The following is a 121,896-nucleotide window of genomic DNA, read 5'->3' as shown; positions in this document are numbered from 1 at the left end:
GGAGGAGAAACCTGCCTGAAAATGCTGTATTGGACAATTCTTGGAAACAGACACCTGAATGCAGACGCATTCTTGTCAAAAGGAAACCCAGAAAACATTTGCACAGATGTGGTTGACACAGGAGGTCATGATCTCATTTCATATGTCACTGCTTAATTGTAGCTGAGATAATTACAGACATATGGCTGTCTAAATATGAAGTCAACAGGAAGGTATCCAGCTACGTGTGGTACTACAAGTAAATCAGATTTCACTGCAACAGCCAGCAGCTGAGGCTATTAGGTGAATATTGGGTGTTCCCTGACAAAATTTATCTTTAAAAATAAAACCAGAACAAATTTAGATTTATTCATTCTTGTACGTCTTTGTGGGCTGGTACCAATATGGATAAAATTCACATTAGTATCTCAATGTTCAAATAATAACCAATATAGAATTTAGTTAATTATTTGTGTATTTTTTCCAAAACATGACAGGATGAAAACTGTGTCCAGGAAAAGGTGTAACATGCTGCCTAAACCATTTGGGTTGGTGCTGGCAGATCTGGCAAATGCCCAGACAGTGAGGTGTGGATGGTTTGTTTCCCTGGCCACAGCTGGGTCAGCACTGTCCCTTGCTCAGGCCCTGAGCAGCAGCTGTAGGTGCAGTAAAGCCCTCAACAGAGGCTTGTCTGTAGGAACAGAACCAGCACTAAATGTCCCTGTGCTTTTCCTTTGATAGGGTTATCTCCAAGTACTTTTTTCCCCTCTCTTTCCAGAAGGCCTCACCTTGGGGCCACACCATTATCACGTCTCTGTGGCTCATACCCACTGCAGCAAAGATGTAGCTTTGGTATTTTTGCTCCAGAGGACTCCAGAGCTGCTTGGGAAGCCCATGGGTGTTTTTGCAGGATTCTGCCTTTGCTGCATGCAGTGAAAGCCACTGGTTTGTTCCAAGCTCAGTGAGTTTCCTGCACAGCCATGAACAGACACCACTAATTACATTATTTCCTGACTGTAAAGCTAGAGGACGGGCTCTCCTCTGCTGCCTGCTGTCATGCTTTTAAACCATTTGTGAGCAGGGATTAGTTTTTGTTCCTGTGTGTAGTGAACTGGGGTTGAACTCCTGTGGTGCTCACACTCAGATTTGGGCACTCCACCCCAGATCAACTGCTGGGGTGAATGATTTGTCCAGGTCACAAGCACAGACCCGCATGATGAGCTCTGGCGAGGCTTTGTGTGCCAGCTTGTGCTTTTTTTGTTGTTCCCAGCTGCTGTGGGCCAGGAGCAGCTGCACAAACCCACACCCATCACCCCATGACTTTCCCTGCCAGCCAGACTCTCTGGGGGTGTATTTGCAGCAGTTCTTGTAAACTGAGATTTCACACAAGCCAGTGAAGACATACTTCAGTTTTATTGTTGTTTAGGCATGGATAGAAACATTAATTCTTTTGCACTCCTGGTTCTTGAAACTTGCCTATAGTGAACTCGGAGCAGTGAAAAGCCCAGCTCCTCAGACTGACGATTTAAAGTGCATAGGAGATCAAGCAGAATCCCAAAAGGCGAGGAGTTGTTTATATTCCTTTTTCTGTAGCTGTGAAAGTTGAAGGACTTTTTTTTTTCTCCTTGTTTGCCCTATATTCCCCTGACAGTGGTATGAAAATTTTCAGCCCTTCCCTATGCTTTCCCTTTGGAGTTTTCTCTATCTTTGGAAGATTCCTCTCTGTATTTAAGAATTATTTGTAGTGTTATAAACAAAGAGAGGTGATAGATGCACGCTCCTTGACAGGGCTCTGGTACAACTTTTCCCGTTCAGAGTCATGCCCACTGAATTTGTTTTTTCTTTTAGAAAACGTGTATCGCTTGGCAGTGTTCTTGCACCAAAAGAAAAAGATATATTTATATATAAAGTAACTTTTTTGTGTGTTCACGTTTTATTTTGGAAAAACAAGTGTTTAAAAATTTTAGAATTTTTTTAACAAAATTCTAAAAAGAAAAAAAATCACAATATTTACAGAGATAACAGAATGGCTTAGCCATGCAAAACAAATTACTTTGGTTTTTCCCCCATTTTACTTTGGTTTAAATATTGACCAAGATTATAATTTTTTTTTTCTTTTTGCCAAATAAAACAGTAACAAATTAAAGTTTAGAGGCATATAACAGGATTTCCCTCTAGTATTTTATACAGCATAGAGTTTATAGGACATTTTATGTATTTAATCCATGCCAATGCACTACAGGAAGCTTTTATTAAGACATCAGTCACTACTGCCCAGACATTTAACATTTTACAAATTTACAAGTAACAGTGTTTTCTGCCCCCTAAATAATGCAAAAGTGGCAAAATACATTTCCTAACGTCCATCTTTTTCTTTTATTTATTTATTTATTTATTTATTTATTTTTGCTTACCAGTCTATAAAAACTTACTTTTTCCCTGGATATTTGTAAATGGAAACCTGATGTTCTGCTTCTACTGTTCCTCTCCATCAAAGCTGCCTGTTACCTTCTTCCAGAAACTAACTTTCCAGATAAGATGATACTTATCTCCCTTAAATACAACTTTCTATTGGCCATTCACCCTAAAACCTTTTCTTATCAAGTACCATTCAAAAAAAATTCCCTCAAGCAAAAAACATGTTTATAAAGTTACAAACTTGAATGTAACTAAAGATACATAGACATTTCATTGTTACAATTATATGTACTGTTTGATAAATTAGGTACCAGTTAAAAACACTAAAATTATCTCAAGGTGCATTCAATATCTGTAGCATAGTTAACAAAAACACAGAAAAAATATATATATATATATATATTCTATTTTTGTGGGAAAAAATGCAGCTTTGATATGACCACTTTTTAAAAAAAGTTTCCAATTCTGACTGGTATCTCTCTGAAAAGAAGGAAAGGTACAGTACTTTAAGGCAGCGAATAACATAAAGGAATCAAAATTAATCCACAATTCCAGTTCCTTATCCTAATGCTAACATGAAAGACGACTGATAACCATCAATAAAATGTGTGTCTTGCTCTAGAAGAAAAGGATTTTTTAGCCACCAGCTGTATGTAAGCTAGGAATTTTTCATAGTGTTCCTTACTCAATACCCAGACTTCTTCAGGGAAACTCTTTATTCCCTTTCTAGCTTGTTTAGCTTTGCATGGTTTTTTAAATGTTCACTGTCATTAACAATTTAGTTCATTCTTGTCATAGCTGTCACCCTTTTGCTTTACCACGATTTCAAAGAATGAAAAAGGAGTTTGACGTTTTCCTTTAAGACAATCTTACACTCTAGGTACTTGCTACAAAGCAGAGGCTTCACTGAAAACAACCAGAATCAGACATGTACCTGCTCAAAGGGTGTCATAAAAACAATTGAAATAAAACCATTACACTATACATCAGATTAACAGCAACTCCCAGAACAAAGCCTTACAGTGTATAAAAATAGCTACGTAAAAAATTTACATAAAGGCAAACAAAAAGAAATCTTCAGTGCAGACATTTACAAAAAAATATTTCAAACAGAACACAACATGGTGACCTATTATCATGGCTGTTGCCAAAATTAGTTTGTGGGGTTTTTTTTTAGCTTGAGATAATTGTGTCTAAAATCCTTTGAAAACCTGGTAGAATGATCTGCTTAATACTTGAACCATGAATAGCTGTCACTTCTTTGTATATGTTTAAATACAATCCACGTTCATGCTTCAATTGGTCTATATGTATTCTCTGAAAATATGAAAGATAAAGCCAGTTAAATATTTTAAAATATGTTAACCATCACAACTACTCATTATCTACACTTTATATAAACAGCTACATGAACAGTACTTCCTTCTGCAGCTCAATGATGTGAGCTCTTTCATGGCAAGAATTGCTGTTGCAATATTGTTCCTGGCAAATCCAATAAATTTATGTGGTAAGTAATGGATTTATGTTCATCTCATTTATGCTGATCTACTGATCTGAAGGAATACAGAGTAAATTATTAAATCAAAGGCACACAATGTCTTTATGCAGCAACTTTTTCAAAACCCAAATTGACTTGTTTTCCACCTTTAAATCCTTCCTAGGACATAATTTTGGTATTCCCAATCCCCTTTTCCAAACTAGTGAAACAGTGATATTGCTGGTAAAGTGCCTACAGCAATGCCACAGCTCTTTGTATACTATATAATTGCTCTATATAATCCAATAAGTTCTAAATATTTAAAGCAAAACTTGTGGTTTGCATTTGAAAAATTTGAAAATTTCAAACAATACTGATATATTGAAACTGTTGACAGTTGCACTCATTTAAATAAGAAACCTTGTTATGTAAATATGAAATATCATAATTCCACATGCTTTAGACCCCTGCTACCTCAAGAAGCTATCCAGTGCTATTTACTTAAGAGCACTGAAAACCAGGGCTGTCTACAGCTTTCCTGTGGAGGAGCTTACAATGTAATACTCTCCTTGGACATGTAATACTCTCCTTTTTAAGAATAGTTGATGACTAACTCAACAAACCTCTCTATGGTTAGCTGGTTTCCAGACTCTTGTGTTATCCTAGTGTTAATTTTAAATGGTCTAAACTGGCCAGAAGAATGGTCTACCCCCCTCCTTTGGGTACTAGGAGGAGAGCTGCAGCAGTGGTGTATATTTGTGTGAGCACAGGGTGGTGCTCTTGCTGCTCTGTGGTGCTCCTGTAATTCCCAGCAGAACTTTGGCATCTGCCAGATCATTTGTAAACAGTTTACTTCATACAGATCCCAGCAGGGGAAATGTTCAAACTTGTTACTAATGTAATACATGGTGTCTCTTTCCAGGATAAAACTGGTCACAGTACAGGTGTGTGAAATTTGGACTAAAGAGAATTGTTTTGTTCTAAGGGAAGGAAGTTTCGTGACCTTTGCATTAATGATGAAGAAAGTGACCAAGGAAACTGTTGCTTTCAGTAAAAGAAGTTCCTGTAAATATTTCAAGTCGTAACTTTAAACTTCCTGAACTCTACCTAGCCATACTCTTCATATAAAGACATACGTATACATGCACATGAACCACAGTGGTATATTATACAATCCTGTATTTTCATTTCCTCAAGCACATACATTAAAATAAAGCCAAGTATTAAGTTCCATCTAAATGTCAGGCTTCTTTTTATATTTGTATGTGCAGCTCTGAATTCTTAACTGGCCAAAAGCTTGAGTCTGTCTGTCCTAAAACTATACCACAAAACGACCCCACTACTGCTTTGCCTCTGGAAGGTGAGCGCCAGACCAAGCTAAAGCTTTGATCACCAGAGAGAAATGGTGGACAAAGAGATCTTAATGCTGTAACATGAAACACTTACCTGGAATGATGACTGACACATTTTCTCTTAAGTTTCAGATTTATGATTGTTTTCCTCTAGTTTTTTGTTTTCTTCTATATTTCCAAGATCTTTGTCTACATGTTTTGATGCTGTCCTATAATGTAAAGGAAGGTCATTTTTGCACGTCCACAGCATTTTGTTCCATACTCATATTAATGACACTGCCTCCTCCCCTCACAGTGAACAGAAAATTTTGGCAGTTCTGTTCTGAGCAGAGCAACAGGTTTGCATATGTCTGTAAATAGGTCAGTGACACCAGATCCCCCAGTGCTGTGAGTACCACAGGAAGCACTGCAGCAGGACTCTGTGCGTTTGATCTACCTCTCGAGGAATTCAGAATCATTCTGAGCTAGCAGACATTTAGTAAAGTTAAACCAGTTGAGGAGATCCATGTTTCTTGACAAAGTAATTGTGCAGCTTGTTTCAATAAACATGAGTCTGCTTTAAGGGGTACTAAAAACAAGTGTGGCTAAGATATCTTGATCAACACAGCAATCTTTTGTGTACTTGTAGTAAATGACTTTCAGAGCCTGTGCCAAACGGAAGCTCTTTAAATGTGAAGAAATTAATGAAAATTCTGACAACACTGAAAAAAAAATAAAAAAATCTCACTCTGGCTTGTAGGTCTGTGTTAGCTATGACTGACAAGCTTTGGGTAAAGATGAGATTGTGTAAATGTTTGAGGGGGGGAAAAAAAAGAGGTATGCCTCATTTAAAATAGCAGGTCCTCCTTAATGCAAGTAGTGGTGATGAATTAATGAGTTAAGTGCTTAGTTTAGCTTAGCACAATAAAACCACTATGCCATTCACTTAATCTGTGAGAAGCCTCACTGTCTGCCAAGGTGAAAGATTCCTGCAGTGCTGAGATAACATTTTGAAGGTCCCAATTTTTAAAATGTAAATGGGCAAATGTATTTGAGTGGGACAAAGTAAATCCCTTGTGTCAAAGCAGATTATCGTATCCGCATTTTCTCTACAGATAATTTGTTTCCCCTGCAGAAAAGTACGGTCTGCTGTGACAGACTGATGCATATGCTCACCCTTGCTTCAGGGTAAAGACCCGGAGTGACGCTGACTCGCAATGTACAATGAAGACACAGGTTAGATAGTGTGACAGGGCACGCTGACACCATGCAGGAATGCTCCTCCCAGGCCGGGATCATCGCTACTGGGGCGCTCCTGTGCACATCCTCCATCTGAGCAGAGGCCGGGACAGTGGCTGCACGCTCCCTGAGGACCCTGGAGCGGTGCTGCTGGGGCAGGGAACTTTAGTCCGTGTCTCTGAAGAGCTCCCGAGACAGTGCAAACACACCAAACCCCTGCCCACCGCTGGGAGTGCTGCTGAAATGCTGCTCTCCAGCCTGAGGTGCAGTGCCAGGGGAGCATGGCATCCCAAATCCCACAGGCTACACCAAAAGGGACCACTCTAAAAAAGGTTTAACGTTTTAAAACTGCATTGATCTTCTGCTATTGGTTTAGGGTGTCTCTGTTATGTTTGTGTGACTGACAGGAAGGTGTCATGCTGAAAACCCATTTACTGCCAAGATCTGAGCTCCTCTTTATTACAGGCAAATTTAATTCTAAAAGTGCTGAGATAGTATTACAAAGTAACTTGTTCTATGGTGGTAAATTTCTATTGTGCAGTAACAATCTATTTTTTTCTGGTATTCAAAACCTGAAACACGTGACATGAATAAAAGGAAAGGATGTGAAATGCAACGAAGAAAATTCAGTGCTTTGGTATACACTGACCTGTGAGCTTAATAACCTTTCACAAATCTCTTTAATCCTAACAAAAAAGAAACAACCCCTCAAAACAAAATCCCTTGAAAATTAAAAAAAGTTTAAATTTAAAACATGTTTGGTTTAGGTTGAGCACATAATTTGGCTTCTCATGTGGCTAATGAGTCTTTTCCATAAATAAGTCTCACAAAATCGGAGACAATAGGGGAAGAGATGAAAAGCTGAAATAATCTGGACTCAGGCAATTACCTGAGCTGAAGAGAGTTGGATGTGAGAATGCAGTATCATGCTCATCTGTCCTCATATAACTGCTCATGTCTGCTCTTGGAGACTGGATAGCCTACTGGCGTGGCTCACTGGGATTTTTTTGGCCTTTTATCAGAGTTTTACAGTGCTCAAATCAGACTGAATCTCACCTGACACTAACAGCAGAGGGAACAGTCCGATCTTTGATTAGGTTAAAAGTATTCAATGACTAATGTCAGGACATTCTGCAGTGCAATCAGGTTTTGATTTTTAAAGTAATCTATTTTAGTTCTACATTCATTCAAACTAAATTTCACCTTTATTTTCCTAAAGCCACACTGGACAAAAATGGGAGACTTAAGGGGCAACACTAACTTTGAAAGAGGCAGGTGCTCCAGAACTCTTTTGGAGGATGTTACTAACCACTTGTTTGAAATGAGAGCAGCAGAAGTTTGTCACATCTGACAATCAGATGGATTTAGATTCTCAATGCCTGAGACTGAAAGGCAGCTGTTTATTTATGATGGTTTGGTGATCCTGCTGACCTGGCTTTTTGCTCCCCAAATACCATTATCTAGACAGATTCACCACCTCAGCACAAACAATGCTGCTGCAGTTTCTGGTGCTATCTAAATGGTGTCAGTAATAGACACAGGAGTTATGTTGCACGGAGGTGTGGTCCACAGGCAGTGCTCTGCCAACAGCAGAGGAACAGCCGCCCCTGGCACGGCACCAATCCCCAGGGCTCGACAGACGTGGCTCGGGTTTCTAACAGAAACATCTCTAAACACGGGTTCCATCGCTTCCTGAGGTGACTTCAGCCACAGGACAAATGGTCCTTTTCCAGCTTAACATTCAACAGTTGTTCCTTACTTTTTTGGGGGATTAATTCCTGCCAGCTTGCTCGGTTTGCAACTCAAGATCGACTTCCTCATAAAATCTGAGTAGCTGGGCAGTGGAGCCTGAACCGATAGAAATATTCCCAAGGATCTACCCAAAAGGGAAGACAGCCCACTTTGCCCAGACCTGGAGCACTCTCACACTGTCATTACCTGCAGGTCCACAAAAAAAATCCCACACCTTTGTATGCTGTTGTTCTGAAGAGTGAGAAGTTGGTTGTGTAAATATGAGTTTACTCACTCTTTTTTTTTTTTTTTTTTCCTTTAAATTAATTTGTAAATCATGGTTCATTCTGAGCTCTTACTAAGATTATGACTCATTTATCTATGCTTGCTCTTCAGGAAAATAATTATCCTCAGGGAATCCTAATCAAAATCTCTCTGTAAGTAGTACCAAAGTGAGATTTTTAGCATTCTTTGGAGTGTGTGTGCTGTGGGGCCACTATTTTAATGGATCTTGTTTAGATACTGTTCATAGCATTGACTGTAATATGAAGACCATTTTCCATGATAATTGTCTCGCCTGCTGTAGTGTAAATACAGACTACATATAGGTGGCCCAAAAATTTCTGTGGGGGTTTTAATTTCTGATTTCTTTTAATCTCGCAAGTTAGGCCTTGCCCTCAACACTATTTAAGGAAGAAAGCATGCAGTGCTGTTTGGCCTTGTTAGCCAGCCTTGTGATTATGACAGGAAAGATGATGCACATCTGTGCAGTTCTGGGTGCTGAAGCAAGAGCCATGAGTTTCATTAAAGCTACACTCAACTGCACTGTTGCAAATGATTTTCTAGGAGCTAATGGTTTTGTACATCCCAATCTGGACTAGCTGCAACCTCCTTATTTAATCCAATCTTATTTTCAAATGTCTATCAGTAGGAAAAATCACAGGGATATTATAAAAATATTCCAGTCATCAAGAAATGGGTGACCATTTTTAATTTGTGTCACTTTTATATTAGATTTGTGTCATGACCTGAGACTTTGAGAGATGTTTGGTAACTATGTCTTTTCTCTGAAAGGGAACTGGGTGAAAACCAATACAAATGCTAAGTCTTGTTAAAAATATAGTGATTTTCTCACATATTTGGCCCACCACATCTGACTCATATGGTTGTTTTCTATAAAGGATCAGAAAAGCAGAATTCTTATGCTTGAAGTGTTCGGTTTCAGAGACGCCAATAACCTCTGTCATTACTGTGACCTAAGAAACATTTCAGGAGCTTGATGTGCTCTAAGTGTGAACAACTTTAAGACAGCTGTCGTGATTCAGCTGGCCCAGCTGAAGTTTCCTTCACTGGATGTTGAACCCCTTTAACCTTGATCTAGTCTCATGTGACTTGAGATTTGGGCACCTCCAAACTCCAGGGACAAAACTGGGGCCAAGCTACATGCAAACCTCCATGACTCGAGAGCAGGGGACAGGGTGCTGAGCACTCTATTTCCTTTCTGAATCTTTAATTTCTGCTGTACCCTCAGCAGCTTCTGGCAAGGTGAAAATTTCATATATGAAGCATTTACCTCACATGGGTGCCCTGCAATCTCTCAACTGAGGCCTGACACAAAAATTTTAGAAAGATTCTGAAGTGCTGAGTTATATTCTGTTCTGTGCAGATTCGTTTACAACACCCTTCTTGGAAAAAGGAGAAATCTGCAAAGAACAAGTGTCTGGCCTTCTGCTCAGATGAAGGAGAAACAAGGCATGCTGGGGAAGGTGGCCTCAACTCTACATTCCAGAGGAGGCTGGTTACAGGATGGGGAATACAGATGAGTCTCTGATTTATGGGATAATATTCACACTGAAAAGAATAGGTGGCAATAATCAGCTTTTCCATCAAGTGGAGCTGAGGCAGTGAGTAACTGTACAAGTGATTTATTGTGAATGTATTTCAAGGCTACAAGTATAATTCCTACTTAGTGTGGATGACAAGACAATAGAAGATTATACAAACCACAACACCAATAACAAAAAAAGTAATGTTTTTCTTGCCTCGGCAGACTCGGAAAGTTCTGTGCTGCTGCCTTCTCAGACTTTCCTTTGGCGTCACTTTGGGGATAGAGATTAGGTGAGTTACTGGTCAAGGGTGGGTTCAGAAAATAACTACTACCTGCTGGCCTGGATGGAGATGGGGGGATTGTGTCCAGAGGTGTAAGTTGCTTTTTGCAAGGTCTACTTTGATTTCTAGGCCATGATTCATAATGAAAACTTTGTCAGAATAGGTACTGACATTCTGCTTGCTCCTGCAAGTATGGTGTGCAGAAAGCAGGGAGGATAACAACAAGATCAATTTAAAAATAGACAGAGAACAGGAGATTGTCAATGATGATATATCAATTAAGGGGCTTAGAAGCCAGCAACCACGTGTAAAATCCCAAGACTATTATTTAACTATAAAGGCATTTTTGTTTCCAGTGAACCTGTCTAGTCAATTTTAGCTCTAACTTCTCCTCTCAGCTTTAGGAAGAGAAGCTGAGCATGAGGAAAAAAAGTGGTGTCCATTTCAAATTACTCTATATCCTATCTTTGAAGCAGAAAAAACTACTGTAATTCATAAATTCATCTCATGCTATATTCTATGATTCCTGTCAGTTCTCCCCACACTACTCAATGGTGTAAGAAGATATATTTTACCTTCTCTGCCCTTGTTATACTCAAACCACCTCATCCAAAGAAATCCAAAGCAGTGTACCACAGTTTTGTGACTCCACATTCACGCATTTGAAAAGGAACGACAAAGTTACCACAGACATTTTTGCAACAGTAGCAAAGTATGTGAGGAAGAGAACTATGGTTTTACTTTTAATTTTTTACAAAAAAAATGCATAAGCTTCAGAAAAAAAAAACAAAACCAAAAAAACCCTCTATAGTATCTGAATGTGGTTCTGTGCATGGGTAATTTATAACAATTCTATATTTGAAAAACTTCAAAAACCTGATTAGTTGTGGTTGAACCAAAGTCTTTACGTATTATCAAAAAACCCCAGAGCATTTCTTAGCTGATGGAGAATTCCTTGCTGTACTTTCTCATCAGTGAAAACACACTTGTTCACAGCAAAATCCCACTGGTATATTTTAGATTTCATTTGATTCAATTTCAATGGAAGATCATACTAAAAGCAATTGAACTTGCAGACTGCTTTTACACCTGTACTGATTGGAGCCTGTTATGCACAGCCACTTAACCTCCCCTGCTCAGAAGCAGCTGTAAGAGCTGTCAGAAAGACAGCCTGCTCCTGACTGCCCTCAGCTCTCCCTAGAGACAAAGGAATGGGAGCAAGACCAAACAGGGCACACAGTATTAGCCAGCTTCAAAAGGATGGAGCAACATGGTCACTTCTTGACACCTTCCCATTTATTTTCTGAAGTGAGCCTCTGTGACAAGGACGAAACTTGAAAGCAGGCAGGCATCACTTGAAAATGCTATTCTATGCCTATGATGGCTAAAACCTGGATTGGGATGAGAGCTCCTAGATTTTTCTGCAACAGAAGCTCTATTTTTACCAATTTTATTTCAAAATCTCAAAGTACACATGAACAAAACAATTAAGGATCCCTTTTCTCCCTGAGATGGTTGATACATATTCTGTATGTTATTCCATTTCTAAAGGAAACAAGCTAGCCAATTTCTAAATGAAGGCAGTCTCTAGCATCACTACAGCCACACAGACTTCCACACATCAAGTTCCACAATTAAGGACCATATTTAAATACAAGAGTCAGCACAGACTTGGCTGTCAGGAAACAGGACCTCATTACTACTGTGATCTATGAAAATCTTAGAACTCCACCTCCAGGAGATGAGTCTCATTAAGCATTAGGACAAGCCAATCAGAGGTACTAAGTTTCCTTTTGCTATCAAGTACACCTACTGTAACAGCTTTTCCCCACTCCAGAAAACTGGAATGCTGTAGAGGAAGGAAAACAGGTAAACATAACATCTCTGCTTATCACTGTTGTTTTTGCAGCTTAGTATAAAGTTTTCAAAAAATTCTTACTTTGATTTCTTCACATAGAGCCAGTAGACAACACCTGCAATCAGAGCAACCAGCAGAAGGCCAACCACAATTCCCACTATTAGCTTTGCCTGGTCATTAACCTTTTCACTATTGTCATCTGAAGCAAAGAAGAAAAGTTAATGAGATGACCTATGGTAAAGTAAAGCATTACATACAACATTTCTGAAGAATTTTCACCAGCAACAAAAAAAGGGATTAGAAAGAAAAAAGAAAAAGAAAAAAAAAAAGAAAAGAAAAATGTAGACATTGTTCTTTAAATGCATTTTTAACCTTCAAGAAAATCACACCTTAGTCAATTACGGCACCAGCTATTTCAAATCAAGTCCAGCTTTAAGGGATTTTCAGGGACTTGTGCAGTGAACTGAAAAGGTCTTGAACTGAGACAAAAGTAAGGGCTACAGAAAGAGGAAACCATACATACCACCTCTATCCTCTGTCTCATCATACTCTGGAATACTTACTGAAAGGAAAAATGTTAAAATTAAATTACAACACATATTAGACCTCAAGATCACCTTTAATTACCTATTCAGAGCAATGACAGAAACTGGAACAGTGTTTGCCAAACAAGATATTTAATCCCATCTTTAAACAGAAATCTTTATTTTGTAACTCCACTACATCCATTAGAATAATCTTACGCTAAACCTATAATACTCAAGTCAGAAATATTTTTGATTGAGTATTTTTGTGCTACCTTTCCATAGCTTCTCACTACCTTTCACCATGAAAATGTATTTTAATGTGATTGAAGCCCAGTATGGCTGATTTCTGTTGTGAGTCAAGTCATACCGGTAACAATAATCTGGAATTTAGGGACTAAGAGATAGTGTTAATTTTGTAATACAGCAAGACCTCTGTCTCGTAAACTAAATACTACTTTGCAGTATTTTGTACTATTATGTCATTCTATTATTTTGTAATAGTGTTTAGTTTTGTAAATAGAGGCTGCTAGCCAAGAAAGCCATGAAGACTAAGAGACTTATTGTAGAAAACTATCAATAAATTTTATGTACTACTGATCCAGAGTGGATTTACAATTGCTTGACTTAAGACAAAAAGGTTAAATATCTTAGTATCAACATTACTATGCAGACCTACTCTTCATTTGAGCGTGATGTATGGCTACTTTATGAGAAACTGTAACTTTAAGGAAATTATCTTTAGAGGACACTCACTAGCAGAGACGTTCATGGAGGTCACAGTCCTTTCTAGCTCATTTTCTGCAATGCAAGTTAAAGTTACATTTTCCTCAGGAGCAATTACAATTTTACTGGAAAATTTCCCATTAACATATTTTGTCTCCTCTGTCTGAAAAGGTGAAAAATGAAGATTAGTATCCTTTAAAAACACAAAGAACAATACATGAATTACTTGTATTACACTTTGAAAATGTTCAGAGGGGAATATCTTTCAACTAATATGCCAGTTTTTGAAACAATAGCATGAGAAATACTACAGTGTTTTATTAAATGATAATGTGAATATTTGAAAGAAAAATTTGGCAAAAAAACAGTTATAGATAGGATAATGAGTACTGTAAGACCAATGATAAAAAAGATTTTTTTCTGAAAAAGTTAACAACATTCTGAATTTGTTTTAATTCAAGTATTTAAAAAATATATCCAAGTGAAAAAATTCTTAAATAAAATGTCAAACATCTAACATATAATTTTTTCCAATTTGCTGTTTTTCATTTATGTCACTATAAGGAGAACAAATGTTCCAAGTTTTCCAGTTTCCAGCTTTCCAAGCTATTTCCACACTAAGCATTATTTTGCCAACCTATGTGTATCTATCAGCACCTATAGTATCTGTACTGTAATATTGATGTGTTGTTCCTTAAATTTGCTGTACATCATTCTTGGATTAATGCAACACCTAGAGAAAATTATTTTCAATCATATATAAAGCTTCAAGACAACTCCTGCCCTATACCTACAGTAAATGGACAAATTTTGTCAGCTACACATAACTTCTGCAGGCTTAAAGCAAAACCTAATGAAATGTAATAGAATCTACAGGACCACTGTACATTGTATTTCCAACCAGACAGTAGAGAGGTCTCATTTACTTTTCCTCCTAAGGCAAAATGTGCCAATTCTTTGCATGGGATTTGGTAATCCATATAAAAATACTTAATTTTGCATATTTTCCAGGTATATTTCCTCCTATATATGAGTTCTTCTTATTAATCCCTCAGGATGAATGCATTATCGTTCTGTTTCCAGCGAGAAACAACAGGTATAACCATAGAAAAACAACTATACATATTAGGACAAAAGCTGCAAAGCTCATAAGGAGCTACATTGCATGTAACCTCTGATTCACACATGCCAAATTTCATCACATTTCACTCATTTAATGCCTACATCAAGTACCCATTTGCTTTCTAATGTAAGTTCTGCCATTCCACTATTATTTCCAAATTCTTTATGCAATGGCAAAATCAGCACATTACCCAGATAAAATGTCTAAGTACCTTCATTTAAAAAATGCATTTTTCATTTGTAACCTTTTCTTTTTTCTTCCAGCTTCAGCTTGTAGCCAGTGTATCTCCTTTGCCTTCACATGTTCTATTCAAAAAGGCTTTATCATAAAAAAATCATCCACGTAAGCACCATGTAGCTACAGCTACCACACTTAACCTTCACTTAGATAAATGAAAAAGACTTTTCCTCAATCTCACTATCTCAAAAATGTTCCTTGATTTTAATTTGCACTTCCTATATGCTAATTTTTTGGTGAATAAAGTAATAAGAAAAATACTTGCTTTATTTAGGATGCTTCCGCTGCCCGTAACTGTCCACTGCACTGCTGGTTTGGGGAAACCTTCCACATGGCAGATAATTGTTTTAGACATTTTATTTGTGTTGGTTTTCTTGGTCATTTTGATTTGAGGTTTTCCTACAAGAACAATATTACAGTAAAGCTTTCTATTTTAAAAGAACAATTAACAATTGTAACTATCTGCTTGCTTACCTTCCACAATAAGTTTAAGTGTCTGTCTTTTCCTCAATCCTTCGACCTCCTGTAGAGTAGTTTCACAGACGTAGTTTCCAGCATCTTGATACTGAAGACTTGAAAATGATGGACTTGTTTGCATTCTGGTGTTGTCCTGATAAAGGCAGGAGTTAGAAACGACAGAGACCAACTCACAAGACATTAACCCCTTAATGACAAATGTGACAGGTATCAAGAGAAGTTTTCACATGCTTTGGGAAATTAGAGCCTCACTTTTTTTAGCTTTTTCCCCATTAATAAGTACATTTGGATATACAGCATGAAAAGTGGAAACTGCTGGAGATTTACAGAAGCCATCTCCCTTCTTCTTGAACAATTTTGCTTTTAAATCAAGAGCATAGATGGGATCAGTTATTAGCTTTAAGTTTTTCTAGTAGGTTGGCCAAGAGCACGAGTGATAAAACATATTTGAGACACAAGCAGCTCTCCTTTAGGCCAGGCTTACAAGGTCAACACATGCTCATAAACAACCATTAGGCATCATTACTGTAAGTTTGCAGCACCACAGCTTTTGCATAAAGCCACCTTCTTCAATAGCTTTTTCACTATCTGACCTCTCAACCCTTGTCCTTTCATTGTTCATCAGAATCCAGACCAAGCACACCTCTAACAAAATGCATCAAAATTCCTCCAAATGGGTTTCTTTTCTCAGAAAAACCTTACTCTCAAAGGGCCTTGTATAGACCATTTAAAAAAAGTTGTATTTGTGTTACAATATGCCTTAATTCTCTCCATTTAGAAGCTGAGCTGATAATTACAGTAACTGATTTTCAGTCATCAATGTGAGTAGATCTCATTTTAACCACATGCGTAAGACCCATTTTAACAATATTCTTTAAAAAGCCCAATGAACAACTTCCTTCCTTCCTTCCAAAACACTGAAGTAGCAGCAGTAATATGAAGAGGTGAACACTCAGATGGAGTGTGAAATAGATTAATTACTGACCTTTATCCAAAATACAGTTGCATTTCTACTAGAAGAAATCGTGCATGACACAGGCAGGGCCTCTCCAATCTGTTTTGTGACTTCTCCGCTAGGAGTAAGCTGCAAATCCAAATCTGGGATAGAAAGAGCATTTGTAAAAAGTTAATCTCAGAAAGCCTGGCCCATTTCAGAGGCTTACCAAGAAAAGAAAATGTGACTAATTGCACTCATTAAATTCAAGATTTCATTTCTTCAATAAAATCTAAGTCAATTTTACAAGGAAGGGAGATGACAGAATTATTCTAAAACAGGCAATGCAGAACATTCATATTTTTGCTGTAATTATAGGCTAAAAGGAAAAGCAAAACCTCAATAATCACTAGACAAATGGATACATTTTTTTCACCTTGTTCTGCTGAAAGAATGACAGAGTAGGCACAAGAAGCAGAAGAAGTACTTCGCATAACAGTACGTGCATCTCAGAAAGGGAAGCACAAAATGCTCTGAAGATAGCTTACTATGGGGCAGGTAGAAATGCATCTTCAGGGGAGGTCTAGTGCAGGTGGTAATAAATAGTAATTGTGGAGAGAAAGGCAGATCCAGGAGTACTTTTCTTTTGTGTAACAAAACGAGAGGATTTTTATCCTCAGAATCTGAGGAGGATGGACAAAGGTCAAAGAGGGTGTATGAGACATGATACTGACTGAAGGGTTGAGAAGTCTAAATTAGAGGGTTGGGGAAGTGCACATGAAGCCCTTTATTTGCTCTCATTTGTAATTTAAAATGCCACTTTCGTGTACCTCAAAAAAGAGTCCAAGCTCTGCCTGACATATTTAAGCTCCAGGGAAATTGCAGTCAGCGACAGCTGTGTTTGATACAAGGCAGGGTGAGAGCCACTAACAGAAACATCAGGAAACACTGCTCTGGATTTTTTCTTAGTGTAAGGATTTGGTGGGCTGGTCTTTTTTTAAAATTTTAATCCTACAGTGAAAGAAGAACAGAGTTTGCCAATCCCTATTTTGCTTCCCCTCTGCCTTGCTTGTAAGCCAGGTTGCTTGGTTGAATGACTAACACAGATGTGTAACACACACAAAAGCACACACGACTTCATCTCAAATACAGTACTTGCAGGAAAAGGACTGCAAAGCCTCCTTCTGGCTTTTAAGCAGAGCTTAAGGAAAGCTTGAGACAAAAATCACAGAAGAGGAAAGTGAGTTTTCTTTAACAAAACAGTGAACTTCACTACTGGCTTTATTCAGTGGTTGTCCCGGAAACACCGCTGTAATTAAAGGTGGAACTTCAGGGAACAACCTGTTCCCTGTAGTAGAGTTCAGCCTGTACAACTGGTCTGCAGCATTATTATCTGTGTCACAAGCCCAATGTCTTGTCTGAGAGGTCACACGAACTGCACTTTCATCTGCGAATGAGTCAAAAATCTCAATGAGATAAAATGGCATCTTGTTTCTGTATTCCCATGGCGATTTCCTAGCCTCCCTCCTGAAACCAGTAAATAGAACCAAACTATTCTCCTGTGTCCTCCAGAAGGAAAAAAAAAAGAAATAAAATAACAAGACTCCTCCAGTGAGCAGTATATAGATTTGGATAGTGTATGGGATGTGTTTCTTTTTGCTTTGTGTTGCCCTTAAACACATTCTACAAGGGCAGAGGGGTGGATGAAGAAAAATGAAGAAAAAGCTAAGATTTTCTTTTTTTTTTTCCCCCCCTCAAGAATTTCCTTCTACATATACTTAAACCTTTGGCTCTTTGAAGGAAGATAGCACCTCAAACCCAAGAGATCACCAAAGACCATTCAGAAGGCATTCCTCATGCATTTGCCATAGGAAGCAAAAATTCATGGAAGTTTTTGCCTTCATCTCAGGCTAGACTGACACTGAGGCCAGAGGAATCCTTCAGCCCAGTCTTCCTCCAGGGTGATCTGACTGTGCCCTGCTGGCCCCCTTGTGAGGTGTCACTGGGACCACAATCCCTCCCATACCGTGGTCTTGGTTGCTGTAGCAGTTCAGGAAAATGTACAGTGCATGAGATGAGCTACATAACTCAGAGCAGCATTTGTGTGACTTATGAGGCAAGACAGAACTAAGCTACTGTTTAACATAGAATCCCCTCTAGGAGCTTTACATGAGCTACTTGATTTAGCTTAATTTTCTGCCAGTTTATCTGTAGGGTCCACAAAGAAATGTGATGTAATTACCTTTACCTCTCTACTTAGAAAATAATCTCTCTTTGGTACAGAGGTATGAGGAGAAAACATTTTTTGCATACAGAAGACTGTCAAAATTAAATTCTTGTCTCTCTTTCTCTTGTTGAAAGAAAAACTTTTCTGTGAGAATTTTCTGTACATTTCATGTCTGGCTTTGAAATGTTCTTCAGAAACAAGCTCCTCATCAGGAACCATTTTCAATATATGCTAGCTCTTAATGTGGTCTCATTTGAAGTCTTGCATTGATTTCAGTGCTATCTTTGCATACCAAGCAGGGCAGAGAAGAGACAAACAGTGCATTCTGCACGTATCACCACATCATGTGAGGATGGTATGGAATTAATGTGGGCAAGGCTGGAGCACACATTTCAGTTTGGAAGCTCTGGCACATCTAGGACAGACTCCCAGCCTCTAAAGAAGGCCTTCGATGGAATATTGTGCTACATCTGGGAAAACTATAAAGGTACTTTCTTTGTTGTCTGGACTCTAGCACATAAAATAGACAACTGGAAACTTCTCCTGGTATCTGGAGAATAGATTTTTTCCACGCAACATGGTGGTGATTTGCAACTTACAGGTGATTTCCCCTATATTTTCAATGGCTTTACTAAAAGACGAGACAAGTCAAGACAAGGCTATAAAAATATCTATAGACAAATACAAATGCTATTCTCCTAAGACCTTTAATTTACTGGACGGTTTGTAGAATGCATTTTAGCAGAAAGGAAAGCACCACAAAGAGGAAGTTCCACAGACCTACTTACTTCACACTAGGTTTTATGTGCAGAAATAATTACAGAATCATAGAATGTTTGGGCTGGAAGAGATCTAAAAGATCATCTGCTTCCAAGCCCCCCTGCCATGGGCAGGAACATCAACACTACACCAAACTGCTCAAATCCCCACAGCAACAGATAATGAAAGGGCATTGTGGGTTGAAAGAGCTGCTTCTTTATAGCTGAGGGAAGATATACCTGTCCTCTACTTCTGGGTGCTTGCCTTGCCTCACTCAGGGTGTGCTTCTACATCTCTGTAAGTGGCTGTAAACAGCTTTTGCCCTGGTCCCCTCCCTGTCAGGTTTGCTCATCTGACCCTGGGCAAACTCACTGAAGGAACAGGGCTGGCAGAGAATTCACAACCTAGAGTAAAAAACCCCAAACCCACAACATCAATCCTTCTCTGTTGCTCCCTCTGTAGAAGGACAGATCATGACAACCACGAGCACTCCGTTCTGCTGGACTTTAAACTGGGACATGGCTGCACAGATCCTGCTCTGGAGGGCAAGAGCTCAGGTTGTACAATTTGGCCTTTATTTTCCATGGATAACACAGGGAATCTTTCACCCCCCACCTCAATTTCCTTCATAAATAGTTTCCCTAAGCATTAGGAGTAAATCAGGTGCTTTAATGTCAATTTTCAGCTTTCTTTAAGTCTCATAATTTACAATCAACTTGGAAAAAGGGAGCCTGGTACTCTCTACAAAAGATATTTGAGGATTATGGCATGATAATGTTTTCTCGTACCATCAAGAAGATTTCCCTACCTAGGCACCAAAAGAAATCAGTGTCATTATAATGCTCCATAAAATTGGTTTGGGAAAAAAGCACTACAGCTAAAATGCAACAAATTACTATAAATAGTTTCCAGAATTTAATTTAATAGATTATATTAATATATTAAATATATTAATATATTGATAAATATAAATAAATATATTAATATATTATATTGCCTGCTTTTTGTTGTGTTAGTGGTTGGGTTTTTTAAAAAGAAATAAAAAAAATCCAAAATGCTGAGATTGGATGTGAAGAAATGAAAAGCCCTTACTCCTAATCAAGGTTTTTTTTTAGTGTAACAGCACAGAGAGGAATATTCATCCGTATAAAAGGTGAACAATAAAGCAAAAGAGGGAGAAAAAGTAGGATTTGATAGGCATTATTAAGTATTATCTGAAGGACAAACTACATGCTTCAGAAATGTTTTAGACCAGCATCAGACAAGACACTGAAGTACCTTAAAGATAGGCCATGGTCTGGACATTCAGGAATTATAGAACTATTGTAGGCCACTGCACCTCATTTTAAAAAAAGGCTTTATTTCAGACAGAGGGGTTTTGGAAAAACAAAACAAAATGAACCCTAAGTAAAGTGAAGCAGTAGGGTACTGGAGTGCAGCTCTGAGTTCTGAGTAGCTGCATTAGCTGCTAGCACTGGGAAGGCTCATGTCTAGAAATTACATGTTTCTCTGGCATAGTAAAGCTCTTCAAATGTGCAGACAAAATGGAAGAAATAGGAAAACTGGCTTGTTAAAAATAACTTGGCGCTGAGGAAGCCATTTTTTAGAGTAATTATTTATGAAAGTACAAGTAGACATGCAATCCACTTGGAGAAAAATTAAAGGGTCAGTTCAGAGCAAAGCTACCTTTGCTACCCAGCAGTTAAGAGGCAGTAACACAGGGCCCTTTTCAGGTTTAACATGCCCAACTCTTGGCAAACAGAATGGGAGAGCAGGGTAACAACGGATGATCTTATTAAAGACAAAATATTCACGAAATATAATAGTGTAATTAATCATGTACCAATATATTATGCATGTATTGTACCTCTTACAATGAAAAAAAAATCAAAACCAAGTATAGAAACATGAAATTTGCTTGCATGTAAAGTATAACTAGAGTGGAAGCCTTTAAACTTCATTATCCTTCAGATACCTCTGAACCTGTCAACTATTGATGCTACTGTGAAGATTACACACCATCAGTGTTTTAGGAGGAAAGTACTACTCCTGTCTTGAGTTTTATTTCACAGCCTATGACAGTATAGCAGAGTTTGAAAGAGCTCCTGTTCTTGTCTCCTTCATAAAGAGATTAAAAGCAACTATTGTTTCAATGGTTCAACCAGTTCAATGTCTGTTTTTGAAGTGTTCCTGATAGTGTGACTAAACAGTATCCAGCTAAAGAAAATTTACTGAGCTCTTTAGCTCTCATGATCCTGGGAAAAGTAAAAAAACACCTGCCCAACTTTTCCTACATGAACATAACAACTTCCTAAGTTTCTTTTCTAGACTCTTTACATGTCAACCTTGTTGAGGGGATGGGAAGCTGACTATGAAGAATGACCTTCAGTGATATCCCTGTGGATCAGCTTCCACATTTGTCTATATTCTAGGGCACAGCTGAAAAAGAGTAATTTTCCCTATATACGTTCACATGAGATAAAATACGTTCACATGGAAGATAAAATAATAAAATTCTCACTGTATGTGACAGTGTAATAGAACCATATACTGTCCAAAGTTACGTGAAGTGAAACTATCTAGCTAAATAATTGAGATGGTCAAGATTTTCCAACTGAAATAGATTTGAATAAAGAGAAATGACCGGATGCTCCTGTAAACCAGCACTTCACTTGTTGGTAACTACACTGAGCTGCACACACAAAGCAGAGAAACCATCCCAGGAGGTTCAAGATCAATTTGTATCCTACCTAGGAGTGCAGAATGCAATGACTTACAGTGCACAGTGATGGTGGTCGAGTCCATCATGCTTTTGTCTGTCAGAGAGCACTTGTATTCTCCTGTTGCATTTCGTCTCACATCTGTCATTACGTAAGTATCTGAGCTTCTTATTCCTTCTGTTTCTCCCTGTGGGTGGAAAACAAGACATTTACTGTACATGGGCCTGCTAAACCCTCTAATTTTTGTTGAATATTTTTTTAATTATAAAGGATGGTGAAATAGTCCCATGTATAGACGTGGCATCACTGAAGTGTAATTACCTATTAGTTAAGCTAATTTTTACTTCCTGTGTGATAACATAATTTAAAAAAAAATACTACAATCGAGAGCTTACTCTTTTAATTGAATTGCTAACTCATTTGAAGAGGATGTTGAAATACAAAATTTGAAAGTTTAGCAGAAAAAAAACCAGTCTACTAATAAGTATTGCAGAAATCAAAACAACAAAACAAATTGTGTTTTTAAATATGATTCTGATATATTCAGTTTAGGACAAATCATGAACTGAATTGTACTGCATTGCACATTTTTGAACAGCTCAAGCACATTGGTGTTTTGAATTAGCCAGCACATGTTGCTTTATGGCAGTCCAGTTCCCCCCTTTTCCCCTTAGATCAGCTTTGAAACAAGCATAGAGTAATAACTCTAATTCCTATCTCTGAATCCAGAAAGAGATTTATTACACCTGTGAGCTTTTCAAAGAGATCACCCATTGCAGCTCTCCTTGAGAGAAAGGACCAGTATCAGGGAGCAGGGAGCCTGAAGATAAGACAAACTCTGGTGTTTAGCTCACTCACTGTGATAGTGGAGCAAGGAGAGATACCAGATATTTTTTCACTGGCATTTAGTGAGTTTCTAGGATGACTCACTGAATCTAAATGGCTGTTCTGAGATAAGGACTTCAGCTCCTGGATCCCCTCCCTCTCTCCAGCAATTCAAACATGCCAGAAGTCCAGAGTAGATGACGATTATGTTCAGAGGGTGACATGCTGGGTTTGAAATATCTGAAAGGATACCACTTCTTCTGGCTTCTCGCAAGAGCAGCTCTGCTCAGTGCCTCAGCAGGAACAAATAAGGCATATAAAATAGGAGCAGGAAGCAAGACATGGGAACAAGGACCAGGAGTCTTAGAACATAAAGCCACATCTTTCTGTGGATTTCACCAGTACAAAGAAGATTGATGGTAACAAAGCCTTTATTTTTGTCAGTTTGCGTCTTACCCATTTTACAGATTTGTGCTGTCACACACATTTTTTGTGTTGTTATGCCACCAAACAATTAACTGAAGAAAAGAAACTGCACAAAGATTAATCTGTGAAAGTCCAAAAAATAGCTGAATTAATTTGCTGTACTTTCACAGCTGGATCTGTGTTAGGACAACAGATGAGATGTCTTTCTTCAAGATGCTGAACTGCAATAATCCAAACTGTTTATTAAAATACCTGATGATAGGAAATGAAGCCTTGTATTTTTAGTAGGTCTAAACTCCTAAAAAATTTGGCTGGACTGGGGGGAAGGAGAGGTTTTTCCAAAAATATTTTGCCAACTGAGGTGAGACATTCTCAGAGCATGATATAATGGTCAATGTCTATCTTCAGTGTTTGTCACATCGAATTCCTTTCTTCATTTGTTACAAAACCACGTAGACACTGACATGCAGCAATGTCTGCAGGAAGGAATGATACAGAATATTTCACTAGGCAGTGACAGCAAGGCAGGACTTACTGGAATGTAAAACAGGAACTCCTGTGGAGGAGGGTTGCCATTTCCTGAGCACTTCAGAGTGATGTTATCACCCTCTTTAATGGTACTACTTTGAGGCAGCACTTGAATAGTCACCTTCTCTGTTGGGTCTGTGAAAAGAATGTACATATTAAATAGCTTCATCGTAATCCACAAAGCAACACGATGCATAAGATATTCATGGCCCAAGAAAATGCTATTTTATCATCCCGCAGCCGAAAATATTTGCATGTGTAGATCTTTTTATAAAAGAAGTTGATGTTAATCACGCTTTCTATATTTTTGCCAATTAAGTGCAAAGAAGTCATACGACATAAAATTCATTTTTCTTTTCCAAAATACCTGTAACTGAAACAGCAATGATTACAACCATGTCATGTGCTTTAAAGCAAAAGAAATCCTGATTAGTATGAACCATTTCATGGTGTGATTTCATTATGAGGGATTAACATGTCCTCTGTGAAATTCCCTGTTTGGAGGACTGCAGCAATCAGAAAAACAACTGAAGCTCTCAAGGCCATGTATTAGTACTAGATAAGAGCCTTCTGGCATTAAAAAGAAATAAATATGAACTAAACTACTATGTTCAGCCTATTCTATATGCTGATCACTACAGGCTTTCAGAAAGATAAATCTGGTGAACATAATAGGACCCTTAACATAGTCAACAGAACAGTAAACGTAACATACTTCTGTCATGTTCACTGAAGTTGAACTATAACTTATATTTTAATTTCATAATTTTTTTAAAGCAGAGTATTCTTCAGCAGATCCTATTCTTTCTAAGTAGAGGCCTAAATATAATTTTTTAAAAACAAAGTAAAATGAACAGAATTAAAATAACACGGGCATATAACTCTCACTATTTGAATTTCAAAGGATAAATAAAATTCCATCAAAGATGCCAGTCTTGCATTAAGATACAGCACAGCGCACCTTATTAGACACTAAAAAATCTCCACAGCAGAGCAAGCCCTGGCTGACAGGTGATTTTGTGTGTTTAGTGAAGCGTGTGCTCTGCAGCCCTCCCGACGCTTCAGGCATTCATCACGTCTGTCTCCTGCGGGGGCATTTCTCAGTACCACGAGCTGCATCTCACTGTGGCCTCTCAAGCACTGGGAGCCCTAACACAGCCCAGCACCTCAGCCCTCCCCAGGGCAGGACAGGATTCCAGCCAGCCACAGCCTCCCTCCCACGGCCAAACAACCTTACACCTCAACACCTTCAGAACTGAGGCACAACTTTGTCTGCCTGGAAAAAGGAAGTCCAGCATCACTGCTGGAATGGAATACAACAGGTGCAATGAGATAGCTGGCCAGGAATGACATGCATGCCCCTCTTGGTAGCTGCTGGGCCAAAAAACTCAGTTTCAGGAGCTGCTGCAAAATGTCCTTCCTTCTGTCAAGTTCACGTTAAGGTAAAATTATCATAAAGAGTGTCTAGATATATACTGGAATTGCTTAGGCTTTGTCTCGAGACTGAAATGGGAGGAATTAATAAAGAGTAAGACTTTTGGACTTTAATTTAGAGTGTGTTTTTCCCCACAGAGATAAGCAGAACTGGATTAAAAATGGACACAGTTAAACAAAAGTTACACTCTTGAAAACCACCAGTCTTTTCTGTAGAAATATCCTACCCTTCTATCTACTGTATCAACCAGGAGCAAATTTTAATTTAATTTGCTAAACTAGAAAAAAAAACCCAAACCTACAGAAATAAACAGCAAAAGACTATTTTAACTGTTGTCTAAGATGAAGAGATCATTCTGAGGAAGAAGTAGCCTGAGAACAGGAAGATGGTGTCCAGTGCCATGCAGAGTGGTGCTTGGTATGAATAATGTACTCCCCTGCTTTCGCTAAGAAACAGGAGCAGCCTGGTGAAGGCACATTTTGCCTCTCGGTGGCATACATGCCTGACTTGGCCCATCTTACTTGGTGATTTAGCAAAATCTGCTAAAGATTCTGCTTTCTACAAGAGCAAAATTCCAGGAGCCAGCACCAAAAGGCAGCCATTTAGTAAATGAATGCTGCTATCCCAGAGCTGCCCCAGCCACTGTGCCATTTCATGGAGAACACCAACGCTGGAAACAGCTTGAGAGCAAAGGGTATTTGACTGTGATCTGTTCTGTAAAGCAGTTTATCCACAACAAGACCGACACCTAACAAAGGGGCATAACTGGGAAGTCTGCTTGACAAATATTATCTTTTTACACTGATTAATGCTGAGCAGAACTCCACATAACTGGAGCCTAGATAATTAAACATCTGAGATACTATCTACCTGTCCAGCTCCAAGACTTCTCTCATAGTACTCCTTGCTTTCAGTAGCTTCCTTGCTTGCAGCTGCAAAATGAAGCACGTAACTGCTGCTAGCTGAGCTAAATTATCCTAATCCAAGTAACATCCAACACAGCAAGAGCTAATTCACTCTTCTCACACTAGGTTACAGTGGCTGGCTCCTTCCAGGATATGAACTAGCTATTAAACATTTGAGTACTAAAGACTGCACTAACTCAATGCAAAAGATAAAATAAAAAACGAAAACAAACAATAAAGCATTTCTTAGATCCTGACTGAATAGATATATCTTTAAAAAAAAATCTTCCGAAGGCATAATTTTAGTCATGCTCTCCCCATTTTTTTAGAAGAAGTTGCAAGGAATGAGCAGCAGGTCTTTATGATTTTGTTCTATTGCTTTAGAGACGCAAAATATCATAGTTTTGATAGTCAGTCTAAAATAAAAAAGGCTGGAAGACTTCCATTTCTTAAGAGTTGGAGTCTGCCATTTTTTTAATCTACATTGTATTTGACTAATTTAGAAAAAAAGATCAGAATTATTGAGAAACTAATTAGGAATACTGAACTAAATTATAAAACCAAAACCAAATCAGACAGGTCTTTATCATCAAATAACAGCAGTCATGAAACACATCTGTTGAAACTTGGACACCTATTAATGAAGAATTCCACAAATTCATTTGGAGATGCATTTATTCAGAGCAAGGAACTGAAGCTACAGCAGATGAAAATACTCAGAAAGAAAATTGGGTAACTCCACACTCTAAAGCCAAAGTTCATACCTGAGGCCTTTTCAGTGCTGAAGGGCGTGCCTGCCTCCCAGTATTTGCTAATTAGCAGCACACTGCTGGAATTAATTAGATTGTGTGTTACCAGACCAGGACTGAAAGAGCTAGGGTATCAAACATGAAATCTTTATACAGAGGGCACACTACACACGGCCAGTGACCATCCCAGAGCCATGCAACCTTTTTTTCCCCTTCATACTACATACTTCTTACTTGCAAGTGCATGTAGTACATGCACCACAGAAATCTGGAACAGCCTCACCCTCAACAGGTGAAGTGGCCCTAATGCATGAAAGCAGAGGGGAAACGAGGACAGCACAGCATCTCTTGGCAAGAAATAGCAACAAATACTTTCTGGTCATTACATTTCTTTCCTGGGAACGTCTGCCATGCACAGCAGGAGTTATTCATGGTCCTCCACAAATGACAGAAAAAAACACAGTGAAATTTGGTACTCAGCTTTATAAAGCAAAACCAAAAAAGTAAGAAATGCCACTAGCTCTAAAGTGATGGGATAGGTGTCTGCAGACTTGAAATGTCTATGGTATTCCCATGGGCAACAGCTGTCCCAGAGGTGTTCTTCTCTATTCGTTCTGCTGGTTGTCATTCTGGAGAAACAGCTGGTAAAAAGAGAACCCTAACTTCAGATGAAACCAAAGACCAGCAGCTCCAAGGTTTGGTTTCATTTGATCAAGGTCAAAACTGATCCCCTACCCTGCTGCTCAACAAATTTTACCTGTAGAGAAGAAAGGCAACTATTGTTGCCTATATGTCTAGGCAGAACATAGACAGCATTTCCAGCCCCTGGCTTTTGTTTTCAAGCCAATGGTGCATTCACACTAGCTGGAGAAATCCAGTGCCTTACTTTCTTGGTTTTCAGTTGGATTACACAGTTGTCATACAACATATTGCTAGGACATAGATGCTGGACTGTACACTTAGACCCTATCATTCCCAAAACAGGGATTCATCTTTTATAAGATGAGGTATTACTTGAAGTGTGCAGAGAGGTAGCACTTGACTGGACATATTGTCTGTCTCCTGTTCCTCTACATCCTGCTGTGACCTGCTGCCTTCTACAGTCCTTCAGACTTGTCATTTTACAAGACTTTGAAATGTCTCTTTCCCTGGTCTCTAAGTGCTGCCACCTCCTCTGATCTTTCCTTGCCAACAGTCTGTTTTGTTTATTCAAAGGAACATTATGATTTCCACATCCGTCAGTAACACAGTAAGGAAGCTGCTTTAGAATTCAATCCAGTTAATAGCAATTATTTACACAAATTCTCTACTTAAAAAGTAGAAAAAAAGTCTACTTAGAAAGACTTAAAAGTCTATCAGTACTCAAATGATACATTTTTAACGTGAAACACAGCATCTTACAGCTGTAGAGAAGCATTTTGTGCAAGGTAGACAGCCAGCATTAACTGCTTGGTGCTGGCTCTGAAAAGATGAAAAACATCTGAGTTTACTAAAAACTGTACTGTGTATTTACTACGTATTTCAGGGGGCACAGAGAGTCACTTTTATCAACCACTACAACTTCTCTTCAAATTCTCAAAAGCCTACTTCACTGTAGCTTTTTATGGCTATCACTTTTCTCTTGACAATGGAATCTTGATATTCAGTGTTCTATTGTTAGGAAAAATGAAATCTCAGGTAAATCTGAAGATAATAAGAATGACCTTGGTAATGTACTCAGACCTTCTTGATGCAAATCAGTTTTGAAGAAACCATTTCAATAGCCAAGAACTCTCTAATTTTGCAAACTGTTTTTGATTTTACTTTCCCCTGCCCCGGAGGTAGACTTTGTACAGCAAAAGATGTTTTCAGGTAACTTACAGTGAACATCGAAGACAACTGGTTCAGACTGCATTGTTTTCTGGCCAGATGGTCCATAATAAGTCACAATGCAAGAGAACTTGGCATTTAGATCTTCCTTTGTTGGCATGTACTGAAGAGACGATGTCATGGTGAAGAGTCCAGTTGTTCTGTCCACAATCTTTTGCAAATTTATGACCACAACTGAAAAGGAAATAATGTTGCAGTGTCACACAGACAGAATTTGAAACCTTTTTCCTGTATGCTATTACCTGTTCTGCATTTGAGATCAGGCTGCAAACACAAGAAACATGACATGTTACCCAAGAGATTGTACAGTTGTCCTCTAGTACTACCACTGAACTATACCAGGAAATTTTACCAAACATTTTACATCAAATCCAAACAAGAAAACTATCTGCAAACTGCTGGGGCTTTTAATACAAATATCAGCCTAATTTGTAAGATAGAAAGCAAGCCTCAAAAATTACGGCAAAATAATTAGAATCATATTTATTTTTTATTCATTCTCTAATTTATGGAAGGAAAAATATTGTAGCCTTATTGGTCTGTCAAAGCTGAAAAGATGGAAAAAACATAGCTGTTCTTACATATCCTGGAAAATAAATAGTTGTACAAGATGTTGGCCTGTATGGTCCAAACCACAATACTGAGCAGGTATGAAACTGAGACAGTTTACAGCTTATCAGAGATTGGAAATTAGATACAGGTTTCTATTAGTTACATAGGCTCAAAAATAGCTTTGTGATAGCAGTAAAATAAAGGCAATATTCATTCCTCCAGGTGATGTGTATTTAAAACTGGGACTAAAAGAGAAGGATTATGTGGTGTAGCTCAGGTACTCTGAGAGACCTGAACATCTCCTTCCAGCTGTATTTTTCCATGTAAGCAGTTTTCCCCAAAGGAACAAGACATTAGAATATGGCAGAGCAACCCTTACAAGCACAGTTCTTCATGCACACAGCCATGTGTGAGTCCAGGGACACTGCCCATGACCAAAAACATACCATCATCCACGGGCTGCAAAACTCTCCCGTTTTTGTACCACGTGACATTGCCCTCAGGATAACTGTCTCTTGAAACGCACTCCCCAAGCTGCAAAGCAGACAGGAATTAGTCACTTGTTTTCTCCACTAGGTTTTAACATCATTCTCTTCTTACTTACGTCGTTTTGGGTCAAAAGTTGTAGGAAGTTCAAATGCTTAACCTCAACCACTTCTCTTAAAATAGGGCATATCAAATCGGTGAGGTACAGTTTGGAAGAAGGTGGTGGGTCTAACATCAGGGTGGCCCTTGTTTGCAGGTCAGGAATAAATAGAGTAGTGGCAAGGCAACTGCTCTGTGCTCAGCCTGGCTATGGACTCACAGGCAGGTGCTCATTCACCTCTCTGAGCCATCACCTCTGCCTGTAAAGAAGTAAAGGGATTTCAGGCAGCTGTTGGGAACAAAACTGTGAGGGAGAATGCTGCTCTTACCATTTGTAGCTTCTCTGTTTCTAAGAGGTTTGCTTGATGTAAGATTTCTGGTTGAGAGGGTTGTTCTAAAACATAAATAGGATAAAAGTACTGGTGAAGGGAGCACAAACAGCTGTTTGAAAAACAAAAAAAAATACTAAAAATATGTGGACTTTTGAAATGGAACAAAATAATCTAGCCTGATACAGTCTTACCTACAATTTCTCATTAAAAGAAGAAAAGGTGAGGTACTTCTATTTCAATATTAGCAAAAAAAAACAAGAGCAAACTCTCACTTTAAATGTGTCACACCTTCCATAATGACTTCCACGTACTCTGACAATACAGCTTTTAGCCAGACAGACTAGTTCACCATCTAGGAGGAGAGAACCTGATCTGATCTATCTATTTATAGGATACACATACTGGAGAAGGAGCCAGTAGTACAGAAACTGTAGTAGAAACAAAAAAGCAGCTTTCCTGCAGGTATTACTGTAGCTGAGCTGTCAACATTATAAAGAAACAAATTCAACCTAATCATTCTTCCAATGTTTATTTTTCCTAACTGGGATTATTACATTTAAAAAATTCAGATGATAGAGAAAAGTGTAATTATTTGAACCAATTCTGTGTTAGTTATGACTCTCTTAAAAAAAATAAACTTTTTCTTCAGTGCCAGTTAGTCTTCTTATTTACTTTTATTATGGTAGATAGACCTCTTAGCTTGCCAAAGTGGAGGATCTGTCAGTGTTTCCATCATAAAAGACTACTTTCTAGGGACTATATAACTTGCCTGTTAAAACGGTTTGGCCAGAAGCCCGGAATGCAAATTTTTATCTCCAAAAGAGACAGTTTTCCCCACAATTTTAAAAGAAGAGGGGAAGAGTGAAGGGGAAAAAAAAAAAAAATAAAAAAAAAAATCAATGTCTATACAGTTAGGAAAGGCTCTTCACCCTATCTGTTTAAACAAGCATACTTTTACAGACTGAAACATTCTTAACCATGTCAGCTTACAGAAACCTTCCCCAACCCAAGCTTCCTCTGAAGCACTGCATGTACATTGGTAATCCCAGCCCTAAGTGAACTTCCCACTGTCTTGCAGAAGTCTCTGCACACACTGATGAAGTTACTGATGTGCAGATGCACTGCTCCTGCTGTCACAGAGGTAGCAAGCCTGTGTGTTTTCCCAACAATCCATTTTATTTGTGTGCGTGTTTACGTGCAAATGCACAAATACTCCTCACTTGGATGACTACCCCAGGATGGAACAAAATCAGGTCAAAAGGGAAATGAAAGTGAATAAAAGAAGCTATTCATCTGACATTTTTCAAATAACTTTGCTTGCGGCAAAAAAACAAAACCAAACAAAAGACACAGTCAAAGCTATACACAAATACCGTCATATTTTCTTCAAAGGACTAATAAAGATTTTTATTTTTAGGAGATATACGCATGTTTATTTCTCTTTTGTTAGCTTTAAAGGAAAAATGTTGATCTTTTCCATATAAGAACCTGTCGAGGACAAAATATTTTCATGTCAATTCAAGAAAATGTGGTTTTAGAAGACCATTAGCAGGCATTCTGGGTCAGATTCTTGGGTCCTATAAAGAGGGAGAGCTGCCTGCCCGTCCCAGTCACCAGCTGATCAAACCACGACAACTTCCCCCACCTTGGCTTTGCCTCTTTTGGTCCCCATCTCCCCAAGGACTGGTTAGAGAAGACCCTGTTTTTGGTGTGCCCTGCAGTGATCCTGGGAGGGAAAGGGAGGCCCCCTTGCTGTGTAGCTGCTGTGTGGGGCTCTCCCCATTTGGAGTGCTCTGTGACTGAGCAGATGTTCCTGTCGAGAGGCTGCCACCTGCTCTCTGTGAGCAGCCTCCGAGAGGAAGCGCCTGCTGCCAGATCCCCACAGCCGCTGCACGTGCACCAAGGTAATTCACTGTAAAACACTGACTTGGCATTTACCAGCTCAGCGTCTGAAGCGAGAAAAAATGTTCAACTTGGCAGCAAACCCCACTTTGGTGGGTTTGCAACTTCAGCACACTGCTTATCTCTCAGCTTAAGAGCCTGCCAGAGTACTTTGCAACTCTATATAAGCTTCATAATAGAGGGAAAAAGAATTCACTGCCTACAAAAGCCAAGCGCCGGTGCAGCAGGGCAGCAGCTCCTGTCCGCTGGGCTGCTCTGCTTTGGAAACTGGCCATTTAATTCCACAAAAAAGTTGCTGACAGGATCCATCTGGAAAGCTGGTAGTGCTTGTTTGAGTAGTCAGTGAGAGAGACTAGCAGGTGGTACCTGAGCAATGAGCCATTTCAGCTCCTTAGTCCCCAGATAATCAGGTAGCACAGCTGAGGATGGAACAAGCTCCAGCAAAACCCAGAATCAGTCATGACTTCTCGGATGGAGCTGAGTTTCAGGTGCGTGAGATTCTGGTTTATGAGGGTCACACTGCAGCAGCCTAGCTCTGTACCTGTGGCTCAGTGAGTTAGAAACTCCCCATATTAAATAAAAGAAGCTTGCCAGCTACTCTTAATTCTTCTGCAATTAAAGCAAGCAAGCAAGCAACTAAAAGTGGGAACTTAAAAACCAGACTCAAGAAAATTAAATGCAAAAAAAAGTTAAGAGAACCATAAATAAAGTTGTGAACGCAAAGTGAAAAAAACACAAAGCTAATTTTTCTTGCAGCACTAAGTTGGCCATATTAAATGTGTGGCATCCTCTCTTCTTATCTTCCTTAGTAAATAGAAACTTTCTCTATTGGAATTAATGCACAGAATAAACCAGACAAGCTGTGCTCCATGGCTGAGCTAGCATTGTGTTAATGCTTAGTGGAGAACACAGTAATTCAAGCAGTTAGCGTTTCATTTTACCGTGTACCACTGCCTCAATCTCCATATTTACTACTGTGCAATAAGTAAACATGATAATTCTTTATCATTTCCTTTGAAGCACTGTGTTTACTATGCGTGCTCTGAGCACACTCCTCCCTGTTGTCATTAGTTCAATTGTTCTTGCAGTCAAATTGAAAGTGAAACGAGGGAATTACTACTGGCTCCTAATCTAGCTTTAAACTCATTTATGTGACTGATAGCATAGACATCATTGAGGACTCCCTGACACCTTCTACCTGAGAGAAGCAAAAGGCTGCCCTTCCAAGACACGAATTTGGGTTTTCAAGCCAATGTTTTTCATCACTTTGGAGCTGCCCATCCCTGCAGACAGTGTGCTCCCACAACAGACTTACTGTGACTGTGTAAATCTGCGCCTGAAGAGCAACAAAGGCCAAAAGCCATATAAAAACATGAAGCTAAGGAAGATGAGACACTGCAGTCACAGCCCAGTGTCCCTAAAAGCCACAATGGACACCTCCTCAGGCTGACTCAGGGTTTGATGGATTACACTTCTGCTCTGAATAAGCACCAGGAAGGGACCAGGCTTGTCCCTCTCCTGTGTGAGCTCTGAGCTGGCTGTGCCTCGCAGGGCTGGGGCTGGCACTGCAGACCAGCCTTGCCATCGAGCTGTAGTGATACCACACACTAATAAACCTTGCTGTGCTCCAGGGGAGAACAGCAGAGTGGTACTTTGCCTTCCTGCCATTCAGCAGGGGACAAAACAAGCATTTGGGGCTGGTGGCTCATTTTCCAGCCTCTTGCTCTCTCCCTCACAGTTTGTGCTGTTGCACAGTAGCTGCTCAGAGCCGCTTCAAACTTCCCCCCTGAAATAATCCTACAGACTGCACACGGTTAATGTTTCCCTCCTGCAGAAAAAAATTGCCCTGAGAACAAATGGAAAATAATCAATGCTAATTTTACATTTTTCATTTCCAAGGCCAAATGACATCACATAAGTGAGTCATTATCAAAGCCTAAAATTCTCTTTGAGCCAGCACTTATCATGAATAAACTGCAAGTGCAGGCAGTCCTGTTACATAAATGCCACCAGTAGATTACATTTTTGAAAGCTGCAGAAATTTGCTAGTCTTAGTAATTTACTGAGCCAAACTTACTTTCTTGGCTTTAATCCTGCCTTAAACAAAAGTTTCTGTAATTTATGATTCAGATGCTGATGAATGTTGGTGGTAGTAACAACTGGATTTACTTACTGAAAACTTTGACTATCGTCGGCTCTTCGGAAACATCATCTTCTGTAACTAGCATACATACAAATCTCTTTTCATCACTGATTCTTGCATTCTTGATGGATAATGTGTAGTTTTCTGAGAGACTCAATCTGTCTTTGTAGTCTGGTACATCATCATACTGTACATGTTTTTTTGTTGATGATCTGAAGGCAATAAATACTGGAGATCCATTTGGCATTTCCTATAATAAAAGAATAAACACCTCTATTTTGCATAAAGAGTCATTTAGAAGTTCCTGAAGATTTGCAATTAGTACAAACCTATAATTAAAAAAAATCTGCAAATTGTATCAGATGGCTTTTTTTTCCTGATCAATTTCTGCTGTACATAGAAGAAATCCAGTGTAGTAACAGCTAGTTTAGGACTGCCATGGTACACACTGAGAATATCATCAATAGAAATTATTTAGATTCTTTGGCTCAATCTCAGCACAGCAAAGGGCTTTCTCTGATAAAAGCTGGTGTTTTTGGCAGCACTCACCACTGTCTGTATGAAAAAGTATTTGAAATAGAAGCATGTGTGAGCTAGTCTCAACAGCTCCAATTTCCTTTCTTCATTATTGTTTTACATATTCATATTGTTTATTTAGGATATTTAGACTTTATTTCAAATCCAGGATTTAATCAGGCATAACTGCCTATTTTATTCTGAATTAGTTCTTAGCTTTTTTTTTCCCTTTGTCTTTAAAGGACTCAAGAACTTGTAGCATGGGAATATGCATACAATCAAATATTGTTAATCTGCAAAGTATTGTTTTCTAGACATCCTTCTTATGTAGTTGCCATCCCAAGAAGGAATGCAAAGTTGACAGCCTTGCACAAATCCCTCATATAAAAAAAAACAAAACAAAACATTTTTATGAGAGACAAAGTTACAGGGGCAGTTCTACAGGATTTGATTCCTTCCTCCTTATATAAACACATGAACAGAACAGGGACAGACAGTGTCTGCCTTTATTTAAAGAGAAGTGAAACACTGATTCTATCTTTATGTTCAGTATTGTGCCCAGTGCTGGAAAATTTTAATTCTCTTTTTTTATCCCTTATATCTTGCAGCACTGATGTTAGTAGTGCTCCCAGCACAATACCTCGAGAGCTGGACTGCAGAGTCCACAAAGGCATGATGATGCTGTGACCAGATGAGTGGTGTCAGAGCTGGCCAGGGAGCAGGAGGCATCAGCTGGTTGTGAAGTTTAAATTCCCATACAGTCTTTCTCCCTCTCCTGCTTTGAATTTTTCTAACGTTTGTCACACAGAAAACACTGTCCTGACTCCATACTCTTGACAAGCTGGCTGTCAGGTGCAAACGAGCTCCTAACTCCTGCAGCCCACACAGCTGCAAGCACACACAGGTAGACATTGAAGTGAACAACAACTGCCATGGTGTAAATCTCTCCAGGTTCCCACCAGGAACCCAAATTACTCCTCACAAGGCAGTAGAAAAGAAAACAGAGCCCATCCTTCTTCCAGTGAAATAATCACCTGACAAAAAAAAACCTAATCCAACCATCTCTGTTGCCATGCCCTGGGAGATAAGGTACCACTTTCCCTTGGTTGTGTGGACTGTCAGCAATTTCATACAATAACAACTTAGATAGGCTTCTTTGTATGTTAGGTTTTGCATCCCTCTCTATTTAGAAGAAGCTGCAACATCTCCACTTGCTGCTTGGTACTTGTCCAATGCAGACAATCCAAAAGCAATGGAAAGAGATAATGCGTTTCATTTTTTCAGAATATCCTTGCATCATCAGAGAGATGGACTTGTGTCTTCCCAAGTCAACAGACTGAAAAAGATGCTGCAAAATGTAGGCACTCCATCTTCTGAACACTCACATGAAACAGTTTTACTGTCCCTTTTTAGGGAAAGATTCTCCCCAGATTTCTGACTTCATTTCCTGAAAAGCGTTTGCAGGAAAAAGAACTACTGAGTGGATGTGGGTTGCAAAAGCTGCAAACCTGAAGATAAAAAGGAAGTAGCTAGGGGAAAATATGACTCCTGCCACCACTGGCAGCTCATTCTCCTGTAAAAATAGGCTGGTGGAATCCATTTGCAAAAAGAGAGAACTACATAATTTTAAATCCACTAGAGATTATCTATTATTGCAGGTACATTTTGTTTGAGAAGAGGAAATTTAGAAGAATTTCACAGAGGCAGGAAAACCATTTGTCTCAAAAGAGTCTGAGAAGCAAAAGGGGTTTGGTATCCCAGGGTTTTTATCCACATATGCTTCCAGGTTTCCTTGGACTTTGATATGCTGATTCTCCTTGTGACCTGGGACAGCAATCATACACAGGAGAAGCTCATCCTGCGGTGTTCCCACTGCAGGCTGACCAGCACACCTAGAGAGCACCTGCTCCCTGCCAGAAATGGCTGTGAAACCACCAGCAATGCTCCCAAGGCCAGCTCTGCTCTCTTCTCTGCTGTGCATTGAGCACAACGAAGCCTGAAACAGCTCCAAGTGACTGTCAGATCAACCAAAGACAGGGACAGTGCTTTTTCCCAGGGATGCAGCACGCTCTGCTTCAGGCAGCCGACTTCAAAAGTGCTCAAATGTACAACGATGGCTCTGTCAAGTGAGCGAGACACTATGGGATAACATGCCAGATCTCTAATACAGGTTGGCAGAGAACTCCTGAATAATTATTTCTCTTCAACAATGAGATTAATTCCTCAAACCTCTAATCTGCACTTGGCAGAAATTATTCAGCTTGGAATCTTGCAGTCTTACAAACACAGGAATAAATGGCTTCATATATGAGGCAGGAATTCCATCATTTGGAATCTTAAAATCTCACACATACACACACAAAAAATATACACCACCTTATAGTAGCTCTAATAAATATAAAGATATACTTACATATTTCCATTTTCCAAACATAAGACCATCTGGTACTTCTAGAGGACAAGGCATAGTAATAGTGTCTCCATATATTGCATTTACTGTGTACAATCCCAGAGCTAGAAGAGAAACAGAAAGAGAGGAAACAATTTTAAGTGTTTTCTTGAATTCCCATACACCAGCTAATATTTGGTTCACACGTATTGCAACAGCAGCTCCTTTGCAAATGGTTATTTTCCAGCATGTAGGATTTATCCTCAAACCTATAAGAAAACACTACTCCTGTCACTAAATTTGTTAAGTGAATGTTATGACTTTTTTGGACCTGCCAGACCATGCTTCCTGCCAGAGTCAATGGGAGCCAAGTGTATTTCCAAACAGGACTGCACGTGCTCAATCAGATGAATATCTACACTACAATCAGGATTGTCTCAATTTTTACAAAGGGAAAATCCCTAAACCTTTATTTTCTTCATCTGAAAAAAACACCCTGGAGAGGCTGTTTTGCCTCATTGCAACACAATATTGTGACGAGGCCAGCAAAGAAGTGATACTCAGACTGCTGCATAAAATTAAAAACATAGGAAATGATGAGAGAAAAGGGAATGATTCCTTGAATATTAAATATAAATATGTGTTATTATATGTGTATAAAACGTGTTCCCTAAGACCGGGGGAAAAAAACCAAACCAAACAACAAACTAGTCTGCACATTTAGACTTTGGAACAATGAGTGAATATGAATTCACTGATAAATATGAATTATTTAAGAACAATGTTTTTGGAAACCTCAGCACAATGTTACTATGCTAATGCATACAAATTCACAGAATAAAACTGACACACTTATTTACATTGTCCAAAACATGTGAATTGAACAAAAAAAACAGCCCCTGAAGTGATGAAGCGCTGAAATGCAAGGAAGCTTAAAGGGCAAGATGTTACAACGTGGTGCATTTGCTACAGTGCATCTTTGCTCCTCCTTTCCTTAGCTGCCTCTTGTTTGCTGCTCCTTGCACTGGAGATGGATTTTGCCTCTAGTGTTTGCCCAGAGACTGTGCTGTTTGCCTTCTCTCAGCCACACATCTGCAACTTCTGTCAGATTCTTTGCCCAGAGATTCAGGATCTCCCCCTTTGCTGTCTTTTCATTTGCAACTGCAGCTTAAGGGCTTGCTGCCAAAGGAACTGCACTTAAGAGACTGAAGTAAGATGCTGATGATGTAGCCAGGTGTTTCTGAGGATAATCATCCATTCCTTCTAAAACCATTAATTTTCCTGGAGATTCAGCCATTCCTTTCTATAGGTGGAAAAAGAAACATGCACCCCCAAAGACCTGAGCCACAGACTCCTTTGCTTTTCCAAGTCCTAAGGCAGCTGCCTGCAGGACCTGACAATTCTATATAGTGCATAGATGCACTCCATGGGGAGGTTTTTACAAGAGATTGTTTTTTGTTTTAAAGAAAATAATGTCTTTTCAAAGAGCCAAACACTGAATTTCTTGCCTGCAATTTAAGCTACAAAGACTCCAGAGCATTTTTCTCGGGTGAGGACTTCAGAGTTCACTGTTAACATCAGCTTGTATTTATCATGTGTATCAGAGTGACAAATGAGGCTGTGGGGCTTGTGCTGTGTGATATTGCACAAAGAAACAGTACTCCAAAATCTTTCCTTAGAGAAGCACACGGTTAAGGCAGAAAAGCAGGCTGGAACTTAATGGACTAAAGGAACACAAGAGATAACAGGCAAAACTATCCACATTTATCTTAAACTTTCTTTCCTTCACTCAGCTCCTTTTCAACTAAAACACTTGGAACTTTTCTGATGCTGTTACTTAATTAGTCACAAACATGCTTTAGAAGCATTATTCACACTATAAGGACTGGATGCTCTAATTTTCTCTACGGCTCACGGAGAACAGCAGTTTTCTAAATGACAATAGCGGTCATTCCACTAGGTGGTGCTGAGTAAGAGCAATCTTTTAAAATGAAACAAAATTTTTAAAAATATTAACTTCAATTTCATGGAAACAGAAGCAATGTTTTACAATATCAAGTGGAATTAAATGGAAGTAAAATTCAAAGCTGGAAGAAATTTTTCCTTTGGCCCTTTCTTGCACTCATCCTCATTCTGATCACCAGGAGGGGGGCAATGCAACTTTGGCTTTGCAAGTTGAATCCTAATTTTCATCTTTTTGCTACAGCTAGAAAAAGCTGCCCTTTTTGTCCTTTTTTTGTCTCCCATGGTGGCAAAATTACAACAGACTTGTAAATATATATTCAATTAGTAAACTGGTTAGTACCTGTTCAAATTCCAGCTAAGTGTCATTTAGTAATTTGAAATCTGTAATGGTTATTTGGCATCATATGGAAAAAAAAAACCTGCTCCTCTGATATGAGACACTTTTTGGTATTAGGGGAAATACTGCTCGTTGTCAGAGGCAAAAATGACCCCTAGGTTCTGAAATGCTGCTCTCTTCTAGATTTAGCCCCTGCAAAATTGCTAAGCCAGCAAGTAAACACTACTGAACACTCAACAAACAGCCTCACGAGGGTGAATGAAGATGTTTCTGGAGAAAAGCATTCAGAGTAGGTAATTGATGAATGGTCTGATAAAGGGAAACACTGACCTCTGATTTTAGAAATCTTTCAGCTGAAAGGTATTTCTTAAAACAGACAAAATCATGACTTGCCATAAATTTTGCCTATACTAAAATCACAGAGTTTTCTATGGATTTGTTAACAAAGGACCAGAAAGACAGGTTCTACTTTGAATACAGAGAAACAGTCCTTGCAAGAATACAAAAGATCCTTCTGCAAAATATTCTCATCCCACTTCTGTAGCAACAGATCTAGCACATTGAAGGACTGGAAATTAACTGAATAGCTGGAAATTTTCACTGCAATAACTGCAGTAATCTCCACAAAATGACCCTACCAAACTATATATTTAAGAAAAAAACAAAAAAAAACCCTCTCTTCAACAGAACTGGTAATTCCTCTCTCTGTTGCTCTTAGACAGATTTGTAAAATGGTGGGATGAAGAAAATTATTGCTTAATGATATGACAATTCTTACTACCAACCATCATATTGTGAGGCCTCTTTATATAAATTTCCAGCTCATTCTAAGAAAAAGACAATGAAAGCAGGATCTACAAATACATAACAAATTGTTCCATGCCCTAACACAGCACAGGGTCAATGCCAGGGCCCTCACTTCTCATTAACTCTGCAGGAGGGCGCAAAGGCGCCAGCAGGGAATAGCACTACGTCACCGGACATCATGTCTTGCCTTGCTCTATTTCTGGTGCACCTTTCTGTAGCTAATTAAGAGCTCAGCCAGCTTCCCTAGGTGATTTTCAGATGTTGTCTTCTAAAACTGAGCTAATGCTGTAATAACACCAGTAATTCAGAGGCAGGATCTTGTCCCATGTACACCGAGAGCAGCTCTACCTGCTCGGTCCGAATTACACTTGAATCACTTTCCTTCCTTTTCTTTACATACATAAAGAGGCTTGAGCGGGCTGAGATTTACTTCATTTCCCTCTCTTTGATCCAGTGCTGAAGAAACTCTGAGCCAGAGGAGACCTTTCCACACTGGTTAGAACATGGGAAGAAAGCAGCAGTTTCGTAAGGTATGACGGCTCAGAGAAATATCCCAGCAGGACACTGGTAAATTGAGATGACATAGCTATTGATGCTTTTAACTGGAGTACTTTCCATGTCCTCATGGCAGTGCTAACTGCATCCTTTGTCCTGCTCTCTTCCTGTGTTTCACAAGGGATGAACCATACAACACCCAACATTTCATGGGACAAAACAAAAAATCTTGAACAGAAGCTTAAATGCAGAGAAGGTGCTGTTACTTTAGATCCTCACCAAAAGTTTGAGGCAGGTCATACTTTAGACCAATTATTACTTTTAAATCAATGGGATCATATAGGAGGCATGCACAGAAGGTGAGTTAAAAAAATAAAAGGAATTGGGAAGCTGATGTTTCTCCAAGGAAATAACAAAAGCTGTAGGAAGTGTGTGGAAATCAGGCATGTTTTCCACCTTCCGTTCTCAATACTGAAACAACTTCTTGCCACAAACACATCATCCAAGTGCTTGGTAGTATTTTTGGGACAAACGTAAAACAGAACAAGAGCTGTTCAAGCACCCTCTAGATGCAAGCTCCTTGTGAGACTACAAGCCTGTATCTGAAAACTGAGTAGCACAGGTACTGCCCAAGACTCCTCTGCGCTGACCTGCACAGCAGGGCTTACTTCCAGAGCGGTGCAAACCTGGGGAGCTGAACCTCCCTCAGAACCTTGGTGTCCACTGACTGAAACGATGTTTTACATCTACAAAGATGTCCTGTATTTTCCTTTGCACTTAATTTTTTACTGCTGATACTTCTGCCATGGCAGGTTCAGCAATGCTGCTTTTTATTACACTTTCTGGACCCAAGGAGCGAAGTCTATTACTAGAGAACAGCAGGACACATTGGCTGCTATGGTTCTTTGCAGCAATCAGCAGCATGAAGCAAGGGAGGTCAATTAGCAGCTTCTGTGATGGCAGTGTCCAAACTCAAGAGCTGTTATGTCTATTTAGCACCTACCTCAGAAACTGCAGTTAACTACTTTGGAAACTCTACATTAACATTAGCACTCCAAATCTTTATTTGAGGCATTAGCCCTCCAATCTTTCCTCCAGGCAGCATAGCCTAGCCTGTACTAAATATAATCTGGGAAGTTATAAAGCCTTGCCTCATTAAATAAATATTTTATCAAGTTGTTTTCTATTTTTCTTTCTGTCCTCCACTTCCTAAAGGATTTTCAGCTATACAGGCACATACATAGATCCTACTGGGCACCAGCATAAATGGCTGGTACTGACCTAAATTATTTTCTTTAGGAAACATCAGTGTTTCAAAAAAGCATGACATGTTCTTAAAATCGGGAAGGCACCTTTTAGAATCACAGAACCATTTAGCTTGGAAAAGACTAGAGTTAGATCATTGAATCCAACTACAAACCTGGAGCTGCCAAGCCCACTACTCAACTATGTCCCTAAGTCTTTTAAAGACCTCCAGGCATGGTGACTCAACCACTTTCCTGGGCAGCCTATTACAGGGCATGACAGTCCTTTTGGTAAAAATTTTTCCTAACAGCCAATTGAAATGTCCTCTGCTGCAACTTAAGACCATTTTTCGGCTCCCATCTCACTACAATCTCCTTTTAGGTAGCTGTAGAGAGTGATAAGCCTCCTAGTTTCCAGACTAAACAGCTCAGCTCCCTCAGACAGACATCACAAAACTCATTCTCTATACCTTTCACCAGCTTAATCACTCCTCATTGAACACACTTTTATTAGAAGTAATTATTTGGGGTTTTTTTTAAGACAAAGCAGTATATGAATGACAGCTGGGAGTCGGTACAATACAATATGTATTGGGAAAAAACTCTCCTGCTTTGAATGTGACAAGACTTGATAACAGGTGTTTACTGGCCCAACTTGATACTTGATAATGCCTTAAAGAGAGTTTTAACATGCGAAAGTATTTTTCATTTCATTAAAAGCACTATTTGGAGAAAAAAAAAAATTAAGAGGTTTACAAAGTCTCAGACAGATTGAGGTTGGAAAAGACTGGAGGCAACTGGTCCAACCACCCTGCTAAAGCAGGGCAATCTACAGCACTGACCTACGGCTGTCCAGGACTCCAACAAGAGGGCTTTTGAACATCTCCAAGGAAGAAGACACCACAGCCCCTCTGGGCAACCTGCGCCAGTGCTCAGTGACCCTCACAGGAAAAAAAGTGTTTCCTGAAGTTCAGAATTACAACCTGTACTTCAGATTGTGCCCACTGCACCTTGTCTTGTCACTGGGCACTGAGAAGATCCTGTCTGTTTTCTGTGTACCCTCCCTTCAGGTATTTGTACATACATCAGATTCCCCCCTGAGCTTTCCCTTCTCCAGGCTGAGCAGTCCCAGCTCTCTCAGCTTTTTCCTATAGGAAATAATTATATTTCCTGGACTTCCCTGGACTCTCTCCAGTATGCCCATGTCTCTCATACTGCAGGGCTCAGGAAGGGACATGCTGCTCCAGGTGTGAGCAGAGGGGAAGGATCACCTCCCACACCTGATGGCAGTACTTTCCCTATCGCAGCTCAGAATCTCATTAGCCATCTTTGTGCAAGGGTTCATCCCTGGCTCCTGTTCAACCCTGTGTCTACCAAATTATCTTCTCTCCAGAGCTGCTTTCCTTGCTGCATGGACTCCTCAACTCTCAACAACTCCTTCTCCCTCTTTTCATCTCCTCCTTTTTCAGGAAGGCACTTAGTAGGCTTTCCAGATTCTCACGGTAGCAGAAGAAGACCGTATGCAACAAACATGTCGTGCACCTTTTACTTCACCACCTGTGCCTGATAAAATCATTTGCTGAAAAACACATCAAAACCTAATCTAATGGGCCTTTAAATAATCTTTTTGACGAGCCACAACAGCTAGGGAGCCAAACATCACCCAGCCTTGAGTCTGCCCTTCTCCACAAGAGAGGTCCAGCTGCCGCTTTCTCAACAAGCTCGTCCTTGTGAGCCAGCTTGCTCTACTGAGAATAAACCTCTTCACATGAGCTACAACAGGCAGTCCTATGCACAGCTCACACAGTGCTCATTAATTTTCTGACACAGCACAGAAAACACAAGATACACTTCAGGATGTCAAAATACTGCTTAAAGAAAGCAAAAAAAATAAAAAGGCTTATGTTATCAAAACTCAAACATAAGACATCCCTTATCTATAGCTAGGTGGGTATGATCATTTGTAAACTGGCCATGAAAATAGGGAAGCAGGGCAAACACTTTCAAGAAAATTCAAACACTGAGTATTTTCAGTGTACAAATATGATTAAAAACAAAGGTGCATGTATTTGTTGATATGTTATCTGATACAGGTTATATAAACAGCGTATTGTTTCTTATCTCTACCTGTTTAAGTAGTGAAACAAATCCACAAGAGCAACTAGGTCATCAAAAGGACCTAGTTACAAGTTACAAAGTTATTAGTTACAAAGAATTATCAAAAGTATCCAAGAGGGAAACTAATTGTAGATAAACATATACATCAGTATTTACTGCACCAAACACTTCTAAAGCAACCTAACAGAACTTGTTGAAGGGTTTCTTTATCACAGTATTCCTTCAATTAGTTTTAACCCTGAATAATATTAAAGCCCAGGCAATTTTAACACCAAAGGAAAAAAAAATTCCTTTATCATCTTATAAGCACTGATGGAAGAGACAGCAATTACCCTTCAAAATACACACTGCTAACTTGAACTCTTTGAAGATGTGAAGTAACTTGCACATTTGGGACTGTTTGTGGCTTGTTTTTAGTTTGTTTTTTTTTTTTGGGGGGGGGTGAGGGGAGGAGGGAAGGAAAGGGAGAAGATCCAGCTGAAAATGTGGTTGTGGCTCTGGAAGATGTTGAGCTGTTTTTGACAAGCTTGTCAGAGATACACTTTCTTAACTCCAATGACACAAGTAGCCAAACCCACACATACAGGGGCACTTACGCACTTAACATTGATTTTGGCAAGTGCTCCAGCAGGCCAGAGAAACGGGGCTTGTCACCTGGCAACATTAAGGCACTGGACAGTAGCATCAGGATACAGGCAGGGTATTTAAAGCTAAAGAGATACTGAAAATATCAGAGAGTAGGCACTAAATGCCAGCAGGATTCAGCCATCATCACCCTACACAAGCATTAAGTGTGTTTAAAACAGCTTTTCTTCATGAATGAGGAAAAAATCCTGAAGGAAACATGTCAGCCCTTCAGAAACTGTCTGTCTTTCTTATGAGTACTAACAATTTCACCTTTCTAATACTATATAAAACAAGTGTTTTCCTTATCAGTACAAAGAAATGAGCTATAATTAGAAACTAGCAGAGATAACTTGCCCCATCTGACCAAGGCTACATGGGCGCTACCACCTAAATTAACGAAGAATTCCTCAGCCCACTCCTTCAATAGGACTGAAGTCATTGCACACTTCTCTCTGGGTCTCTGCTCTGTAGTTCAGCCACTCTGGAATGGCAGGGATGGACAGTTTTCCTACATGTGCACCGAGTTTGGCTTTCCATGAAAGTGTGAGCTTTTTAAGTGTGAGCTCCAGGCTCAGCCTCCATGAGTTCAGGTTAAAAATCCCATGGAGAACTTTAACCACAGTTTTTGAAGTCCTGCATGATGACCAAACAGAGCTCTGAGTGCTGTGTGCCTATTCACAAACCAGACTACTCAACTGTTGTTTATTTCACTGAGGGCTACTTCTGTTCCAAGATCTCAAAATATCCAGCTGTGTCAGTATTTTGGTCACTATTCTTCTCACTTCCCAAACCAGAAAACAGCTTTCCATCTCTATGCCCCTTTTCTGTATGATTTGCATGTAGCCTGATTTGAAACTACTTCAGCTGAAGCTTTTAGAAAGATTGAGGGAAGTTTCCCTGCAAAGCAGAGGTCTTAGGAAGTTATGTCCTTCCAAGAGCAGATGGTTTTGTAGTGGATACCACAGCAGATAGTTTACAAGGATTATCATCACTGCAAACTTTACCCTAGGGAGGTTCACACCAAGCATTTCTCTGAACATCTTCTATCATCATCATTGCTAAAGCACTATGCTGGGGGACATACAGCAAAAAAAGCTTTTCATTTTGAATGTACCTAAACACCTAGACTGCATCTAAATAATGATGACTAATAATCTTTTGTCAGCTTAGTAACTTCAAATATTATATATAAAGCAATAACCATGACATTTTCCAGATCATGATCACCAAAAGTTTCTAGAATTTTTGATAGGTATGCAAAAGACATTTGCACATAGTCATACTCCTTTAAAACTTGAATAGCCATCATTAAATGCATTATCATTGTCATTTAAAGTAAAACAGATACTGCTTTACAGTCAGCAAAGCTTTCAAATGGTATAAAAGAGCTGTTCCTAGCATTACCTTCTGCAAAGCTGGAGACTGAATGAGCAGTTCAAAGCTCAGTAACTGATGCAAAATGCTACTGCAGAATGAACTACTTGTGTCAGCACATCAGCCTTCCTACCTTACCACCTCAGCCTCGCTCCAATGCCCAGCTCCATGAAGACAAAAAAATCCTGCTAAGTCCAACAGCTCTGAAATGGTGACCAGAAAAACTCCACTTTTTAATCCACTCCCTTTTAAAATCAGGAAGGCTCCAAAACCAGCTAAAGAACTGCAAGGAAAACCCATGAAAGCCACTAGTGCCTTTGTAGCACATGGGCTTTATTATAGCAAGATTTTCCTTGCAAAGAGAAAGACCTAAGCTTCTTTTCCCAAACCACCACACCAAAACATCACCTGTGATTTCAGTGGCCTTCTAATCACACTATTTTATGGAACCCCTAGCTTTTGGCTCAGAATTATCTAACTCTGTTTCTGGATTCAGTGCTAATCCCAAATCAGTCATATTTGCGGATTTAAATTTTCAAGTCCTTTGAGTAAATCTTACTGGTTTAAAAGAAGTTACACATATAGCAATGTTGCTGTAAATAGAAAAAAAATGGAGTGTAATTCCAAGCAAGTATTTGCAAATTAGACCTAAGGAACACACAACTAACTACTTAAAAATGCCTGAATTAGTATAATGCTAACAAAGACAACGTTTCCACAAGATCCAGGTGGAAACACATCAGAAGACGTGCCCAACATTGGCAAATTGTGGTCAGCATCAGAAAACCCAGCTATGACTTTTACGAGCACCATATGGTGGGAAAAGAGTTCTTTCCCACAGCTGATGCTGAAACTGAAAGACCATGGTTAATGATTTACCTTTGTGCAATTTTTTACAAAACATTGCTTAGGATAGTTCTCATAATTCAGAGAAAGAGATAAAATGGCTAACGTATCTTCTTGCAAATACTTCTGTTCGAGATGTAGCCACGTCCAAAGGAACTATGATTTTTTTTTTTAACACACTAAAAATTTGAGAGTAGTTTATTAAAATAGTTACCAACATATGGTGTGATTTTTTACAAGTGGTCAGGCACATCTGCCAGGGAAGTGAGTTATAGCTTACTAAAGGCTGATGATATAAGCTATCTGCCAAGAGATGAGAAGTAAATGTGACTCACAGAACAGCTTCTGAGTCAATACTGCAAAGAATTTTTACTTTAAAGGGTATACCTAATTAGGCAAAATGGGATCAACAGAGCCTTTGTGGCTTGGTGAAACTTCTCACTGTTTCTGAGGTTAGCCCCTGGCTGCTCCTGAAGCATACTTCTGATACACTTCTCACTTGCACTTCTAAAGCACTTCTCCATTTGTTAAAACTTCTCAAATTGGTTTTCATTTTCTCATTATGCTAGTCAGCAATGCTGGTGTGTATCTAATAACTTGAAGAGAGTTAAAAGTTTCTACTAAGTCCAATAAAACCTGCAGCTCAAAAACAATTACCTAAAAATCCCCATTATATTCTTCCATGAATCCCTTTTTTCCTATTAAAAAAAGTCAATAGACAGTATACTAAAAAAAAGATTCTGTCCCTCTTGTTTCTTCATGATTTGATGTTAATAGTATAGAGTATACTGAATTCTTTGCTAGTGAAAGCTTAGGAACAATTAATATTTTACAAAATATGAACTTTCCAAAACATGTATATATTTTGCATACTTATTTAATTTTGAACGAGTGTCAGGAGCTAAATAAAGTACCATAAAGCAAATAATATTGCAAAGTATGAGAGAAGAAAATTATCACTGATCACTCTAGTTAAAAGTAAATAAATGCAGTGGACAAAAATTAGGAATTAAGGGGAAAAAAGGCAAGTAACAGAAAAAACTGGAAAAAGTGATGTAGTTAAATTAATGCCACCAGAACCCTTCTATGCAAAGAAAACTCAACAGCAAACAACTTTCCTCCTCTTCTAAGCACTTCCCTCCTGTGAGTTGTGTCCTTTGTGCCCACAGTCAGAAGGAACAGGCACATCCCTTCCACCTAAGGTCTTTCCAAGTTGGAAATTAATGCCTGACAGGTTCCAACAATGTAATTTTTTTTTAATCATGCCTGTTGCCCCTCTACCTCAAATCATGACTGCCCTGTCAAGAAATCCTAAAACACGGGAAAAGGCCATATCTCTCCTGCTGAGTGTTCCAGATCTCCAAACGTACCTTTCTCCATTATCTGCACATCCCCTTGGGCCTTTGTTTGCTCATGCAAAACCATCCTAAGGTATCCCCAGCCTCTGCCACAGGCTCACTATCTGCTGTCCATATTCACCTCTTCAACAAACAGTGCTTCCACCATGCAGAGAAGAACCCGTGGGGAGAAACCATCATTTCTTGTTTCTCTTTATCAGTGCTCTGAAACAAAAGATTCAACTGTAAAAGATTCACCTGTATTCCCGTAATAATCCCATACACTCCAGTAAGTACGAAATAAAATATTCAGTGAATGTAAGTTTGATAGGTGACTTGCAGAAGGGCACAAGGCACTGACACTCTGCCAAGATGGGCATCCAAAATTGCACATCCAATACTGTGAATCACAGGAAAGTGCTTTTTCTCCCTGCCCTTCATCAAGGCTGTAGGATCCACAGCTAATTAACAAATGATATCCTGACACACTTGCCTTACTGCAGTCACACTTATCAGACCTGCTGCTTGCTGGCTTTAGCAGTTATTCCCAAAGAAATCAGCTAGACTTCACGATAGAGAAAATAATAACCTGTGACTGTAATGTGCCTAATGTGTACAGAGTAATTTTTTCAGTGAATGAACTTCATTTACTTGTGGTGAAAACCACGTGCTAAATCACCTCAAAACAAAAAAACCCAAACAAACAAACAAAAAAAGGCCAAAGCCTTGAAGATATATCTTCAAAGAGCATAGATGCAGGACAGATTTATCCTTCTATGACACTGAGTGGGTGAAAAAAAGCTGTACATGCTTCCAGAGAACCCTCTGAACAGACACCCTACAGCTGACAACAGGCTTTTGGCTGCTCCATCTTTTTTCCAACTTCTTTCCCTACTGATAAGAGAGAGGAGAGAGCAACGTAGATGAGATGAATGTAGCCTTGCCAAACCACCCACAGGTCTTTGTTACCTGGAAATGAGACCTATCATTTCACTGATAGCACAGCAACATAGATATGGACGGGGAAAAGCTCATTGAAAGTATAATGCTATAAATCCTTACGGTTTATGCTAAAATAAGTGACTGAGAGCTCCTCTGTGGGTCTCTTTAGATTTAATGGGCTCATCACAGACAGAGTTTTTTAAATTTCATGGGTGCCTGTAGTATTGTTGCCTTGGTTTTGGCAACAGCCTCCTGCCTTAGGAGGATGAGCTGAAGCAGATGTGCACTTTCACCAAGGGGAGAAATCAACACCACCTTAATTTCTGAAAGTTTGTCTTTGCCTGCCTTTCTTAACCAGCACACTGAAAACTCACAGGTGTGACAAGAGCAAAAATTGCAAGCAATATATATGCCATGGCTTTAAAGCATTAGCTAAAAAATTACTAGAGAACTTAATATGTAACATAAACCAAGAAGTTTACACAGACTCTATTCGATGGTGAAACACAGACACATGGATATGGAGATACCTAAGGCTGGTGTGACTTCAGTGCCCATCATGTCTACTTGTGGATATTACTGACGTGTGAGGGTAGGAAATGCTGCCAAGTATCACCTTCTGCTTCCACCTCATATGAATTTACATTTCTATGTGCATATTCAAACTAGCATCTGATGTGCTATCACTTTTCTGCTTTGCATGAATTGTTTATTTTTTTTTTACAAAAAATCCCCCCAAACCATTGCTTAATATAATGTTGCATATAGAAAACAAAGCTGGAGAGGAGCACAAAACAGCAGCTCAAATCTGGTGGATGCAGTCAAAGCTAACAATGATTTTCTGGTATAATATAACATTGGAACATATAGGTACTGTCCAGTTATTGAACAACTTGCTGCAAGTCTCAGCTGCCCTCTGGAGATAACCATGAAAGGTTAGAAAATGCAAAGCATGATTCCTATTAATGCTTTAAATTAATACAGGAGTTACTTTCTAGAATTTTAATATGTAGTCATTGCCTTCTGAAAATACAGTGCTGCTAAAAAGTTTTAAAGCAGCAGGATACATTGCAAGGCCTGTATGTAGGCCCAAAAATGGAATTACTCAGTGTGTGAAAACAGAAGCCATAAAGAAGTTTAATCTTACAAATATTTATGCACATATTAATCTTCAAGAACAAACAGTGCCACAGAATGAGGATGAGGGCACAAGACATCAGCATAACTACTAGAAAACTGTTCGCTAGGCTTCCCCTCCTATTATTATAAATGTTGTGGCAGGAAGGTCCAGGACACCCCCTTTGTAAGATAATCACAATCAAATGATTTCTCAGGGATCCAGCCCAGACCAACCTTGTATAGAGCACTTTAGGACCCCCATGGAGTCCCTACTACTTCCAGAGCATTACCCTCCAACTCCAGGTTTGTGCCTATGCCAGCAATAGAACCTGCTAGGTGGTTTACAGGAAAAGAGAAACTTTGACTGCCTGGGTAATACACTGTGCTGGCTGTAGGGAGTTGTGTGTTTTCTGCACACATCTCACGTCAACACAGTCCTGCACAGCAGTATCAGAAATGATAGCAACTGCACAGGCTCTGGCGCTTGTAATTTCAGATTTTGATCTGAATGGCCAAGTAAACAACAATTCCTGCAGAGCAGCCCACCTCAGATGCACAGCTTCCAGTGCAGAGTGGCTACACTTATGTTGTCACTGAAACTCTCTGTGCACACCAATCTTGGTGTGAAAGTCACTGCTTCCTCCATATACCTGTCAGAAACTCTGCAGAGAAGGCAGCCGTGTTTTAGTCAGCATGACAGCTGCTACAGTGCATCATGCTCCTGTAAACTGTGTTAATGCCCAACTGCACTTTCAAGTACATTTGAACATCTTGCTATGACCTACACATTTGGGCCATAATTACCAATTTCCCTAGCCTAGGTAATGCTGCAGCTGCCCATATCACCACTTGCCCCTGAGCAGGAACATAGAGGATGGGTCTCCTGAGCTGTTATTTTGATTTGTGCCAGGAGCTTTTACCTGTACAGTGCCAGTTATCCACTTCTTGACACTAATTATGTACTCAGAGAATGACCACTTTGCAACCATTGAAGACAAAGTGCTTGCTGTGCAGATCTGAAGCAGATCCCACCCTGAAGAGCAGAACCTTCATGTGCACATTTATGCTGCAGTACTGTGAAGTGAGAGGTACCTCGCTTCTCTCCTAAGAGCTCTCTTGTGTTTCCTGCAGAGAAACAGCATCCACACGGGGTCTGCGAGGGTCTGCTCCAGCTCTTGCTCAGCTGAAAGCATCCCTGAGTCAGTCACTTGCAAGCTGTCCTGCTGTGCTTTGGCCATAAAGCCATCATGCCTATAGCCCTCCCAAACCACCACTCTGCAGGAAGAGGAACATAACCATGTTGGGTACCTGGCAGAAAACATCCCTGAAAGGTGAAAACAACCTTACAGCTACTTCAAGCCATCTCTGACCATCTGGAGGGGTGCTAGGGTGGCTCAGTGGGTCAAAGAATCTGACCCCCAAAGAAAAACCCTTGCTCTGTCTTTTGTGAGGATGCAGAACATCATTACAGAACACCTCCAGCTTCTGTAAAAACATGCACTAATTAGCATAAATATTTTAAAAAATGCTCTTATACACAATAATTCTAAAGACAACCTGAAAACTAATTAATAGTTTTGGAATATTTTTTTTTCCCCCCCTCTTTCTGGAGCACCATCTGGTGCCCTTCCTAAAATACCAAGGCTAGAGAATTATTTATGTGAGCTTTGACCACGTCTGAACAGCTCACAGAATGATGTATGTTTTTAATGCCGTGATACTGACAACAAGCCTTTTTTCTCTAAATTAATGGGGAAAAAAGTGTCGCACAGTGAAGATAAAAGTGACTTTGTGAAGTTTTATTCTTTAGAAGTTGCCTTTTGTAACAGATGAGGATCTTTGCAGAAATGTCAGTGTCAGCATGTCTGACCAAAGGGAGGGGTGCCATGGCACATGTGGTACAGGTGGTGTGTGCACAGTGGGAATCGATGGTATATCAGGTTTATATCAGAATTAATTAGGTCATGGATAAAAACCAACAACCTACCCCAAACCAGCTCCACAACACACACAAACAAAACCCTAGATCAACCCATGCCATCCTTCAGCAAAAGAGCAGCTGCCTTTAGCTTCTCACAGGTACAAATCAGCTTTTTAGGCTGATCGGTTTAAGTTTTTTTATATGTTTCTCTCCTTCATAAATGCATTTGATATGCAAATTCACACTGAAAAACAGATGTTCACAGCCTAAATCAAACCACAGAATGGTTTGGACTGGAAGGGACCTTCAAGACCTTCTAGTTCCAACCCCCATGCCACGGGCAAGGTCATCTCCTCCCAGACCAGGTTGCTCAAAGCCCTGTTTAGCCTGGCTTTGAACACTTGCAGGGGTGGGGCAAAGAAGAGTGAAAGGCTGGGTTTTGAGATCCAATACAGGTGCTGGGTGTACCAGACCCCACGGAGCAGGGCTGCAGTGCACCCCCTGCCCACCAGCTGGTCCCCAGTCATTCCCCCTTCTGGAAAGCAGCACGGGGACCTTTGAACAGGAACCCACAGCTTTTGCACCAAAGGGCTGTGAAACTGGACCTTTGGAAACAGGACTCAAAAGTATCAGTTAAAAAAGAAATAAGAAAACCTAAACTCTCCATTTATAGCTCCCTGTACTCACCAGCACATCTCAAAGCACTTACTCCTGGACATGAAGGCTTTTATCCTTGTTTTAAAACAGCACAGAAAATGTCCCCAGACATGCAGTGCCTTGAACACTCTGCCAGCTGTGGCAGAGCTGGGATGGGGGGAAGCAGTGACAAACAGCTGGCACAAAGCAGCATTAAACTGGGTGACAGACCACCAGGCTGCAGAGTTGTAAGCGCTTCCTTTTATACCCCTGGCATTATCCTGAAGTACTGTTTAATAAGCATCATGCCTCTGCTTTGAGGATGAAATACCAGGAGTGGCTTCACATCTGAACCTGCCTTCTGTGCACCAACAGCTGCTGCAAGAATTATTTTTCCTCTCTAGACAGTCCATATAAGTACCTGAAACTGGCTGCTACAGTACTGAAATGAGTCCAGCATAAGATAAAATATCCATCATAGCCATTTAAAAAAAACCAAACAACCCTCAATATATTAAGTGCTCTAAAATCAAAACAAGGCACCTTAAATCAAGCTGAATGCATCTGAGTAGGTTTTCATTATCTAGATTTATCTTGGGTACCTGTCATTTCTTTCTCATTAAATTGCAATATAAATTGTACGCATAAAAATATTAAAACATATTTTCTTCTCAAAATGACTAAAATGTGATAAAAGCCCACACAATACTTTCCCTTGCCTTGATGTTTGCAAGAGAGTACCATATGGCTTGTCTGAATCCCTCAACGAGAGTTTTCCTGAATTCAAAACTAATTTGATTTGGCAGCTCCTCCTTTAGAAAAATGTAAATTCCCATAACATTAGAATATAACAAATTATATTCTAGCTATCAAAACATTATTTTCTTGTTCTAAGTACAAGCAAGCTTTTACACATTTTTCATTTTCATCATAAAGGTAAATTCTTCAGCTTTCAGAACTGGCAGTAGTATTTTCTCCAAACAATCTTCTCTGAACATCACTAATAAAGTAATTTTTCATAGCTGTCTCCATGCTGTCTCTCCTGTATCTCAACCTATTAGGGCCCTCCAAAGATCCAGAGTATATATACATGGTAATCTTTTCCTTAAACTGCTCAATCTAAGAAAGAAAATCAAAGAAAAAGAGCTTTATTGAAACCTGTTTTCTCCTATAGGGAAGGTGCAGCACAAAGTTCTCACAAATGATTGGCAAAGTCCAGGTAGGCAGCGTTTGACAGGAGGAATACTTTGAGCTGGTTTTCCAAAGCTATGCTACAGAAGACCATCCTTCCTATGACTGGTCTTACAGGACAACTAAAGTAATTAAATGAACAACTAAGGGCTTTTCTGAAGAAACAAGCTTATAGGCCATGCAGTATAAAGTCTGGTTTTGTCCTGGATTCCACACCAGGATGAAATCACTTCTTTATTTTTCAAGATGGATGCAATAGCTACAAAGAGAAATTGCTGTTTTGTTCCACTTCAGAGTACAAAGTAGTTTATCCCAGGTTGATTCTGTGGGCCTAAATAATCCTGGACTACAGGTTTTAGTACGATAAAGCAGTAACTTAGTACAGCTGTGTCACAGGCTTTTCTTTATGGCAAAGGAAAATGAAGCTTGTGTGACTGTTGCTCACAGGTTACCCCCACTGCAAGTCAACGAGTTAAGGAGCTGAGAACTTCCACTCAAGTTTCACAGGAATGTAACAAGTACTTCACAGTAAAAGTGTCCTGAAGACAGGGAAGAGGGGAAAATAAATGAATAAAAAAACCAAAGGTTGTGGTCAGGTGAGAGAAAGACTGCAAAACAAGCTTAAACTGACAGGCTATCAGAGCATCCACCCTGTGGAGAAGTGTGCAAGGAGGAGAGAAGTTGCCACAGGACCTTGCACCAACTTTGTTTGTGGACACACTGATGGGCATGAAGCCATGGGAAAAATAGTCATTATTAGGTCTGCTGCCCATCATTTCCTTAGTTACATCTCCACAACTTTACATTCAGTCATTTCTGTGGTTGAGGGTGACGTGCACCAGGCTGAACAGGCAAGGCTCTGCAGGAGGATGGCACCTGGGAACATCAGTCCCACAATAGTGGAGAGATGGCAGGGGAACACAAGTGAGCAACAACCCCTTCCCTGCTATCTGAACAAGTCATCAGCTGAAATGATCCTTAACAAGGTGAGCTGTGGTTGTAGACCTCGCTTTCTATCTCCAGCCATTAAGGGATAGAGGTATACTGTTCTAGGGGTAGTCTCACTTCATTAAAACTATTATTTGAAAAGCAGGAAAACAAGAGGAAAAAAAGTCTTCACCCGCTCCCAAAACCAAAATTAAGGCAATTTAGAGGCTGCAGCAGATTTTCTGTATCAAAGCACAGTCCTAACTAATCTTAAAGAAGCAATTCTAATTAAGCAGGAAATGAAGAACAGTTCATTTCAGACTGGCTGAAAGAACAGTGGATTGATTTAAATCAAATCACTGATTTTAATCACGGATTTAAATCAACCAAGCAGGACACCTTGATTTAGCTCATCAACTTTAATCTTGTACTTTTTACTTTTTTCCTAATGAAAGCTCATTCATTTTGTTAAGATAATGTGGGGAATTGTGAAAAGAACACACTTCATGTTAAAATGGCTTAAAATCTTTATTCTCACTCAACATTAATGACTTGTGACTTCAAAGCTTGAGCTATTTTTTAACAGTTAAAAAGCATAGCTTTTAAAATTCATTGACATTTTAAAGCTCATGAAACACACTGTAAATTATTTTAGAGAGTGTAATAAATCTAGGTCTTGATAAATGTAAAGATTTCCGCCTATGTATCTTCTAAAACTGGGTAAAACAACTCCAGTTCGAGGCACCACAGACTTGAATTCACCTCTGTGAAAGAACATTAGAGCCCACTAGAAGATTAATACATTAAGTAATTTAGGTACACATTTTCAAAGTATAAAACCTGACATTGTGCAACATTCTCTTAAAAAAAAAAAATTAAAAGCTGTCAACATACTTTTGCAACTGTGTTAATACAAAAAATAACGAAAATGGTGCTGAGATCACAACGATGAACTGTTCAGAGTACTCTGAATACAAGATAGAAATCCTGATTAAATGCTAAGCTAGAAGAAGAAAAAAAAAAGCTTCATAATTTATGGGGAAAAATAATTCTGAAGCAAGTGTCAGCAAAAAAGATAGAGGACATGTAAGGACAATCCTAGTGCTGGAAAAGACCCGGAGGTGACAGAAGAGCAGAATGGATTTCACATGTAGGTACATGCAATACAAAGTGGCAGCAGCACAGAGAACAACAAAGTGTATTATTAAGAATGAAGAGAGACCTTAAAAATTAATTAAGGAATGTTTCAGGAGAGTGGACAGAGAGACACATTATTTCTAGTACACCTAAGCATTAACAGTGTGCAGCACTAGTGTTTCATTCAATATTGTTTCCTTTTTTCCACTTTTAGAGCCTTGACAGAGAGAAAAGTTGTAAGAAAACACTCCTTTTGTACCAATGCACACTGAGACATACCTCTCCATATAAAACCCAGCAAACCAAATACAGAGTTGCATCAGCTAATAAATACAAGACAAAAAGCAGAGGAAGATTGTAGCTAAGCAGTATCTCACTTAACTTGTCGGTACAATTCTGACTGTTTTTGTTAGGGAAAAGTTACAGATGAAAAATACCAACTCCTAATCTTTATGAGCTACTATTTAAATCTCCACCAGGGTGCTGGGACTCTACTAAAAATGAGCAATGAAGAAATGGTGATGCTTTATTCATTAGTCCTGCCCTCAGTAGGCATTCAAAGCTGCGGACTCAGAGCCGCCTATTTCCACATCAACGTCTTAATCACCTTTCCCTTCTCCTCTTAGCTCTGCAAAGCTTTGACAGAAAGATGGGGATGGAGCCCATCTCAAACCATTCTGAGCCAAAGCAGACCTAAACAAAACTTACAGTCCTTTCCAAAAAAGATTAAGTATGTTGGATTTGCTCGTATTCTACCTCAGAAATCTCTGAGGATAATTTTTCCACTCTTACTGACAATGTTCTTGAGTTAGAAAAGATTTACATTTGAATTTGAAGTGTTAAGGTACTTTCCCTTACAAACTCTGGGCACTCGAAGCACAAAGTGTCAATCTGCTAGCCGAGGCAGATACAGTGATTCTGCTTTTATTTTTCTTTGACACTGCTAAGAAAAGAAAGACTTTTTAAATACCACTCAAGAGCACACGAGTGATAAGAACAGTCAATCCAGAAGGAACATTCAGAAGAAAAATAGACAAAACCAAGCTACCGTGGGCAAATGAAGAATTTAACAAAAGCTCCAGACTGCTGGCCTTTGGAGTACATGCCAGATAAATTGAAGTACAGCTTAAACAGCAATGCAGAATTTCTCCTGCTTTATGATTAGGAGCTTCATCTACTTAGTTTTGTTCATTTGCTCTGCAGGTAATATTCCAAGGCCCAAGCTACATAACCTGTGCACTCTTGGTAATTGAAGTTATCTACCTGCAGCTCCAAGAAGTTAGAAGAACACAGCTGCAGATGGATTCGCTGGGTACCACAGTCTTGGAGCACTGACCACTACATATATAATATATATATATATATAATAATAATATATATAATAAATACATGCAACAGAGCAGTTTACAACATCTTAAATAGTTACACCCTTCACATAACAGCACCTAACTGTGCCAAAAGAAACACTCTGCAAAAGCATGGACGTGATACCAGTTAAGAGTGAAAGTGGTGGCACCAGGAAATTAAATCAACTGCATTAACTAGCAACAGTGTTAGCATATTGGTCTCTAAGTATCTTTTGCACACTGTCTTCTGTTCCCTCCATCCCAGTATGATTACCTAGAGCAGTTTACACCATGGACCAGACATGCTTCTGAAAGCTGTATTTGTTAATGCCACTTCACCCTCCAGTGTTATAAACCAAGTTTATGCAATTTGGTGTGGATCACCAAATCAACCTTGGCCTCCCTTTCCAGCTGAGGGGAGGGAGAGAGAGGACAGAAAAGCTCTCTCAATGTCAGCACTTAACTTTTTCCTCTCAGGTCTTCACACCTGTATCTTTTAAAATTACAGGACTTAAGTGAAAGTAATTCTGTAAAACAAAACCCCATACTTTCAATGCTTAGAGAGCTTCCATAAATCACACTACTAGAGCTGGACAATGAAACTGGTTCAAATGCTATTTCAAGGGCACTGAAGATGCCTCATGAGGTACTTTATCATCTATCTTGTCTTAAACATAAGTTTATCACACCCACAAAAACCAGTATCAGAATACACACCTACACTGCTTATAAACCTCAGCCTGTACATGCCCCTCTAATAGGAGGAAAACTTCACTGTCTTACAGATGATGAATGCATCTTTGAATTCATGAGTTTATTTTCCAAAAATCACTAAGCTTGTTAAATTTATATATTAAAGAGGAAAAAAAAATCAAAGCTTTTGGTAATAAATAGACCCCCTCCCACCAAAGACAGAGAGCATTTATTTAGTAAAATAATAGCTATCCCAGCTGGTTTTGGCACACCTAGCTGGATACACCTATGCCAGCTGCTGCAGTCAGATACAAATCAAGGACAGACTTTTCCGTTTTCCATCACAGCCAGATTTGCTATGCTTAGTCACTTATCATAACAGAAACACACACTTAGGAATAATTATTAAAAAACACCTTACTCTGTATTTTTTGCCAGATTTCACTGTGCAGATTAATCAAAGCATAAAACCTAATGATAGGTTAAACCTTGGGCTTAGCTGTTTTCAGGACACTTGCTATGTGCTGACACGCCTCCTTTCTTGCCTTTCCCATATTTTTTCCTATTCATCTATGAAAGAAACAATCCTATTCTTGCCTTGTGGAAACAGCCACTGGAGAGAAATGAATCATATTTTAACAAGCATCCTTTTGACTCTGTTCTATTCAAAGGAGCCATACATTCAGGATAACACTCAGGCAAATTTTCTTTTCTGCCTGACTTCACGTTGTAATTTTTGTAAAGAACACATTTAAGCAGGCATCTTCAGTCCAATGCCTTTTGATCACAGGTAAATTTCTGGGTTCTTTTAAATGTCTACATATTTATGAATTAGTATTTTACACTAAGAAAAAAGCTCAGTCTTCTGAATATTTGTTCCTCAGAATTATGGTCCATCATCTTAACTTGTGTTTTTTCTTCCACTGAACACAGAATGCAGCATTTCTTATTTTCATTGCTCACACACGACCTGCCATCTTAAATAGAGTTTACATTCTTCTGTGATAGCAGTTGATTATCAACAAATGTATAAAATTATTTTTGTTAACAACTTGTTTTTCTGGTTTAAAAAAAAATCCACATAAAATAAGTTGTATAAATGGGAAATTTCGTTAAAACACTCATTATTCCTAGCAAAAAAAGTAAAAACCCAAAAGAAAGTTCAACTAGAGCTTATTAGCATTACACTGGGTATTTCAGGCCAAATAATAACACTGATAGCTAAATAAAAATATTTCTGATTTTAAGATTTACACTTGCAGTTTAAAAAGAAGTGCATGTACAATCTTTTTGAGAAATTGATGTTCTAGATATCAATTTTTTTGAGGGGTAACTGTGAAGATTATATCTGATATCTGGAGCTAACACATCTGGTTTTAAAGGTACATTGCAAATAATAAGTTCAACATTTCACATATGTATATATGATATATTCCTAGATTTTGAATTATTTAAATACATCAGAGACTTTCTTCCATGGTTACAAAATTTTAAACACTTTCCTGCTAAAGAAAAACCCAAACCACAAAACAAAAACAAACAAACAAACAAAAACCAACCAAAAAAAAACCCTTCAAACTTTAAATTTTGGCACATATCAGTGCTTATGGGTTGGAAACCTAACAGCACCTAGGTGTATTCCGTAACTTGCTTCTGCTATTGTTGAAAAACCATATTTGTGACCAGGTTATGACTTTTACTCTCCCTGCCACCCATCTAGAGCAAGAGAAGGGATCCAGTTCAACTCTTCCAATGCAGTCTGGCAAGTGGAAATTCTGATTTACTAAGAATTTTACACAATTCTGCAGAACCCTATATACAGCAAAGCAGAAGCCTTAAAGATGTGAAATCTTTCAGCTATTAGGATTTGATCTCTGTATTACTCTTTCACCTACATACTCCTATAAGGAATCACTGAAGGACAAATAAAATAATACTAAATATTTCAAGTTAGCAGATGAAAATGGGACTTTTCAAAATATTAAGAAACTGTTATATGTGTTCAACTGAAAAAGAAATTAGATAGAGATTTTAGATTTCAGGTTTCTGGAAAGAGAAAGTGGATTAAATGTAGGGTATGTATGTACCCATACACCTCTTTATGTCTATGTTCATTCACACTAGAAATATGGACAGATTTCACAAAACCTTCTTTTCAGTCTCACACTCATATATTACTGAAATATTAAATAAAGAAAAAGGGGTCACTATGCCCTGTCTCTCCCCTCCTCAAGTTAGTGAAATTACAATTTCTTGAGATTTCAGCCTTCAAGTTCTCTTTAAGTGCATGAAGAGAAGATGAAACACCATACTTGTGGCTTGGGCTCTGATTTTAGCTGCAGCTGCATAAACCACTGAAATTTAAAAGTTATTCTAGATTCATACTAGAGCAACAAAGATCTGGCTCTACATTTTTAATGTCATCATGCATATTTTTAAATCACAGTGGAAAATTTTGTTATGGACACCAGAACAAAACACTGAAAGCTGATTATTTCAGATCTCTATGTCCTTGCTTCCCTCCCTGCTCAAGCCAGTAAACCAACTCAGCATTATCTTTCATGCTGCATCTAAATTTATTCTCTTAAACACACCAGTCAGTTTTCATGTAAAGCAGGGTGAAAGACTTCATGTAAACCAAATACCTTAATTTGAATAATTTACTGCTAGGACAATTATATGTTCTATATCTAGAGTAACAGGGAAAGTATCAATAGAAAGCCACAACTAACCTACGAGAATTAGAGAAAGGAAGGTTTTTTGGCTAAAGCTCTGAATAAAGAACAAGGAGATTTGTATTCTTGTTCTGCCAATAAAAAACAAAACTTTGTGCACCAGGGAAATTACTTTCAAACCTTGAAACCAGCTCTATAGTATTTTGTGATGAGATAATATTATATTGTGTAAAAAGATAATGATTTTGCGAGTATAGTTAAATGAACTAACACCTGACTATTGATATGCAGTTCAGGTTTTCACAAAATATGTAAAATTTGTAGTTTAAAACTCTGCTAGGTTAAATGCTGAAGGTACATAACAAATGATGACAAACTATTCTGACAAAGGCAAACACTTGTATTTCATTAAGGTGAAACAATGACTGTATTTTCTACAACATTAGCGTTTCAGTACCCAAGGCACCATAAAGCTTAAACAGGGCAGCAATTCAAAGCTATAACTCTGCCTTCCTGTGGCTAGTTGTTTCCTTTTTCGATTTAAGCACATTCATATCTGACCCAGGTGCTCAGGCAGGCAGATAGGGGTTGGACAGCAGCTCTCTTATCTGATGCTTTCCTCTGATGTGTGTAGAGCACGTAGATAATTGGTTAATGAACGGTGGCTTTACCTACAGATCGTGAAGCAGGATGAACCTGTCCTGTAACATCCTTGAAAATCAAAATGAACTTTAAAACAGGCTGGGTTTCAAACATAACACCTACATTTGCACAGTAAAACAACTTGCTGATGTCCACATCCTTTGGGACCAAAAGAAACATCGACAAAAACCCCACAATTTTGCCCAAAGGTTTCTCCTGCCTTCAAGTCTTATCCAAGCAACTCACAGGACTCTCTCTGCTGAGTCCCTTTCAGGCTAATGAATTCTTTGTTTCACAACAAACTCAAAGAGATCTAAGTGATTTTGCTGACTTTTGCCCAAGCAGGCCAACACAATCAGGTTTGAGGCAGAGCAGCTCAGGGAGCAGTGTCAGAGCCCAGGCCCACCGAGGCACGTGGAGTTTTACCTAACACTTTGTTACTGGATTACAGCACACGTGCTCCTTTGGCTGACCTGCATTTCCACTCTGGGGATGGGTACTACAGGAGTAGCTGCCTCTGCAGTAACCACAAAACCTGCTATTTAATCCAGCTTCTAGGAACACTGCAAAATAACCCCTCTCAATGCACAGTTAGTATAAAAATTCACCAATTTCCACAGAAAAATCTGAAATTGGCCTGATAGTGACACCATTGTGAGCCCTTTGTGGGGTTTTATGACACACCAGCCTGGGGAATAAATAAACTGAACAAACACAGTAATAATTTTCCAAGTCATTCTTTAAGATATTCTATATGTATTGTAAGTTGAAATATGAACTTATAATGTGTTTCTGAGATTCTAACCTCCAGGTTTAATTGCATGAATAAAAAAAAAAAAATGTTATCATTTGGCATCCGACTGTGAAAACAAAACCATCATTTTCTGTTTCGGAAAAACAGAACAGGTTTAGCTTTCAGCTCATTTTTCATGAAACAGTGTGGGAAGAAGCAGCTTTAAACTGCTGCTTTTAAGTGTCACTTGGAGGCACGGCTACTTAGAAAATTAAACCCATAATACATTGTATTACAAATGCAACTCCAGGTCTCTTGAGTATTAACCTCATGTTCTAAACACAATTTAATTTGGCTCTGCTGCCTGTCAGAAAATTGAGAAGAGAAAGCAAGACTTTGTAACTTTTCCACTATAGCACAGTCCGTCTAAGAACTTGCTATTCCACTATACTCAAAATCACTGTGTGCAAATACCAGAATTATTCCTTTTCCCTTGCTTTTACATTTTCTGTTCAAAAATTATGTGACAGCAAAAAGCAGTCAGTGCAGTAAGTATTAAAAAACACATCTAACCTACTTGATTTTAGAGATGCCAGCATATTTTTATCTGTTTTTACAGATAGATTTGCAATCTTCCATACTGCTCAGATACCACAACTTCTCTCTGCATTTCAAATGTTGGCATTGTTAGAGCTTCTATTACTGTGGCATGAAGCAACCTGAAGACTCAGCCTGAACTGTACCAGGTGCTGCACATCTCTGGAGGCAGAGCGCCACAAACCCCTGCAAAACAAGCAAGGCAGAGGGACAAAACAAAAGGCAAAGCACTTCTTCCACTTCTTCTCCCTACTTCCCTGCCCTCGGAGAAGCCATGGATCCGGTGAGCAGACACTGCTGTGCTCTGGAGGTGAGAAGCTGGACCGTGGAGCTGGAAATGCCCCTGCTGAACAGGTCACACCTGCTGCTCACCAGCAGCCTCAGCTGCACACAGGAACCGGGAAACCTCACTCTTCAAGATGATCTTTCTCAAATCCCAGCCCAAAATTGCAGAAGGGGCAGAGCCATCTCTGAAAAAGGGCCAGAGACTGAAATCACCTTCTCTAGTAAGATTAACCCAGGAATTCAATTGTACATGTGCCATTGCTGTGGTACCTTGGTTGGCTTGTTTTAAATGGTGAAAAGGCAGCCTGCAGGAGATGAGAGGGGCTAAGAGGCAAGGACAGCTTTCTACCTAGGGACAGCACATTTCACAGATTCAAGAGATCTTAAAACCTGTTAAGTCCTGGGCTCGCAGCCATAAGCTCTGTGAGCACAAAGGCCAGCTCTGGAGGAGTCCAGACAAAGCAGACCCTAAGAAAAACAGCTACTTCATGCTTTTCCATGTCTGGCTTACAAAAATGATATTTCTCTGTAAGTCCTCCTGTTAGCAAATCCCCATGGACGCTGCTACCAAGGGCTGGTGAAAAATGAAGCATGAGGAAGGAAGCAGAGTCTGCACCTGTTGGTGCAGGATGATCAGCCATAAGCAAGAGATGTGCTGTTTGCTCTGAACACTTACCACATAACCTCATGTTTTCCATCAGAAAAGTGTACAGCTTGTAAAGCTGCTCCTGGACAGTAACCTTATTATTTTTAATAGGGAGGAAGAAATAAAAGCAGCAGAAGACACAGAACCATAAGCCTTAATAAGAAACAGATATTTTACTTCAGTCAAAAATTAATAAAGAACATTTTTAATCAGGGCTCTTCTCAAAAATGTCAATCAAAGATATAGTTCTGTATGACCAAGACAGCACAGACATTAAGATGAATTTAGAGAGTCAATATTGCTTTTTGGGTGATCAAAGTGACATATAATGGAGAAATCTAATTTCCTGAACTGCCCCTTCATCACACCCTGAGAAGATATCCATCTTGGCATTCCAAGGCTAAGCACACCCATTGTACTGCTTCTTAAGATTATTATGTCTTCACACAACATATGACCCCTCCAAAATTCTGTTATTATAGGAAAGTGAAATTCTGTAATCTACTACAAACCTATAAAGTGCTCTATTCATCATATCAAAATTAATATATTTGGAGATTAAAAAGCCCCGACAAATCAAACACCTAATATCCCAAATCTATCCCAACTCAGTAAATTCAGAGCTGCAAGTTGTCAAAGAAGCAAATTTTCTTATTAGTTGAAGAGATCTCTGAAGATATCCTAAGAGGAAAGCAAACAAAATCCTTCTACCCCTTCAGAAATTAAATTTTTTGAATGGAAACTTTTGAACAAGGATTTGTAATAAGGTATTTAAAATCTATTTTAACCTTGTCTGTGGATTTCTTCAGTTTGCTTCAGGAATTTAGATCCCTCAGCCTGGAAAACATGCCAAACAGAGCCAGCTGAAGAGCAGGAGCCCTTAGATATATGTCAAACAGACATATGTGCTGTAAATTAAAAGCATTTCCCCCAGCTTTTATAAGGTGTCACCAGGCAAATCCCCAACTATAACAGGATCCACGAGTTGTTGATAGCTGCAATCCCCACACTTCCCTCCCCCTTCTCTTCTCTCCTGCCCAGTTGCAAAACAGCGTAGAGCACCAAGCGTTCCCTCTTTGTGTACGTAAAATAAAAGTTCAGGATGTAACTCAGCCCACATTTCCCCAGCTAGAAACTAACCTGACTTGGACTCATCTCCATCTGGAAGAAACATGTGACAGGACATTATGGGGGAAAAAACTGCACAGAGGACTCGTTACAGACCCAACCCAGGTGCTTTTTCACTAATGCCAGATCTTCCCACATAATCTCATGGCACTTTGAAAACTGAGAGCTATAAAGGTGAGCTGTGTAAATATGCTTTGGTTTTTTTGTTTTTTTTTTTGCTGTTAAACATATGTGCAATCTTCCATGTCACATTAAAAGAACCAGCAAACAGTTTTTCAAAGGAAGAAAGCAATAATATCCTGCTTAGCAGGATACCCTGTCATGTCTCCAGGACATCCATTAATGCTTTCAGTCCTCCTTTGGCTTTCCTCTCATTACTTCCAGGCCTAAAATGCAAACAGCACTGTGCTCTAAAAAGCTGCTTCTTGCGAAGTACAGAAGCAGAACTCCCAGTTCTTCTGGTGATCATCACCTATGGCTTTGTTTTATATGGAGTTTTTAGATGAGGTGGGATTACAGATCAGCACAAGCAGAAAGTTAGCCAAAGATACATCTTTAGGATTAGCCAGCTCTGGGGAGATGCACACCCACCATGCCCCTGGACATCCTGCAGAATCACAGACTCAACACAGGGTTGAAGGGGGTTTGGAAATAATCCAGTGTAACCTCCTATATAAAGGAGAGCCCAGATCAGGTTATGCATGGCCCTGTCAAGACAATCTTTAACTATATACAGTGAAATACTACATTTTTATCTAATCCTCTTCAAGCTAGGTAACAAGGGTGAGAAGAACATTCAAATACCAGAGAGGTGTTGACTTTAATGGAGCCCTTTCATTTTGACTGATTTTCATATATTAAGTTTTTTGCTTCAAGGAATGATGACTTCTAATACAATATCAAGATAGAAAGCAAATGCAAGGTTAAAAAGTTGCTCCAAAATCTAGCTCTAATATCCAAATCACCCAATATCCTCTAGAGTTTTGTAATAACCTGAAGATAAACAATAAAAATGCAGTTCCAAGGACTTTAGCAAAGCATCTTAGAGATCCTGTATTCCAGTTGCCATTTGGTGTAAAACCCAAGCACAATATTGTTTTCCAGCTAGCAACAGAAAGAAGCTGTTGTGCTGTTCTGTAATTATTGTGAGACAGTACTAGGATACCTTGCTTGTGTTGGACTTGGGTCTGTCTAAATCTTGCTGATATCAATCAGCATCAGCGAGTGCCGGATCAGATCCACACCTGAGAATTTAAGCAATTTAATTAAGGCTTTGTCAATCCCAAAGTTTGTTTAAGAAGCATCTTGCCATTAACTGAAGAGGACAGGTTGTTCTTTTAAACTTGTAAGGCTCTCCCTTGAGGACCACAGCAAACATTTTAGGTCCTTAATCTACAGCTAAGGTTAATCTGTTTTAACAATGTCCTAATCAGCTAAGATGTGCCGGATATCGATGAGAAAGGAAGCAGAACAGAGCCTTGATTAACTGAAGGGCAAATTAGATTTCCAGCTGAATCCTGGGACACTGGAAAAAGAACAGGTGGAAGAAGGAGGAAGATTTGTCTCCTGAAGAATAAGGAAAGATCTGAAACTGTAACTCCCTGTGCAGAACAGATAACTACAGAGAGGCATTTGGACGAACAAGAATTACAACCAATCAAAACTGGAAGGCTCAAAGGGTGCTTCCATTAAGAAACTCAATATCAGATTAAGACCACAGGGAAGAAAGATCCTCTGAATGTGAGTTTTATTAAAAGGAGTAGTTTAAGGGAAAAAAGAAGAGAAGGAAATGTGACTTCAAGTTGTGAAAGAAGGCTTCCCGCATCCCTGAACTCTGCCCCTGATTGCTAAAATAGGTGTTATTTGCCCTTTCAGTAGCCACCTCTGTGGATTTTATCAAAGACTTTTTGTGGGAAACCAGGATCACCACCTACTTGTTCGGAAAAATTACACCAGTATTGTGAGGTATGCCTGGACCACCAGTCTCTAAAACACATCAGCAGCTGCTGAGAGGGCACTTCATCCCTTGAGGCTGTGATTAACCATTCTGAACCTGATGCTGGGAAGCAAAAGAAATAGACTCTGCAGCCAGAATATGAAGTCAAGAACAGCTGATCATCAATAAAATCATTCCCTAGAACATATGCAGACAGGACATGATCTGTGCCATTACACGTGTATGGGGAAATGTTAAGAAGTAACATTTCTTGTAACATAAACTGCAACAACTCAAGGGAAACACATCACCAGAAGAATTATGAGGGGAAAAAAATTTGCTGATTTACTATTTAAGTAATGTCACTCTAGATGGATCTGAAATTTGCTGTTCTTGTTAGTCAAGGTTCCTCTCATAAATATCACTGAAAGAAGCGCAACATTGAGTAAAAAACCCAAACAAAATGGTAAAAAAGGTGAGGAAGCAGAAACAACTGAATAACAAGAGGTGAGAGAGCAAAAAATTTAAACTTCAGTTTTTAACTGAATTGAAAATGATTCAGTACCAAACACTGACAAAATTTACATGGCCCATGAAAATCGTTGTACGTGACATAAAAAAAATAACTCAAAGAACATTGGAAAAAATTAAGAATCCTAATTTCTTCTGACTACTAAATCACTAAGTACTTTGTGGATCTTAAGCTTCCTAATCTGTGAAGAGACTTTTGGTACTATAAGCCATTAAAAAATCCTTTTTTAAGTCTTCTTAGAAAATTATCAAGTCCAGTATCTTTTGTATATCTCTCTAAACTGTGGTTTACTAAGCAGGGCTTTCTGAACGTTGCTGCCCATGTGTCTTAGTGATGTCAAAATCCTCTTTGTTTTTTGGCATACAGATTAATTTTGATTCATTAACAGTCCTTGAGCTGAGTAAAAAGTTGCTTCTACCCATATCTGAAGCATGCAGAACACCTACCAAAAAAATGCAGCTGAATACACTACCACTAACACTCCTGGCTTATCTATTCATGCTGTAAAATTTCCATTTCAGATCCCCAGCAACTCCCACTTCTCTCCCTTTAAAGGTAAGTATTATCAGGGCTAAGTATGCTTTTCAAAAATTTGACTGATCTTTTGTATGCTGATGTAAAGCTTACCAAGCATTTATTACTAAAACACAGTCCTAAAGTCGTAAACTCAGGATATTTATCTCACTGCATGTTACCCGCACCAGAACCATCTACAGCCATTCTCTGACTCTAAGAAAAATTAATAAAGCAGTAAACTCAAGTGAAATTGATTTCACCTAACTGTAATTACATTCAGTGTGGGTTTTTATGTCACTTCAGCATCACCTTTATACTCAGATGAGGGAAAATGGCACTTCTGGAGAACTAACAAAGAATAGTCTTCCTCACAGTGAATCATGCCCTCTTGACTGTGAGCAGATGCTGTTCAGACAGCTGACTCATGTACACCAGCCCAAGTGGTCAGATAAACTCCTGTGATTACTGTACTCAAAATATTTTGGCAAAAAAAAAATACAAACAGTCAACAGCATTTTTAAGGAAGTTACCAACAGAAGCTGACAGTCAAATATTCTGTGCATAAGCCTGCAATTGTTCAAGCTCTGCCTTGGACAGGAACATTTACAAACCCAAAGCTACCAGAAGTCCTCCCTAGAGAGCAGGGATGCCCAGCAAATCCATGCTGGCCACTGCTGCAGGTTTACACATGCAGCAGATTTGGGTAAGACACTTTGGATAGCTCCCGAGGAAGTCCCAACACACAAAATAACAATACAGCATAATGGAGCCTCAAGGACTGCTCAGATATTAACATTTGGTTCATGGTTGCAAAAATAAGCATGCTCATTTCTATCACACTGGCACAAATACACATGCTGATTTTGTAGTCACTGGTTTGCAAGATAAAATGCTGAATAAGCAGTTTCAGTATTTTACAATTTTGCAGAAAAAATGTAAAGGTTTTCTAGCAAAAATGCTGAAATTAACTTGCTCCAAGCATTAACAATATTTTTAAAGTTATAGAACTAGAGGAAAAAACAATATTTGCAGAATCATGTAATAGATCAGTGTTGAGAGCATTACTTTTCACAGATATCATAAGTGATGGATTTATTTCCCTAAAGATTGGAAGATATTTCCTAGACACTGCATACAGAGGAAACACTGCACAGGCATTTAATCTACTCTCTGGTAATAAAACATTCAAAATTTTTAGAGGATGTAACAATGACACCAATCTATGAAAATTTATTTCACAGAGACGCTGATATTGAACAAACTACATATAAAGATTCTCTAGATAACGCAATTAAAAACACTGAATTTTTAAAAGATATCACCATTACCATAAATCACCAAGACTGAAAAAAGCATGCAGAGGTTTATACTTCTTCAAATCAATTTCATAGCTTCAACTAATAATAACTAGAATTTTCTTGGTAGCAACTGCCAAACTAATTCCCAAGCCAACTTTTTTGACCTTAAAATAAGCAAACAATTGCATATGAGAAAAAAAGCTGTTTGTAGTTTTAAGACTGCGTCAATTAAGAACTTGTGAGCTGATTTTTCAAGTCTCTTCCGGTGAGAAAGACAGGATTAACAACAACAACAACAAAGTCCTTTCTCCTACTTTGTGCTCTCCAACACACACACAAAAAAAAAGAGAGGTAGAAATAATTCACAGGAAGGACACAGAGTTTCTGTTTCAAGGGAAGAAACCAAAATTTTTCTCATTTGTTTTCAGACAAAATTTATCTAGGAATATTTTGGAGAGACTAGCAAGTTTAACAACCTAGATTAATATTTATCTGTTTATTTCTAGCTACCATCCCAAGCAGCATAGTGATCCTCCCTATGCTCTCCCTTAAGCATTTTAAGCTGCCAGTCCTGATCTTTTACAGAGATGTTGGCTCTTTGTGATTTCATCACGATCTTCTCTTCATGATCTAAACTCACTTTCCGATACACGTAATTTTTAAAATTTCCTGGCATTTCCTCAAGGAAATCTTTAGTCTGAATCACTTAGGATGAGCTTATCTCCCACAGTAATGAAGAGCTGGGGGAACTTGCTTTGAGATAGAGCCAAGAAACTTCTAGCTTCAAAGCTTAAATGCGCCACGGTTGATTGTAACAAGTCCTTTTTTGCAGACACACACCTGAGCACGTTTGTTTTGCCAGTGAATCGGTATTACTTGAATCCTTTGCGCTTTGGGGAGAGATGATGGGGGAAAGGATCTGCCCTTTTGACTATCCCGCTACTCTGCCTCCTCAGGATATCGATATTAGATATTTGGATGGATATCTATCCGCTCCACTGAACAGGGAAATTAGCTGGTATCTACTGATCCGGAGGACGTGTACAGGGATTTCATTTTCTCACGTGCCTGCACAGACTGGCTGACTGCTGTCACTGTTACCAGTAAACACAGACTTTATTAATCAGTGTGTGGCCCTTCACAGGGAACAATAAATGCTGCCGTTCTTTTTCTTTGTGAGATCATAAAAGTAACAAATAGAAATTATTGTCGTGTCCCATCTACAACCATGGATAACTTATGTGGTACCATGTGTTGCTAATCCTGATGGAAGAGAATAATATTGATGACATGAAAACTGGTTTAACACATCCTGACCTATGTCTACATTTTCTTCCTACAACAAAAGAAGTAACAATTGAGTAGGATTATTTCTAGCATAATCTGTAGTACCATGCAAGAACCAAGGCTGGTGCAGGTTATATCAACATATGGTATTAAAGTTCTCTGGACATGTACCACCTCCAGAGTTCTATTTCATTCTTCCCTAAATCTTTGCAGTTATTTTGTGAGAATTATGTGTAAGCCAAGAACAAGCAAATCCTTGTTATAACCCATGTTTTACATCCCTTCTGCAGTCAGTATGAAAGCTGTCTTTGTAAGGTACATGACAACAGACTGTAAAGGTTTAGTGGTGTGACTATACCCTGGATGGCTTCCACTGCCGTATTCAGGCTCTAAATTCAGGAGACAAGGTGAAGCAATAAGAGCAGTGTCTCCCAGAAGGGTTAGATGCACAAAGAGGAGCTCCTGGCTTTTTTAATATGCTTTGGGAAAATCTCTTGAGTACAGAACAGAAGATAATCACAAAGGTTGACAGACTGCATGCAGTGTGGGTTTGAACAGGCTTTTATTTTTTGTTGTATAGATAACTGTTTTAAGTTGATGTTTTATGGTCATTAAAATGAAATATTTTATTTCAGACTCGATATATCATGCTTTTGAACATAAAACCACACACCAGGGGTTACCCTCTGCCACTCCCTGCCCTTCAATTCCAGTACCATGGGAAATGCTAAAGGAAATCAGAGGAGGGAAGAGACAGTACCCTACAGAGACTTGGGACAGTTATCTTCTCATTTAATAAGAACTCTGGACTAAAAGTCATCTAACTTTATGGAACAACTTAAAAAAATCATTTGGGAGCACTTCTACATGTATTGGTTGCTCCCTCAGAGATGCCAGAAAGCAAATTAAGAGTGCATACTTACTGGGTCATCAACAGGAATTACTTTTCTCATGCTGGAGAACCTGAATGATCAATGCTCCAAGAGCAGCTGTCAGAAAGCCCTGAAGGTTTCCTGCTTGTGAACTTCAAAGGTGTAACTAATCCTGCCTGTTCCTGGTAGGAAGTATTCATCCTCCCAGCTCTATTGGGAGGAGATAAAGGAAAAGTATTATGTCACAGGAGCTTCAGCAAGGAGTCCTGTATTTCCTGCCTTGGTTTCCAGCTCTTAAGAGGATACTGATTTACTTGCTATCTCTTCTTTTCAGAGGATCTCAGGCCATACTTCTTCACCATAAAGTTTCCAAGATTAGAGTGGGAAAGATAACAAACCAAACAGCTCATCTGGCCAGATTCCCTCTTCCTCCTGCACTTTGCCCTCCCCAAGCAACAAACTAGACACTCTGAACAAAATGAAAGCCACTAAGTTTTCTGTGGATGTCTCTGTTCCACCCACCAAAAGCACATACACAGATTCAAAGCAGAGGACGAGGCCAGAGGTTTCACCTGATCTAGAAACTGGCTCTGGAGAGATTCTTCTTAATTAATTACATCCTGCTTCATAAATTCAGCAGACAACATAACACATGTGCTACACTGGTTTCAACAATGCTGGAGAAAATGAAGTAGCTGACAGAGGGGAAAAACTTGCCTTTTCAACCTTTTGCCATTTGAAATTAATTGCAAAACATGTACCAGTGTACTGAAAAAAGCTGAAGTCAATATAAAAATTTGCCAACGTAAGGACCCTCATGTATTTGATATATACTTAATAAAATTTTATTTTTAAATTATGAAGATTTTTTTTTTTAATTAACCAGTTTAGAGACATTTTTGCTACATCTACATAAGCTACCTAGAAAAAGCAGTATTACTACCATTTCTGTTTTTCAAGCACAAAAGCTGAACACAATAAAAAGAGAAAAATCAAGCATTTAACGCAGATTTGAGCTTAGAGAGCCTGGAGTTCATATCCAGCAGAGTAATGAATTTGGCAACCTCACATGGAACACTAAAAGGTCTCATCAGCCCTCATTTCAAGGTGGCTATGTGCAGGGTCACCAGCCTGACAGATATCTCAGGTCACTGACCTGAGTCAGTGGGATGAGCAAGAAGGAAGGGAGATGCAGCTGAAGGTGAGTGCCAGGCTCTGCACCAAAAGGAGGCAGCAGCTCCTGGCAGCCCAGGCATCCCCAGCTCTTCCCTTTTCCAAAGTAGCTGGAAGAGGAATGCAAATGGTGACTCTCTAAGCAATTAGCAAAAGCTAAGGAAGTCACTTCACAGACTGACATTTCTAAGGTGAAGATAATAGGACCTGACCATGCTGCATTCCTTTCAGCAGTTATCAGGTTCTCTAACCTCACACTGTTTCAACTAGAGTAAGTCATGCATTGCTTTCTAAATAAGCCTACTTAGTCAGCCCATGGTGTGTGAAACTTCATTTCAAAATGAAAAAATGACATCCCAGAATATTCAGTTAACCTAAATTAACTAATCACATACTGCCTAGATTAAAGGCCAGGAACATGAGAACACAGCTTACACATTCATGATAAACTACAGATCTCTGAAAGCAAGGCTGGTGTAAGACTCTGGATAATACATGCCCACGTGGCAATAAATCCATTTATGGTGCCAAAATAGTTTTCCAACTTATACTGTAGAGTTCTCAGGAAAACTTCCTCCAGTTGTTCAAAATCATCATGATGCAGCGTGAGAAGATGTTTAGCAATGAAGCAAAACACTTGGTACCTTATTCTGATGTTAAATTCAGATAAGAGTGAAATAAAGCAACTGAAATACGGAATTTTCTCAAATAACCCTGAACAATAAGGTAAAAAATAATGGCATATTTAGAGAATACTGAGTACTATTGTCTTCAGTGATTGTATTTCTAATTGCAATTGTCATCATCTTCTCAGGAAGATCGTAAAATAACAGAAGTTTCAGGAGTGAAAATTGAACCAAAAACCTACAGATTTGTAAATACAATTTGTAAAGCTTTCTAGCAGACAGACTCTTCCACTATGCCCTCTAAATAATTGTTGCCCCGAGACAAAGTCCAAGAATAGAAGCCTCTGGTCATGAACCCACAGGAAAAAACTGCAAGAAAACAGGCACCTCAGCACACTTTTTTTCTCCTTAGAAGGCCAAAGCACACAATACCTGCCAACATAATTGCTTGTTTCAATAAAAATTCTCAGATAATCTATTTTTCAGTGAAAGTAAAAATTTTTAAACATCCCTGCAGACTAAATTTATCAAAAGGAATATATGATTTTCCTTATACTGATGTTTCCATATAATGTTGTTGGAGTGAGATACAAAGAACACATTGCTGGCTACGAGCAACATCACGACTACACATTCATATATAAAACAGAGGCCACACTGAGCATTCTCCTGACAAAACACAACTGTCTTAGCAAAGACAACCTGCATGAGTTCTCCACCTTGTCAGCTTTAAATGATTCAAGTGACCTGGCCTAAGTCACTCCCTCTCTGAAAAATGCACAGCTGAGAAATGGTTCTTATTAAATGGGTGGAGGAATGCTGAATGGGAAATTTTAGTGCACTGCATATATCATTCATGTTAAACTACCTTTTTATGAAAGTGGACTTATCTGTATTTGAGAATTCAGGAGTCACATTACAGGTCTGCACAGAGACCCTTGGAGGTTTGATTACAAAAGCCAGACATTGTATTGTGTATTCCCTGATGACAAGAAGTCAGCAGAGCCTATTACATCACTTCAAAGTGGTAAAGCAAATGCAGGAAAACCCCTGAAGTGATCTGATAAATGATTTTATTAGTTAGCTTGGCACCAGCTAGTCTGGTATCTAATACTTATGACACACAAGCTACCAAGTACATGGTATTAGATTCCTGCTATTTTGTGTCAACATGAAATGTATGCTGTGACAGAGGCCTTTGTAAGAAAGTATGGGAGGAGAGAAAAGTCAGAGGGGAACAAAATACATTTCCCAAACAAGTAAGGAAATCAATGAATTGTACTAGAATTGACTATTGCTAACAAGCTACCATTAAGGAGAGAGCTTCACAATTCAGATCAACTCCAAGCATATCACATTTCACTACTAATACCTAGTTTTCAAACACTGTTCACTATTGGACAAGCCCCCTAACCAGGGTATCAAAGATCTTTTTCTTCTCTTACAATACATTTCAAGCAAACGTCAGGTATATCCAGTATTAAGACTACGAATGAAGAAGGGAAGCAAAGGAAGGACAATATTCCAGAGGAGAATGACCTATTCCATAGAATCATCACAGAGTAATTCAAGTTAAACAGGATTCCAGGAGGTCTCTAGTCCATCTCCTCTGCTCAAACCAGAGCCAGCCATAAGATTGCACTAGGCTCCTCATGGCTTTATGTGGGCAGATCATGGCACCATAAAAGCCGCTCCTCTATGGCAGGCTCCTCGCCCCAAGTGCTCCAGTTCACCCACATCTGTCTTTTATCTACAGGCTCAAAATCAGGTGCAGCACTCTCGATGTGGAATACCAGCTCAGGGGAGTAGCTGCTTCACTCGACCTGGTGCAATTCTCCTGTTAACGCAGCCCCAGAGAGCACCTGCTGTCCGCTTCAAGGGCACACTGCCAGCTTGTGGGCAGCCCATCTGTTGAGACCTCAGGGACATCCCGGTGGAAACTCAGAGAAAGAAGGTTTTGCACACTTGGTCTGCCTGAGACCTTATCTGTTTGCACAGCCACTCAATCTGTTGTGTTCAGCAACAGGCCAGCATCTTCCTGCTTACTCTTTTATTGCCCACACAGTGGCAGAAGATTGCCTTGTGTCCTCAAGGTCCCTTTCCACTTTCAGCTCCAGGTGGGCTTTGGCTTTCCTAACACAATCACTGTGTGCCACGGCAACAGTTCTGAATCCCTCCTTTGCAGCCTGCTGCTGCTCCCACCTCCCCAGTACTGACCACTCAAAATGAAGCCCAGTTGTCATCTACCTACTTCTTTTTGCTAACAGGCAGAATGCTCAAAAAAGGGAAGGAAAATACCAGCATGAAGAACTTGAAATTCCCTCCCCATCTTGAGCTTCATCATTTCATGGTTGCTTCAATCATTGATTACACTACCATTTTCTACTTATTCATGAGCTAAGATCATAAAATATTACCCCTAACTGGTCCATTAGTGTAAGCATTAACAAAAAAAAAAGTAATTCTAAGTCCACTTCAATATCAATTTTATAATTTTAAGGTATCATGTCTGGTGCAAAAGATGGATTTTGTGAAAAAAGGCATTTAAACTGTCTCTAGACTTTGAAGTCTCTTAGTACTCGAATGATTCGGTTTACCTACTTTGCTCAGCCATAAACTTGGGACAGTAGGAATTCAGATACAGAGTTGCATTTGATAGCAGTGGTCACTGTACCCAGACTTATGGCAGTAATAAGCCTGTCAGTGTCTGGAGATTATTCTAACTATTAGAAAGATAATGTAATATGAACTTCCAGGCTAAGAAATAGTTCGGTATTGAAGCTTATGGCAAAGCACAGGAAAATAAAGCTTGAGCTGAAAAATACTCTCATCAGTATTTTAGCTCTTTTTACTTAGTTTATCTAAAGGAACCAGATGCGTGCAATGAATAAAAATGTCTACTTTGCAGCATTTCAGCCAGTACTAGAAAAATATACACTTAAGGATACAAATATTGGCAGAGGGAATCCTCTGAATTTAGATATATGGTAGTTTTGTAGGTCATGCTAAACTTCAAAGAACAAATATAAAAATTGCCCAATTCTTCTTTTTAATAAACAGCACTTTTGAATGAGAAAGGCTAAAGGAGACTATTTCTTTCACAGTTAAAGCACCCTATAACCACTTTTACTATTGGCAAAAGGATTTCCCCCACCCCCATGTCTAGACAGCAGTTTTTTGTGCGACAGAGACCAAGCAGCCCAACCTGTCAGGCAGAAGGAGTAACATCAGTTTTTTTTAGCAGTGTCATCCTTGATACTTTTTTTGGATGAGGCTTCCATTTAACATGTTCAGCTGTATCTAATGTAGATGACTGTCTGCTAGGACAAAGACAGATGACCCCTCTACATCATCCTGTATGGGAGTTGCATTGATTTTGTAATACCACCTATTCACTGTTTCAGTTCACGGTCTGGCATTTTTGTCAGTACTGGCAGTTATTTCTCATTCTCCTTCTGTGAAGAATCCCCATCTATCATCCTGCTGGATGAAAGCCACAATAAGTTTTGCTCATCTACAATAAACACTGTCATATATGGAGCCTGGTGTCCTATCGAAACAGAGCTTATGTAAACATGGTGAGCTGTGTACGTGTCCATCCATCAGCTGAGTCCTAATTACTTTGGCCTGAAAGTGCCCTGGGAGCTGATACACAGACACCAGCCTCAAGGTTCTTCAGTACATACAATTTTCTCATTTAACAGAGATAAGGACTATAAGGAAGCCCATATTTAATTTAATTTCTTTCCCTTCAGAGGAATTAATTCATCTGGCTGATTCTCCTTGGATGTGGGTCAGGGTTATCATGGATATGACCTCAAGGTTTCAGGAGTTTGAGAAGGCAGAAGGGAGATATGAGATAGGCAATACAATGCTGTTTGAAAAGAGACTTTCTTCTGCCTGCAGATGAACACATTGGCTTGGCAATACATGCTAACCAGTATATTCTAACCAACAAGGTCAAGACGAACAGTAGCAAGTCCTGAGTTGTATTTTCTGGGAAAGACTGCCCTTGACAAATATAATCAGAAAATTTTTGTAAGAGACCTCTATGGAAAGGGGATGTGATAATTATTTAGCACGTCTCCAAGTTAATTCAACCTGATCAATTTTCTCAAAGATTTCATTCACCTTTGCAACACCACACAAGCCTGTGTGTCCAAGTGGTCTGGCCTACATACCTTGTGTGCAGCACTGAATTCAATGCAACATCCTATATTATCATTCTCACATAAGCAGCTGAGGTAACACTTGTTATGGCACTGTCCCTTGCTTCAAACTGTTGCTTACTTCAGCCTTCATAAATCTTGGGACAGGTTGCTGTTTGCTGGCCATTTCTCCTTGTTTGTTTGAAATATGTTTGCTTTTCCCTCATGAGATCACAGGAAGAAAAAATCACATAGATGCTATTCTGCAACCTTGTTGTCATTGTCCCGTTGCCAGCAGAAGACACTGTGTTCCGAGTATTCATCTATGTTGAGGTCTTAGGAAAGGACAGCCTTCTGGTCTCGACATGAACCATATGTTCTCAATGTTACTACTAGGAATGGTGTCCTGGGAGTAGTTGTGTCTCAAACTACTCAAACTGTGTCTGGTGTTAACAAGACAGGCTGTTCTTACAGTTCCCATCCTGCTCCTTCTTTTGGTGCCCTAACACAAACATGTATAAACAGCTTTTCCACTGCTACGTCACCCACACAATCTTCATAAATGTAACTGAACTCAAAGTATTAAGACTGAAATGTATAATTTTCCTTTCAAGTTCACATAATTGTTACTAACAACCAAGACTTGACTGTTAAAATCAGTGTTTGTTACATTCATGTTATTTTGAGGTCTGAATAACACTGTTGGTGTAGTTGTAGGTGAGCTAAGGCTTTGACAACTTTAACAAATAGCTTCTTTGTAAAGTCCCAGAACTATGACCTGCCTCTTCATGCTCTCCTGAACACCTGCAGAACTTCAAAATTTCCTTCCATCCCTGGAAGTGTTCAAAGGATGATTCTGTGAGCAGTGTGTCTCATGGAAGGTGTCCCTACCCACAGCAAGGGGTTGGAAAAAGATGATCTTTAGGTCCTTTCCAACCCAAACCATTTTCAGTCTATCCAGTATTGATATCCAATATCCAAAACACATCAGTACCTCTGTTTATGTTATTACCTGCAGTGCCAAGATGAAACTCTTCCATGCTTACTTGATCTGCAGGTACCTTTTCTGTGTTTAGAAAGGGCAAAAATCAGGCCCTCCCACTTTTTAATGACATGCACAGCTATTATAACATAGCTGTATTGATACTTAAACATGCATTATCAGTACACTGGAGAAGACTTATGATAATGGTTAAGGCACAAAAAACTTCACAGCATTTATATGACACATTGTTTCCACGTTTCTTGTCCAGTGTTTACAATTGCCTATGGAAGCTGTACCTAGACCCTGAAAAGCTGACTAGTTCAATTAAGCTAATAATAATAAAAAAATAAAAAAAAAAGCAGCATATCTCAACCTTCACTTGACATTAACAAAAGTGTTTACATGGCACAGTTCCTGGCTTTCCAAGCCAGCAGAGCCTCTGCAACACAACTGATTAATTAAAGAGCACTGAGAAGTTAACACTGAAGGTTACTGATTAATTTTATGTTAGAGCTGCCTAATCAAGTACCCAAGGCAATAAACAAATACAAAGATATATTATACACTGATTAACACAATTATTTATAGTTTTACTTTTAACTGGTTGCCTGCCATACAGAAGTCTTTAACCTTAATAAACACTGGGGAGGGTGATCAGGACCACTTACTGTATTTCTCAGCTGGCTATTAGGGCTGTTTTCCCTGGAAGTGAAACATGATTACAAATCCCACTTCATTCATGGTCATCATACAGGCATACACTCTGAATGAGCAACCACACCACAATCGTTTATCATGTACTTCTGAGTGCTACTGGTTGCTATGCATGTCTCCAAGGACTGAAATTCAACATTGCAAACAGCTGCTAACCATCATTAAGAGAAAGCAAGCAAGCTACTCTAAATACTACAGCCCTATTTGGGGAGAAGATTTACACCTAGAGATGATCAACAGCTCTTTCTCTTATTCACATTTCTCAGATCTAATGGCAAATTTCTCATTTCAGAGATCTTTGCTTCTATGAATTTCCAGTCCCAGACTGCAATACTTCTTTGTCTTGTAAGGCTATTTTCACGGCCTCCTCTAAATCTATCATGTAACTCATTTCTCCATATCAAGAGATGAATACTAAAATGTGTCCTCACTCCATAGTTCCTCTGTTACCCATATATAACACAAAATAAAACATTTCCTTGCAAGCACTGGGACAAGTTTATTCATCGTTAGGGAAGTCTTTTGAAGGAAAAGCTGCAGGAAGGGTTCTGAAAGAAGAAAACTCTGGAATGATTCTTTTCCCCCCATGTCAATGAAAACAACTTTGTCTCCTGCAGAAATGTCATCTGTTCTCCTCCCAGATATGCCAATTCTGTCTGATTCATACCAAGAAGTCAAGGAACAGACTCTGCCTCTTTTTGTTCGCCATCCACCTCTCTCATCCTCTGTGAGGAAAAAAAAAAAAAAGAAAGAAGAAAGCTGTGTCTCACAAAAGGCAACAATTAATGAGCAAGTCTGGTACTTCCCCCAGAACTTTCACTGTGCCATACAAAGTTTTATTAGCCACTTTAATGGACAGAGCCCTTTGTTAGCCTGCTCTTAATACAGCTGGCACAGCAGTTCAAGTACAAAAGTTTATTCTTGCCCTGTACTACACTTTTGTTACAAACTCCTTATACCTATCTAATATGACCACAATCAAATCTGCCATTAAATTACTTCTCAGGTATGAGGGACACAGTTCAAACTTTCCTTCTGTATCTAAATAGCCCCATCTCCCATCTATATTACCCTAGTTTTACAGGACTTCCTACTACAAGACTGAGGCAAGACAAGTGGCTCAGGCACATTGTGTCAGCTAATTCTGTGTCCTCTAACTAGACACATTCAACTACTTGCAACAAGACCCACAACCAGTCACAAATTTCCCTTTTCCCATCAAGCTGGTGTGCATGAGATCTGACAGCTTTGGCACACTCATCTTCCTCCATCCTCAGATCACTATTCTGAAGCTATTCAGGGGAGATGAAAATATAATAGCCTCAGAAAGGGTTGATCAGCATGAAATAAAAGAGAAGGCCAAAAGCTGATTGATGCCACCACTGAATATTGTACTATTAAGATTCAGTCAATTTACATTGTTAAAAGTCACGATTTTCAAACCAGTACCATCAATTTTTTCCATGTTAAAATTTCCATTAGAATTTCTCTTTAACCTTTTTTTGTTTTTTTGAAATCTGGTTGCAATTACAATCAATCAAGAACAAGCAGACGCATCTCTTATCTCCTGAATTATGGATTCTGTGACATAAGTGTAAATTATACATTCAAAAATCTGTCTGTCCTTGTTTCCAAAAGTAGTTAATTATATAACATTTGAGAGTTGTCTTTTGGAAGGCTGATTTTCATAAGAATCTTTAAATGCACAATATTTTTTTTTTCCTTCAGAAACAATTTCCACCCAGCAAAAAAGAACAGTGGTAACATCTTAAGAATATTGAGCTTTGTTCACATATTTACCAACCCTGTAAATATTAACGTCATGTTCACGTACCAACCACATTTCACCAACCAGGAACTCTCAAACCCACTGTGTAACCCATGGAAACAGATCTCTTTAGCACCCTGGGCTCCCAAATGCCAAATGACAGCATGTGTCCCCTCATGAAATTTTGGATCAAACTTGAAACTGAAGCACTTGTTCTACGTGTGCTACACATACAAGCAACATGCTAAAGCAGGCACTGGACCTTCAGTAACTGTTATCATTCACTGAATAAAACATATTTAATTAACCAACAGGCTGGCAACAGCTGCTTGTGAAAGCTGTTGAGTGACCACCACTCTTACAACAGAAATATATCAATCCTCAGCCATTAAAAAAAATAAATCTCACTGTATGTTTGCTAAAAGTGCAGATTCAGAAATTATATGGATTTTTTTCCTTATTTTCTCTAATAGATTGGTACTTAGTCTCTACTGTATTGCAAATTTAACAGGTTTCCTCTGCTTTGACACAGAAAAGTAAGCTAATTCCTTAAGCCTAGGAAGCCCTCCCTAGTAAGCAAATACACTTTTTCCCTTAATCACAAAGCAATTTTTATTCCAATTCATTGTTAATTATCTTCCAGATTTCTATGGCTAATAAAACTCTCTACCAAAACTCCTCTTCCATGACACTGTGTTGCAACACAATTCCCTAACATAGCTTTCCACCCACTTTGTCATAGAGTACTTCCAAAAACTAGAAGGAACTGGAGACAAACATTCCAACTATTCACACAGCCAAAGGTCTTTAGAAAGCCTCTATCAGTATGCCTGGTAGCTGATATAAATTCTCTTAGCACACATGCCAAATCAATAACATCCCAAAACAGTCTGGTAAGAGTTCACAGCTTCAGCAAATTACACCCAGGTACTGCTGAAGGGTACACCTGCAGTCAGGAGAGTAAGTGAAGAGAAGAGCTCTTTCCTCTGTCAGTACAGCTCTGGAAAATGTGTTAGATAGGGCTCATTTCTATTTCAAATGCCTAGAGACACTCAGTGGTTTCAAAGCACTTTTTAAGGGCTTGTTTCCTAGAGGCCATTGCACTTCCAGAAACAAATATACTGAAAATACAAAAAATAAAATATACTGAAGCAATTGAATGAGTACATTTGATACAACTGCAAACCTCCATATTTTTTCACTATTCTGGGGTAGGCAATGACCCTGAGCTCTTGAACTGACCTGTTCATCCTAACCTGACACAAGTTTCCCCAGCAAACCTGCCTGGACAAGCCCTTAACAAGAAACAAATTCGATGCTTATTTTATGATGTGTGAGAAAGAGCTGTGGACTAAGCATTAAGCTGCTCTGCATTTAATATCTGAAAAGTTTATTATCCCTGTAGCACATAATCAGGCAGGGAAAAAAAAAAGAAAAAAAAAAAAAGTAGGTGAAATAATCCCCTGCTTAGGGGTTTGTATTAAGAAGATGGCAATGGTATTTAAGAATCAACAAATGGCACACTGCATATGTAATCTCAACAATTTTAACAGTACACACAGGCTCCTCACAATCCTCACTCAAGAAACAGTAATGAAGTTGTCACTGTTCTTCAACAAAGCCATACCTTCTTAACAGCCTCCAATGGCAAGCCCAAATATTTCATCTGAGAAACATTCATGATGACATTCACATGGATCAGAAGGAAGAATTTTGTGGAAGGCTGTTTATGCCAAAGTATTTAAGTTTTGACATTTCCATGCTGAAATTTCAAAAGAGCATATCTGTGGGTGTTTCTGATGAATTATGTATCATAAAGAGAGTTATTAAGGAAAAAGATACTGGTGAGTAAAAGATTTTTGTTTTTCATTAACCAAAAATGACCTGAAATGTAGAATTATTGAATTCGGTGTATTGTAACCTAGAACTAACCCCATAACCTTCCTCCTGCAACAAAAGATATAATTATACATCTTGCCATGAAATTCAGTTAAAATACCTTTTGAACACAAAATTAACTTCAGAGCTGTCCTTACTGCATCATAGCTACACTGCACCTGTGCAAGTGCTCAAGTGCTTTAATTACAGGTTTATAGGATGTATGCCTCAGAAAGCAACCATCTGAACTCCATATAAATGAACAGGACAATTACTCTTGTGCAAAAGTGCTTAACACAACGCTAAAAACATACAGCATTCAAATATTTAAGTGCATCATTTCAGTTATATTCTGTCCAAGCAATGGGGCTACTGTCAGGGAAAACAGAAAAGTCTTTGAGCTTCTTTTTGTTCCCCTCCCGTTCTTCTAACGATGCTGCTAGACTCCCACTACTAGAAGGCATTTGCAATTTGTAAAACGACTTGTAAACAAACAAGAAGTACAGAAAAATCCAAGCAACATGGTATCTTCTGCAATGGAGGACTAAAACCATGACAAAAATCCTCCTGCTGCAAATAGAATTTATTTCATTTTCAATCTCAAACCAAACATTAATGAGTGAGAAACTTCTGTTGATCAAGGAAACTTTTGTAAACCTCCTAAGAGCACAGCAGGAGCTACCACATCCCTAGCAAAAGGAGGTGAACAAAAAAAGATGAGGAAATGCTGGATAACAGAGCTCAAACATTTAGTCTTTGAGACTAAAAATCTTAGATTAAAAGCCTTCCCCTCTTCTTCATGTCTCTGCATTAATGCTTTAATCCCATTTGCAGAAAAAAAAATTAAAATAATCTTATAGATTTTTACTCATAAAACTATGATCCATCTGGGCCTTTGAGATTTATGTGAATAAGAAATAGCTCCAGCTCTAGTTGGTTCAGACTTGGGATGGGAAGAGTTAATAAGGAAAAAAATTTGGAATTGTAGATGCATTGAACTGTTTTTATTTTATTTTTTTTTTTGTAATAAACCATAAAACAAACCTGCACAATTTCTTTGCAATTTAAATACTGCTTTGTCAGTGTAGCAGTGAACATCTTAGCAGGACCACTTTATCTTTTGTATATTCCCATAAGTAGGGCTTATCAAACTTCTAGACTTGGCATAAATTAATATGGAGCAGATTTACAGGCTTAAGAAACTTTTCCCCCCCAGTTTTTAGAGACTTGGTAATAACTGTACTACACTTTTTAGTACATGACATTTTTATGAGTTTTTTTACATCATAATTAAAAAAAAAGGAAATGCAAAATCTTCTCTGGGCTGAGACTGAAAACTGCTAAGGACCAAAAGAGGTAAGTAACCCAAAATTCAATCTGTGACACCACATTTTTAGAATGATACAAAATTTTTAGCATGTTCCCACATTCAGTTCATGTATTACTGCCTTGACATGTTTAATGCTTCCAGTTCAATGTTGTCTTGCTTGAGTGCCTCTCCTGGTAGTTCTACTAATTACTGTACACTTTTTAACAAGAGATTCATAAAAACAGATTCACAGCTTTATCAAATAGTAAGAACTCTCAGGCCCACTTTAATTTGAATCATATGGGGACAAAACCTCCAAATCTTCTTACCTTTTTTGAGAAACCACACACTTTCATATATCTGTGATTAGCCAACTGCTATCACACACAAAATTATAGTGACTAAACATGTGAAAATTCCAAACTAGTAAGTTCCTCACCAGTGCTTGGAATAGCCCATTATGCAATAATTCTCATTTCTGATATTACATAGAAAAGAACTCAGAATCTGTTCAAAGCAGTAACACGTATATATATTTAAAGTTTTATCATGCTAACTTCCATGAATTCAATCATTAAAGCTGACAAGAATTTCCTGAGCAAGTTTTGCATCACAAAACATGCTGCTAACTAGGAATTTTAGTTTTGCTCCAATCTTAAGATTATATTAAACAAATGGTTTAGCCATTTAAAGTTCTATGCCAGGCTTCTTGTGAAGTCAAGTGAAGCTGAATGGCATTTCACTATGGTTACTATGAAAGAGAAAAGATCTATTGTTAGAAACACACAACCAGTTCAAATAGATGGTTACACAGCCATTTGTAGCTACAGTAAAAATTCAGTCCCTTTTCAGAAAGTCAGACCCTGTTTAAATGGTGGTTCTGATTCTGTTTTTGTTTTTATGGAGGGTTCTCAACATGGGGCAGGGTCCTAAATTTATTTACAGCTCACAAAATAAATTTGATAAACTCCTTAGGATAAAAAAGTTAGAGGGGAAAAAGAGTAGCACTTTATTGTTGGAAGCCCAGAAAAAGGATTTGAGTGTTTGCTTCCCCTGTTTCTTTTTCATAAGTGACATCCCCCACCAGGCATATTTTGCTCCAGCCCTCCTGATTTGAGCCAATAGAGGACACAAAAGCTGCCAGGTTTTTGTGCCAGAAAAGCTGCTTCTAAGTAAGAGAAAGTGTTTATCTCTCGGTCTCTGCCACAAAATTTAACGGATTCTAGACACACTCATGTTCAGAGATGAAAAAAAACCAAAACCAAACAACCAAAAAAAAGGAAAAAACAAAAAAAACCCAAAAAACAACAAAAAATTCCTGTTATTTACTGCTACCCTGCCCTTCAGAAGGGCTAATGAGTTCTGCAGTCACCACCAGCCACACAGCTGTACATGCTGTAAGGCAGGCAACAATGATGACTACTAAATGAAGACTGATGACATTCTGAAGGGATCATTTCCAAGAAAAATTTCCCTAATCAAATTAAGCATTGTGCACAGAGATGAGATTTTATTTTTAATCACTTGTAACTTTTTGCATTCTAAACCCCTTATTGTTGCACTGCCTTAGAGAAGTAGAGCAACTTGGATACACTAGAAGAAGAGGGACAAAGCATGTTAGGTCACAAATGTTCTTCAGGGTTGTCAGAACCACTATTTGCACTGCCTCTCTCCCCTTTTTTGAAAAAAAAAAAAACCACCAACAAAAAAAAACCCCAACAAACAAAAAGGTCCCATGAAAAAACAAAACCTCAAAGAAATACAACAGAATTGTTGTGGCCTTCAGCACACTCTGTCTGAGAAAGCCAGCGGGCTTTTAATATTGTCAGTCTCAGTTTCATCTGTTTATCTTGTGCATATAAGTGCTAAGAAAAATAATGAAATAACGGCAAGACTGATGTTTCACTGGTGCATAGTTAAAAAAAAACAACAAACAACCCCTTATGTTCATTACTTAAATAAGAAGCTTAGGTGACACAAGTCAGAATTCCTTTTCTTTGTCCAAAGTTATAAGCTCATGCTTAGATGAATCCCCCTAGGAGACCACACAAAGATGTGACGTCCTCAGACTGAAAACACTCAAGGAACTGCAGAGATACACAAGTAGCTCCTTGTTAGCTAGATGTTATGTGACTTTTCTCATCCCTTGATAATTTTAAAGTCGTTCACCAGACAGAACTGTCCAAGGCAATCCCTGTCCAGTCTAATGCAGATGCCCAGAGATCAAACCACAAGTCTGCCCCAAGGCTTCCAGTGGAAGTCTGTAATCTTCTCCTCCCTCACAATTTTTCACTGACCTAACTCTTGAAGTGCTCTCATTCATAACACACTTGACATATCCACACACCAGTGGCCATTTCCTCTATTAAAAAAACCCCATATATATATATATATATATTCTCCTTTTGAAACTGTCTATTGAGAAAAAGAAATACATTTCACTGTTTTGGTCATCGGTCAGAAAAGATCCATTCCGATTTTACCAGGCTAAGATGGTACTAGAGAATTCAAAATGCATTTACAACCTAAGCATACAGCATTTTTAGCAAGCTATAAAACTTAACCTTTGTAGAATATGAATAGTGCTTCACAATAGCTTTTAAAAAGGCCATTAAAACTTCACACTTCGGATAAAAAACAGTCTAATGCTCTTGATCCTGACATCGCCTTTACACAACGTATTTCTTCTGCTACTCAGCTGGATGAAAAAAAATCCAACCTATATTCTGAAGATTACCCGTTGGACCTTCAAAAAGTAATCTAAAAAATCCTGAATTTGAAGTCTGCAAAAAAATAGAAAGAGAAAAAAAATCTCAGCAGTAAGAAAATAACTTTATCCGATTTCTGCCTTCTCACTAATAGGGACGGATGTCAAGTAATTAAGACTTTAGTGGGGTTTCTGATTTTATGAAAAGGTTTTTTTGCAACTTTTAGATGGCAGAGAAAGAAATATCCTGCCATTACTTCACTGGTTTGTAACAGCATCCAAAAATTAGTTTTTGCATAACCACTGAGAAGGGAACAGAAGAAAGTAACAGGCATTTCTTCTGATACAACTGTGGGCTAGACTTCCAAAAGCTCCTTGTTTATAAAGCAAAACCAAAAAAACTGACCAACACAGAACCAATAGATCAGAAAAGCACAGCAATCTGTTAATCTAACACTGGCTACAATGAATTTTCAGGTCAAAACACATTTCTTTATGGGAACATGCAGGGTCCTTGGGCTTTCCCAGGGGCAATAAAGCCTCCACATTGTAATGTCAGTGTAGTGAGTAAGTGATCACCTTTTTCTCTTCACAGAGAAAAGCAACTAAAAAACTAATAAAAAAAATATAATAAAAAAATAGTAAGGCAAAGGGCTGATTGCCCAGCAGAAAACTCCTTTCTCATGCCAGATTCATGCAAGCATGCTGCACAGCACAGCCATAATCCACAATTCAGCAACAAGAACAGGATGTGTGTTGGCGCAAACATAAGGCTTGAAAGAGGAGCTATGGCCGGGCAGTAACTGCTTCATGCTTTAATAATTCTTCACACAGAAGCCAGTTCTAGGAGTAAAGAATCCCCCAACAAAATTTACTAAATGAAAGAAGAAAAACCAACATAAAAACACACACACACAAAAGAAATCAACAACAAAAAAACTAAAGAAAACAACCACCACCAAAAGTCAGAACAAAATAAAACAACCTCCAAACAAACCCAAAACAATACTCACCAATTTTTTAACAGACACATTACAAAGAATACCAACCAGAATACAGGTAGAAGCATGCACTTTTTATTTCTCCCTCAACTCTTGGGTTCAGCTTCTTTGGCTGACTGCATCAATGTCAGCACATCACAGTAGCAAGCCCAGCTGTGAGACCAGAGAATCACAGAAAGCCATGACCCCCCCAGTCTTTCTTGCTGACAATGTTTCTTCAATATGAAAATTATTTCTTTGGGGACTGTGATACTTCCTAGGAGTTGACACACGCAAACTCCACTTCCCCAACAATGAACATTTATGAATATACATGGAATGATTGCACAGATCTTCCTCCCTATCTGCAAGCTGGGTACTGGCAAAGGGGCTTTAGAGTCACATCTCCAGCTCCTCAAAAAAATACATCACTGCAAACAACAATCACGCTAATTCTGAGCTGAGCATCTTTATCTGTTTAGCCAAGTCACTCACTTTGAATTTGCTCACATTTTATGTCTCATTTCTAGTACATTAGCTTTCATTTTCAAGGAAGACTATAATTTTTTTGAGTTTCTGTGTTAGACAGATGAAGTCTAAAAGTCTTCATGCACATAGATACCACACAGATATATTCCTTTTAGCAGGCTGATCTCTAACCCGTTAGTGTTACATATGGTCTCTGACAGTTTGACCATTGTATCTCTGTCCTTTCATTCCATGTTCCTCCCACATAAGGTGGGAATATGAAAAAGGCAGTAAGACAGCTCTTTACACTTTTAACAGTCTCTTCCCACACAACCATAACAATACAATTAATAATCTCAGTATTTGAGTAAAACTTCTCAAAAAATATCTTTTCATATTAAAGATGAAAGAAGTCTAGTTTTAGCCCTTCTTGTTTTAAGCTCCATTTCTGAGATGTTTTTAAGCCTCTGTGATCACAGAGCTGGAGCTCTCCTACCAAGACAGGCTGAGAGAGCTGGGCCGGTTGAGCTTGGAGGAGAGGAGTCTCTGGGGAGCCCTTACAGCAGCCCCACAGTCCTCCAGAGGAGAGCTGAGAGGGACCTTTTACAAGGACATGCAGTGATGGGACAAGGGGGAATGGCTTCAGACTGAAAGAGGGGAGGTTTGGGTTCTTTACTGTGATGGTGCTGATGCCCTGGCACAGGTTGCCTGGAGAAGCTGTGGATGTCCCACCCCTGGAAGTGACCAGCCAGGCTGGATGGGGCCCTGAGCAACCTGGTCCAGTGGAAGGTGTCCTCCCCATGGCAGGGGGGCTGGGACTAGGTGACCTTTAAGGTCCTTTCCAACCCAAACAATTTTAGGATCTTAACATAGTTTTTAGGATCTTACCATAGTTTTGGAAGTTTGGCATATTAACGCTACATGTCCTTTACAGTCAGTTTTCATTACAGTCAGATTTGCTTTCCATTATCCCTTGAATATTTACTGCAGTGTAAGAATCAATATTATAACTGAATTTATCAGCTAGCTCCAAAAACTGAAAAGTCATACAGCTCATATTATAGCCTAATGTCTGAATGTAAAATATAGAGATTTAAGGATTTTTTTCCTGATAGCCTAATCTAATATTTTTCTTAAACTATCAGTGGAAAAAACAAAAACATCCAGACAGCTGTATAATTTTTATTCATGAAGAGTGATATTTATCATTTCCCAGGAAAGTCAATATATCAATTTTAAAAAATATTTTAACATTTTTTCAGATTTGTCTTTAGAATGTAAAACACAGAAAACCATACCAAGCCAGCAAAACCCATTAAATTCAATAAACAAGCTACAATAAACCAGTTTTGCACTTCAAGACCACACGTCCTCTGCTTTAAGAGAAATACTACATGCATAGGGTGTCACTGTCTGCCATTGCAGTAAACTCACTTTCATAACCAAGGAGGATGAGATTTCAGCAGGACCTTTAGCTGCTTTGTATTTTATCATCTCACCACCAATTTCCTTCTGCTGGGGAGAAATGAATACAAAAGCAAGACACTCTACTTATCTTTTTTTATCTTCCACATCGCTATAGCTTACGGAAAAACAAGAGTTTTGATTGCTAACTCCAAAGTCAAACATTAAATTCCAGAGCAGGAAGCCTTACAGCCACCCTGTTAGAGCATTGCTTGGGCTTAGGTTAGTTGTTTGGGTTGTTTATTTCTTCAGGGCTTGTGGTTAGGTTTTTTTTTTTTTTGTAAATCCAGAAGAAATAACTTCCTCTGTAATTTATTATGTCACTAAAACAACCAGAGTCAGCTAACAGTTAGTAGAAATAATATATGATAACAAATATTTTGCCCTAAGTTACAGGCAGGCAAACTTAAAGCTAGCATGAGTCTCATTACAATGCCATTTTTGTAAGCTAAGTCCAGCTGTGTGTCATTCCAAAGAATTATGCATATTCCTTATTTATATATTTCTTATTAAAATCTGTTGGTGGACAGGATATTTATTTTCCCCCTCCCTTCATTTTCATTTTATCACTGCATTTACACTGTGTAGACAGTGGCAAAAAATGATGCTTATTAAGAAATAGGAAACCATTCATTCTGATTTCCTAATTAACAAGGGAGTAGACCCTGGCTGTATTGAATTATCTCTTTGTTTTGGTTCACATGTGCATAAAATGAGCAACCTTTCCTGCAGCTAAGTGAGAAATAGCAGGGCATTGCTTTACTGGCACTCTGAAAAATGACTGCTTGCTTTCAGTAATACCGAGGAAAAAGTAACTGGTGAATACACAGAATATCAGAGCAAGATGCTGGTTGGGAATCAATGTTCTTCCAGCGTCTTTTTTTCTTTCACTGTCTCAAACACTTCCCCTCCTTAAAAGATAAGCAGCTATTGCAATAATTGTTTCCTTACATTTGTGAGGGAAAACCCCAATTAAAACCCAACAATAACAAGAAAAAAGAGAATAGGCAGCCTCTGAAGTACTGGGCATCCTCCAGTCCAGCCTCCTTCCTGCCAATCTTGCAGCCACCCTCTCTCATTAGTAATTCACTGCTCTGCTCCTTTAGGGTCTAGTTACTCACCAGCAAAAGCAACAATTCATTTTTCAAGTGTGTGGTGGGGAAAGGTAGATATGCGGGAAAAGAAGAGCATGTATTCTCCCAGAAGAGTTACTGACACACTGGAAATACCAGTTTTGATTTCTTCTCTCAATTCAGAAGTTTGCAAGGAATCAAACTTGCCAGATTACTTAGATCCTGTCTACCTGTCCAACAAAAATGCTGTGATCTATGCCTGAAACCAGGAGATCTACCACTGATAAGAGAACATAGGAAACCACATCATACTGACTTTTCCTGTAGTATTTTTCATCATTCTTATTCATCATTCATACCTTTCTCATCTACCTCTTTTGTATCCCACCACATTACTTTTTCTACTGAGTTTACACTCCATAAAACAGCTATGCATTAATTTTATCCCTGAATGCAACAGACATTTTAAAACATAAAAAATTTGTTTTAATGATACAGTCAGAGCAATTAAATTATGTCCTACTTTTGAAATGATGTAAAAAGTGGTTATACATTTACCTTCAGAGTTCCTTTATGTTCTACATCTCAAAAAACTTCCCCAAACTTTGTACTTCCAGCTATGTGAATTCTTCTGCTTTCAATGAACAGGGGAAAAAAACCAAACAAAAACCAGTGAGGGGTGCAGGTCACTTTGGACACTGCAAGAGCAAGGACAGTGAGATAAACTGTGTCCTAACTTGTCAGGTATTGATTTCTAAGATCCAAGACGTCTTTGTTCGGATTGTTCCCTTCAATCAGCTCTAGATGATGGATATGTGCATGCATGCATGCAAACTAACAGAAAAAGAAAATTCTGATGATGAATAGAATATAAACAGCATCATCTGAACTAGGCTCAGTTCTGCACAGCTATAAGAAAAATCATGTATAAACAGATATGACTAAGTCTTTAGAATGAAAGCCCAACACTTTCACGTGCCTTAACAAATATCCATCAAGTTTTCTATCCACATCCATCTTGCTTTATTCACTACATTTTCACAGTTCAATAATTTTCTCCACTAATATAGTGTTTTGTTAAAAAAAACCCACCATATTTGTACTTAGAATCTAATAGATGGTGAATGAACTACCCTTCCAAAGTTAAGACATGGAGAAAACACTGTTCCAATTACCACAGATTTAGTCAAGACAATGACACATTCCAGCTCATAACCAAATCAACAGCTCTGCTCCTCCAGTCACTGTGTTCATTTGCACAGCAAATTTTGACAAGGATGAACACTGGCAGGCTGAGCAGAGTGGAGAGATGCCACAATGCTGCCATCAGAACAAAGGAGAACACCACATGGGAAGATCTGGGATTGCCCTAGGATTAGAATAATAGAAATGGGATGAAAGCTATAAAAATCCAAGCTTTCCTGAACGTCTCATGAGCGCTGCACAAGTAGACGAGCCCAGGTATGACAGATAATGACACAGCAACTATGACAGCTCAACAGAAACAAAAACCTAAATTAGACCTGAGGACAAAGTATTAATGTCACTGTACAACAACCACCACAGTGAAGCCTCAATTCAACAGCTCATTGCTGTTAAAAGTATTTTCAAGACCTGATTTAACTTGAACAAGTAAAAAGACTGTTTACCTGCAAGAAGAAAGAGTCTATCACGAGGGAAGACCAAGACTTCTTTGTTATCTAAACATACTGGAGATAGAAGTGTTTAAGCTACAGTTAAAATACTGCCACACACATTATTAAGTTTTCTTCCCTTCTGAATGGAAGAAGCAACGACAGAAAACATAATTTTAAAGGGAGACAGTCAATTTGTAAGTGGAATTTACATTATCATCTGCAACTATGTGGGCACTGGCTCAGTGATTCAAGATGCCCCTTCCAGTCTTAAATGTGCACTTCTGTCTTAGTAACATCACTATAAATCTTCCCAAAGGAAATTCCAATGTGGGCATAAACCACTTTCTTCACCCAAATGTGCCATGTCCTTTAGCCTTAAATTAGCAGTTAACACCTGAACTGGAAATGCAAGACTCCTCTGAGCCTACCTCAATTTTCCAGTCTGCTGAATTTTTAAACAAATTCCCCTATAATGAGCTTCTAGCTGCCTAACCCCTTATACATTTAATATAGATTTACCATAAATTTCTTCTTCTCCTCTGTATCCTCTCTGCTCTCCTGTGTTTTTACCAATTTCTTGCTTAAAATACCCATTTGTCCCTGCTGAAGTTACTGGGCCTATAACAACATGCTGTAAGCCCAGGACTTGAGGCAGAAGCCTTAGAGGCTTCCAGGAGCATCACAAGTGCCTGGTACCCTCACTCACAGCACCAGGGATGCACCACCAGCCTAGGAAGGTGCAGATTCATCTTTGGTCATACTTTACACTCCACCTCCTCCTCCCCCTCTCCCGTCCTTCATTCTTCACCCTGTAACACATTTCTTTCAGAAATGTTCCTGAAGTGATGTTTTAGAAGTGACATGCCACAGCTTTTTCAGCATTTAATAAGCTGGTTTAATAGCAAGTACTTATTTGCCTGCATCTCCCACCTGCAATTTCTCAGCACTAATGCTGGTGTTGCCAAGCTCTAATGTTCCTCCCCATAAAAGTAGTATTAAACGAACTTCTAAATTACAGACCTTCTCCTACATGTTCTAAATATATACAGAAATATTTCTTTTGCTCAGTTGGTGTAATTTTAAACTAATTTAATTCTGCAGATTGGGGCTTGTCAGTGTATCAACTCTGCTTAAATCACATCTCTTACCAAATACTACTGTTTTTCAAGACCACTAGCAAGTAAATTCCCAAAACTGTTACTCTTCAGTGCAAAGAGTACTGGAGCATCTCCAACACTCCTGAAACAAAGTCCTAATTAAAGTCTTGTAATTCTAGATTTGATTTTGGTATAGAAAAAGAACTAACAAATCAATATTTTTTTTAATTCAAACCTAATTTTTGGATAAGAAACTTAGAACTTGGACTTTTAAATGTGTCTGGAGGCCACAGTAAGGAAGAATGTACCTGCATACCATTTTCTAATTGAGCATCCAATTCAAAATTTCTACTTACTCATTCAAATGCAAATTAAACTAGCTAAAGCACAAATGCCTACTCTGAGACACAAATTCAATTATAACAAGTCGGTCACTGAATTCTTAATATGGATGCTTTTCTGTACTTATATTTACATTTTAATCTCGACAGAAGAAAGAACAACAATCCTGATAAGGTATATGCAGATTAAACTTCATGGTTCTTATGTATATGATAAATTAAAACAAATAAAACAGAAGAATAGGAGCTCTGGGATTTATTTTTTTTTTTTTCAACTTTAAGAGACAGAGATGACCATTTTTATCACTTTTTGTGAAGACTTTTCCTCCTAACTGTAACCACAGACATCAGCCCAGAGATATGATCTCAGACTGGTATTCCTGGCATGACCACAGGTAGATTAAAGGATAGAAGAGACTGTTCATCTGAACTGTAACACCTTTTACTCAAATTAAGAAGCACTTCACGCTTTTAGCTCCTATAAACCTTTCAAATTTAAACTAATTAAGAGTTGAGGCTCTTTGAATGATTACTCCTGCAGACACAAAAAGACTTTGGGAGGCTTGTTCCATACACAGGAGTGAGCAGCCTCCAGCAATTCCACACGCTGACTCACCCCGGCAGGTAAAGACCGTGCTCAAGGGCTCCAACCACTCAGAAGTGCAACCCACATCTCCCAGCCTTTGTGGCAGACACCCACAGCTCAAGACCAGGCAGCTCCTTCCTACAGGCTTCGTGGCTGGTTGTGGTGGGCTGGTCTTGCTTGGATACCAGGTCACACCCCAGCTCAACTGGAGAAAGAAAACACAACTGAAGGCTCAAGGGTTGAGGACAGGGAGAGGTCACCCACCACCTGCCTCCACAAGCAAAATGGACTTGATTTGAGGAAAATCAATCTAAAGTATTGCAAGTCAAATCAGAGTGGATAATAAGAAAATAAGAACAAATCTTAAAACAGTTTGCCTCCACCTTTCCCTTTTTTTTGGCCTCATCTTTACTCCTGAATACTCTACCTAGGGCCACAGTGGCACAGGGGGGTGGGAAATGGTCAGTTCATCACATGTTGTTTCTGCTGCTCCTTCCTCCTTAGGGGAAGGACTCTGCACACTCTTCTCCTACTCCATCCCACGGGAGACAGTTCTTCATGAACTTCTGTATGTGAGGCCTTCACACAGGTTCTTCACAAACTCCTCCAGGGTGGGTCCCTTCCATGGTGTGCAGCTCTTCAGGAACAGACTGCTCCAGTGTGAATCCCCCACAGGGTAACAAGTCCTGCCAGCAAACCTGCTCCAGTGTGGGCTTCCCACAGGGTCTCAGCCTCCTTTGGGCTCTGCTCTGCCATGGGGTTCTCCACAGATTGCAGGTTGATCTCTGCTTCACCTTGGAGCTCCGTGGGCTGCAGAGGCATAGCTGTCACACCATGGGCTGCAGGGCTGCATCAGCTCCTGGAGCACCTCCTGGCCCTCCTTCTCTGCCCCTGGTGTCTGCAGAGCTGTTTCTGTCACATATCCTCACTCCTCTCTCCTGCTGAATCTCCACCACGCAGATTCTTCCCCCTCCTTAAATACCTTATTCCAGAGGTACTGCCACCATTGCTGATGTGCTCCCACGGCTGTGTCGGACACGGGGGAGGTTTCTGGCATCTTCTCACAGAAGCCACCCCTTTAGCTCCACCAATACCAAAACCTGGCCCTGCAAACCAAACATTGGTTCACAGAAAGCCAGCCTTCTCCAGGGAATACTTCTCCTCAAACCACATTTCACAGGTGTGTGCATCAGTCTGTTTGTAAACCCAGTGACTGGCAGCAGAGCCAGGATTGTGTACCTTGATGGTAACAAGAAGCCTTGTTAATGCAGTAGCTTTAGTAATCCACTCTTGACCTCAAAAATCTGTGAATCTTGTTCAGTGCCACATGCTCAGAGGTCAGTATGTTTCACTAGATCCCAAAAAAGATGCTTTGATCTTTTGTGTTGGAAGCATACAGATATCAGGTCATTTTGTTTCAGAAAGGGCACTCAAATCAAAAACTAAATAGATACACCTCTTCCCATCACACACACATACTCATTCCTGTTTACAGTGCTACCCAAACACTGAATTTAAAGGACTTTGTGGTCTCAGCTGACGTGTAGCCTAATGTTATAGTTTGGCAAAATTTCAGAGTCAAAGGTAACACCCAAAACAGCAAAGGAAAGATAGAGTTCACTACAGAATTGAAATGGATCACATCTGATGATCCACCATGAGCCCAAATTTAGCTCTACATCATCTAAAAATCTATCCATAGAATTGAGTAAAGATTAAGCAGATAAGCACAGCCTTCCACTTAGCCCATCAATTCCAAACTGAATACAAATAAACTCAACTCCATACTAAATACAATTTTTTAATAAATTGTACTCTGATGGAAGAGTTTTATATGGTCCGGATTTCCTGTTGAACCGTTAGATATACTCTATCCTATAAATTTTCATTTATGTAAGTAGCAGTTTCAAGAATTTACTTTCATTTTAGGTATCTTCTCCTGCTCTCCATACTTCATTTATTTGCATCAACATCCTCCTCCTTATTTCTTACTTGTCCTTTTATCACAAATCTTCCTGTAAAATAATTTGCAATTTTCCCATAGCTCCATGATCTGCTTCCACCTTTTTGGCATTAAAAAAAGTAGCAGAAACAATTGCAGTGCTGTGATAGATGAAATTTGAAGAGGAAAGGAGAAAGAGATTTAGTTTGTTGCATTGTGTCTTTCGCTTGGGTGCCTTCTGGAGAAATAAAGTGTGCATTAAGCTAAGCACAACACTTCTGAAAGCATAAAATTATTCATAAAGGTCTCCTGTGCTTAGCTTTATATTTTTTTCCCAACAATATTTAGTGCAACTTGCAAACATAAATAAAGAACATGGCACCTAAGACTATCTAACATACCTACTTAAGGTACAATATTGGCACTTACAAACTATCCTAGTAAAACTTCTGAAGGGCAAAACTAAAACAGGAACTCAAGAAGTGAAGTACAGCAATCAATCTTACACAAACACACCAAGATTTCACAGCCACCAAGACATGTTCCTGCATGTATTAGGGCAGGCAGGCTATTCTGCTTTCTTCTCTAAGCACTAAAAATCCTAGAGGGAAGATTTTATGCCAGACTAGAAGAGAGAGAAACAATCTTAAAAATGTATAATTTAAAGTAATTTTGTGTTTAAAATATACCAATACAGAACTTCACTAGTTTAATGTTTTAATAAAGAAGTTACATACACACAGAGCGAATACTGGGCCACAGGGATCTCAGTGGCAGAGCTGCCACCTTCTAACAGTGCAGAATTAGTTTGTCAGCATTAGAAATAATCATGGTGTTCCCTGCTTATTTAGCACATTTAATAATAATAAAAACAAAGAAACCTGGCTATTTGCAGTAGTGAAATCTAAGCAACCCATATGTATGAGTTATTCCACTTTGAAAAACTAAAATGCTGACAAAAATTAAATGTTTTCTAAGATCAGCAAAAGAAATTAAGACAAAGCAAGCACAGCCTCAGCAGGATAGGTGATTTGATTTCAGTTGACAGAAGCTACACATCACCTAGCTTCCACAAAGGACACCACTGCTACACTAAACAAGGACTGCAATTTGACATCAAAAGAGTTTTGAAAGAATAGTACATTACATGTTGAAATCACTGTTTTTCTTCACTTCCTGACATTTTACAGCAACTGCCCAGGGGACATGAGAGACTTCAGCATTAGTCAAATAAAAGTCTGAGGAAAATAAAATTCTGTTTTTCTAATACAGACAACTTAATTGGAAGAGCTGCTGAAGTGACCTTCCAAGTGATCAGGTGTAATCAGGATGCTCCACTTTCACAGCATGTAAATGAGTTCAAGGCAGAGAAGGTACTGGACAGCTGCCTTAGTGCTTCCAGCACCCAAAAGTGTTTTTGAAACTGGCTACAAAGGGGCATATAGTCCATCTTGGAAATAATTCTCTTAAGAGGACAATTCAAGAGTACACAATTAGCTGGAAACTGCATCCTGAGAGTAGTCTGGTGCGCCTCTTCATTACCTTGGCTGATGAGGCAAGGGATATGAGAGCTGTACTGAAGCAGGAACAAACCAGCCAAGACCATCAGGGACTGGGACAGGAGAAAAGGAAGAAAGGAGAGGAAAATGAAAAAGCCAGTCAGGCACCAGCTACCTCAAACTGTGGAAAAGAGCAAAAAGTCTGAAGTACAGATCTGCTGTTAAAGACAGAGTCTTCAAAGCAGCACTTCCAGCTTCAGAAACTTGTCACTTGGTAGGAGGAAAAATGTTCAGGATGTTAAGAAGCAGCCCATGCTGGTGCAGAAATCATTGCTGAACAGCAAAGTATGCTCTCCATCAAGTTTTGATTCAAAACTCGCATTTTCAATATTAAAATACTGGCAACAACATCAAATAATTAAGTAACATTTTTATTTCCTTACTTTAAGGAAATCAGTCACATTATATGAAAAGACAGTGATCCATTCACACCACTATGTTTCTTCCTTCTGTAGGATGTTTCTACAGTGCAGTAATAGGACACAAAGGAAAAAAGGCATCTACAGAAGTACATGTTAATCTGCAGGCACCAGCTTATGAAAATCTCTGCTACAGTTTATTTTCCTTGCATTTGAACTTGCACAGCTTTTGAGGAATAAAGCAAAACAAAGAACTGGAATGTAGTAACAGAGAATTTAAAACACATTCAGTCAGCCCTGCCCATATGAAGGCCCATATTAATGGTTGAAAAAGAAAATAATTCTGTGTTTTCTTAGTGAGACAAAAAATGGAGGTGGCAGTGTTTGGATCATCATCTCTGTTTTATTGCTCTCTTCTACTTTGTTCGCAAAAAAGAAAAAAACCGAAAGAATTGCCTACTAAATGCTTTATGTCCTTTATTTTAAAATTAAAAAATACCACTTTAATAACTGATCAAGAGGAGTAACTGATAAAGAAAAATGGGCTTTAATAATATTCACTACACACGGAATCACAAGGGTTTATTGGTAATAAAAGCCTTAATTACAGACTCAATTATTGATAGACATAAATGAAGTAGAGTTATATCATTTTTATAAGCTGTGCAAAATATAAAATAGAAAGCAAAGAAACCATTCCTGTGCTTTATTATTTCATGTCAGTAAGAGGTTTTTTTTGGTTGTTGGCTTTTTTTTTTAATTTACAAACAGAATTCTGCAACAGCCCTCATTCCCTCCATTTTTCTCTACCTTTCACTTAGCTTTTCCATCTCCATCCAATTTCTCTTGCCATGCAGTAACAGATTCCTTCTCAGGCCACTGTCAATACTTCTGTCATTTTAGATGATGACAGGAATGAGTCCCACTAACCATTCCTGGCCAGAAGCAAGCCAGGCAGCCACTGCTCCCCCAGGCACCCTGCAGCAGCACTGCCCCAGGTACAGCAGCAGCATTTGCTAGATGGACAACCCCACCTGGCCAGGACAAGCTGGTGACAAACCACAGCTGCACTCAAACATCTCAGCAAAGGGCAGAGCTCACTCTTATCTCCCACTCCTGTCCACACAGGACTTTGAGAAAGAGTCTTGCAGTTCTCCAGTCCCTTTTGTACAGCTCAGGTACCTCTGAGCTGATGTTCCACAAGGTGGCAACAAACAAAACTAGAAGGAAAATTGCCTTGTTGATAATGCAACTGAGCAGCACCTCCATAAATCAACTGCTAGCACATCACCACAGCTCCATCCTTCCTGCTCATTCCAGGATCCTTGCACAGCCCCAGGCACACCTGGCACCCCAGAAAACCACTACCAGAAGACTCCTGCTCTGCATCAACCCCGTGCTCATGGAAGAGTTGGTTAAACCATCTGTGTGATCTGGATTCCCTGACTAATTTGTGCAGAAAGTTGGGACAACTTGAGAAGACATGCATGATCTTGGAGAACAGAAAAATAGCTCTACTAAACACAGATAACAAGGCCTGAAGGAGAATCGTGCCGGTCAGGCTAGAGGAGGTTACTATTCTTAGCATTGCTTCCAGTTAAATAAAGATTTCTGAGTTAAATAAAGATATCAAGTGCACCTAAGAAACACTTTCATTTTCAATGCTGCTGCAATTTGCAGCTGGCAGTTGAGTTTCTCAGTGAAATCCCGGGAAGAAAAAAAAAAGAAAATTCTACAAACTTAAAATGACCGGACATTGCCAGAGATTCAAATGTTATCTACCACTTCTAAAAAAAGAGATGCAGTCAGGACACTAAGTCAATTAACAAAAAGATAATACTGAAACAGAAAATGCAGTTAATGAGAGCCTGACTAACGCCAATTAAATGCTCTTTGAAAAAAATAGGATGCTTGTGATACAGTATGATTCAAAAACTAACTGGTCTAAGAAAGCTAGCCTTGAACAAGAAATAAAAAATGGTTGTGTTAAATAACTATAAAATTAACACAGAGCAAGAATGATTTTTCTTAAATTAAAAAAATGAGCAAAAACTCAAGTGATAATAGCAGTTTCAGTACATTTTACCATGCTCATGGAGAAATAAACAACGAGATACAAGACACCCAGTTTCACCAAAATCAATTTTATCTTGAGCAAAATAACCAAGAAATACAAATAAATCAAAAATCCTACTGGGCATAATCTGGCTAGAGGAGCAACTTAAAACTTGATCCAACCATTTTTTTGCTGCAGTTTCAGATACTAGGATCTAAAAAAAAAAAAAAAAAAAACCCAAGGATTATATTGGACAAAATATTTTCTTTTCCTTTTTTTCAATATTTCAGTGAAGCTATGCAGAGGTATGCAACTTTGACAGGATATGCTGCCATCCAGCACAAAACCAGAAACAAAGCCTGCATGAGACCCCAGAAATACCATCATAGAAGAGTCAATAATCAAACATCAATTATTGAATGTTTGAACAAAAATAAAGGAAGTACCTCAAAAATAAGAACATGACAGGTTGCACATAAACAGCAAACACTGGGCTAGCAGGACTGAAAGACTGACAATTTTATGCACTCACAGCCTGTCACCAGCAACCAATAACTTCTGCACACAAAGAATTTCGGATCCTTGTTGAGAACACTGAAGGAAAATAAAATAATGAAAAAGGAAGAAAGTTATCCCTTTTTACTCTCCCACTTATCTGTAAATTCTAAACAATGATGTGGCTGAAATAAACACAGAGGGATGCAAGCATTTTTTAAACTCACAAAGCTGAAAGTAAAGTAACCTGTGCTTGCAATTGAAAAAAAATATGTTTGACTAATGAGAAAGTACACACCATCATCTTTGTTGTGGGATGAACGTAAATTGAGCTTAGAAATTGAAGGGCTTGACCCTCATCTTTGGGAAGCCAGTTTAAAAGACTTCAGGAAAGAAACATTTCTCCCTCATCTCCCTAAAATGCAGCATGTAGAAATACATTAAGATAATGTGTAGGCATTCAATGAAAATTATTACACCTCCTAACCTTTGCTAACAAGTTTCAGGGCTAGGTAATTGACTATAAAAATGGAACTGCATTTACTATTTACTAACTTTTGATAAGCAGCCACTATATAAATGATTCTCCCTTTCAGTATGCATCCAACTGCAGTGGTATGAAAGCCTGTATGTGAAATGCTGGTACTTTATTTAACAGTTTGTCTCACTGCCTACTTTCCCCTCTGTGAATAAAGACTGAACTCAAATTGCCATAAAAATATGATGTGGACTACTTCAGTGTATTTGGTGTTATTACTGGGTAAATGGCCTGAGACAAAATGAGACGAAAGGTTATCTTAAGTTACTACTTTTCTGGGAGGAAATCTAGGAGTCAGAGGCAATCATTAGCCATTGTTCAACAAGTCTCCCAAGAAGATCTGGCACAGAAATCTGGCAAATCTCATAATCCTGTGTTTCTATATCTCCAAGGCACAGTTTGGTAGACAAATTCTGATTAATTAGCTGTATCAGAATAGTCTGCTAATATAAACATAGCTCTCATCAGCATGTGTACTCCTGGCAGCATTACAATTCTCCCTTCCTCTTCTCCCTTGCTTCACTTTTGACACTGCAGTCTGCTCACGTAAGCGCATCTTTGCTCGCACCTGGGCTGGCGTAGAAGCATCAGGGAAACATGCATTCTTGAGCAAAGTCTGTTGGACAGAGCCCTGAGAATTCTATCTAATACTTATCTGATGTGTCTCCTCTCTAGATTGTCACAAAATCCCTAAAGCTTGTGTTTAATGACCCACAGGGAGAAAAGAGCAGTGTTCTTTACTCCTCTGCATAATCACCTGCCGGCCTAGAGCACAAGTCCCTCCCCATGGTCACTCACACAAATAGGTCAAGGCAAAGGACTTTGAATCCTCATCCCAGTCACTTCTGATGGAATGATTCCTAGACTGAGAAATTCAGCACAGATCCTTCAGGAAATTCTGCATAGAACTTCTAGGTGTTATTTGAGATGACAGATGAGCCTGTGAATAAAAGATTCATGTTGTCATGGTATCATAGGCATGGTTAAAGGAAGACAAAAAAAATATTTATTTAAGCCCATTCTTTCTTTAGACTGAGCACAAGTTCAAGTAGAAAGCACTATGCCTAAAGATCAATCTACTGATGTGCCTGTCCACTGCAAAGGGAAGAGAGCACATGCTGATCTTCAGCAACTCCCACTTTATCTCAGTAAATTTTCTATAGGTCTTGTTTCCTATCACATTTCTATGCACTGAGAGCCTTGATTTTACAGGATTTCATTTATGTCTAGACAACGTTTTATGCATTTAAGTCTCCTGCAGCTAGACACAGCGATCCTTCTCTCACTCGCATTTTACAATCCTCCAGCATAATGAAAATGGATGTCCAGGAGCAGGAACAACCTAAATGATCATTATTCACAACAATCTAATAAAATATGCTTCACTGAAACTTAATATTTAAAAAAATATCAACTGAAATTAAAACTACTCTGGGAGTTTATTTTAAATAGCAATAACAATAAAGCACTACAATATCTCGTTGAAAAGTGGGACACAAACAACACATGAATGGGACCATAACTGAATTAGTCTACACTGCAAAATAAACAAGTAATCATCACAGGATTTGATAGCCATGCATTTAAACACATCCTAATCCTGAAACTAATAAGAAGGCATAACTATAAAAATAGATCTCTCCTGTTAAGTCTCATAAAAGTCACAAAACTGCAAATCTGCTCTAAAGGATTTTCTCACATTTTAATTAACTATCATAAAAATATTGTGATGAGATAATCTCAGTTTATATAGAAGCATTTTCTCCATTTAAAATTATGCTCAAGAAAGCTTAGTAAGCTGCCTATTCCCTGCTGACAGGCACAAAAAAAAAATATATATATATATATCCATTCTCATATATTATATTTTATAGATGGGAAAACCGTGTGTGTGCAATTTAAAAACGGAGGCTTTAAAAAGTCAGCCAAAGACGTGAACTTGCATCAGACTTGGGAATACTGAACTAGATCAATCCCCTACCTAAACTATTTCTCTGCAAGTCATGATAGCTCAACATGCTCTGCAAGGAACAGAAACATATTATGATTCACAGACAGTATCCAGCATCTTAACAGCCTCTACACCATCACTTACGATTTGCTGTATCCCCCCCTGCCCCCTCTGCATGGGTCCTATCTCTACCCTAAAAAATAGGTTCTTAAGAATCTGTTTAAATACTCTAATAATTTCAAAGCTGTGTGTTCAAACACATACTGGATCGCAGCCCGAAACTACTGTGTTAGATTAATTTCTGGATTTTGTGGCTAAGCATAGGTTCTGTTATAGGTTTACAGCACATGTCAACTACCAGAGACTAATTCCCCCCACCTCAGCCCAGACACAGCGTGAACAGGCTTAGGGCACAAAAATGGTTGGCTGTTGCAATTTCAGCGGCAGTGGATCGTACATCTATGTTTATTACAATATCCTTATTAAATACCTAATGTAACATTTCTTCAGAATTGGTAACAATGCACTGTGAGAACACGGGCTGCTTCCTTCCAGGAGTGAGAGTTTCTTGCCCATCTCGACTGCCCACGGTGTGAGGAGTGAGTCAGTGCACGGAACATCTGACGGCCCAACAGGACAGGCACAGACATTCAGGTCACCGAGCAGATACACCCCTTCCCCGGCACATTACCTCATACACCAAGCCTCTTACGATGCCTAGAAGAAAACATTCAGGGCTTTTTCCTCCCCTCAAAAAGACCATAAGTATGAAGAGCTTTTCAGTGTATCGATCCTGACCCCTAGGTGGAGAGTGAGGCTGTCTAGAAAGGGTGTGTTAGTCCAGGTGCTTGCACGATGAGCACAGGCCTCATATGCCCAGAGCAAAAATGCGTCAGCTTTGCAAAGTCCCTGTGGGGAAGCAGAGATGGCTTCCTGAGACAGGAAATAACACCAAACTGCGTGGCTGACAAAAGAGGAACAGGGTGACATGGCAGTAACATGATCTTTACCAAGAGGAACATCCTGCTGAATTAAGGCAGGCGAAAGGAAAGCATGTGACTGTCTAACCCAGGGGAGCAGATGGAGATACAGACAGGCAGGGCAGGCAATGCCTATCTTGAAATTGGAATCTCCCCTGCTCCTCTCCCTCAAAATATTCTGTTCAGGGGCTCTCCTCAACCCCACCACTTTCCAGAATTTCTGCTCTCCTGTCACAACTTGTTTCATTTGCACGCCCAAATCCAGCTGCCCTTCCTGTGCACAGGGCTTGCCTCCCCCACCCACACAAGCGCAGAGGCAGCACACGCTGGCTCCAGGCAGCTGTGCCAGGGCCCTCTGCTTCCCTCTGACACAGCCTGCCTGCTCTCCCACCCCAGGCTTTCCACCACAAACACCCCCTCCCACCATCTCTGCAGCAGCAGGGGATGTGACAAGCCACATCCAAAAGCTGGGCTTCCCTCAGATTCAGCTGACTGTTCTCCAGAAACTCACCCACAGGACACGCTAGCCCCACACACGCCGGCTGCAGCTCCTCCTGTCCCCAAGCTGTCTGTCCCTTCTGCCCCAGCTTCCCAAATGACACTGTATCCTTCCCTGCCTCTTTTCATGATATTGCTATAATACTTCTTTTCACAGGCTTAGGGGATATACCTGGTTGAACATGCTGGAAGGAAGTTCTTTGCCCTTAATTTGGGTCTGCCACTCTGCAGAGATGCTGATCTGTGTCTTTGCCTGATCACCACTACTGACAGCAAACTTCTCTCTCCAGTCTGCAAAGGCTGCAGTCATAAATATTTGCTTACAGAACAGTGACAGAAAAGTGAACTTTTAAGTATGCACATCAATATACCCTGTCAAAGATCCAAAATGCTGCTGTTGCAATCCTAGATACTCCAGCTTTAATTGTTCTCACCTCTAAAGCCTTCACTCTGCAAAGCCTACAGAACACAGACATACACTAGTTAATGACACAGTGAAGTTAAGCAAACAATATGCCAGCAAAAAAATATTTTCCATTTCTCAGCCTGAAATGTTCACAAATATCTTTTGATGTTTAAGCGGTATTTATAAATCAAAACCACCTCTATTATGTTATTTTGCTTTCTTTAAACCATAAATCTAGACCTTTTCTCTTAAATTTCAGCTGCCAAAAGAATAAAAACTGCTGGGTAAGAATTTAAGTCATCTTTGCATCTTTTTCCCTTTCCTATGATGTTTGAGATGTCAGGCTTAGACTCCCCTCCAAATAAAATGGCAGTAAAGAACAGCTTTAGCTTCCAACTCACTGTACAAGATTTTAAACCTCCACCCGTGTATCATCAGTAGAAGAGCTCACATGTGGCAATATACAAAATACAGCACCTAGAAGGCATAGTTAAAGCCCACACAAGGGTTCAAGGCGAGGCTAAATCACAGACACGGAGGCTCCCTAGCTGCAGCAGTAGCTGGTGGTACAGGCTGACACTGTCAGGCTCCCTCCAGAGTCACAAAACACTCAGCCTAGTCCCTTCCTGCAACAGAGAGTATCCCACAGGAGCTGCTACTCCTGATGCAAATGGTGGCAGGAGCTGAACCTCCCTGAGCTTTCTGACCTGGACATGTGCTGCTCCAGTTCTGATCACAAGACAATTTCCCTGTTCCAAGCCTTGAGTGGCAAAGTTCAGCAACCCTGACACTGGGAGAGCTCTTCAACATGCAATTCACCTGGTATATCTGCAAATATAATTTGCATGAGATTAGGCATTCCAGACTCACCAACAGCTTGTTGGCAACAGAAATTACCTGTGATGTGCATCCATTGCAGAAGTAGACCATACAAAATTACTCAGCCTTGCAGTTGTAACTACAACATTAGCAAGCAGCCAAAGGCTATGAAGTGTCCATTATATTTGAAGTGTAGCTCAAGCAAATGCCACAAGAAACACAAATAATTTTTTCACCACTAAAGTTCTAGAGATCACTCAAATCCTTTCAGATGAAATGCATGCTGTAGTACTTCCACCCTGACTTAACAGCCCAAGAGTGCTGACATGTCCAAGGGGAAAGCGGTTCTCCTAAGCCATTGTCAGTCCCAGTTCACAACAGCTTCCACAAATATCACTGCTTGAAAAGCCTGGCATATGCTGTCACATTTTTCAGAAAACACTCATCAATTTCCTCTTTCATTAAATTATATTTAAAGAAAAAAATGAAAACAACAAAACAACCAACCAAAAAAACCCTATCTAACCCTGATTCCACATCCAGTTCTCAGTGCTCCCTGACCACAGGGAATTAAAGAAACTCTGGATTTCGGTGGTTTTGGCTTTTTTGGGGTTGTCTTTCTTGTTGTTTTTGGTTTGGTTTTTATTTTTGTTTGTTTTTTGATGTTGTTGGGTTTTTTTTGTTTAACTTTTAAGTTACTGTTGAGGAAGATAATGGAAAACTGCAGAGCTTAGCATTTTATTAGCAGACAGAAGATTTAGGTCATAACCTCACACCTGGAATTAAGCCCCAGTAAAACTTTTGCTTTTATAGTAAAAAAAGTCCCTAAAGACAGAGTAACAGTTCAGGTCTAAAGAAGGAAAAGAAAATACAAAAAAAAACATAACTAGAAGTGATTTAAAAGCTAGCTAAAAAAAACCTTTTAAACATCATGAAAAGTTTTAGCAAAAAAATAAAGGTTTTCATTGAAATATTCCCTTTAAAGTTTCTATTTTTAATTAACAGGGCCCCTCAAGTTTTATGTAGAGTTTATCACACTGTCACAGAACTTGCAGTCTGTCAGCCACCAACCTCCTTCTGTGATTATGAAAAAAAGTCTGGACTGCACAGTATGTCCAAAAAAAACAACAAATATTGACTCTATTGCATGAAGAGAGCTTCCTCAAAAGGAGTCAAGGTCCCCACATGCTCAGTACTCTGCTCTCTCACACTTAGATGAAAAGCCTTCCAGAACAATTGTTGCTGTTTACAGATGATGATGCCTCATGGGAAGACTAGAAATGAGTGGAAACACGAGTAGAAGCAATATGGATGTTACTTTTGTGAATTAGAATCCACACCTAAAACAAGGCATCCCACCCTACCAAGAGGGTTAAGTTTTTATATGTACTCACAAAACTTTCAGTGTGAAGCTTATATGTGGTCTTCAGAAGTAACCATAAGTAAAACCAAGAATAAATCATTTCGAGAAACAGTTAAAAATGCATGACTTCTGCCTGGAAAAATTAACAAGCTCTTGGACTGAGCCATCACTTTCAGTCTTCAAAACTACTCCCACATCTAAAAAACTGGACTGAGCATTCCAGTTAGCAATGATTCACCTTCCTCTCCTCTGGGTGCAAATATCACTCCTCCCAACACCCCACTTCTTTCTGGATAAAGCTGCTGGCAGCTCACACTCAGCCATTCAGCATTCACTACACAAACACACTGTGTTATTCATTCCTCCATGCTCTGTGCCACTGATGCAATGGAAAGAGAGCCAGACTGTGAGTATACTGGGTGTGCTGAAGCTCATCTTTCCTTATCACTGCTGGACTTGCAGATGGACATAATGATTAAAAAGTGATACACAGAGGGCTTCATGCACCATTCCAGCAGAAGAAAAGTGTTTCTAAAGTAAGCAGGCGCATCTCTGCAGGTCAGAGAGTAAGCACACCCCAAGTAAAAGGTAAGAATTTCTCATGCTTGGGAGGAACAGAGATCTTTCCCCTCTTACACAGCAGAAGTGAAACAGCCACCACAGACCTACAGATCACCACCACTACAGGGAGTTCCAGCCTGTGGGAGCTACATGCTGTGCAAGAGGAGCTCCCAAGCTCCCCAGGCTGAGCTGTGCTGCCCTGGTGGCTACAGCAGCACTCCAAAGCCCCCTTTGCAGGATGATGACAGCCAGCAGGCTTTGCAAAGTGCTGCCAGCCTGCCTCAATGCCCAGATACATTCCCACTCCCATGAGATCTCCAAAAAACCCACAATTCTCATTTCCCTGCTCCTATACCTTCAGCTCTCAGGCAGACACAAGGCATCTCTTTTTGCCCCTCTGATACACCAACAGTTTTACACACAGGCCAGAAAGTTTCCCTTCCTTCTGGCTGCAGACACCAAGGGCTTAAAGCTCTTTTGAGACAAGGAAAGAGTTTTCGTACAGAGCAGGCAATACATCATGTTAGGATGCATAGAAGATGCCAAAATTATTCTGTGAATCTACTAAAAGATGGTTAACCTGCCTCTACAACCACCATAGTCACCTTTGCAACACACCACTTATTTCCCACTATCTCAAAAGTTTTAGACATCTCCCCCTGCTGCCCCAGAAGCTGTGCAGAAGTTTTGCATTTTACACCTCAGGGTATTTAAAGCAAGCAACAGTGACAAGAAATGACCCACAGACACAAGGGAGTCTGGATGAAATACCAGAACCTGACCTTTACCAAGTCTGCAGGTGAACTTCCAGAAAGCACACGCCAAGATTCACATAGACACTTTGGAACTTGCTGCTGTGTGGTACCTCATATTAACTGGGGTTAAATCTTGAGGGTAAAGGACTTAAACATCAAAGCTGAAACAGAAGATGTTGCATCATTCAACAGCAGTGTGATGTGCCAGGTCAAACGGAGCTATGGAACAGTTGTCTCTCCAAAAGTCCTGTTACAGAAACCATGTCAAGAGTTAAACTACTGGAGCAAACCATTTTCTGAAAGTTTTAAATATTTAACAAAAGAAAAAATATTGGGGGAAAAAAGTGCAAAATATAAATTCATGAAATGCAAAGTAGCTGTCATTATCCACTCATATATTGGTGACTGTTTCAAACCACAGACTCCATTACTAACCATAATTACTTTACTAACCGTAAAGCTCTGCATTACTAAGTTCTTGTCTGTGCAAAAACACAACAGTAAGAAACATAATTCACTCAAACTGGAAGCTGCTGGGACATTCATAACACTGATTTTCTTATTGCTTCTGTGTGTAGGCCAGGTCCAAAATTAGCAGCAAGTTGTGTAGCAGTTTGAAAACTGGAGAGTAATACTAAAAATACTTGACAAAAATCTCAGTCATGAATTAAATTTCGAAAAATTATCCCCTCACTAACCTTTAAAGCTGTCAAGCGTAAGATGCAAATGTTTTCTGGATTTACATCGCCAGTTGTCAGGGCACTACTTTGCTGTCAAGCGTCAGAAATTTTCACCTTCCCCAGTTTTAGAAAGCAAATCCCATACTGGGGTGTCACTGTGTAGATTTTAAAATAATACATGTTCTGTCATCCTCTCCATATGCAAGCATATGATGTGCTGTGTCAAGAATGAAAAAAATTGATTCATCATTCTTCTCTCTTCTGAAGTTACATGGCTACACTGCAATTTCCCTGCAATCCTGCCTGAATATGCCATTTGTCCTTTTCCTGTTCCATGTGTGGTTTGGTAGGTAAAGGCCACTGAGTTCATCTATACTCTCCAGAACAAGTAGAATAATCCAACAAACCATGATTTTATCTGGATGAGTCATGGAATTCACTTTGCTAAACACATGCTGCTTTGTACATTTCACAAAATAAAATTCCACGCAGAAAGGGAAAAATGCATAGATTAATACTCCAGCTATCTCATCAGCAGAAAAATAATTCAGAAGTTGCAATTAAAAGAAACAGCATCTTACAAATAATTTTGAGATCTCATAGTTGCCTTCAATTTTTCAAGCCATGTATTCTCTGTAAGATATCCAGTTATAGACTCTTAAGGGAACATCCACCATTCCAACCCAGAGATAAACTGCGCCAACCCTCTAAAATAGGAGCCTTAGGAATTCTTCCTGGTCAGCATGAAAAACTCACTCAGCTCAACAGTGAGTTCTCAAAAAATAAATTGTTGCATTTTCTAACAAGCGAAGAAAAAAACTAAAACAAACCCCAAACACACCTCACCAAAAATTCACATTAAAAAGTCAAACAACAAAACCATGAAATAAGTCAGTTGTATATAAAATGCTACACTTAAATCAAGCTGTACACAAGTGACATCTGTTTTGTTCTCCAACATCTATGGTTATTTTCTTCAGTTAAATTGGAGAAAAATGGATTAAAAAAATGCAACTTCTGCAGCAAGCAAAATTATAAAGGGTATTTGTCTGGGATTCATCTGAAGAATAATGCTGAGTTCATTACAAGCTTACTTGAAGGTGACTCAAAGAATATTTTTTTTTAGAAGTGCTGTTCTTTATTGGGACTTCATAATGAGTTTCAAAACCATCTGATAAGAAATACAATTTTAAAAATGTAAGTATTCAAGAAAACTATAAAGTCCCACGTTTACAGAGCAGTTATCAGCTTTCTGTGTGTATGCTTTTCTGTTAGAGACGTGGAATGGGTTAAAAGCATACACCTAAACTGGGTTCTTTCACAATGACCATGTTTACAGAATGGCATACATATTCCACTTTTCCTTAAAAAATAAAAAAAAAGTCCCAAAAGAACTTACTGAAAAAAGATATTTTTAAACAAATGTCCTACCTAACATTTTACTGGAAGTTCCTAGCTTTCTCTCACCCCAGCAGTAAGCCTGGCATCATCATTTCCTTGTCCTGTTTGTATCCTACTTCATGCCACACCACTCTTGGCCCATTCAATCCCTGGAAATACCCTCTATTTATTCTAATTCTTGTTTGGGCTTCCCCATGAATTTCACCACCTGCCTCCCTAGGCAAGAAAGCGTAATCACGTAAAAACCTGATTCTGTAGTGTATTCATCTGAAACACCCAAAGCCTTGCAGCAAAAGAGAAGTATCTCTAATTGAGTCATCTTTTTTGGGTTTGCCTATTACGTGATTTGGATTTGTCCTTCCTTCCCCTTCATGCAACAGGAAGCCTGTGATTGAAAGTAAGATGCTTTCAGTAACAAAGCCTAGCACTACAAAAACACTGAAGAAACAAAGACTTTTAATGTAACTTTCTGGCTGAAGCCAGAGGTCTGGGAAAAGCTGAGACACGCTGCTTCTAACAGTAAGGTAGCGGAGCTCCCTCTATTGAATTAGCTGCCAATATCTCTTCAAAATTTAAAAGATGCCAACTGTGGTCAGAATTGGTGTTCCAATAAAAACCCAAAACCCTCCAGCCTGGGCAGCTGGGACCCGTCATGTACACTATGTACAAGAGACAGCTAAGGGAAGGGGACAGCCACCACACAGAGCCCATGACACATGCCAAAATGTCACCGCCTGCCAGGGCTCCAGCCCTGGGGACTTCTGCTATCCTTGGCTGCTGTCTGAGAGTTTTTCCCTCAGGTCCAAAACTGCTGTAACCAAAACCCATGATGAATGATGCCAGGTCATACCACAGATTGTGCTACCACAGCACAAAACACAACACGCAAATGCAGTTTGAACTTTTGAAGTTTTTCTTCACAGCAGGGGTTAACTGTACAGAGTAAAAATTAATATCTGGATATACAGGCTGCTGAAACATTCATTAAATCACCAACTGCACTTTTTACTTCATATTAAGGGAACAGATTAGTATTCCATTGCTGTTTAAAGCACTTCAAATGCTTTCTACCCAAACATTACAGAACTGTTCTAACCCCTGATAACCTCTAAAAATCATACCCTGAAGCTGCAGGTGCTCTGTCTTGCTCTCTACACTATGGTATCCCTTTCTCCCATTTTTTACGTTCCAGAGAAACATAATTATTATTAAAAATAAAAATACTAGATCAGTAGAAGCAGCAGTGTTTTAATAAGCAAATATTTATTTGCCTTTCAGGAGACGTATATGCATGATAACAAATACAATTTGACCTTAAGCTAGGCAGAAATTTCTCAAAAGAGCCAACACTTTGGTGCAGCAGATTAACATCCACTGGTACAGGATTGTGATTCAAGCCATCCTCAAAAAAACACACTGGGGAAAAATAAAAAGGAAAGAAAAAAAAAAAAAAAGGAAGAAACTTGATCTGATCACTGCCAGTACTGGACTGTCAGAATACAAGGTGTATGCACAAGAATAGAATCTCCTCTCTAAATGATGAGATTCATTTTCTAGCATATTAAAGGCAGAAATGTACAGCCTCCTCAATATTCATCCTGTTCCCATTAAAGAAAATATACCAAGATAAAGAACATGTAGGTCAAAGTCTTCTGGGAAGATAACACTCAACCATTTCATATCAAGTTAATGATAAGGGAGTTGTTAATATTCAGGTTTTCCTGGAAAAATCACGTTCTGCTTGAGTCATTTCTAATTATCACCCTACAGCATTTACAGTTCTTTAAGAGTCTCTCATTTGAGCATCAATGCATGGAAGCGTAACTATTTTTCTTGAAGACAGAGAAATCAGAATATTGCAACAGGTCCTCAATTCTCTTACAAATGTGGCCTTGCAGTTTATACACATTTTTTAATAAAAAATTATTGTATTACCAGAGGAAAAAGCTGCACACCAGCCAACCCAGAGGAACCTTGAGTAGCACAGAAAAGGGAGTCTGAAGATTATGGGGTTTTAGGTATTGTAAAAATAAATATATAAAGTCCAGCCTCCTATCAGAGCTGGCAGAACTAACCAAGACCATACTATGACACCATACTATTAGAGATGTGTAAAAGCAGTTTCAACAATCAGCATGGTAGTATTAAAAAGCCACAAAACTTCTGTGTGTGAGACAACCACTGGAGATCAGACCTCAAGCCAGCTTATCTGTAATCATCATGTTATGGTCACAGAGTACAGATCACAAGGAAGGGAAGACTGAATATTGATAATCTAGTGTTAGGAGAGCAAATTACAGCTCCTATAAAACGAACACATTCAGTGTCTGTTACTAGGCTCAAAGTGCATACCGAGAGGTGTGGCTCCTTTGTAGTCTGTTTCCTACTAGCAACCTGCTCTTATTTCACCCAAGAGGTCCAAAATCACTGGCCAAAAAATACTCTCCACAAAGTCCTCTGGCAGGAACCTGAAAAAGTCCATGATGGTGTGACATGGTATGAGCATTATTAAAGCTATTGATGCTACAGAAATGTTTGTTTTCATACATCTTAGAAGGATCTCATATGGAATCAGGTATGACACCATGGAAATCTGCAGTGAGCACTCTTACATCTAAAGACTATAAACCTCACTGTGTAAGCAAAATACATGCAAGAAAATAGAGAACACAGTTTTATCCAGCTCACACAGATGTAATTTGCATTATGTAAAACACACTATTTTATTTCCCCCTTTATCTATCATCTTGCATAAATATTTAGAGATCCTGTTCCTCAAAAATTTCTGCTGAAAGTAAATCAACAAAAGAATTATACTACAAAGAAGACAATATACAAACCCAAGGCAAATAATTTTAACAGCACAGGTTACTTCAGGAAGGAGAATGGATAGCAGTACAAGAAAGGGGATTACTCTGACACAAGTTGGAAGGAAAAAATAAAATATCTTGAAATTAAATATGACTTGTGACTTATAATTATTTCATGAACATAACAACGTACATTTTCTTCAATAAAAAATCAGCTGGCTGAAATTTAAAGGATTTACAACCTGGATGATTTCTGTTGTTGCCCTCTGCCTTCTCAGTGCAACAAACCCAACAGTAGAGGGGAGAGCACAAGAAAAGTAGTTTATGTTGGAAGACTTTCAGACCAAAAAAGAAAAAGAAAATCTCTAAATACGTGAAAAGCTTCCCAAAGCAATCAATCTAACAATTAAAACTCATTTAGGAATCAGTCTGGTTTGTTACATTGCTTGTTCTGTTGGACCACAAATACATGGCACGCTGAAGCATATACACGTGGTGCAGATGCTTTCTGACTTCAGTTTCAGAAAACCCATGTGAACTCCAGATCTTAATACAGAAATCCAGTTTCCCTAGCTCAAAGTCACACCAGATACACCAGGGAAAAATCGCAGTCAGGAGTGAGAACACAATGAGTGTCGTGTATAAGATTACACGTTTCTGGCTCACTAGGCTTAGGCAATACTGGCAATATGTAACAAGTCTAGTAATAAAATGAGAGACTAAGAGTTTCATTGTTATAATCCACCAGAAAGCAGGGGGAGAGGAAAAGATCATGATTAGCTCCTGATTAAGAGTTGACTTTCCTTTCACACACAGCCATTTCCGCTAGAGATGTATGAGATTATAATCGGTGTTCTCACTTAGTCTGACCTCGAGTCAGTCTCTTAGTGCCAAACGTGTACTTGGAGCCTCTCTCTATTTTAAAGATGGGTATCTTTCTAGGCAGTTCATTCTGTGGAGAAACAAAATCAAGTTTTCTCATAAGGATCTCCAGTCTGTCTTGAATATTGCCAGAGATATTTACAATTGAGGATATAAACTTTTAATATACTTTTAATAGCTCACCTATTGCTTTCCACATCCAAAGCTCAAATGGAACTTCCAAAAGCCGAGAACCATGGTACAGTAATACATCCGTAATTTATTTAGATGACAGCAAACTAACTATCATCTAAAATAGCTGAGATAGCAAGGGGGAAGAACCAGTAAAGCTACAGCAACATCTGTACCTTTTTATAGGTATTTTTGTATCTAAGTATCTTTTATATTCCTCAGAATAAACAGAGAGCTAGAGGTTTAAATCTACTACTGGGCTTTCCAGGCATTTTCAGTACTGCAGGGAAAGTTTCTAAGATGAGGAGGGGCTGGTTTCTCCCCACATGTAGTTCCTTACAGTTAGCCTGGGCTTCTCCTAGAGGGGGCAAGGAAGGAGTGAAGAGCAGAAAGAACAAGTTAAATGGCTTTGCTGACAACCTATTAAGACCATACATAGTCAAGTGCCATCTTTTTATACAGCTCCATCAACACAACCTTTGAGATAAAATATTTTATGGTTTCACATTTTCTTCAAATGGAAAATGTAGACAGTCACACAATCACCAAGATAGTTTTGTATTTACTAGGCTAAATCTCTCCACAGGGGCCAAGTCCTGCTTCTTAGAAGCTGAGGTGCTTATCCCTCTGATAATCCACACGCCCTCAAGATTTCCTAAAATGAACAATCTTTCCTGAAGACTTACAGTGCATCACAGGAACCAGTATTCTTTGTAAGCTCTGCCACCGGGACTGGTATTTATTATGTCCGACAGTGATTATACCCTGTACTTGCTACAGCAAAAGCCTAGCAGCACAGCCTGACACACTGCTGATGGCTCCAATATTGCTGCTGATTTTGTCTGGAGCTTTTTCACTCTTCTATTTGAAACTACAGATTCAGCAGCCTTGCTTTACTGTTGTAGCTAGTTTTCTGCTTGGAGCTTGTAAAACACAAGCATAAATGCATCTAGTGAAAAACGTCTGCTCTCCTCTTCCATTTCGCCAAACCTTGCCGGCCGTAAATGGTTAACTGGAGAGCACGTAACAACCCGGCAGAGGCCAGGAATGAAAAACCACCACCAGCTCCAACACTTCTGCAAAGCCTCCGTTGTTGAAAAGGCACACAGAGGCAAAGCCATTCCTTAAAGCAATACAAAATTTTACCACAGGCTGACGCTCTTTCTACAAGAATAATGAGACGGTCCCCGCGCTGAATGTAGAACTCCTCACTTCACAGCTTTTCCCTCAGACTTCACTTTCACGCTCAATATTTACAAAACAAAGCCTACAAACACCTCATAGCCAAAATATTCCCAGAACAATTACGATGTTTAGCACTCTCTGCGCCTTCCTACTTCCCTAGCGCCTCACTCAGGAGTGCTTTTACGGAGCGGGGAGGGGAAGCGAAGTTCCCCACGCGACCCCGATCCGCCGGAGCAGCCTCAGGCACGCAGCGCTGCCCCCACGGGCCGGGCACCGACAGCGGGGCTGCCCCGCCGCGCTCCCCGGGCTCCGGCCGGCAGCGGAAAGCGGCGGCAGGCCGCCGGTCCCGCGGGCTGCCGGTAAGGCCACGGGCGGCACTGAAGGGGCGGAGGGGAGAAGCGGCTGAAGCGCCCAAGTTGCAGGCGGCTCGCTGCGCAGACGTGCCGCTCAGCCTGCAAGTGGAAGCGGCACCGCACCGGGGCTCGGCCGTCGCTCCCGCGGGGGCAGCGCTGCCCGGGGGCCGCTGACAACGCCCCGGAGAGACCCCACCGCCGCTTCCCACGGGGAAAGACGAGACCGGCGCTTCTCGGTCCCCCTCACCGCTGGGGCAGCTCCTGCCTTTCCCGCAGGAGCACCAGCCGGCGCACCCTCGGAGGGCGGGAGAGGACCGCTCTCCTCCAGAAGCGCAGCGGGATGCGGCGGGCACCACCGGTCGGGAGCGACCCCCGGCGAGCAGAGAGCCCTCGGTAGGTGCTGGGGCGCTCCGGGGAGCGGCCGGGGGGGGCACCGTCACCTGCGCCCCGGCCTCCCCTCCGCCAAGTTCCGGGGGGCCGGGCCGGCGCGGCCGCGGCCGGCGCTCCCCGCGGGCGGGCGCCCACCTGGGGGCAGGCAGAGCGCCGCGAGCAGGAGGCAGAGCGGGGGCGGCAGCGGGCGGCGGCGGCAGGAGGCGCAGGCGGCGGCGGCGGGAGGCTCCATCATCCCGCCTGCCCGCGGCGGGACCGGGAGGCGGCGGCGGAGCGGGGCGGCGCGCCCGCGGGGGGCTCTTCCCTCTCGCACCGGGGCGCGGCGGAGACTTCTCCCTCGTCGAGGCCGGGAAGAAGCAGCGGCGGCTTCCCCCCGGCGGGGGGAGCAGCGGTACCTCCCCGGGCGCGGGCGGCGGGGCGGCTGCTCTCCCTCTCGGCACACGGCGAGGAGCGACTCCGCACCGGAGCAGGTGGCGGCTTCCTTCTGGCAGCCGAGCGGCGCCCCAGGACTGAGCGCTGCGGCGGGAGAGGCGGAGCCGGGCGGCGGCGGCGGCGGCTGGGCTGGCCCGGCCCCCGAGCCCCCGCCCCTCCCGGCACACGGCACACAGGCGGGGGGGGCCCCGCGGGCAGCCCCCGCCACCGCCCCGCCGGCTGCTGCCTGCTCTGCCGCCCGCTCTGCCGCCCGCTCTGCCGCCTGGGATGTGCCGCCTCTGCCGCCCGGGATGCGCCTGCCCTGCCCCGGGATATGCCTCCCCAGCCCCGGGATGCGCCTCCCCAGCCCCGGGATGTGCCTCCTCTGCCGCCCGGGATGCGCCTGCCGTGCGCCGGGATGCGCCTGCCCTGCCCCGGGATGTGCCTCCTCTGCCGCCCGGGATGCGCCGCTGCCTCCGGGGCGGCGCTGTGAAGGCGAGGGGGCCGGGGCTGGCCGGTATGAGGGACAAGCCGATCCCCCCTTCACCTACCCCTGCCTTGCCTCTGCTCGTCGCTTGGGCTGTTTTCTGTTGCTGTGTTCAGGATTCGTGTTGGTTACGAGTACTGCAAATCCAAAGCTAAACAAAAAATAATAAAATAATAATGGTAATGCCCGTTCTGTTGTGTGTATAGAAATGTGATGGTGCCTCTTCCGAGCCAAAATTATTAAAAAAAAAAAAAAAAAGGGGAAAAAAAAATATAATAGCCATCAGTTTAATCTGATTTAACTGATATAGCTAAGTATTGGATAAAAGGCAGGGAGCTCACAACACTCTAGTTGCATGAAGAACTGCACTGCAGGGTGAAGAGGGATCTTTCGTCACTCGTGGAAGTCGGCTGCCCTAAAGGTCAAAAAGATTCCTCATCAAAGTAATGTAATCCAGAAGCAGTGCTTTCATGCACAGTGCTGTATTCTCCCCCCGTTTCGGTTTCAGTAAGCAGTGCTGTTTCACTGGGAGGGAAATAAGCACGCTGAAGCCGCACAGCAAGTTTCTCAGCTCACAGTTCTACGTGATCAATATGTAGCCCACGCTGTCATGTGAAGTAAACCTGATGTCCAAAATCTGAAATATGAATAACGCACATGGTTTGGTCTCTCCAGAGGGACTTCCTAGTAGTGAAATCTGAAATGTCAGGTGCTCTATCTTACTTCACCATGTGATGATTTGAATTCTTTGACGGGAACTTCCCCAAAACTCCAGAAAATTAAATACAAACTTAGCCAGTCTTTTGTGCTATTTTCAAAACAATTTTCTTGATGGCTAACAACTAGAAATACTTAAACATTACAGTGAATCAAAGTAGGTTTAGAAAAAGACAGCCTATATACTTTTTTGTGTATCATGCTTGCTTTCTGTAAAGCGGGGTAAGGATATTTGGCTTTTAGAACTTCAAGTCTAAAGCATTGTCTTCACTTCAAGAAGTCCTTCTGTTCTTCCACATTATTATTATTATCTTTCATATTGTGTAAGGCACGCTTTGCAATCAGTTTTAAAAATACTTTACTTTCCAGGCTTACTGCTCAGCAGAGCTCTGTCATCCTTTGTTTTCTCAGCAGATTTCTCTTTATGGGCGTATTACTAAGCAGATTAAAAAATACTGCTTTTAAGATCAGTAATATTTTTGTTTTCCTGTTGAAGCAAATTAGTATTTCCCTTTCAGTATTTTATTTTCTTGTATGTTTAGAAGTTGTAGGGTAATCATTAGTAGGGATATATAATATTTCTCTTGCTGTCAGACCGGGAGAGTACCTCAAAATCTTGAGAGAGGCTTTCTGTAGAATTGCACTGAGATGACCATCTAACAGAGTTCAAACTTTTGTTCCTACTTCATTTTTATTTTTTTTTTTTTAATTTCTAAAGCTTTTAGTAGTATGTGCTGATTTTGCAGCAGCTTGGGCTCCATTACAAATTAAGGGCCTATTCCTGCTTTCTTCATTGATATGAGCAAGCTTGTACAAGTGAGTAAAATTTGGGCTCAGAAAAAAAGACATAAAAGGACGAATCTAAAAATTATCTGAGTGCAAATAAACATAGGAAAAGGCTTATAGGCCAGAATTCACTCTGCATTTAGTTCATGTTTGCTTTTTTTTTTTTTCCAACATGGCAATAGCAAGATCAATTTGTATAAAAGCAAACACATGGTTTGCTGGTTTAGGGAATTAAATAATGCCCAAGTACCTTGTTTTCAAAGCAGATGATTAACTGCTGCCTCATTTGCATCAACATAATGAATAGTATATGTTCTCTCTCACTGGGAGAAGGGATGAGGAAATCTTTCTGAATATTGTAAATAAATTCCAATGGCACAGTACAGAGACTAAAAGGCAAGCTATAGAACTACACATATAAGGCAGGTAAAACATACAGGGTAATTTTAGAATTTATGCTCAAGATAGTATTGAGAAAAATTATTTGAGGACTATCTTGCTCCGAATGTGTTGCTTAAAGTCTGTAAGGAATAGGAGAAATGTGGGAAATTACGTTTAGGACAAAATACTTTAATCAGAAGTATGATTTCTTTAGGGTTTCCCTCACTCCTTTGTCATTTATCTTCAAAGCTGTTTCTACCTTTCACATGAAAGGAGCTCTTTGAATTCTGAGTAAATAGAAAACATCTCAAGCTCAGATTACTTAAGTGTTTTGATAACTTTACAGGATTCTAAATGTGATTAGCAATTGTTAAGATAATTATTAAAGATATCTTTATATGCTATGTCAGTTCGACTTTCCTCATTTCTGAGACTTATAATTAATTCTTTTAATGTCTATTAGGTTGATAGAACATAGATTTTTTTTTTTTCTTTTTTCTACAGATTATTTTCTTGGGCCATGCTCCTCTTCCTATTGAATTTAATGGGAGCATGAGTGAGGCACTGATCTGTTGGGAAAGCAGCAACTGCCTGCCTTTAAAGTCCAAAATAAGCATTTATTTTGAAGAGGTTAAAACACTTACTAGTACAAAAAAAATTCTGTAGAAAATAACTGTTTTTGAAAAGCAATAATAATAATAATAACACTTTGTTAAATGCTTAATCCTATCAAACCATAGATTTTCTATTTATGTGACAAAGTGGATTAAAAGTGTAATCCATTAATAATGGTTGTGCATAATAAAAAGTTTTTGTTAAACTGAAATGTCATTTCCCTTTTACAACAGGTGCATAAAACACTTTGGAAGGCAATTTCTAGCAAGAATAGTAGTGTTTAAGAGAGCACCATGCTCCTGATAATTTAATCTATTGTTAATAGTAAGCGGATGACAATTAATATTGTTCCAAGGAAACTTTGAGGGCTGGTTTGGCTCAGCACCCAAAATACAGCCTGAAAAGTAGAGTCCTGTTGTTGAAACTGCCATTGAATTGTAGGACAAGCATTGGACATGATGTCCACCCCTGTGTTTCTGCAAATCTGATTCTGGTTGTTTGGCTAGATGCTGCTGGGGTAAAGGTGCCAATTCAGAAGAGGCCTGAGTGAGTATAGATTATTGTCATTTGAGTTAAAACATGATTCAACATTATCTTACACCAAGGGCTAATCATATATGTAATCCATACTGCCAGTTACAACACAGCCACAGGAATTTTTAGTGAATCATCTGGGACTTGGCTCATGTTTTATGACTCTTGAGAAATCCACAAGGTGCTTCCAGCCCCCTTAGGCACCTTGAATACCTTTAAACACCAGGCTCTGCAAATCTGAGTGAAAGCACATTGAAGTCAAGCAGAGTCTTTCACTGATTTTGCTTGATTGCACTAGAAGTTGTGGTAGATGAGTACTCATATCTGTCAGAAAATGTTTTGCATTGCTCAGTATTGGCTCATGAGGACAACTGGCAGCGAAGTCTTTCTGAAGTGGATCAGCTGTACTTGGTCAAGTGTCTCTTGGTTGTAAACTATTTCAAACAGAACATGCAGGACACATAGAAAATGGTCAAAAACCAGAGCTGGCATAAAAACAAACTGTGACCAATAGTAGCAAAGAAGAAAGCCTACTTAACTGGGGTTTCTGCAGATGTTTGCAAATTTGGCTGTCTTTGACCTAAGTAAACAAGACCCATATATTTGGAATAAATAAAAAAACCCTGACAAATTACAGTAAGAATAACTGGAAGCAGCATTTTCAGTATTTCTTCACTGCAAAAATCATACTACTCAAGAACATTAGCAAATGCCTGCCAGTGTTATTACAGTAAGCAGCATAGCAATTAGGCTCCTGAAACAAACTTACCTTCTATTACCAATGTCCAGTGCACCTGTTTTTTTAGTTTAACTAAAGGACCAGTACTGTACAAACATTCATTAAAATAACACTACATTTGTATTAAATACAAAACACCTAGAATGCTTTCAGCTGAGATGAAATTTTCATAAAATAAAATTGGAATGTGAGAATAAAGAGTTTTTGGAATAGCTGGTTACCTTTAAAAGTTTGTAATCTATCTTAAAAACAAAAATGAAGAAAATAAAATTTTTAGACTATAAACAGGTTTTGTGCACAAAATAGACAAGTCACATTAGATGATGATGATTGAGAAGTGCATAAAGAGAAAAAGAAATCCAGTTCTTTAGGCTGGACCAGTACATATCAACTTTCCTGGCCACCCACTCGCCTTTTATGAGGATTCATTTACCTTTTCCTTTGTCTTTCTCATAAAGGTTGGAGGTAGGTAAAAGTAAGAAGTTTTCAGATTTCAGGTCTCTTTTTTTCATTACAAAAGCCAGTTATGAGGGCAAAGACTTCTTTTTCTGTGAATATCCAGTGTGATACATAATTGCAAAGAGTAGCACTGATAATATATCGGAGAAGTCAAATAGCTATAATACAAACAGTGATAATATTAGCATTGCTAAAATGATTAGACTGTTTCCCCTTTTCTCAGTGTCCATGAAACCAAATTCTTTGTCTGCTTGTGCTTTCTAGTCCTTGACAGCCCCTGACTGCAACAGGAAAATTCCTTAATAATATAGGATCTGATGGGCCTCCTGTACTAAGGAGCATCCTTGACAAGACACATTGAATTCTGCCAGAAATATCCTGCAAGCAGCTCTGCAACACCTGGTTTGCAATGTTGGCGTGCTGTG

The 121,896-nt window shown here is 39.5% G+C and overlaps 1 protein-coding gene across 5 annotated transcripts; it reads right to left on the bottom strand.

The window, feature by feature from the left end:
- Window positions 1–1,373: 1,373 nt before the first annotated feature.
- On the bottom strand, window positions 1,374–116,832 carry ALCAM (activated leukocyte cell adhesion molecule). Of its 5 annotated transcripts, none has more exons than XM_088052004.1 (17): window positions 116,478–116,832; window positions 37,050–37,150; window positions 34,151–34,370; window positions 30,073–30,137; window positions 29,605–29,692; window positions 28,598–28,780; window positions 23,656–23,783; window positions 21,927–22,056; window positions 16,215–16,327; window positions 15,227–15,362; window positions 15,014–15,151; window positions 13,423–13,551; window positions 12,666–12,704; window positions 12,224–12,341; window positions 10,218–10,274; window positions 5,321–5,435; window positions 1,374–3,714 (listed from the first exon to the last, which is right to left on the bottom strand). In XM_088052004.1, the coding sequence occupies exons 1-16, from the start codon at window positions 116,575–116,577 to the stop codon at window positions 5,348–5,350; spliced, it is 1,833 nt and encodes a 610-aa protein (XP_087908130.1). In that variant the 5' UTR covers window positions 116,578–116,832; the 3' UTR covers window positions 1,374–3,714; window positions 5,321–5,347. The 5 variants fall into 5 exon arrangements, with proteins under 5 accessions (XP_087908130.1, XP_087908133.1, XP_087908132.1 ...); XM_088052007.1 differs by lacking the exon at window positions 116,478–116,832 and adding an exon at window positions 103,780–103,828; XM_088052006.1 differs by lacking the exon at window positions 116,478–116,832 and adding an exon at window positions 101,936–102,021.
- Window positions 116,833–121,896: the final 5,064 nt, after the last annotated feature.

This window comes from Pseudopodoces humilis, chromosome 2 (assembly GCF_049639895.1).
Source record: "Pseudopodoces humilis isolate 2021_Gansu_Grassland_sample_001 chromosome 2, ASM4963989v1, whole genome shotgun sequence".
NCBI classification, from domain to species: domain Eukaryota; kingdom Metazoa; phylum Chordata; class Aves; order Passeriformes; family Paridae; genus Pseudopodoces; species Pseudopodoces humilis.
Note: the sequence above shows the minus strand (reverse complement) of the source record. Positions and strands in the feature narration are given on the sequence as shown.

Coding starts and splice junctions, on each gene's coding strand:
- ALCAM (XM_088052004.1), bottom strand. CDS start 116,577: ATGATGGAGCCTCCCGCCGCCGCCGCCTGCGCCTCCTGCCGCCGCCGC. Junction 37,151..116,477: donor GGCGCTCTGCCTGCCCCCAG/GTGGGCGCCCGC, acceptor TTTCTCTTCTAG/CTCTGGGATTGTACACAGTA. Junction 23,784..28,597: donor AGTTGTCTTCGATGTTCACT/GTAAGTTACCTG, acceptor TTCTTTTCACAG/ACCCAACAGAGAAGGTGACT.